Here is a 144,179-nt window from a genome sequence, read left to right on the forward strand (position 1 = left end):
CTTGGAGATCTCAAGCCACTTTTACAATCTTCATCCCTGCAATAAAAATCTCTGGGTGGCGAAAACTGCAGAATACACATCTAACTTCTGTGAAATCAAACCCTTAGGCAAAACTCATTACAAACAACAACAACAAAAAGCAATTGGAAAAGAATTATTTTATTTTTAAGTACTTTGCATTTTGCTCTGTATTAAAGTATATTTTGCTCTAATCTATTCCTATATTTGTGAGCAGGATCTAAAAGGAGATAATCTCATGCAAAGAACACAGTGATACATTTACCAGAAGCCAAATGAAACAAGAGTGTTTTCAGTTCCATGTCAATAAATATGTATTTTAATAACAGCTAATGTTGGTTCATAAAGGGAAGCACACTAGGAGAGTTCTTTAACAGAAGATTACACTCTCGGTGCAAAATCCACTTTCCTAGAAAGTGATTGAAAAGAAATATGGACTTACAAAATATCATCTCCAACACAGAAGAGTCTCGGCTCCATTTCTTTTCTGGCTCCCTTAGGAAAGTGTAAAGGCATTATTAAGGCATATCAATCAATTTTGGTAGCACCTTTACTGCCTAATATTATCATTGTGTACATACTGATAATTTCTCCACATACTGTTTACATAGCATATTTTATCCATCCCTGCTTCCTCCTTGTAACAACTGCCACAAAAAATGTGCTTGATTTGAATAATGCATGTGCACCAAGTGCTCAGTGGTACTTTGACATTGTTCACCACTGGCAAAATCCATGAGATATGTAAAGAAGAGATGGTTCCTTTCTCTCTAGTACCACAGCTGTTTAACATCAGACCTGGTCTGTACTCCTCACTGACTTCTCCTTCAGATTGACACAGGAGAAATGTGTCACACAGTGGCACTCCCAGAATAAATCAGAGGTGTAACTAGAAATTTAAAAACCTGGGCTGTGCCACAAATCTGCCCTCAGACCCTGGGTTTGGCCAGAGTTCAGTCCCATTTGGATCTCGGGTTTCATCTCCACTCACTGCAGACTCAGAGTTGTGATCAAAACTCTAAGGGGTTGTCCCAGCATCCCTTTTAGCCTGCTAGAGAATGAACTGCAGAAATGTGGTGGAAGACCAAAACCTCCAAATACAGTGTGTCACAGGACACCTGAGGGCATTTCCAGAGACCCAGGACCTACAAAGGTGAGGTTTTAGCCAGAGAAAAATCCCAGACTGCCCTGAAAAAGATGGAAGGCCAAGAAACTAAAACCAGCCAGCCAGGAAACAATGATTGTGGCAAAGTGATCTCTGGAAAAAAGGTCTGAGTCCAAACCAGATGGTGAGTTTAGCCCTGAGCTAATCTGAACCCATCTAGAGGGGTTTGATATCACTGACCACACACTGCACTGTCTCCTGGACAAGCTCTTGTGCTTCAGAAGAAGGTAGAAAAAGACCAGCCCTTCAGAACCCATGTTGTGTGTGTGTATAAACAGAAGAAAAAGCAAAAGAAGCTCCCACACCTCTGTGCCTCTGAGAGATTTGAGGCCTGTGTGAGTGCAGAATAAATAGAATGTGAACAAGCACTATTAACAAGAGACATCTGATCCACTCCCTGCTCTGCAGATATTGAGAATTTGGAAGTTTCAGGATTGATACAGCAATCCCATGTCTTAATCCCTTCATTATACAATCCCATTAGTATATCATCCTCATTTTAAAACAGTAGGAGGTCCCAGTTCCCACTATCTTCTATGTAGGCTATTTCAATTTCCTTTTTTTTATTAATCAGAACCAGTTTTCGGATTTCTAGTCTGAACTCATTCTTGATTCACTCATGGCTATTTGATTTTGTATCAGTACAGTTTTAAAACTATTGTTATTTTCTTGGTATGTGCTTTCAAGCCCATTTAAAAATAATTATGATGATGATGTCACCAAGAAAAGAGTGTTTGAAAAAACAGAATTGGGACAGGCTGCCTCTTCTGGCAATGAGCAGAAACTGTTGACTGTCTGAGACTGTGACTACTCCTGAAACTTACATTTTTTGGCTAGTACTACTGAAGCACTCAAACCATTTCACAATAGACCTCTTGCAAGTTAGAAGTGAGAAAATTATATAAATGAGTTCAGAATTAGCATTTCAGAGACCTGGGCTCTCTTAGGACACACAATGCAGTATCTGCATTAGCATCTTCAAGCAGAACTGGAGTGTGTCTTGAAATTAATTTCCTGTCCATTTCTCCTCACTCTGCCTTTAGTTCCCACTGTGGAATAGTTTGTGTCCTTTTCAGAGCAGGCACCTGATGAACTCTGTTTGTGAATGTGGGTCCAGCTTTATGGGCCCATGCTAGAAATAAATGCACAGCAAGGACTCTCCATGTGGGTGCTTTGAACCAACACAAATATCGTGGAACTCTCCAGAATTTTCTCCCCATAGCTCCACTCCTCCTGGGCTGTGCTACTTGTTCAATTTTAGATGTCCTGCATGACCACAGAAAGGTGATTTCAGGATCTGTGCCTCATGTTTTCCATCTGTAAGGCAGGACTGACTTGTGTTTTCCCTTGAGATTATTACAATTATTGGTGACTTGTGCTGAGTGCTGACAGTAGTGATCACAGGAATTTTTATGACCTCTTCCTCTTTGTGGGACCAGAAATTTCTCATTGCTGGTAATTAGAGCCAGCTGAGCAAAGGAAAAAAAAAAACAAAAAACAAAAAAACCCAAAAAACCAAACCCAAACCGAACCAATGTTTTCCATTTAAATGTAACAAAAATTTTGCTTAAAATATAAGGCCCGATTATATAAACAGAAAACTATATCCAACAGAAAACTATAGCCAAAGCATTTGAGTTTTAGGTCAAATACAACTTTTTGCCTCTTCCAGAATATATATGGTTGCTAGAGTTTCCCTGTGACATTTTTCAGGTAAATGTAAATATTTTGATCTGAGGTGAAACAAATTTCTTAAAAATTTTCAGATCAAACACAAAACTGAGAAAAAGACACAAACTCACAATTTCCTAAGGTATCAAAAAAAACCCCCACTAAAACCAAGCAAAATAAACTGAGAGTGAGATTACTTCTGAAAGAAAAATCCTTGCATAACCTCAATACTCAGCACAAGCCTCCTGTGGTTAAACTACATCACTGGAGTGCAGCTCTGAATCCTAGAACAGTCTTGGTGCACTAATACATCATTAATGTGTCTGCCTTTGCCTCTGAGCTGGCAGAGCATCTCTGCAGAACGTCTCTGCTGGAGACAGGGAGATGTGCTCCCTCTGGGAGGAAGGGCTTGCAGCTCCAGCAGCTCCAGAGGGTGTCTGTCCTCAGGGGGCAGCCACCACAAACAACTGGGGCTCCTGTGCAGATGTGCTGAGTGTATTCACACATTTAAAGCATTCTCTTTACACCCACTCAGACTTTGCTAATAACAGTAACAAACCCTTTTAGCACGATTTGACAACAGTTCAGATAATTTTCTTCCTCATTTTTTTTTTTTTTTCTCTCTCTCTCTCTCTGTGTCATGTAGCAATAACAAATATGTCTTAATTTCTTCTTTTTCATGGTTGCAGCTTGACATATTTAAACTCAGTAACTCTCTTCTACCCAGCAGTGAGAAAGATTTTCCATCATACCCAAAAGTCATATGATACTCCACTGGTTTCTGGTTCTAGCTCCAGCAGGGCTTTCTTTGAGATCTCTTAGAGACTGCAAATCTTAAGCACAAATTGCAAATGGAATAATTTAGCTGCCTCCAGAGCAGCACAAATTTCTAGTGTCAGAATGTCCATTGATTTGTTTCATGATCATTAATAAAATCCACATGGCAAGTATTCTGGGCCTTCATTCTTCAGAGCTTACATGCAGGAGCTGATAGAATGCCAGTCCCTGTTAGATATTTGTTATGTACCTGATTATTTATTTCCTTGTGTTTTTCATACCTCCAGTGAACTGAATGTGGAAGGCTGCCCAGGTCTGTAAACCACAATTCTCCAGCCTGCCTATAGGAATGGACACACTGATTAATTGCAGGGAGACAATTAATACAAGATTTTGATGCTGTAGAGCATCTGTTCCAATAATGACAGGCCAGTCACTTCAGATTATAGAAGAAAAAACAATAATGTAATGGGGAGCAATATTTCTAAAAAACTCTATTTTTTGCCTATGATCTTCCAATCAAACAGATAATAAAGAATAAAGAGTTTTTTCTTAATCAGTCTGGCTTGGTTTAGCCAGGGGTAACAGTTCTGGGTGGATCTGGAGGGCTCTTGTGATTCTGCTTTGTGTCTGCATTTGTTATTTCCGTCCTCATCCTTGAGGCAGCAAAACAACTGAGGAGCCTTGAGCTAGCCCTAAGAGGAATATAGACTTCCAGCAGTCTGAACAGCACTCTGTGCATACCTGATGGACAATTGGATAGCTCAGTCCAGGTTTACCCATGGTTTAGGTAATTGTTGCCCAGTTTTGTCCCTTCCTGTGTTTAAGGTTAACCCTGCTCTCTGACTGGCACCCCAGAATCACAGAATATGCTCAGTTGGAAGGGACCCATCAGGATCATAGAGCCCAGCTCCTGGCTTTGCACAGAACACCCCAAGGGTCACACCATGTGCCTGACAGCACTGTCCAAATGCTTCTGGAACTCTCTCAAGCTTGGTGCTGTGACCACTGCCCTGGGGAGCCTGTTCAGTGCCCAAACACCCTCTGGGATATAAAACCACATATGTTATGAGCATATGAATAAAGCACACTCTTTGTTGCAGATATTCCTTTACTAATTACTTTGCTGATTGCTAATTAATACAATTCAGGCAATCCCATTGGAGAAAGTCTCTAGCCTGCATGCAGTAAGAAAGGCAGCAAGCTGAGGTATTCTATTTCATGGCCAGATTTTCTTGTTACACAAACCCCCAAGTACATGCCTCAGCAGACATGGATGCTCACTAACACTACTACTAAGAAGAAAGAAATATTATCCAGGGCAGAGCATCTGTCTATGGTCCTGGAGACCATAGCCTACATTTTTAATGGGAGCAAGCATCCCACAGTGAACTCCTTGTTCCTCAGACACTGACTTCTCCCTTCTGTGGTTGGGTTTTGTTGTTGGCAACCTGGCTGTAGGTTTTTCATGGAGCCTTGTGGTTGATTGTTGTGGGTCTGGTGTGTTGGGTGGAAAAGCAACACCCCCTGGGCACCTTTCCCTTCTGGGAGTCAAAAAGCATTGAGGGGGTTTTCAGTTTGCTTTGCAGTGTTTCTTCTTTCAGAACATATTATTACATTGAATCTAGCAGTGCTGTGGGTGTTTGGGGTTCATGATGAGCAGAATGCTTGCATACATTCCCTCCCCAGGATTTCACACAAACATGACAACCTTTCCAGGAATAGCTCCAGGAACATGGTGGTGTTTCAAGTTTCATTTTGTGGGGGCTTTGCTGCTGCTGATATAATTTTCAGACTTTTCTCAATTCTTGCAAATAAATAATCTCTTACATAGTCATAATTAATAAAGTGTGAACATGTTAGGCCAGTATAGGATACTTATATTCTTGGTATTTTATCAATAGATTATAGTGGTATAGGTAGCAATACAGAAAAGTAAAAATATGTTTTTAAAGAAGATTTAACACCAGTTTCTGAGTGTAATCACCAAAGAGTATCTGATATCATTAAGCAAATTAAGGGAGAGCACCAGCACTGCAGCCCATTTAAGCTGCCTATATCCAAAATTTATAACCTGTGCATCAACTCTTGTCCAAGAACATATGGAAAATACTTATTTCCACAGTCTTTCCAAGGAAACTCAGAGATACTTCTTCCTCCTGATTGTGTGGAGTGTTTTGTAGGAGTTACTGGGACCTCAGAGAGCTGACCTCTATCTATACAGGAGTTGTAACCTCAGTATAGCAGAACTGACTCACAGAGCACATTGTCCTTTTATTGATACAATCAATCCTTTGTCCCATAAGTGGAAAAACCCAGAAATGCATTTAAAAAAGTCCTTGAAAGCACAGTATAAGTCTTTGCCAGTGCAGAGAGAGAAATCCTGAAGTGAATCTGCATCTTTTACAGAGCTGGAAATAATCTGCTTCTCTTAATTTGCTTCTAAGTGCAATATTTATTTGAGATGGAGGAGACACTGCAACAAAATGACATATTTGGGGCAGTACATGGCCAAAGATGCATCAAGATGAAATCTGCCTGTTTTCCAGGAGGGAATCTCTTCTGCCAGGTTCCTGGAAGGCCTCATTCTCATGTGCAGGGCTGTCTCCAGCTCCCCACCTGGTATTAAAGGCATCCTGTCAGCTTCAACAGTAGAGGCAGCAGAATTAAAATTTGGGGGTCTTCTACACAGCACAGGAGAATTACAGCCATGGTGCCAATGATCTGAGCCCTGTTACAGTTTTTTTTTTTCCCCTGTGCATATTCCAGTTGCCATGCAGAAGGCAGCAAAGTGCTGAGCACCTGCAGAATGTTTGCAGAGGGGTTAAATTCCCATCACCTGCCTGTGCTGAGGTCCCTCCAGAGATGGGTTTACAGCATTTGCCATGAGCATTCCCTGAAGTTCCCTCCCTTCCTCCCATGCCAAAGCTGAGTATGAACTTCAGGGACCCTCATAGTCCTTTGCTCTCCTCAGATCCCCAGGAGATGCTGGGTGCCTCACTGCTTTTCTATAGGTGGGACCACAAAAATTTCCTTGCACACCCCATCCTAACTCCAAACAGTTGTCTCCCACAGGTGGGAAGCAGAGAAATAATGAGGGCAAGGTCACAAGCCAGGGTAGAAAAATCCAGCCTCTCCCTTCCCTATCTGTGAGCACTTTAATCACACATTTTAATCATGCATTTTGAGATAAACTTTGTGCTGTTGTCCTTAAGGAAGGAGTGTTTCTCAGTATAGGCATGATGTAATGCTCCTTTTTTCACTTCAGAAAGAAAACAGGCATTGCAGTCTGTGCCTCAATAATGTCTGTGCAGTTAAATAGCTCACTGTGCAGCTGTGTGTGGGAGCACACCACAATGTCACTCCCAGAAAAACTCATTTTCCAGGCACAGCAGTGCCAAGCAGGAGCCTCCCTGGCACAGGGCTGACCTGGATGGGGGGAGCAGCCAGGAGACAGTGTCATTCCAGAGGCTGCTTTGCCTGCTGTTTGCCATCTGGGAGTGATGGTGGATCCAGGCAAATCCTCCCTACAAGGCACTCTGTGAACAAGGCAGAATGAGCACGGTGGGACTGGCTTCCTCCAGGGGACCTGTCCCACATGGCTCATTCACCTCACCTGAGCCAGAAGCTGCAGCAGGAGGGACCTGCTGTGTCCTCCAGCTTGTGCCCTCTGTGGGAAATTTCAGACACTTCCCAGGAATGAAAACCCAAAACCTGTCCTTTTCCACCACCCTGCAAGCCTGAGGTACACGAGGCATGGAATGAAAATGTCAGTGTCTCTGTGGGCAATAGGAAAAATTTCCATAGATGTTCAGCAGCTTGAAACACTCCCCAGAGACCAGGATAAGGGTGAAGCACCCAAGCCCCCTGGCATTGCAAGCAGGTTGGACATGCCCTTTGGAGCTCTGCTCATCCACCTCTTTGGGATGATGTGCTTGCTCTGTTTGTGCCTGTATTGCCCCAGGAGCTGATGTTGCCACGGGCCATGCCCATCATTTCTACTCCAGCTTTCCTGGCTGCAAGCTCTTCTGTATTCCCAAAGGCAAAACGTCTGATTTTCATGCTGTTCAAAAGTTTTCAGTTGCTCAGAAACTTCTGTCAGCTCCTGCTGCTCAGCCTTGGTTTTCATGTCCTTCTCTGAGCCTGAGCCTTGGGCATAAAAGCCTATTGTATTGCCACAAAGCAAGCCCAGAATTTATTAGTATTTTTACTGTTTCACTAGCACAAAGTGACTGCTGTGAAAGTCCATAGTGACAAACTCTCCTGGGATGCCATGGCCTGAAACTGATCAAAAATGTTCAGGAAGCAGAGCAGTGAGTGAGCATTTCCAGCTGCTGCACGTGTGCCAGGAATTCTGGAGTCCCTGAGGACTGAAGCAGAGGAGAATAAGAGGTGCCCAGCAGTGTCCTGACAGCAGCCAGCACAAGGGCATTACTATGAAAAAGAAATTGTGGTTTGTTTTGTTTAAATGCCTCACCTAAAAGCCTTGCAAGTCCAAGGTTCTCTGGTATAATGAGCACATTTTTCTGAGGTGTGAAAGCATAGGATTTGCTAATCTGCAATATTTTTACAAATTGAACTGGTTAGTAAACAAAAAAACCTCTGCAACTCTACAGAACCTTTCTCTCTAAGACAGAAAAATAAATCAGAGGTCAAAATGGATCTTTGACCTGAGCAGCTGTACAAGTCACTACATTTTACTTTGCAACAATCTCGAATGTGTCAGGACCTTAAGTCTCTGCAGAAAAAATTATGCCATTTATCCAAAATGGCTCAGAGGTCAATGGAGGCTTGACTGAATATAGAGTGTGTGTTGCTATGTGAAGACTGTGGTCTTTAACCTCAAATCAACAAGCCAGACCTGTTTTTTCTTTTAGTACCATGTGCACATTTTCATTAGGCTATACTAAAATGTCACAGCTCTCTTCCAAATGAAATAGAAAAAGCTCTGGGAGGAATAATTTTGGTTCAAGAGAAGTTTGGAGGAAGAGTGTAGCAGCTGCTTCTCCCTCAGTCATGGGAAGAGAAAGGGTTAGATGAGGTGTCCAGAAGAAATTGTTGACGCTGAGGCATGGGGAAGGAGAAGGAAATACTCACTGCTCCTGGAAAGCCTGAAGTCCATTCCCAGCAGATGCATAGGTGGAATCTAGATGGAAAAACAGCTATTGAGCAGCAGGGTAGCTAATGCCATCCCATTCATATGCTAAACACCCCATACTGCAGAAATCCAGGGCAGCTGCTTTCTACTTGAAGAGGAAAGGGAAGCTTCTGAATTATTAATATGGATGGTTGAAACTGGGTATTCTATGCAAATGTGAGTTAATCCCATTAAGGGAATGGATAAGAAACCATGACAAAACTTTCCAAATCTGAAAACTGCAGGTTGTCACAAAGCCCCAGGGTGGCTCAGGGAGCTGAGGTGCATTGCACAAGCTTGTCCTGTCCTCTGGCCCCAGCACACCCAGCTGGTGAGCACAGCCCATCCCCAGGTCCCCATCTGGGATGCTGTGCCCTTCATCTCTGCCCGCAGGGCTTAGCAGGCAGAAAGAAAACCTGCAAAGAGATAAGCAATGTGGAGAGGGAAAAATTTCATGTTCACAGCAATTTCCCAGCAACTGGCATTTCTGCTTTCTGGAGCAGCTTCTCAATCCTAGGAGCTTGGCTGGGCCACCTGTGGAGTTTATACACCCAGTCAGCCTGATTTTGTGGCTGAAGGCTGCTTAGCAGTGCTTTTTTTATCTGGCAGTGCTTTTAAAGCACAGCAGCTTTCTTTACTATTCCTCTTATTAGCTGGAAAATGCCAGCTAATGTCCTGTAAATAATGTGACAGTGTTTTCATAACTGCTAGCATCTCTGCCTCTCCATCATAATGTGCATAAACCTAGTCTTTCTGAAGGGTTTGGTCTTTGATTTCAAAAGTCTATCCCAAATCAGGACAGATCCAAGGTTTATCTTTCCTCTTCTTCTTCTAAGTCCCTCAGAAAAAATTGTCCCACCCATCAGTCTCTTTATCAAGCTTGGGTTTTCTGCCTTGAGCCTCTCTAATCTCCCCTCTCAGCTGCTTGAGGAGCACAGAATATTCCTGTCAGAAGTGAAACATCCAGGCTGGTTCAGAGAAATGGGACAGGGAGGCAAAGGGGAGAAACAGAAAGCACTTGAGCAAAAAAGAGGGAAAGAGGACAGGCATGCCTTGGGAGGTGGTGGAGGAAAACAGAGAAGGGGATTACAGAAGAGAAATGTGGTGCAGCATGGTGAACACTGGAGACAAGAAGGAACTGCAATGGCAGCAGAGCTGCAAGTGCCTCCTGCCCCTTGTAACCAGAGTGACTGTGTGCTTTCTTCTGCTCTGCACCAGTGGGTGCTTGAGCTTCCAAAATGCTGTGCACAAAGAGTATGTAGAGCTGGGGGCAAACTCCCCACCCAAAGCCAGAGCTCTTGAGTAGCTGTGGAGCTCAGCTTGCTTTCATGGACCCTTGAGTAGGTAATGCTGTTCAAGCACCACCTTATTTTGGTGTCCTGCTCTTATCAAGAAGCAGGAGTGCCCTAGCAAATCACAGCATGCTCATTTCCTCATTTCCTGAGCTCCAGCCTTGCTCTCTTGCTCATCATACACACCTGTATAAAAAAATTCTGCACTAGAACAAGAAACAGAGGGGAGGGCAGGGACACTCCAGCCCACTGCCTGCTGTCCTCCACACAGCCCCCACTGTTTGTTTGGCTTTAATGCCCACACAGCAGGTGGGACAATATGTGCTCACTTATTTCACATGCTTTTCTTGCAAGTTGCTCCGATGCACAGCGTGAACAGAAGCAATTCTGCAAAAGCACCGAGGTGCTGCTCTCATTTTGCAGCACCTACCACTCTGTCTGGGGACAGCATGCCTTGCATATACATTTTTTGGTTTGCACAGCTCTGGTGACCTCTAAGTGGTGAAGTAGAGGCTTGAATTAGTTTGCAAACCCTGCTGTGATTGCTGATATTTGATATCATTGCCCGGGAAGCAGAGAGGGATGGAGTCTCCTGGACTGCCTGTCCTGTGCAGGCATGAGGCAGGAAGAATTCACTCTGCCACTAGTAGAGTTATCAGTGCCCTGAGAGGACGTGGGAGGACTGCAGGAGTGGTTTATTGCAGACAGGTTTTCTGGCACTAGGAAGGGCTTGATTAGGAAAAGATTTTTTCAAGAAATATAGAGGTAACATCTGGAGTTATAAGGTAGTGAGATAATTGCATTCAGTAATGGTGAAAGTGGTGCTTGGTGAGGAAACATTTTTTTGAGGGTATTTTTTGTGTATGTGTGTAAATTTGGCTGTAATTCAACAGAAGAGTGAATTTGGTTTGCTTCTAAGTAAAAGCAGATACAAATCCATGTCAGAAGCAATGACAAGCTCATAAAATTGATTTGGTGGGGGTTTCATGATCTTCCAGCCCTTTAACCACCCTCTTGCAGAGAGAAGGCTGTTGGCTTGAAGAGGCTGAGAACTGAGACACTCAAATCAAACTTTCCTTTCCTTTGCCAGGCTTTCTTCCCTCTGATTGGTTTGTTTTTTATTTCTTTCTTTTTCATGCAGCTTGAACAGATAGCTCAGGTGTTCCTGTAGCTCATCTGCCTCCTTTCTGTGATTTTCAGCTCAAAACAGACTGCCCTGATCCCAGGCAATAGGCAGGAGTCACCTGTCTTTTGGGGGAGGATTTTACCACACATTTTACTTTCAAACAGTGTGGTATTCCGTGATGCAGAGCCTTGGAATAAAAAAAATGTGTGTTAGGAGTGGCTGGGGGTGGCAGGGCAGGCATGGGCCATTTTTCACAGGCAAAAGACAAGCCTTCCCTCCTCAACATGCAATTTGCTGCAGTGCAGAGGGCCAGCACAAAGCTTACACATCATGTCAGCCCCACTTTAAAAGGTCATTTTTTGTGGAAATAGCCCTTGTGCTGGTTCTGTGAACAGGGATGGATATTGGTCTCTGTGCAGAGCATTGCTCGCTCTAGTAGGCTCAGCTTAAAAAATTAAACATTGCTTTTTTTCAAATGAGCCACTTAAGTGTAAATCTTTTCACTCCCCTCAAGAATTATTTGTATAGTTTTGCTTTAAATATGAGAAATTTTATTTTCCTTGTCACCCTCTTCCCTCCTTCCCCAACACTTTTTCCTCAGAGTTTGCCAACATTAAAAAAAGAAGTATAAAGCCTTTGAAAGCCTCACTAAGACTCTCCTCAGACAGCCATGTTCTCTTTGCTGGCTGAAGAACACAGGACATGGAAGATTTTGTTTCAATACCATCTGGTTTCTGGTTACAGCCTTAAGAAAATCATTCTACTTCTGAAATATGGCAAAAGCTTCCATTAAGTGCAACTTGTTTTCCTGGACACCATCCATCCATCCATCCATCCATCCATCCATCCATCCATCCATCCATCCATCCATCCATCCATCCATCATTTCCCTCCATCCCTCTCTCCCTCCTTACCTCCCACCCTTATTTGCAATTCTTCTCACTCTAGTAGCAGTGAGTGCTTCTCCAGGCTTAGTCTTCAAAAGCCTTTTTATTCTTTGGGTCTTTTGGGAGGGAAAGGAAACCATGAGGTTGAGAATGGCCCTGCTGGAGACCTGCCTTTGTGTCAGCAAGTATTAATTAAAATAGGGCAGATCATCATCTTGTCTCGTGTAAAACCCTCCCATCAAACAGTTTCCCCCCAGCCTGCAAAGGAGCTCTCCCCATGAATGTCCATGAACCCTGGACAATTGAAATCCCTCTGCCTTCCTTGTTCACCATGCAAGTGTTAACTGGAGCTTTGCAGAGCTGAGGGAAGTGTGGAGATTTTATGCAAGCAGGCTCAGCTCCTCACTCTCAGCCTCAGGCATTGCCATCTGTGCCTGCTTGGCAAGGGGACGTCAGACACAGCACTGGTGGGGTTTCTCACCTTTTGAAAAAAGTGACAAAGGGTCTTTAATTATGAAAGAAGTAACCAGAAGCCACTTGAGCTACAACTCACAAGGGGACTCTTCACAGAAAGTAAATAAATGCATTTCCTGATGAATTATTCTGAGAGAGGAAACAAACCAAAGGATTCCTGGATGGCTATTTTCCAGAAATTAGGTCAGACCTAATTAGTTGCATAATTAATTGTCTGATTGCCTAACTAGTTAACTCTTAGAGACCTTTATTGACTCAGGGTGACAAATGCATGCATGCATGTTTTCCAGGAGAGGTCCCACTGTGCTTTACTAACTGCAGCTCCAGCACTGTGAGTTCTGGGACACAGCACTGGTGGTGAGGTGTGATACACTAAGGTTTACCTACAGCAGCAAGGAGAGAGGCAAAATTGCAATTACATATGTTTGCACATGAGATTTGGCTGCCCTCTGAGTGTCCTTTGAGGTGTCTGAGCAATGGTGAGGCTGTTCTGAACACAGGTCACCTATTTCCTGAATTTCTCATGACTTCACAGGTCGCCCTCCTCAGAGACAAAAGCAGGTCTCTTCTGGTGAACATCAAAACAGGGCTAGCACCCAAAATTAGGGCACCAAACTAGGAGGTCTCTTCTGAGGATCTGAGCATGATGACACTTGTCTGGGTTTGCACATGTGCAATAAGGACAGTGAAGCTGAGACCAAAAGCACCACCAAGTTTATGTTTGCATAATAGTGTGCTGTAGGACAGACACTGAAGCTGAGCACTAGTTATGATGGTATTAAGTGTGGAAAAATATTCTGAGTGTTACCATGAAGACAAACAACACCTTTCTGGGGAAAAAATAGAATACTGACGCCTTAAAGGTTTTTTCAGTGACTAATGAGTGTTTTGGTTGACTCCAGTGTAATCACACAAAAAAACGTCACCGTCCACAGAAGGCAGAAAAACTAAAAGTACTAAAAGTGGTGGTTGTGGGCAGCAAGGAAGAAAGAACAAGCATTCTGAGAGAAAGGTAATGTTGGGTAGCAGGAGAAGTGCTGGGGAAAAAAACCCCAAATCTTGGTTAAATTAATGTGGTTGAAAACAGTACCATGGATATGCCACCTCTAGAAAAAAGTCTAGTTCAACACTATTTTTTGTCCAGTCCAGGCTCTCAACTCTGCAGAGAAAGAGTGCTTCAGCACAAAACAAAATCATTGTTTTCTGGTGCCATTGTTAAACTTGGTATTTGGCCTCCTGACAGACAGACTCAGAGACCCCATGGAACAGAGTGAATCCCCTCTGACTTCAGACCTTGGTGGAAGGAGTGAAAAAATAGAATGGCTTTGGGCTTTTCTTTGATGTGGCTTCTGGTAGTTCTTGGAGCATGTGAGGGTCATTCAAAAACTGCCTTAATTTGGCTGTGCTTTTCTAACTTTTGATGTTCCACTTTTTCCAGACTTTGTTCCCTCCCTCCTCCTTCTGCAGCCTGGGTTGCCTCATGCCACCATGACACTGACACCTGTGAGACAAGGCAAAAATGCAGCTGGCAATGTGGGAGAGGAAAACTGTGAATTATCTATGTAAAATTAGGGTTTTTTTTCCTCCCAACAAAGTCCAGGGAATATGCAGAGTCAGATATCTATTAATATCACCCTGATTTTTGGAAATTGTCTGGCTCGAACAATGACTATTTTAAAGCAGACTGTCTCAAGCTTGGCAAAGGGCCAGTTATCCTTACAACAGTCACTCAAACAAATAACCAAAAATGAGAGAGAGAGAAGCTGGAAGGCAGCATAAGAGGACTTGTGCACCCCAGAACAGGGAGCTAAAGGAGCAGCATTCTGGTCTTCCAACTGCTGGTTTTGAAAAAGTGTTTCTAAGGGATGTAGATTCTGTTCCTCACATTTCTGCAGGTAAAAGTAGAGCATTCCAAGCACAGACAGCACAAACCATCATTGAGGAAAGGAGCAAGATGGGGTAAAGCTGAGGCAAAGAAGAGGCAAGAATATTGATGTCCAAGGGGTATGTACCTGTCCACACAGCATAGCCAGGAAAATAAACTGTGAGCATTCAAAGCTAACCAGGCATTTGTAGCTCACAATGAATGCACAGACCTGCAGTGCAAAGGTGACTGGTGCTGGTCAGTGTGGTGCCTGGATGGCCCCTAAAAGAGCTGCTGCCTCTTTTTCCAGAAACAGCACAAACTCTCTCCTTGTATCAATCTTCTGCTTTTAAAACCCACTGAGTTTAATTTTACCTTTAAATTTTATCTCTCCATAGGATTTTTCCATGCAAATTTCTATTGCTTTCTTCCTGGGAACTATGCTTCAGCTAAACTACCCTTTCAATGCAGATTTTTAGCACTGGATATTTAAATGACTCAACAGAAGTGTCCATATTGCTCAATTCTGCCCTGCAATCTTCCACCCACTCACAAATACAGCACATTCCCATCTGTGTACTGCTCTCATTGTGAACTTGTTGATTGTTCCTGTTCTTTTTTGGTGGGGATATGACTTGGTGCAGGTGTCCAGGCTAGGGTAACAAAGACCCAGGCAACACATGGCAAGCTCTGCATGAGACAGAAAACAGAAAATACAGTATTTTAGTTACAGCAAGGTTAAACAAAGCATGTATCTGATGAGCTGGGCCTGGATACATGTTTTTGTGGCACCCAGCATCATTTCTGTTGGAAAACCGATGCTTTACAAAAGATTTTCAATGGGCTCGGAGAACTGGGGGGAAAAGGGCTCCTCTGCAGTTTCTTAATGTTTGCAATCCATTCCTGAGTACTTTCATCCCTAATTAAAGGTCACCTACTGGTTTGAGAACAACTGTTAATGAAGAGTTTAATTATCCAGATGACAGCTATAAAATCCTACTCCTGTGCTTGAATATTTTAAAGCAACAATGCCCAGATTTTCAAATATGTGCTCGTAGCCAAGTACTTAGACAAAAGCTCTCACTGAAGAAGAGTGTGTATGTGCAATTCCCATTTGCATACACAATGGGAGATTGCATATGCTCATATTAAAGATGCAAATCTGTGAGGTTTGTATGTGCTTAGTTGACCATTTGAACCAGACCTACCTTTCTTTTCTGTTCTTTCATTCAGGGAGGGGAGGGATGGTTAAATTATTCCTTGAGGATAAATAATTTCGCATTATTAACTCTTCTTAACAACAAAGCTGCATAAATTAAATGTAAGATTATCTGCTGTGTTCTCAGTGGAATGATTAGGAGGGAATCTACAGGAAAGAAATGTGGTCAAATGATTTGAAGACTTGCTAAATGGGATGCAAATTTCATCTTGAATTTTTAACAAGCTCAAACACAGACTTGCCTTCTAATGAGCAAACTCTGCTTGGCATATCTGTGCAACCCCCAGAGCAAAGTTGTAAAGAAAATGAATCATGCATGGCTCATTTTCTATTTCAAGTCAAAATTTTGTTTTGGCACTTTTGACCAGGTGCTCCTGGTGCTCTTTATTATCTTTACCTATGGTGGTAATTTTCATGATGCTGCCTTTAGCCTGCCAAGTTGAAGGGGCCCCATTTCTCATTTCCCATCACAATACCTGATGAATGTTTCTTGGGGAGGTCAGGTTTGTGTTCTCCACAAGGTACATGCCTGAAGGAATGATGGTTCTATCAAAAAGACCAAGAAGTTGCTTTTTGTGTCCTCACTGCCAGTACAGTCTCTTTGTGTCACTCTGGGGATGGCACCATAAGGGCAAAGAGAATAATAACTCTTTGACTCAGCATTTTTGGGGGCTTGGTGAAGACTAAAATGCAGTGAATGGCCACAATGAATGGCAATTCTACCCATAAGAGACCAATTCCCAGGTTTTTCCTGTGAATCAGAGCTAGGCTTTGATTCAGTTTCCTTGTTACCTTTGGCCTGTCTCTCCTACTCACAAGAGCATATGTAAACTCACAGACACACACACACTGATTTGTCTGAGCAAAATACCAAACAAAACAGAATTACAAGCCCTGGCTTTAAAATTGAGGGGAAAAAAATTAGAATGTATCACATAAGAAGATCTGTTCATATGAACTAAAGAGGAATAATCTGCCTGAATTCCATAAATGGTTAATATCTTATTCAGAAAGAAATATGGGTTAATACAAGAGATTTGTTAAAACAAAGACAGGTCAGTCTTTCTGTGTTATTTGCTGAAGAGGTTTCAAGCACACCTTCCTGTGCTTTGTTAACTCTCCAGGAGGGTTTTCTCTGCAGAGTCTCTCATCTGAAGGTCATGGTGACCTGACTGTGGGGGCTGCACTGCATAAATGGAGCTCTCCAGATAAGCAGCAACATTTATTACATACTTTGTCAACATATCTCTGGCTGCACGCTTGTTCTCAAGGCACTCTGTTTTGATATTGGCTTTATTAAAATAGATTTCAGAAACGGAAATGTAAAATAGTTTAGAGATTGCAACATAAACGTTGTTCAAGAGCTGAGGAAATCCACACCAAACACCAGCAGGTTTTTATGTACATTACAAGCATGGACAAAATGTATCTTGAGGGATTTTTTCCCCTTATACTGCTTTCTTCAAATAAAAACACTTAAAAATTATGCTAAAAGACCAAGGGAATGGCACAGGTCCCACAATGTCCCTCACAATTTGGAGGATTATTAAAATTAAAAACAAAAGAATAGCTAAAGTCAAGGAGATCTAAGGACTAAGGAGAGGGAGGATTTCATCTTGCATAGTCAATCTCTCAGCTTTGGAGCTGCCACCACAGCTCCTGAGCAGCATATGTGCTCCATAAGGCAAGGTGTCCAGTTTTGCAGGCTGTAATTGCTCCTCCAGTATCAGCTCATGAGTCCTCTGGAGGAAAACCCATGGGCTAGATGGCTCAATCCCTTGGGCCCTGGTCTGACTCTCTACAAGACAAAACCCTGCAAGGTCTCTTTACAGGGGTGTCTATTAGAAAAACATATTTTACTGTGCCCTGTATTTTACTGTCCACATACAAATGTCTGGGCAATGGGTTTGCACAAAGTAGATAGTCTGGATCAAGTTCATGTGCCTGATGTATCTGTGAGAAGATTTACTAGACTGGCTTCTACTATGCCTGTGCTTTCCTGAGCTGCCAGGTTTCATTCCTGCTAAATGGACAGAACTCAGGCAAAAATTGTGACATGATACACTGCAACAGTTTCCCCTATTTATCATCAAAAGTGGGATAGTAGGGTAGAACATCCCTCACTTTTAGCCAAATAATAGATTCAGGACCCTTTAAAAAACATAACTAGATTATTTGTCATTTTGGAACATCAGCATGTCACTTCCACCGGGATGGGTTTTAATGGCTGCACACCAGCACACTATATATGATATAAAGCATTTGTGAAAAAAAAATTATTCCTCTGAGTAGTCAGATGATCTTCCCAGAGATGAAGTGTCTTTCCCACTTTTCTCTTTCATTCTTCCTTTTCCTGGATCTTGGAGGGAGTGTTACTTGTGTTGAGTAATGAAATTTCCCCTGCCAAAACACACTGTCTTTGATCTCCCCTGTTTTATGCACTAGGGAGCTGATAGTTCTTCCCTGGCAGGGACTGAATGAATAATCACCTCCTGTTGTTATTCACATAAGATTCAGATGCTGAAATGTGAAGCTGATGACAGGGGAAATTATGGATAGAAGCATCCAGATTTGCTACTGAAATTTTATGAGCTGTAGGTAGGAAACATTCAAAGCACATCACATTTAACCATGAAGACTCCAAGCTTTTATAATTTCATGGGGCAGAACTGTGAGTTGTTTGTGAGATGGGAATGAAGCCCAGACTGCTCCCCTGGTGGTTTCTTAATGCCCACATATCCACAAACAGACACATAATCAGCATGAGAAAACCCTACCCATCCATGAATCTTTGCTGCAATTTGGAATGATGAACCATGCAAAAATTTGATATTCAAATCATGCAAAAAGTCTGTAGATTCATTGAGATGTTAGTAAAAACCTCTGTAAAACCAGGAAATCTTGATTAATTATTTTGGTCGTTATTTCAACATATGCAGCTTAGGATTTATTTCAGGTCTTCCAATTTAGACCAACATGTGATAATGTGTGCACCAAGGATTTTTTTTTTTTTTAATTTTTATTTTGGGTAAAGGGAAGAAGAAATTCTAAAAGGATTATATAAAAAAATAGGATTTCACATCAACTTTTGTGCAGGCATTTAAAAGCCACATCTAGATCCATTGTGCAGCCCAGGCAGTATAATACACAAATGCTGTTGTATGGCAAACCTGCCTCTCATGTCTTGATGGTGCAGCCCATTGGCCCATGCTGGCATATGCAAGGCCCCCAGACACACAAATCAATTCAACTTTAAAGAACACCCTTCTTATTATGAAGGGTTTCTCTTGCCCTCATTCTTGCTCTTTCTTACCTTGAAAACAAACCCTACACGAAACCAACTCTTTGGTACAAACTCAGACAAAACAGGTTTTTCCGAGCCTGCCAATCTAAACTAACACAAGCACCACCTTGTGCAGAGTAAGGCAGGTCCACACAGCATGGAACAGCAAAGATCCAGCATAGCTGGAGATGCCTCCTGCCTCCCTGCTGGGCTCAACAGAAATGGAAAAATCACGAGATATTCTCATTCTGAGCAAGCCTGTGCTGGAGGAGGGCTTAAATTGGCCTTCTGTCTCCTGTAACCCCAGGAGATATGATAAATGAAAAGAATCTAATTATCTGTATTGTTATAACACAACTCACAGGAAATGAAATTAATTCTACATATTTTTTTTGAAACTGTATATAACCACTACTTAATTCTCAATAAGCAACTAACATGTCCCTAGAATGAAGGGAATCTCTGCCTGCATGGTGGGAGATACCAGTTTATGATCTCATTCATTTCTTGAGACAGTTCTACATGAACACTTTGGCACTTTGTTCTTCAAGAACTGGTGAAAATTATATGTCATCTCTGATGGTTGTTCATTGAACAAAATTGGAAAGCAGAAATAATTTTTTCTCACGAAGCATAAGTTTGCATATTATGTTGAAGTCATTATTCAGATTCACATACTTGCAAGTGATTAGCACACTGCCTCAGACACAGATTTATGCAAGAGTTTCAGTTCAAGTGATTCAGGGGAACCAAAGAATAAATATTGCCCTCATTGTTTTTTGATGCAGGAGGGCAATGGCCATTTCTTGTGTGGAAAGTATGAGCAGATGAGGAGATCTCTGTTCTGTAAATCTGGGCTTGCATTTCACAGCAACCAAACTTGCTCAAGAGGATGAAGAAATCCCTGCGGAAAGTCTTCGTGAAAATGGCGTAGAGGAAAGGGTTAGCGCAGGAGTTGATGGGGTAAAACAAAACCAGGAGGATCTTGGAGTTGGACACTGTGATAAGAGGAACCTTGAGTGAGGCCGATATGGCAAAGAAAGATATGGGTGCCATGCAGAGGAAGTCGGTGAAGATCAGTATGGCCATGCGCTTGGCGATCTTGGTGTCGCTGTTGGACGAGACGACGTTGGGGTTTCGCACGGTGAAGTAGATGCAGGTGTAGCAGACGCAGATGATGATGAACGCGAGTACGTTCAGCACTAAGAGGAACATAACGTAAGCCTGGGCAAACGGCGTCTCGATATCCATGGGAAGACAGATGCTGACCTTCATGTAGCTGCTGACCCCAAAGATGGGGAGGAGCGCTACCGTGAAAGCGAACACCCAGCCAAAAACCATGATGGGCACGGCGTGGCGCAGCCGCAGCTTGCGGTCCAGCTGCATGGCGTAGGTGATGGTGTGCCAGCGCTCCAGGGTGATCACCGTCAGCGTGTACACCGACAGCTCGCTGGCAAACACCGTGAAGAATCCCGCAGCGCTGCAGCCTGCCCCCGTCTGCCACTCGATGGCGTGGTTGTAGTACTGGCTTCTGGTCTGGATGTCTACAGAGGCAATGAACAGCAGGTAGATCCCTATGCAGAGGTCTGCAAAGGCGAGGTTGCACATTAGGAAGCGAGGGACGGTGAGTTTGTACTGACTGCTTATTAAAATAATGAGGACGACGGTGTTCCCGGTAATAGCTAAAATGTTGATGAACCATATCAGGACTCTCAGAATGTTGTATCCCATGATGTCTTCACATGGGTTGAAAGCATCAGGTTTAGGAGAGCAGGCTACATTGACTACTTCATTGCATAAACCGTAGTCAAATTCATTCTCTGCCGGGTCAAATCCTACGCCGTAGTTGGAAATATCATCTTCAGCTGCAGACCTTCTCCGTAGTATTTTGCCAGGATTCTCCTCAAAGTCTTGCTTCACCTGAGATATGCTACATATGGGATGTAATTCTGTCCTGGAATTGTAAAAAGAGTAGAGTTGGAAGCCAAAAGACACAGTATGAGGCAAAAAACAAACACAAATCATCCAGTTTCCAATAACAGCTCAGTTTTACTGGTTAGCTGATTATATAAATTACCCTGGAGCCTGAAATTAATAGTGTGTTTGGTCCCTATTTATAAAATATTATGAAAACATGTAAATGACTCGCAAACATCATAAACTGCATGGTAAATGAGAACCTAATGTTTGCCTAACACTCACAGTGCAGTTATCTACCTGGATAACACTCTGTAAGAAGCCTTCCTCATTTGAAACAAATTTCTCACCTAAGCTGTCGTTGACAAGCTGATTTGTGCAGGGAGGAAATGCATGACAATGAACACCAATGTAAGACTGAACCTTGAGGAATGAGCCAAGTCAGCTGTGCTCATGAGGAATCTGTATAACCACAATAATGCACTGTCTCTTAGAGTTATTCTCAAATTCCCTTTCTCCTAAAGGTTTTGCCACCACCGTCTTGTAACTCTGTCAGGGTACATAACTCCATTTTGCTGCTCATTTTTAGTACCTCGTATCATATTAGTGACTAGCCAGTAACACAAGTAAATAGCACAAATAAATACATGCAGCATTCCAAACAATCTCTAGATGACATGCTAACAGGAACACAAGGCACAGCAGACCATTCTGCTTAAAAACTGTTTTTAAAAAGAAGTGCATTAGAAATCAAGTGAAGTGAAGCAAAACCGAACCAAACCAAACCAAACCAAACCAAACCAAACCAAACCAAACCAAACCAAACCAAACCAAACCAAACGGAATGTTTTAATGGAAACACTGGTTGCTTTTGTTTCTGTGAGAAAGTATTTTTTTAATTTTTAAAGAATTCTTAGTAGCACAAGTAAATACTAGCATTTTTTATAATTTTGTGTTTGGCTTTATTTTGTTGAGTTTTAGCTCTGTGCCCTTCTCCATGCCTAGACCTACAGAAAAAACAAATATTTTGGCTGAGATGATAGAAAGATGACCAGGTCCAATTAATGAAGTGTAAACATTAAATAAAGTTTTACAGCAGGTCTTTGGCTGCCTTAGAATTTGGCTGTCCCATGAACTTGCATCCACAGTTTTGGATGCAGACCTAATCTGAGTTACTGAATGAAACAGGTGACACTTTATTGCAAAACCAATGCAGTTCAGCTCTGCCTACATTCAGCTACAACCCAGGCTGCAGTCTAGGTGTGCAATTTCTAAGACATCCTGACTCAGAAAACAGCTGAGGAAGAGCTCTCTGGGCAAGTAAAGTTAAAATTTTGAACAACTGGTAGCAGCCTAAAAGGGAGAATTCTTCTTTGTAACCTAATTCTACCCTTTGACTTTCTGCACTCACTGCATCTTTGGAAAATTGAGTTTAGAGGGTCTGCAAGAAAGGAAAACTAATGTCGGTCCAGCAGCAGAAGGTGAGAAATATTTCCTATGAGATTTTGAACATCCTCTACTATTATCAATATTTTTTATCTTGCCTGTCAACTGAGTTGGAAAGCTGATTTTCTGTGAGGTCAAATATGCACTATGAAGGTCACAATAGCAATAAGAAGACATTACATTTTGCTCTCCTGTGTTCTGCTTGTGTAAGGATGAGTGAAGGGTCCAGAGTATTGATCAATATATCAACAGTTCTCTGGCTGAAAGGAAATACAGGCTTCCAAGGAGCAATAACAGGAGAAAAAGCCCCTGGTGTTTTAGTGCAACAGGCACTTGGGGGCACTGAAAGCCACAGCAATTGGTGGTTCTTTGAAAATGAACTGAGGGAAATGTTTGTAGCCAATCATTTCTCAGCATGAGATAAAAATAAGATTCTTCTAAAATTTTGGAGGCACTGCCTGGACCTAAATAGCAAAAATGCTATGTAAGGACAACTAAATATTTCTAATTGTTACAATTCATTAATTCTTGCCTTATTTTTACAGCCAGTGTCCAAATAAAACCAGGGTCTCAAGGAATAAGGTGTTTGCTCCAAGGAAGGGTAACGAGGAGTGTACTGCTGGCTCCTGCACTGGGAGCAGGTAAGATAAAACTCCCAAGGGAGGGAAGAGCCATCCTCTGATACTGGCTCCTTGTCATGTCTTTGCCTGGTGTTTCTCACCCTTTGGGCTACGCAGTGCACTCAGAGCAACAAGTTAAAACGTTATTTGCCAAGGGATGTGTGAGTCCTTGCTTCCTCTTGAGACTGTGGGTGCTGTAACACAGGTAATTTATTCTTTAATTTTTTTTACTTTTAACATTATTTTGCTCAGGTAAATTAGAAAAATACACTAGAGAAAGGACAACTTAGAGAACAAAATTCAAATTGGCAGAGTGCTCTGACAAAAATAAACAATAATTACTACCTTTGTACAAGTTGTTATTTAAGTTATTTTATGTGTCTCATCTGGCTCTGGTGGGAACAGGACCTTGTGTGCTGAGAAAGATTTTCAGCAGAATAAATAGTCTTGACCTGTGTTCTGAAATAAGTCCTACCTCAAACCAATCATCCTCACAAAAAAGTGCCATTAAGTGAGTTGTGAGGAACTGATAGTATGTTCTTGTGAGACGAGGCCCAAACACCATTCCTGATGCTGGCACATGTTTTGAAAAAGTAGGATTTCAAGTGACAGCTCCTCCAAAGAATAACGATCAAGTGTAAGGAAAGAGTCATATCAATGCCATTCTTTTGGGCAGAAGGTGATCTTTATGTCAAAGAAAGCCAAAATCTTGCTGAAGTTCATAATGGCCTATGTCAAGTTGAAGGTTTTTACATGTGGCTTTTGCCCTATGGACACTTCAAGGATATTATTTTCCAGCCACAGAAAAACGTGAGGGGAGTTCAACATACTGTACTAGACTTCTCTGAAGAATGCAGTTTACCCTCTCTTAGGCCAGCATCACAATATTCAAACTACAGATCAATATTTAGCATGTAATCCTTATTAGAATGAGACAAAGCATCAAAACTGTCTTATGTTTTAATGTGTGTCAGACTGGCAGAGCTCTACCAGTTTTGTGCCATGTGGCATCCTCCAAAACTTAGAAAGCCCTGTTGCTGTAACAGGTTTAAGCTTCCCATTATCACAACAGCACCTGTTTGCTGCTGCAAACAGTTTTTGGAGAGGTGATTGAGTATGATCCACTAGGGTAATTTACTTTATCTAGGGTTTTGAGTGCTGAAAAAGTCTCAAAAAAAGGGAAATCAGACATGAACGGGCAGCACTAAGGGGGAGCACATCCTGTCTTAATTCCTTCCCAGAGCTCCCAGAGCTGTGATCCTTTGAAATGCCCTTCTGGGGGTGATGAGGCATCCTTTTTATACTCCCTGGACTACCTGGAAGTATTCTGTGAGCCAAATGGCCACAAGGAATGACTGTCTCCTGTGACAGGCCAGGTCACACCAGGGTTCCCACCACACCCAGCAATGCCTGCTGCTCTGAGCCAAGCACAGCTCTCACCAAAGGAATATTGCACATGTGATCAAGCACTATGCAAACTATTAATAACTCTTAAACAGCCTGAGCAGCCTTCAGTGCACAGGCAGCTTGTGCCAGCTGTCACAAAAACTGCTTTGAAATGAAAGAGGGTGTAGCTACTGTATGTGTGACTAATCTCTGCTGAAGTGTATGGTAATACTTTCAGTCTCCAAACCAAACACATGCATCCACTGTCCTTATTCTGGAGAGAGGACCTCAGTTTCACACCTATTTCAATACAAGAGACATCACTGTATGAAAGAAATGACAATTTTTAATTATGTTAAAAAGAAGCTGACAGGAAGAGTTCATCCAAATAATAGATTCTTGTAATTTTGCATTTATGCTTAATGTTTGGTAGAAAATACATCTGGTAACTATTAAAGATATGGATAAATATGTTCAATTTTGTTCTGTTGACCAGGGTGGTACAGTTGTGACCAGACTTGTTCCAGAAGCAGCCCCACCATGGCATGGTGTTCCAGCCAGCTGGAACATCCACACTGCACTGTTGTGAGCTCTTCACAGATTTTTTGGCGTTTCTTTCCAAAATTTCACTTACCCAGGGTATGGAAAGGGCTGTGTTATGTTCTCCTTGCCTTCTTGCTAGCCAGAGAAAGGCTTCCAAAAGTGGGGCCATACTAAGGGGATAGATTTCAATTCTGTGCAGCAAGTGGGTGGCATGGAAGATTTTCAAAGCCCAAGTGAGGGGACTAGATACTGAGAGCTTGGGGTCAGGACTCTTTCCTCCAGTAACTTTCCTTCAATAGCAACTCTAACTTTTTTTTTTTTAAGAGTCCAGCTGCCTAACTTAAGAGGTGAATTCTAGGATTTGGGTCCTGATTGGGCCCAAGCAGCCCAGAAGCCAAGTACCTTCAAAAATAGGAATCACAATGATATCAGTGTTCCTTTGCAGATCCAGAACTAAACATGCTTTCACGGGACTCACTGGAAAATAAACTTTGCACCAGCTCTGAAGGACTGGACCCATTTCTTCTTAGAAGCACCAGGCACTGTGTCTGTGTGAGACTGCATAAGTGTGTGAAAACACTGCCTGCTGATCAACTGTTCTAGTGGAAGCTCAGCATTTTGGATCAAAAATGGGTGATAGGGGATGGATTCTGTCAGGTACTTCTGTTATCACTACAGTCTCCACCATCACACTTGCACTCTTGACACATTTTTGTAAACACATGTAGATGATATTTATTAGCTATCAGCAAACTCAGTTATCTTCCCTTGCCTGGTGACCATACAATGCTGAAAGTAAAACAAATGGTTATTAAAGGTATTAAAATAGAAGCAACTAAAAGTTTAAGCTTTCTCTGCATGGTTTTACTTTTCTTTGAAGTTCTATGCCACTTCTGAAGATGATGTCTTGAATTGTAACAATGATTCATAATTTTTTTTCTGCCATCACAAAGTCCAAGTATTTCAGGACATCCAGTAAAGGAAGAATTTCAAACAATAACACAGGTTTTTGAAGGTACCAGTTCCTCATGTTTTCCAGTGGCACTGATTCAGGAGGTTCATTAACTACTAAATGTGAACATTTCAGGACTGCTTGACTGAGATGAAAATACTTCATGAGAATCACTGATACCTAAAATCTCACTGCAACTTGCTAATAGAAAATTTAAAATAGCAGGAAAATTAAGCTTTGGAGTCTAAAAACACACCTTAGAGTCCCACTCTGCTCTGTTGATTTGTGTGAAATGCATCTGCTCAGAAAATATGTCCCAAAATGCTGTGAATATGAACTCAACAAACAGTGTATCTGTGAGGCTTGGCTGGACAGTGCTCCAGCACCAATGGGGCTTTCTGAAAGAACACTTTGGGTCACTCAGTGGTCCTGTTGTCCTCCTGGAGTGATGAACAAGTGTTGACCAGTGTCTCTCCAAACACAGCCTTCCCCCTAGTTACCTTCTGAAAAAGTTATCAGATGTTTTGTGTTTAATGTCTTCGCTGTGGCTCCAGGCTGGTCCCAGTAAAGATGGATTTATGACAAGTGAGGGCAGAGTTGTGTCTGGGGAAAGTGCTGATGCCATCAAAATTTAACAATTCCCTGCAATGGAGAGGCAGTGCACTGTGTAGCAAGCATAAACCTGTAAGTATTGTGTATTCAGTTATTTACATCCATTTATCTACCTGCACTGAAGAGACCTTTTCATCCACATTTTGAGGAATTTTATTTAATTCACTATCAACTGCTGAAAAGCACCAAAAAGAAAAACAAATTTAATCACTTACTTTTGTCTTTTCCAGTTTGTAAATGCACAGCAATGGCTAGGATAGGTGAAGTTTGCCTCAATCAAAGATCTAAATTTGCTTAAGTCAGGAAGCTTTTTTAAATTGTATGTAGACCTTGCTCTTAGCTTCTTAATGTGTTCTAATCCATGAGTTGGCAGGAAACTGATTTTCGTGCTGGAAATATCCCTTTAAGAAAACATATGAAAACCTTGGTAAAAAGCAAATTTACTTCTGCTCAACAATGGATATATGTTTTAGACTGTTTTACTCATCCTCAGAGTAGTGACTGGAAACAGATCAGCTGGAAATCTACACTGAAAAGATGATCCAGTGCTAAATTGGGTGATCCTCCAGGAAACTGAGCTAATATCCATTGCAAACAAAAATCAAGTGATGTTAGTCTGTGAGAACAAAATAAAAAAATCCCACAATGTTCTGGATAAAAATTAGCAGGCATATAAACTATTACTGCCATATGATGCTGGGTTTAATAAATACACAGTAACTGCAGCAATCATCCCAGAATACCATTAAAGGATGAAAAAAGGCTGAGGAAATCACAATACAAGTTTGTTATATGAACATCTCATCATGGGAAGGCTGCTGTGGAAAAAGCAATAAAACACAAAGAGAGAAGCTCACATGTGGGTACAGATGTGAAGACAGGTTGGGCATATCAGATTTTGTACTCATTAGGAAGAAAAACAGATTAAAGAGAGACAGGGGTGGCATTGTTCAGGCTGTTAGGAACAAAAAAATCCCAGCAAAACCTTCTCAGAGGTTTGGAAAACAAATATAGCACAGACTGAAGCAAAGAAGGGGCAGGATTGCAGGAGGCTAGGAGAGATGTGTTTATGTGGAAGGCAATTACTGTGAGACAGGCTATCAGAGGCAGCAGTGGAATCAGAGCCATGAATGTACTAAAGAGAGCGTTACAGGGGCTTTTAAAAACAAACATGTTCTACAACACTTAATCCTGACTTGTGCTATGCAAGTGGAGAAAGTGATGAAGGACCAGGGTTGCTTCATCTCCAGGCTAAGAGAATCCATTCCCATAGCTCCAGACTGTAACAGCTGGAGCAAAACATCTCCACATTTCCCCTACTGGGACACAAACTGATCCAGGATGCAGTGTTTGCTGAGGCTGTTCTGCTCTTCATTCTCCAAGAAAAGAAAAGATTTCTGCCTAATCAAGGAATTGGACTAGCAATATTTGCAGTTTTCTCCATGTCCTCTTGAAGGTGCAGTTTCCAATTCATCTTTGACAGTGTGATGTCAGGACATGATGTTTGATCTCTATCACCCAACATGCACAGATTGTTTTTATTATCACATTAATAAAGGAGAGTGGAGCTGTGTGAGGCAGAGACCAGGTTTTAGCAGCATGTAATAAAGTTTAGACAGTTGTTATGTACCTCACACACAATTGCACCTCTGTTCTTTGATCTGGAAAGCAAAATTAATACCAGGAAAGACTCTGCTCAAGCACCAGCCAAGCCTAAGAAATTCATAGGCAAATGATGAAGCTTGTAAAATTGGTAAAGACGATCTTTGTGTCTCTGCTGTGCCCACCAAGGTCTCACATCCAGGTTCTGAAGGAATGTGCCCCCTTCAACAACTGGACAATGGGCTGTGGCAGCAGAGGAGCAAACACAACCTCCCCTCTGCAGCTCCAACCAGGTACTGTGACTAAGACATACTGGAGTATTCCAAAGTGCTGTGAACTTCTGCAAGGCAGGCTGAGAGGAGCCACACCTCTGCCAGAAGAGGTCCTGAGGTCCTGGGCCTGTTTCTACAGGAGCTAAACCCAACAGGGGATGAGAGATTTGAGACTATCGATTTCTACCCTGGCCCCTTGAAGAGGTGATTAGCAGCCTCAATTTTCACCTGTGCTGACTACTGCCCTCAGTGCTCTGCCTAATGAAAACTGTCACCCAGAGAATATGCTCGTGAGTCAAAAACTAAACAGCAGGTTTCTGCTTAAATCCACAGACAGCATCACTCATGGCATCATTAAGGGAATGTGCAACTTCACAGTTCTGAACAAGAGCACAGAAAATGTTTTCTTCTTTGGCTTGTTAGCTAAAAAGCATTACTGTGTCCAAACTGGTTTTACACTGCGTGGAAATAAGCAAATATGAATAGGAACAGCACTCCAGATATCTAAAAGTTTACTGAACCTCATAATCTCTAAATAGTTTCAAAGATATTAAGTATTTTTTCCTCAAAATTTTTTTCTTCTTACTTAAGAAACTTTTTTTTTTTTTTTAATGCAGATTATCAAACATAAACAGAAGTGAGTGTGCTTTGCATGCCCCTGTGGGTTTTTCTTCAATATGTCTGTGAGGGATATCTAAGGATACACCACTGACAAGCCCCAAAAAGTAAAGACAGACATTGTGCAGGTGGTTTAGTAAATTACTCCACTGAGTTACCCTCACATACACCTCAGCACAGAGGTTCTTTGGGATGCTGTTCTCTAGTTAGAGGCTTGATAAATCAAATAAGCCTAATAAACAAGATTATAAAGTGGCAGTAAGAAATCAAACCAGAAGGCATCAGCAACTGAAATACATGTTCTTGTGTTACTTTTGCTTGGCTGTGAGACATCAACCTTGGCAGCAGCCAGTGCAGGAACAGCAAAATGAATCTAGCTTCTCTTCCAATCACTTCCCTTTCCCGCTGGGAGTCTCTGTTGGATTAGCAAAAGTACTGACCAGCTGATGAGGTCTCAAAGGCACCTACATGAAATGGCAAAAAAACCCCAGCTCCTGGAGCAGAAATCTGAGCAGGGTAGGTGGATTGGGGAGAACAATTTGCTGTGTGCTTGCATCTAAACTGATTCCTGGCTGTGCTTCAGGGACTCAGCTGTTGAGCTGGGGATCTACTGGAGCTCTCCTGCATATGTGGGATTCCCACTGAAGACAAATTGCAGAGGTGGGATGGGCCACAGCCATACCTCACCTGTCCTGCATGGAGTCAGGACACAGCCACAGCACTAAGGACACCAGCAAGGGTTGGTGTAAGCCACTACAGGTCTGAGGGGATCACCAGATAGTTAAATGAAATAATACAGCTGAAAATTGAAGCTATGAAACTCCAAGCTGGAAACAGAGTGTATATCTGTATAGAAATAATATGTATAGTTGTGGGCTTTATTAGCTATTTGATTTATTGGCTGCTGTCAATGCCAAAAATCCTTTAACTCAAAATTTGATGTCTTTCTCAATGAGAGATTCTAAATCGGCCAAGAGCTGCAAGTCAGACAGATAAATTAATTTATGAAACTCTGTAGCCTGTACAAAGCCTGTGATTGGTGCTGTCTATTTGTGTTTGTGTTTCTTTCACATTACTTTAATATGATGAAGTAGAAAATAGAAGTTGGCATTAATTGACTCTATAACACAGGTTCAGGGAGATCAAGAGTTAAACCACCTTGATGTTCATTCTATTAAAACACTGCAGTCTGCAACATGGATTTGATTGCAACAACAGCAAAAATAAGATTTGTCCCAGCAAAGATATGATTATGGGTCAATCATTTCCACAAGTGAAAGCACATCCCTGGTGTACACTACAGTGATGGATGAGTAAGAAGGCTCTTCTTTCATGATCTCATCCAGGATAAAAAGGTAATTTCCCATCCTCGGAATAGTGGATGTATTGGTAATGGAATAGAAAACTTTTTACACAAATAACTCAGTGTTAGGTGAACTATCAAATGAATCTCAACTACAGGCAAATCAATTTGATAAACCTCCAGAATATGATTGTATCAAGTATAGCTTGCAAGGAAAATGCATTTACTTTTTGCTACAGGAAACAATGATTTCCCAAAGAAACATGTTGACATTACTGATGAAAAGATGCTCCAGAGTCAGTCTTTTTTTTTTTTTTTCAAAAAGATGCTTTGAAGAAACAATAGAAGTAGAGCAGAATGCAGTAAACCCAACTCTTTATATCACATGGGCACTGACCATCACACAGTGGAAAATGAGACCTTCAGAAGAGCTCTGGACTCAATTTTTTCTCCCCCTTTTTCAGATTTGGAACAACTCTAGCATCTGTGTGAAATCTTCCAACAGTTCAATGATCCCTCTCACTCATCCAGGGTGACTTTTAGATCTCTAGACAACCAGGGCAAGATGCAAAGAGAGAAAGGTTTGGATGAATCAGTGAGACAAAAAAAGAATCCCACCTCTCTCTTGAGCCCTTACATGTGGTAGCTTGTGCTCAGAAACACAGGCAGCTGTGTAAACTCATATCCTTTTGAACCTTATGGCAAACTGTGTCTTGAGGTAATGGTGGCTGAGATCCATGAGCATCCTTCTGCTGAATTTTCTACTGCTGAGTTCTCAATCCCCAGCTCATCACCCACCACAGACATCCTGCAGTAACTGTGGGATGCATCTCATACCTATCCCAATGCCCATCCTCGTAGGATGGAACTTTTGCTTCAGAATGAAGCTGCACAGATGCAGGGACAGATCTTCAGTGGCAAGTCATTCAGATTTCAGCACTAAGAACCACTCACCCAGTCTTGATTCTGCTCAAACAGAAAACAAAAGCAGTTTTTTTTCTAGAGGAAAAAAACAAAGCAGAATGACTTGTCTCCTGTACAGCTTAATAAACCATGGAGAGGAACCTGGATCTAAATCTCTCACCTTCACTACTCTCAAAAACCTGAGAACAAAGTGAAAATAAAGTTCTAGACTGAAATTTCAGTTATGACTTCCTTTTTTTTAATTCAGAACTAGATTCTGGTCTTGAACTCCAAGGTTTGCAAGATGTTGAAATCCAGACTGGCATTCATATGTTCTTCTCTGAACTTTTATAAGGAGTCAATAATGAGAAAAATGTTACCCAAAAATTACTTACAAAACAATGGGTCCATTGGCTCCCTGGAAGACCTCATTTGGTAAATTTTCTAGATTGTGATTATCACTTAGATTTCTGAAAAACACAATATTTTATGATGAAACAATCTGAGAAAAAAAAAATCTTGCAGAAGTTACTATCACCATTTTTCAGAATTGCAAAAAAGCTTTAGAAATAGTTACAGCTCATCCAGGTATGTTCCATTAAATGCATGATTCTCAATGTCCTGAATTCCATTTTTATTGAGCCATCTGCAACAGAGAAAAGGAAAAGAGAGTTGTGTTCTTATTTATGCTTCATGACTAAAATGTATGCAATTCAAAACAGGGAATCTCAAATGAAATCATTAAATGGACAAGGAAATGGTGAAATTCTGCAAATCATAGCAAGCTCTCAGTAGCTGGAGGAAGGCTTTGGAGGGGGAAGGCATGAATTGGGTGGGTGAGATGGCAGCTGGAATAATTCCTGGAGCAAGGGCAGAGCTGGTGAAGGTGCTGGCATTGCTCATGACAGTGGGAAGGCAGCAGAGCCAGGCAGACCAGGGTCTTTCTGCTGGTGCTGTCAGTGCCACTCAGTTTTACTCTTTGCAAGATGCTTCTGAAATGCTGGGCCACGGCTTCATCTTTGCCAGTTGTGGGGGTTATATTGTTGGGTGGATGGTCACTGGACAGACTCAGGAGCTCTCTATTTTCTGTTCTTCAGGTTTGTAGTTTATTATAAGGGCATGGGTGTAAGAGAGAGTGTAGAGTAAGAGCAAGGAGGGTAAGGGCAAGAGAGTGATTTCCCATTTACAATACAATAAGTATTCTTCTATGATGAATATTCTAATTTCCATTAACCAATCCAATACAATATACTAATTTCCTAATATATGCATGCACCCTATAGGAATTACTGAATTAGCATGTGTTATGGCTTTCTTATCTGTAACCCTTATCTTCAGACCTTTCCTGCCTGGCTTGGGACAGGATATTTGTTGGTTTTTTGGTATTTGTGGCATTTGGCATCATCTAAACAAAGGAAGAGGCCTTAAACCTTCACATGGGTGCTTTCATCCTCTATATCAAAGTATACTAACATCTCTATTTCATCTATAGTTTCAGAACTACTTGCTAGGCACTTGTAATATTTTTCTATTTCCTTCCCAGCAGCCAGTTATCAGGGCAGAAATCCTGCTGTGTGCCATGGGCTCACATCCCCAGCCAGGCAGGCAGAGGAAGGGGGCTGATGGTCACTGAGCCAGGCAGGAGGGGGCAGAACTGCCCAGAAAGCAGGTGATTTCTCCTACACTGCTGCCCTGACAAATTACACTCCCTGTCTGCTCTGCTGCCCAGCCCTGCCTCCCCAGGCTCCTTTCCCCAGGAGGGGACCACAGGTAGTGAACCTGGCAATTGAAGCTCCTGGGGCTCTCTGCCAAGCTTTTACTCTGGTGCATTACCTGATTAATGTTTAACGACCTTCCCTCTGTCCCTTCATGGTCCTAAAAATTTACATTCAGGCCAGTTATATTTATCATCTTTATGGAGCAATCTTTCACCTCCTTAAACGTCACTGCACAGCTCACACCCTCTGCAACAGGCTGTGACAGGTCTGATTGATGGCAGAAATGGCCTGATTTAATTAAACTGTCAGCAAACCTGGGCTCTTTTCTAATTCAGTTTGAAAGCTGAGCATGCAAGTGACCCACTTATCTGAGGTCTGAGGTGGTGAGCTAAGGTCAGCATGGAAATCAGTCGTGGGTCTGGCTGAAAGGATTGCTCTTTTGACCATGACAGGCAGATGCACATAGCTCTGTGTCTGTAATGTCTGTCAGGCTGCATCAGGAGAACTGTCACCGTCCCCTCCACTTGCCAGCACTATTAGACATGAGTGAGCAGGCACGGAGGAGAGACAGGTCCCTGCTTACAGCATTTGAAACATTTATTATATTACATTGATCTTATAAATTTGTAGCTGCCAGGCTGATAGATATGTTTTTAATCACACTATTAGCACTTACTGCATTCTCTCACTGAACATGATGTTAATGCAATGTGATGCTAAGGTTGTAAAATAGAGACACTGTAGCCATACAGTGTGGACTATATACTCCTGTCACCTGGCTAATAGCATCTGAGTAGTAAAAAGGGCAAAAAATTACCCATATCCCAAGACCTCATTATAGTACACATATATAAATTCCAGTTGATGCAAATTCTCCCCTCACTTCAACCAGCCTCCTTATTGACTCCACTAACTCTTACATTTGCAAGGTGACAATGGAGGTGGAGATACAGAGCTTGGACATGGGGGCTTTTCCTTATCATTTCATGGCTAGAGCAGGTTTTTAAAACTCTAAAATTCACCCAGTGCAGAGGTCACTGCCCCTGAGGTGCCATTCACACCCTATTTCAGATCTGGAAAGATCTACCTTAGAGCCTAAGTTGTATGCAGACCTGGAAACAAGGTGAATTTCTTCCATAAATTTCTAGCAGTTCATTACCAAATGTCTCCTCAGTTCCCAGCCCACCTGTGCTGATCCCATGCATAGTGTAAGATCAGATGCAATCCAGATTACTGGTGGAAATATGCTTGGAGCCTGCCACAGCTAAGCCTATTAAAATGGTTTCTCCCTAGAATGTGAGGGTTCATATCAATTTTGATATGCTTGCTTTCACTAAATGATGTTTCTGTGAGTCTGTTGAATTGCTGGGACTTCTGTTTCATACAGAAAAATGGCAAATTTGTGCCTAAAATGAACTAAATTTATCACAGCACGTGGAAAGCCTAATCAGGGACTCTCAAAGGGCACATACAGGGTCTCTGTCCCAAATTGCTCCAGGGAGAACTAGAGCAAAGCCAGGACAGTGTGTGACCAGGGTGCTGGAGGGCAGGTCTGCTCACAGAGCTCCTGCTGCTCCTGCACACACTGGTGGGTGCAGGGAGCCTGTGACAATGGGGAGCTGCAGGAGGAAGGGCAAAGCTGCTGGAAGTGGATGTGATCCCCCCACCAGGACAACTCTGCCAGCAAACCAGTCCCCAGAGAGGTATCCTTCAATACCCAGGCAATAATCATATCACAGAATCACAGAAAGGTTTGGGCTGGAAGGAACCTTAAAGACCATCCAGTTTCAAACCCCCTGCCATGGACAGCAACACCTTCCATTAGACCAGCCAGCACAAAGCTCCATCCAACCTGGCACTTCCAGAGATGGGCAGCCACAACTTCTCTGGGCAACCTGTTCCACTGCCTCACCCTCTCACAGTAAAGAATTCCCTCCTTTTGGGGACAGAGGGGGAAGTCAACTTCAAGCTGATCAAGTGGCACAGAGAGGTCAAAACACAGCAAAACTCTGGGATATTTAACTCACCCTTTGGTGGTATTATGAAAATAAACATAGTATTTGTTGTGCAGTGCTTTGGAAATATATATTTGAGAGATGTCTGAATATATGTGTGTGTTTGTGTGTAAAATGTGAAATAGAGAGAGGTTGTGCGTAACTGATAGGGAAAAGGGAGAGATAAAGCTAAATTACTTGTTACTGGCCTCTCTTTATTATTGATGGTCTGACTTGCTCCCCCCCAAATCGACATGAGCTCCATCAGTCAGTTCAAACCTTGCTTTTCTCTCCCAGTATGCCAGGTAAACCACACAAACATGGTGGGGAACTTTCTCCAGTCTGGCCACTGGCTAAGTGAAAGGAAGGCAGCTTGCTAGCAAACAAACAGTATGTTTTGACATACAGAGAAAGGATCAAAGAAGCCAGCTAGTTCATTAAAATGCATGACTGCTCAAATCAAATGTATTCATCTAACCATGCATCTCCAAACTGCATTGTGAACCCACCCATACCAATGCATTTACACTGGGTATAAATAAACCACATTTCCACAACATCTTCATACATTCTGCCCAACTAATAAATGTCTTTGAGTGATGTGTCTGACTGTAAATATTTATGAGTCATGCCATCCTTCTGAACACAATTTGTATCACAGGGAACTGTAGCTGTAGGTGTTTAACCCTGGCATTGGTAATTACTAAATTGGCTTTCTGATGTGCTTCTAAAATAAAGAACAGGATGAAAACACAACAAAAAAATCCCAAAAATATTCATCTGTTTCATGGCAGGGAAACAGAATACAGAGATCTCACAGGCAAGGAGAAATGTAAAATCTCAAATTGAATTTGGAAGTGTATGAAAAAGTGCCCAACTCCTGGTATCCTTGACCCTGTTCTGGAAAAGAAATGAGCTAACAAGGAGAATAATGAGTTTGCTATGTCTACTCACAGAATCACACTTTCAGAACTCAGGCCCATGAATGAATTTCTTTCTATTGTACGTATATTGATATTGTCTTGAATATCTCTGAAAAATAAAATACAATAGAAACCACACTTTTTTTTGTGCTTCTGTAAGCCTTTCAATACAATATGATGCTTCAAACACAGTATTTTCCCTTATATTCAATCTGAGGAAGTTCTACAGACAGAGGGTAATAACCAAAGTTTCCAAGACATTTTTTTCCCGCAGAGCACAAACCTTCCTGATAAAAAAGGCAAAACATTTCCAACACCCCCATACTTTCCTCCCAAATAGGCTGAAGACATTAAAATGCATAAAAGCTCAGGTCTATAACCCTGAGGTGGATGAAATAGCTCCTCCAGCAAACATACTCCCCAGAAAATGCAATTGGAGGGGCTGCAAGGCCACCCCTTCTCCCAGCCTCCCAACCAGAAGGAGGAAAGCCATTAGCCTTTTTGGCCTGATTCAGCAGGGTACCTGCTAGCCCATGAATCATTCTCCAGCTGATGTCAACAGGGTTGCTTATGAGCTTTGTATGTGCTTAAGAACTTAAATGCAGGACCCCTGTCTGTGCAGTTTGTAGAATGGACAAGTAGAAATTTCTGTCTTTCCTCAGTTGTGACAGATACAAAGGAAAAAAAAAAGGAACATTATGCTGCTGGCTCAATATAGGCCTCAAAGAAGTTAAATAGTGTTACTCATAATTTAGACTGGGGATATATCTGTTTCCATGATGTTCCTGTTGGAAAGCACAGAACAAAATTAATTATCTGCAAAGCTTGAAATTAAGCGAGGTTCCAAAATTATCTCGTGCTGGCAGCCCCATACAGCCACAACTCTGCACTGAGTGACACACAGAGGCTTCATTCACAAACTGAAGGCAGCAGAGGCAGGAATAGGGAGGGAACACTGCACCCATGCAAGTGTATTCCTCTAATAAAGATCTGCCCTTTATAAATTTAAAGACCTTAAATATTTATATATTTATATATATTTATATATTTATATATATTATTATATATATAAAAATTCTAAGGGGAATTTTCTTATTGACTTCAGAGAGACCAAGGTTTGAACTGAGATCTAGTTTGGGACTCAATCAGTATCAAGGTCTATTTATTCTTACAGGGAAATGAGGAGTTGCACCTAAAAAAAATTAAAAGCTCCTGCTGGTGCAGGACACAGTAATTCCAGTCTAGTTAAGACTGATGATACACACAAAGGTGTACAGCTGAAAGTCTCTGTAGTGCCATAGCTGTTGCATTCCCTTAATGGTTTTAAGGAGCAATGAACTGAAGTTCTCAGAATTACCTATGTCAAATATATTCCAGAGATGGATTTCTTATCTTATGTCTGTATGCTATATTCAGGCAGCCCCCTCTATGTTTTAGATGCATTTTTATTTATATTAATGGCTATTACTAAGATAGCCATTAATAATTGCAGGGTTAATGTTTCTGCAGGTTGAAAGATCTGCAGATCAAGGATCTGAAGATGCAGAACTTTGTGTGTGAATTAACAGTGAATCTTGTCGAAAAGAATTCAGTTATACTAGCAACTGATTGAGAAACATATGTCAAAATATTTTTCAATAGAAAAGAAACCAAGCTTTCTGATATGAATTTTTCTACAGAAGAAGAAGTGCTTTAGGAAATTAACAGCCTATTTTCACACAAAATCTTGCACAAATATCTTTTTCCTTGTTGGCACTGGAATTTTCCATAGTAAAAAAAATGTCATTCTCTAGACAGTTTTACTGCTAGGGCAAAACAAAAAAGGGTATGATAGATAATTCTCTGAGTTTGGTGGTTATCTTTGGTGGGTATTTTGAGATTTTTTGGTTATTTTTTGTTATTTTTCTTTCCTCTTTGATGTGGCCACTTCTGATGGTACTCAGCTCTGAGATCAGTGACTCTTCCCATGCAGGTCAGAAAATTTTTGCCAGGTGGCAACAAATTTCTGCTGCCACTATCCTGGTTTGGATTTCAACTTCTGAAAGAGGAGTCAAGGCTCTTATCTCTCCCCTGGACCACCCAGACACGTGCTCACACTGCAGTCAAAGAAAAGTGGTCTGTAAAGTTCAAATGCTTTGTAGAAGGGAGACCTGGAGAGAACTGAGCCCTTCTGAGCCACATTATCATCAATGCCTGCAAAATGACAATTAACACACCACTGAGGAGGTAATAAATGAACACATGGTGAATCATGTCTTGAGAGGCTTTGCTGGAGCAGAACACCCAAAGGCAGCTTTCAAAAAGTGAAAAGCAAACTTACAGCAAAACTTTCTGGAAAGAGTGAATCTTGTGGACAGCAGGTAAAAACCGAAGGCCAGTGTTTGATATTAACCTAAGGGGAAGAGAAGATGAAGATTATATTGTCTGCCCCTGGAAAGAAGGCAGCAGTTAATGAAGAAGAAAGAACATTAGACTTAAAATGGTAGTCACAAAAGGCAGAGTTTAACCACAAAAGTGAGGTTTCCTAGAAGGAAACTCAACACTGTAATTTAAAAAGGCTCTTTGGCAAAGCTGAATTCTGCCCCACAGAGGTAGAGGGAGAAATCTTACCTTGGATGACAGCACAGTCCCTCCTGATGATCTCAGTAAATTGTTCATATTAATTTCCCAACAATATTCTAAGAAATCAACTGCACTGACATGGGATAATTATTTTCATAGTAGATGTTTTAAGACAAAAATATCGACTCACCACAATTTTAACCTTCTACTATAACAGAGGACACACTAATTCCATTAATCAATGAAACTAGGAGAGAATTATGATACTTTACTCCCCAGCACCTTTGATAGTGAGGAGCCAAAACCATGGGAACATTTCAGCAGTTTGTGCAGCTGGAAATGAACCCAAGCCTTTGTCCTTAAATACCTCCCCCCTCCCACTGCACCGACCATCACTGTGGCTCCTGCCCATGACACAGCACCCCAGAACTGCTGATCTGAAGGAAACCCTGTGCTCACAGCCAGTGAGACCAAGGTATTCACAGAAATGGACCACACCTAATTTAGACAAATGTTGTTATCCAGAGCAGTTGCAAGTTCAGGAAAAATGTGATGTTGCCATGCAGCAGGAGATGACTGGTGGCTGCTGATGGCTGGAAGGAGGGCTGAGTGTTGGAGGGAGGAGTTGGACTGGACTGGACTGGACTCTGAACAATTGGGAGCTTTTTTCAGACACCAGAGAGTCTCATGTTTACCCAACTAACCAAAGAGAAAATTTGGATTATTGAAAGTTTGATTATATCTTTGTGTTTTTAATATGTGAGATGGTAGAGAAGGTAACCTTTCACTGAGAATATTGATTTCTTAAGGAACATAGTTTTTTTTTTAAATCCTGGCACTAAGAACAATATTATTTTAACATTAGATATGACTTTTTTTTTTTTTTTTTTTTTTTTTTTTTAAACAGAATCATTCCTGAATCGCTGAATTGTGATCAAAGGACTGGTTGAGACTGGAAAAAGGTAACATTGTTCATATAATGTTTTTTTATGAACCTAGATTATTTCAGGAGAGTTGCAGTCTTTCAGGTTTCATAATTCGAACTGAAACTGAATGCCTCCATGTGACAACCAAATCCTACATTTGGGAACTCAGGGTGACACATAAGTCCATAAAAAAGTCATTCACTTGCATAAGTACTGCTCTGAGCTCCCTGAGATGGTATCTGGGTATCCTCAGATGCTAAAAAGCCAACTTTGATCTGTCTCATCTTGTAACAGAAAGAAATACTTCACATGCAGGGAAAAAATTAAAGTAGTATTAGTGAATATTCAAGAAGCCAATTTGGGAAAGTTGCTGAAATATCAAGACTGTTTCATCTCAGAATTCAGTGGTCTGACATTGCATTAACTTAAAAATAACAGCTGTGACATGTGGCAAAGAAAGCTCCACAAAAATGCCTTTGAAAAACTATTACATGTAGTTAAATAGAAAGCATGATTAATGAAGCAAGTGGATTACACAAGGCCCTTGTTACTTAAAATATTTCTGCACTTACACTTATAAAAGGACTTTGCTGGAAAAAGTTAGAAGCAATAGGAGAAGAACCTGTAACTCCCCCTTACAGTATTTTAAAACACACTCTCTAAATTACTGGAGATATGCAGGGCTTTAGTGGAAAGCTGCCTTTAATTTTAAATGATTCATGTGCTAAAAATTCATGCAATCCTCTTTTATCAGCCCCTTTTAAACTAAAATTATGGCATACATTTCCCTTAGCAGGAACATGAAGGAGGAGACTGCTGCCAAGTAGTGCATGGTGACTACAGGACACAGAAGACACAAGAAGCTTTTCTTTCTACAGTTCTTTCCCAAGAAAATCTCAGTCCTCTTGGAGCAGCAGTAAAAGGTGACAGGACTCTAACATCTGCTATTCAAACACTGCTCCCACCAGCAATTTACTCCCAGCATATCAAAATTCCACATTGGTTATCAGGGCTTTCACCATACACATGAGAAAAAAACATTCCCAATGCCTGAGTTAGTTCTGATCTTCCCAGTAATGCCAAAGTGTTCAGGGCTCAATTTTCACTGGTGTCAACTGAGCAGCATGAGTTGAAGAGGAAAGCATCTTTGACAAATCATTACATATTTAAGTAAATCTACAGGTGGTACGAGGCACTGATTGCACAGAGGCACAGAATGGTATTTAGGAGCAGGAGAGGATGTTCTTTTAATTAAGTGCAGAAAAAGAACTGAAAAAATATTTAGCTAGACTGCAGTTTAGATATTCCCTCTCTTTTTATTCCACCAGCAAATCTCCAGAGGCATTTAAGTGGATAATCTTTTTAGAATGTAGATAATCCAATTTACAGAATATCTTTCCTGCAGGACAGCTTTGTCAATATATTTACCATACAATGTATACATCCTTAGTAGTCTCACTTTAAACAAGTGTCCTCTTTAATCTGTGTTATAACTGAGTTCCCCCTTGCCCTGCATAAATAGCTTGGTGGGAACCTTTTCTTCAGATGGCTGATGGCTGCTTTCCAAGGTATTAATTGTCTTTCTGAAAAGGCTTACTGGAGTCAGCACTTAAAAAAACAGAGCATCACAATCAGTGGAGAAAAAAAATAAAAAATCAGAAACTAATTCCTGGAAGATTCTGGCTGCTTATCTCCAGATATAGCAACTGCTCTTTTTCCTGCCAAATTGTAGGAGCTATTCTGACAAATCTGGGAATGCAGCTTACCTCACCAATTTACCGTGGGTATTTGCTAAATTGCAAACTCAAGGTAGGCAGAGATAAACACAGCTTCACTCAGGGAGCATTATCTTTGTGTCCCTTAATCACACTGGTTACTTGATGGTGTGTGTGAGCCTGATTCCAGCAAGACATTTCTCTGCTTCATGTATCCCATGAAGCTTCTCAAATCTGCAGCCCCCATTCTTTAACTGTGAGGCTGCCGTGCCAAAGGAAGGAGTGCACCATCACTTCTTTTAATCTAAGAACCAACTCCAAGAAAAGGGACAGTAATTCTGTGGGATAGCTGCATCTCCAACAATTTAGCTGTATGTCCTCGAAATTACACTGAAAGGAGTGTTGCATTCAAATATTTGGATTTTAAGCTGAGATTGCTTAATACAGGACATTGACACCCCTCAAAAATGAACCAAAGGACATGATTACATATGAGAACTAATTCTGGAAAGAAAATGAGTTTGAAAAGTCACCACTACATTATTAAAGAGACTATGCCACAGGTCTCCCTAATGAGAGCCAGATAAATAATCTTATAATGAAAAGGTCAGTAAGTTACCATTTTAAAGCAGTCTGTCTCTCTGGCATACACCCAAGCAGACCAATTAGTAATTCTCTTCAATGCTTCAGAAAGGCTGGTGAGAAAGTTAAGGTTGCCTGTTTCCAGCAGATTTAGGCTATTCAGCACTATGTTTTTTCAGCATTTCCCTCTCTTTGTCTTTTTGCCATACTGGTAATGATGATGGAGGAGACAAAGGGGGTGGGCTGAGGAGGAAATGTATCTGTTTCCAAGCTGAGATAAAAGCATACTAATATTAAACAGGTGGTGGCCATAATGAGCCCATGAAGCTGAGGAGGGGACTGAAAAGGCTAGCAAGAGCTCCTTGCCTGTTCATAAACATGACCTAGTGTATATACAACTATTTTTGTAGAAACACAGAGAAAGCCTTGCTAACAATGTGTTGCAAAGGTCATTAAACTAATGGGCTGTAGTACCTGGGCTCAATTTTGAACATTGAGAATGAATAATACTTTTTTTGTCTGTGTTTTCTAAGGGAAAACTACCAGTAAATACGATTATTTTTCTGAAAGATTTTCTGCATTGTGTTTTAAGAGTTCTGCTACAGCCACAGAACTGTGTAAGGGTTCAGAGCATGTGTCTTGTACTCTGCCAGACTGAGCCCATAGCTGGGAGCTTCAGAAGAACCACAATGATCCAGGGATGGGCAGGTACCCAAATCCTTGTGCTTTGAGATGCTGGTTGCACCTTGGTCTCTCTGTATCTCCTTACACAGTCAGACAGAACCACCTAATCTGTTATGTGACAAGATATTGACAAAACCATGTGCTATTCCACCCTAACTTAGAGAAATTAATGTGAAAATTAGGCTGTGATGTACAGGTTTACAAGTTTCCAGGTTTTACAAGTTTCCTTTCATGGCCTTAAAATTTTTATCATTTCTGCAATAGCTGTTCCACACAGATGCTTTACCCTTCTATGAATTATTTTAAACTGTAGTCCCACAGTTACAACCTTTTGCTTGTGTATTGTATAAAAAACCCTGAACAACCACCACAAAAAAACCCCTAACTGAACTGAAAAACAGTCAATCTATTAACCTCCTTAACATCTTATCTTATATTTTCAATATAAAGTGAATATATATTTTCATGCTCTTCTCTGCAAATCACAGTGAATATGAGGACTGGGCTACCTTTACCAGATGCTGTTTTACAGCCTTCCATCAAGGTTTCTGCTTTCTCATTAAATTAACTATCCTACCCTTTCAAACAGCAAAGCTTACTGCCTTTTCACTATACAAAAGGGCAAGCACCAGTCAGTGAAGCCAGGGGATGGAGAAAATGGCATCTTTGCTCCAGAAATGTAGGAGAGAACATGAAGGTGTGGCTGTATGTAGAGAGGTGATGTGGGCATGATGTTACTCAGCATTACTGGATGTAGAAGTCCCCAGTAAGAACTTTGTGTCCTGCTCCTGGTCCCTGTGTTGGGAAATGATGCAGCTCCACTGAAGCCAACAATACAACAAATAGCCAAAAATTTATACCCCTAGCACATCTTCCTCAACCCTTGCTATTAGGAAAAAACCCACATTCATCTCTTCAGAAGCTCCAAGCCATGAAAGCTGCACCTTTTGTACAGGTTGAGCAGGATATTCCTTATCTACAGTCATGCAAGACTGAGGGGTTTTACCTCCTAAAATAAAGGCACAGAGGGGATGCAGCATAAATCCATTACTGAAGTAAACACCAAAGATGGGTATTATGAGCATAAATTACAGAAAAGCTTTGGCACAAGGATGAATATGAACTAAGGGGATGTGGATAAAACTAGAGGAAATCTTCTAGTCACCAAATCATTTGAGTTTCTGGAAAAGCCTCTCCTGAAAAATGGAGGAAAGCAGGGAACAGTGAAGAGCATCAAGAATGTCAATACAGGACTTAATTAATGGGATATATGAAGTGGATCTAGGAAGAAATAGGATACAGCAGCTGGAGTATGATTTCTGTATCCCATATTTAAGAAATCACTGAAATTAGTGAGTTCTTTATTGTGTCCACATTTCTTTTCCAATTTTGTGTGAGATAAATGTGCTCTCATTCTTTGTACCCATATGTACATCCAACAACTGTACTCCCCATGGCAGCTTGTTCTGGGGATTTTATATAGAATAAACAAATGCTGTGGTTTTGTTCTTAGGTGGCCAAAGTCACTGCTGAATGACTCAGGCTTGAAAGGGGAGGAAAAAGGCACATAATTTCTCCTCATGACAAGGCAGACTTAGAACTTTTATTTCCCTACTGTCAAGAGAAAATCTATGTTTCAGTTATGCAAACACAAAAGTTAAAGTCTACTAAGGTGCCTGATGAATTTGATAAAGTGGGAATCAGTCAAAATACTGGGAAGAGCAAAAATCCTACTCCAAATCTAGCCATATATTCCAGTGCAATGAGGGTTTAAACTATAATGGCTTCTGTAGTGCTAAATACACCTTATCTCCTAAAGTCCAAGTCTTAAATCTCAAATCTTAAGGTGCAAATTCAAAGCAATACCCCTAGGCATTTTTGAGCCCAGAAGCTGTCAGATACTAGTGATTTTCAGACTTTAAACCCTCCTTGGCTTACTGGGAGCCATGCTTATCAGACCACTGGCCTGATTTCATCCTGTCTTTATGAAATCTCTAACCAGACCATTAAATGCTTACTTTTATGCAGGGAAATGCAGAAACCATGACCAGACTTCTTGCATGAGTAAAGAAAATAAAGTCTCTGTTATGAATAAGGTTTCTTGTGCCAGTCAGGAAAATCAGATGGGGTTTATGTGCTCAGGTGGGTGGACATAAAATTAAGTTGGTAGCCTGCTGGGTGAATAAACTGGTGTCCTGCTGATCATCTGAGCTGTAACCATTCAAACAAACTATTTTTTAGTGGCATTCATTGGGGTCCTAAAGCAGAGAAGAGATTATTAGTCATGTTAAAACCATGTGCTAAAAGCTGTGAAAATGTATCTGAGTAACCAGCTTACTTTAGGGATGCATTCAGTTACCAGTGAATTTTGATGGCAACTCCACAGAAGCAGGTGTGGCAACCACAGCAGTGCAAATGATGTTCTTGATGAGGCTGGCTGAGGAAATAAAGCTGTACCATACATCAGTATGTTTGTTTTTTGGAGATCTAATCATCTCACATCAGGCATTTATGAAGACCATGGCTACAACACTACTTCTGTTAAAGAAAAACATTTGCTATGGTGCTGCTTTCTGTTATATGTGACATACATGGTGTTAAGCATTCAAAAACATATGAGAGATATGTTTTGTCCCTAAGCTCCCAGGAGGAGGTTCAGCCTACATTTGTTTCTATAGAAGTAAGCTCCATCTCCTCATCATTCATTTTCAACTTCATTTTCTGTTGCTGAGAAAGGCTTGAGGACCTTGTGTGTGGGACTGCTCTGTGGAAGCTTTTATCTTCAGCATTCCTGAGGACTGTGCAGGCATGAAAATGTGTATTGACAATGTGCAAATGGTAGTAAGGAGAGGGAATCATCCTGTCTTATCACCCGAAGTGCTCAGCACCAGCTGGACAGAGACACAGGTGTGCAATTCAAAGTGACTCTAGGACTTGTAAAGTGCAAAAAATCTTACAAATATCTGAGGCTTGGAAGGTGTTGGAAGGCATCTTTATCCATGTACACCAGGTTGTTGGCTTTCTCAATTCTTCTGCAAAGATGAAATGAAACACCAGAGAGAAATATATCAATGTATTGATCTTAAAATTGTGTTTGTCCCACAATGTAGTGGAACAATATGCTGAGCTTTTCTTTTTGACAGCAGAATATCTGGATGATTTCAGGGAGCAGCCTACCATAGATAGGCACACCCCACCACCTTTTGATCCTGGCAGTGATCTGAGGATAAATTTTCTCCTGAGCAGGTAAAGAAAAGGACAGCTAGATAAGAAGATGGAAAAGACAAAGGGAGATTTCAAATGTTCCTACAATGCTACAAATTCTTCAGTGCTTACCTGAACCAAACTGCAAAACCTTTGATACTTGCCTATAATGAATCTTTATAATTGTCTCCTTTGCATTTAGATTGCTCATTACTTACATTTCATGTAGTTTGGGAAGGTTGGAAAACACATTTGCTTCTATGACCTCCAAGGCATCATTCTGTGAGATCTCTCTGCAAAATAATTTAGAAGTCAAGATATTTCAAGTCATGGTGAAGCAGAAAATGGAGAAGTGAAATATTCACAAGGAATTTCTTCTCAGATTACTGATGAGTTTTAAACACAAGGTAGATGTCAGAAAACAGAAACACTGATGAGTACTGCTGTGGCAAGCAATACAACAGTCAGGAACAGAGATCTGAGGCTGGAGTTTGTACCTGCAGCATCAGCCCTGCATGTCCTGCTGTCACCATTCCCTGTGCATTAGAAGTCAGAGTCTATCCATCATGGGCTGCTGGGCTTCTGACATTACTAATTACTGATAGAAATTTAATAAAACCTTTAACTCAGCCAAGTAAAGAGGGGGTGAAGGTGACTGAAAACCAAGACAGCTAGAAAGCTCCCAAGAAATATGACACAACTTCATCAACAGGACACTGCTGTCTTGACCAATGGGAAGTACAGAGATCAAAATTAAGCCACCAGCAGATGTGTCCTTGTTAACAGCAGCTGGAGACCATAGAAGTGAACAAGTCTTCCACGCCTTGGAGCAAACCCTATTTGGCATGGTCTGTACACAGTTAATGCCCACTCACCAGAGAACTGCAGAATATAAATGGCCAGTGTACTGCTATCACTTCACCAGAATGCATCTCCTGCCAGTCCAGAGCACATATTTCTGTGCTTCCTTGATCTGTGGGATGGCAAAGACAGGGCTCAGGTTCTGGTGTAATTCAGAGCTCAGGAATTCTGGTGAATCCAGTGGGCATTACTGTAGCATCCCCTGTCCCAATCACATCACTCATCCTGGCACTGACCAGGAAGGTCGAGGGAAAGACAGCCATGTCAAAAGATTCCTCACTGCCATTTTTTTTTAAATGGTGCCAAAACATTATTTTTTGAGGCTGAGGTCAATTGTGGGAAGTAAAATTTGTAATACAGCTGTAATTCAGTGATAGTGTCATGGTCTGCTGCATTTTAATCATAACGTAACTCTGCACATCTTTGGAATGAAACCTTGGACAAATAGGTTGCAAACTGGATGACATTTGTTCCTGAATATCTTGTTCTTTTAAAATTATGATGGCTGAAAATAGATTCAAATAGGCCTGAGGTAAAACAAGACATTGTAATGTCAGGTGCACAGTCAAAAAATAATCACAAAAATTAACCAGCAAAATATAATGTATTCTACTCTCTTCTAAGTAACAGCTTAACCATACTGACAGATTACCTGCCCATTTAAGACAAACAAAAGCCTTGAAAAAGAAGATATGCTTTTCACCTGACCTTTTCAGTTTTTAAAAAATGCCTTAGTGGCTTAATTTTTTTTTAGTTTAATAAGAAGTTTTCCCTCCTGTTTCCTCAAGTTTTTTATGGAAGAAATCCAGCTCTGCTCCAGGAGCCTTAAACTGGCTGGAGAATAAGAAAATAAAAGTACATGAGGACTGACAATAGGTGCCTGGTGCATTAAGGACTGGGTTTGTTAAGCAGTGCTGAACCACCTGCTCACATGTGAGTGTGTTTCTCTTTATTATTTAATTTTCAGCAGCAACAAAATGTTTCAACTGAGTGATTCTTTCATGCCATGTGAAATACAGCCATTGCAAAGGATGCTTCAAAGACTTTTTATAATCTTCCTGTTTTCTTCAAAAATAAGGCATAAGTAAAAAATAGCCAAAAAATAGAACAGAATAGAATAGAATAGAATAGAATAGAATAGAATAGAATAGAATAGAATAGAATAGAATAGAATAGAAGCAAACACTGCCTATGTAGTATTTATATGACAGTGTAAAATTCACTTGCCTAACTACAGTCTCGAAGATTTAACAACATGGGAGGTGTCTCACACTTTTAAGGTTTGGTTTGGTTTTCTTTGTGCTCTTTTTGGTGGAAAAAAAGAAAATCTTCAGAAAAAGCAACACATTTAAATACCAACAAATACATTTAGCCAGAAGATACTTCATGCCATGAAGAGGTTCAGGGAAAAAAAATATTGCAGATGTGCTGGCCTTATACAGGGAAAAAAAGAGTTATTAAGAAACCATAGCACAGTCCTCAGCCAGCAGATAGTGTTGCTGAGGATAATAATTTTTTATGATCCAATCTGCTATCTAACTTTGGAACAACTTGGATGACACAGCTTTTTGAACAGATTGCTTAAAAATGAATGTTTCTGCATCAGAAGAGTGTTTTGGCTTCCCAGGAGTGTGGTAGGTTGTTGGCTTTGTTTTGATTCAAGAAATGGAAGATATAGATCTGATTAAGGTAGGGCACAAGTAGGCCATGCACTGTGGAAGGACTGGAGAATGCCTGGTGAAGGAAAGGAATGAAGAGAGGTAAGAAGATAGGAATCTCTGAACTGTTTTTGCAAGATTAGGTTTCTAAAATAGAAAGTTTTTTAGAGATTAAGTTTTAAACAGAATTAAATAACACCTGTGTGAGGGACCTTTCAGAGATGTGGGAAAGGACCTGGCTTTCATTCTAACATTCCCATTCACAGGTACAAAGGTGGCAGAATTTTTTTTTTTTTAAACAGGTAATGAAAATACAGACGTATAAATACGTCAATGTACAATGACTTTGTTTTGTCTTCCAACTGAAGAAAACCCCTTTTGCTGCTATGGAGTTTATGAGCATCTCAAGATCAGTATAAAGAACAGAAAGGAAAATTGTCAGTGGCAAAAGGCAGTAACCCTTCTGGTGCTGGGCTGCATCCTGTGTTCAGGGATTGCCGTGGTGAGGGAGAAGACCCTCTGTCCCTTGCAATGAGCTATATCCTCTGCTACACTCTCTCTAGGAAATTGTGTTGGTGATGACCTTACATATCATTGTTCTTTGCAGATGAATCCCAGTTTTGGACTGCATATAAACCTGACAGGGCTGTTGTTCAGGTGAGAAGGATAAATAAAATAAAACCATTCTTAGGAGATCAGTCACACACTGTGAACAATAGGCAGCACTAATCTGGGTTTGGTTGTATAATTTGTGTGGGCTATTTTTTCATACCTAGCAAAAAATGCACACCTGTTCGTGGGAATCTCAAACAACACTGTCTTGGATACAGGTATCCATGGCATTAAAAGTGCAAACTACTGCTGCTCACATCAAACAACCAACTCAGCAGACTCAGATCCTCTATAGAGGAGAGCAAATAATACCTGAGGCAGCAGCTACAAAGAGAAAAAAGGGATTGCTGGCTAGTGTTTGTGCAAGTGATTTGTCTTACAGTGTAAATACACACAAACAGATGATTGCTCATAATGCAGATCTGATTATATGCCATCAAGAGAGGAGATGAGGCTGTTATTACATCATTTGTTTGGAACTGATGACACTATTAGTGCTACTGGTAGCTGTGGCAGGAAACCCAGCTGGCAACCCCAGCACCACTTCTGAAAAAGACAAGCCTTGGAATAGATGGTGTGCAAAACTGTCAGGGGCAATTTCTTAAAAAACCCCAAACATCCAAACCACCCAGTGGTTGCAAAGTGCTTAGGCATCTGCCTGAGCTTAGTTTTCACTGCATGCAGAGTTGTACTGAAATCAACAGTGATCCTTGAAAACATAAATTGTTTACTCAAATACAGCCTGAAAGATAAAAAAGCATTCAGTAAATGCATTTTCCAAAGGCACAAAGTACTTTTTCTGCAAAAACAATGTAAGACTCTAAGATGTGACATCACATGATTAAGGGATTTCCTCTAATTTGCCACTAAAGCAGCAAGCTGGAATAGATATTACCCATTCCCCAGTAAATGAGTGCAGTGAATCATTTCCACATGTGGCAGTCAGAGCCCGTGTCAGAAGAGAGAGAGATGAAAATTAATTTAATCTGCCTGCAAAGCTGCCCTTAGGCAAGGCCAGGGGTACAACTTCATGACATCTGTGGCAGAGCCCAGTGTGAACCATAGGAAGGATTCCTCTTCAAACCAGCTGCACTCAGAGTGCAACCAGTAAAAATCAAGATACATTGAAATGGCCTTTTAAACAACTCTGTTAGCAAGGGACTTAGAGCTTATGGCAGTTTCTTTGTAGTCCACTAAAGGAAAAGTCTCTTAGACTAACCAGAGTCTTGCAGAAAAAAAACCAAGACTGTATTAAACTCACAAACTAATGATCTTGGGGCCAAGTGGTCTCATAGTTCAAAATAATGAAAGAATAATAGACTGGAAGTTTATGTCTTTTATGATAGGAATTCCTTTCAGGATCAGAGTGGAGCAGGCAGGGATAGGGTATAGGGTAATTTCTTATCCTGCTTGGAAATATGGCTGTTTTTAAAAAATGTGTATTTATATATGTGTGCCTATATACAGGTACAGAAGGTTGACAGAGATGACTAAGTGGTAAGTTGTGTAAAAGAAGAGCAGCTTAGACCAGCATTAGCTCCCTACACAATGCCCAGGGATATGGGATTTTGAGCATGAAAACCTTGTAATTCCAGCAGCAGGAATGACAGAGATAAACTGCTGCCCACCTGGTGAGCTTGGCTATCTGATGACCACAGTAAACGTGGGATTTATGGATTTCTGCATTTCCTCTCCCCAGGGTGGACTAGCAGAGGGGCTGCCTTGTCTGTCAAGGCTTCTCTGGTCCTTGCTTGGTGTGTACACCTGCTCACAGATGTGGCACATGTTGTGCAGAAGAGACTTACCCCTTTCCAGGCACACAGTCCCACTCTGTGGTCCTGGTGGTGACTCCATCCCTGTAAACTCCTACACCTTCCTTAAACTCCCTTCCAGAGCAGGTACATCTTTATCCTGTGATAAATTATAATTGGGTCTTTATAGGCTATTATCCTTTGCCTTTGATGCAATTTTTTTGTGGCACAGCTGTCCTGTGGGTTCCCATGAATGTCTTCCTTTCACTCTATGGGTACCTGCAATCAGCAGTGATACTGGAGGTTTAAGGCACTGATTCCCAGAGCAGGTGGCCTCACTGTGCTCTCTGTACTGCTACAAATCAACAGCATTGTGCTCATTTAAGGCAAAAGAGCAGGGAAAAAAAGGCCAGCAATGCTCATTTTCCCCCCTTTCTACAAATACAAATACTCTTTAGAGCAATTTTCCAGGTCAGTTTTACTCAGTGGTTTGACTGATGCCACAATTTCTGTCAAGCTTCAGAAGTAAATGTGGTGTTGCCCAGGCAATCCTGCCCAGCATCCACTGGGTGAGCCCCCATGGGACCAGCCTGAGACGTGTCTGAACTGAAATATTAAACACCTGGCTACCTCTGTCTCTTCTGTCTCTCTGTCATGGATGGAGTGGCTCTTATTTCTTCAGCCTGATCAGAAACAAGCTGGTCTGAAATCTACTTTTGAAAACTTCCCTCTGAAGTGTCAGCAGAATGCTACTACATTGATTTAAACAGGTTACAAAAGAAAAGCCATTTTTCTTAAAAATATTAGAGACTTCTGACCTTTAAAAAATAGATAGTTGACACTTTCTCCTGTCACTTTTCCTTGTGAACATGAAAAACTTGTCTCCCTACTATGATTTATTGAACACCAGGGAGTTACAGGGTAATATCTCTTAGCAGATATTGATGTTTCAGAAATGAAATCAAGGACTGACTCTTCTCATCATCTCTTTACTTTGCTGAAGACACACACACACACATGTGGCCTTACTAAATAAGTGGAAAGTCCATTTAACCAACTGCACACTAATAGCAACTCCACACTTGGAGCCAGATAGTGAATGCATCAGTGTTTGAGGGAGATTTTCAGGAGGGGCCAATGCTGTGCCTTCCTGTCTTCTCCAAAGGGCATGAAACCACATTCTCAAACAAATCCCTGCAGGCATAGGAAAAAAAATAAAATGCAAATTTCTGCATGGCAGAGAGTAGCAAAGGGGATTTTATTTCTCTCAGTGCTTTAGCACCATGCCAGCAATCCAGATGAGTCTGTGGAGAGTTTGGTTGCATCAAATTAATTGTCCATGTAATGGTTTTAAATTGGTCTCTCTAATCTGAAAAAGCACATGATTAGTCTGCAGAATTGGGACTGATAACAACCAGATCCAACAGACAAAGCTACATCATTACATGAATTGATTTTATAATCAGTACAGTTTGTGGGGATAGATATCTCCTTGTACTCCAACACCAAGGGAGTGTATTAAACTCCTTTTAGTTTTATTGCCAGCAATGCTGAAAATGCATGAAACTTTGTAGGGTCCAACAAGAAAAAAGGTCTTTGGAGGAAATGTCAGCTTTCCACAGAAACCTGGCTGCACACAGACAGCCCAGAGAGATGGGGCATAGAACTCAGTGCCCTCCAGCCCCTGGGACAGGCGTATCTGCAGCCCCCAGCTTCAAGAAGTACTAAATTTTGTCTTTGACTATGAAAGCTTGCAGGGAAGACAGAAAAATGTGTGTAAAATAGAAACACCCACTCAGGCAATGGCACTTTTCCCCCTCAGGCATGATGGGCTCCAAAGGATGCTGAGACTATGCTGGCTGACAAGATGGATGTTCAGGTGAGGAAGGAACCTCATCTTTCAAAAGTGCTGATATTCCTAAATTGGAACTCCTTCTATGGAAATGGGAAAGCAGCATTTATTGCCACTTATCTTTTATTACTCCTCTCTTGGCTTTAGCAGCCAGCTAATGATAAATAATTTATTAAGATGACCTGGACAGATGAAGAAATTGTATTTCAGACAATCATTCAGGAGAGCAGCAAATGAGGAAATGCAGCAAATAATTTCTGGGAAAATCAATAGGCAGACTGTCTTGGACTGGGAGAACATGTGGCTTCCAGAACCCAAAGTCTAGTGACACCTTTCCAAAGAGATCATGCTGAAGCAGATGCTCCCATATTCTTCAGCAGACAGTTTTGAAATGCTTTAAGGAAGGACACATTCACTGGAGTCCTCTGGAGGACAATTCACTACTAATTCAGAAACATTACAGAAACAGGAATATCCAGAATAACAAGTCCCTCAGATAGGCACCATTAAATATTTTAACTGAGAGAAAATTCCAAAAAAAAAAAAATTAAAAAAAAAAAATTAAGAAAATAATTCTTACTCCTCAATTTTTGCATTAAAAATCCTCTCAGAACACTGAGTATTATTCACCAGAGCATACCATATAGTACATACACCCACTTCAGTTAAAATCAATCTCCGTGACTTGACCCATCATAAGAAAAATATTAACATTGCCTAATGTTAAGCCCAATTATGAATACAGACATCATCCAACAGCTGCCAGCACCATGCACTACATCTTCCAAATGTTCTCCTGAAAGGATATAGGTTTATTTCATTCAGTGTTAAGAGTTCTCCCTGTGAAATATTCTTCTCCAGCATAGAGATTTCCTTGTCTCTTTTCTATTTGCATTAATTCTTCCCTTCCATAAAAGCTACTTACTATTCTTATGTTTTGTGTCTAACTGAAGCCTTGACCCTACAAACTCTTATCCTTGAGCACTGGCACCAGGCTCAGCTAAGATGGTACCACATAAATGTTTGCATGATTACTTATAGCCTAACCAGGGAAAATGATATGGTTTTATGTTTCCAAAATTAAATCCAAACCTCTGCCTTGCAACAGACTGCCAGAGAAAATACATGCAGCACCAAGAAGTTACTAAATCAAAAACTTTACAACAAGTGTGCAACGAGACTTATCTAATTATGATACCATCATGAGTAGAAAAAGTTACACTTAGCCCAAAATCTGCAGGTTCTATGTTGGAGGATGCAGATTGCATACAAACATGGAAATTACACACAATCTGCCATTTCTGCCATTGGCAGCAAAAGGAGCCTGAATCAAAATACCTAGAGTCTTATTTTACAAATAACTGAAGAGCTGTCCACTATGAAGCCTTGGAAAATCATATGCTTCCACCTGAGTTACATCCCTTACCAGCAAACACTGCAAGGCTGCATGCAGATAAGAAAGTCCTAACAGGGGGAAGGGAAGATGGCGTAACACTTGGGCCAAAATTCACTATAATAGTATGTTTCTGTGTTTGTGTGTGTATACACAGAATATTCCAATAAAAGCAATAAAAATAATAAACCCATGGCCACAGGATGGTTCTTACTCACTGCAAGGAGGCAGCAGCTGCCTCTCTTCACATCTCACCCCTTTTACAAGGAAGCTGCTGCCACCACTGCTCTGTAACCCAACAAACAAACAAAGGCTTTCTGCTCTTGTGGGGCTTTCACAAGGAAATCCTCAGGCTGGACCCAACTCTTTGATGGGGAGCCCTTGGGAAGAACCATGCCATAGGAATAGGCAAAACCCTTGAGAACCCAGAGGCAATTCTTGGCCACTTGGCCACTGTTCCTCCTCTGTCAGAGTGTTTTGATCTACCTGGAACCTTTCTCCTCCCCACTATCCTGGGTCATGGAGAGCTGGGGCATAGCAATAAGTTTGACCTAGAGATGATGCAAAAAGCCTTATTAGAATTAGCCTTTCCTTCTTCATCAAGAGAAAAGAGGAATCTTCCCCCCTAGCCACAGCACTAAAGAAGGAGGATGAAAAATAAATGCAGTTTGAATTTTAAAAAAAGATGTTTTCCTTAGAAGTTGCTGTGTCTATTCCTTTGCTGAACAGTACTACATACACTTATATTTTTTTCTGTCTGACTTCCTGTATTGACGTAAATTAAATGGAACTTACAGTGTTTTCACAGCATGCAAGCCTGGCAAAGCCTTTTTGTATTTCCAGTAAAACCCTTTTAGAAAATACTACTGATAAGGGGGAAAAACAACTCCTGAAGAGATCCCAAACCACAAAAATTACAATTTGGAAAAGTCATGCTTATGAAAAAGACTTTAAAAATAAATAAAGAAAATTTAATCCATCATTTCTGACAAGTATCATTGCTTTAGTTGAGACTAAAGAAGATTTCAGACTCTGCAGCAGAAGGAATGAAAATCCATTGGTTTTAATAGTGGATCTGTATTTACATTAACATTCTATATTTTAGAGGAGTGCATATTTTCCTGCAATTTTGAATAAATGTTTTCTCTAGAAAGCACACAGCTCAATACCCAGAGCACAGAAGCACACAAACTTAAAAGCAATCCTTTGACAGTAAATTAGCTCAGATTTAAAGGAATGTTTTTTGCATGTTAAATACTGAATTAAAACTAAAAGAAAAATGATATCCTGTTTCTTTCTTCACCAGATGGGGGAAAAAGCATACATTTTGAATTATTTTAATAGCAAAATGAAGAAACAAATATAACATAATATTATGGCACATGTTCAGAATTCCCTCTGCAAGATGCTTTCCCTTGAAATTACTCAAATTAGGACCAGATCCCTGGGCATTTTTCTTCCATGTAGAAAGATAGAGCAAGCAAAGCAATCAGCAGCACCAGCACACACCCTCTTCTTCTACACAAAGGTAATAGGGTTGCATTAAACTCTTTCCATCAGTTCCAAGATGCAGTGTGGCTCTGGCTAAGAGATTCCCCAAGTGAATCCCTTGTGCTCCAAGTGAATGACTTTCATGAGGACAGATTATGCAGCAGATTAAGTATGTGGGGTTTTAATTTTTGTCTTTGCCCTGGGGGCTCAATTACTGAAATCATGCAACTGGTACTTCAAAATGGCAGGGTCAGGACAGTGGCCCCTATTTAACTTCAGGACCACACAAAGCTCCACATCAGATGTTTCAGATTTAGTTGATCCTAATGAATTTAAACATTTATATTTTGATTTTTTTTGTGTGGTTTTTTTGTGTGTTTGTTTGTTGTTGTTGTTGTCTCTTTTCAACTGGCACACACTTCTAATCAATTTCATAACTTATTTTCAGTTAAATGAATGAACATCTGTGAGCATGCAAGTCTCAAGATGCCAGACAGAGAATATTTATCCATGAGACCTGTTAAAAGAGATTAATGCTACAAAATTACTCCACTTCTGCTCACTTTTTTCTCTGTGTGGTGCTAAAGTGAATTTAAGTCACTTTCATCTACTGAAGACTGAGAGGGGCAGAGAAACTCCCCTGGAGTTCAAGTTATGACCTGAAGTCAGGACACAACTCTCCCCATCTATAGCTGTGACTCTCCTAGATACATTTTGCCTCATCATTCAGAGTCTAGAAGGGTAGCACCAGGATGCATGCTCTTATATCCTCCTCCTTAAAGATGTGCAGAGAGATGTGTTAGGAGAGCTCAGGTTTGTCAGTGACATGATTCCTTAGGAAGGTGCCAAAGGAGAAGAAGGCTCCCATTAAACAGGGAGAATGCACTTGATTTAATCTTTATTTAGCTAAAAGTGAGGTAAAAAGACTTTATTGATGTGGATGGCAAAACTGTTCCATTTATCCACAGATGAGGCACAGCACAGCCAAAGCAATCAAACCTTCCCACAGTGCCCCCCAAAGGAGCGTGGACACCCACTGAGACCCATTCCAAAATCTGGCCAAAAGAGGCTGCTGCTGCTGACAACCAGCTGTGGCAGCCTTAGCTAGCAATGAATCACCATCTCCTGAGAGCACAGGCTGAGATCAGCCTCTCATGGCATGGGAGCCATCAGCCCACCCATGTGAAAATAAAATTCATCACACACATGCGGACTGGATATGAACAAATGACCCAGAAATCTGGGGGTTCCAAGTCCTATTACCCTCTGTCTGAGCCATTCTTCTGTCACATTAAACTTGTTGTGACATATTTTGTGTGGGCTGCTGGGTGGGGGGTGGAGAACAACCCAAAGTCTACTTTGTCATTTAGTCCTAAAATTATGTATAACTCGTTCAACATACAAATAAAAGAGAAAAGCTACCACGAAAGAAGAAAATGTGGTAGCAAGGGAAAAACTTCCTTGCTGCATATTAGGTCTTCATTTGAATTCCAGCATACATCTAAATGAATTATATTTTTTAATTTGTTTAACTATGCTAATAGTCACCATGCACTAGTGGTTTTAGCAGTATTTTCTCTTTATATGTATGACTCAAGAATTGCCATAGCAACTCGCTTCCTAATTAGCCTTCAGTTACTAACAATCAATACAATTAGACAAGGTCAGTGCTGGAGTAAGAGCTGGAGTAAGCTCTACAGATTTTTGAAAAGGCTACTGCCAGCAAGAAGAGGAAGAGAGGGCTCCTGGATGGTCTTCCTCAAAGAATGGTGGTCTCCCCCAGAGAATGATTGCTCTGCCATTACTCACTCTCCTGAGAACCAAAGGAGTTGTGCAAACGAGAGCTCTGCCACTGGAATGCAGAGAGCTTTCAGTTTTCTGCCAAGAGTTTCACAAAATACAAGGAATAGAAGCATCCTTACATGTGCAGATAAAAAGACACCTCACTGTCACACTGCTGGGACTGATGTTGACTGCACAACACCAAAATCAAGAACAAATTCATCCCAGATTTTTATCAATATGACATCAATCTCCCTGTGTGAGAAAGGTGCCTGAAACCTGGAGACTGTCCAGTTCATAGGAAGGTGCTGCCTGGGATCAAGCCTGTGCAGTGCTTAGCTAGATCCCATTAAGAGACCCTCCCTCTGGAGACCTGAGTGACTGCCCACTGCTGACACAATTCCCCCTTCATTTTTACAGCCTGTTTCAGCTGTTAACATGTTATCTGTTACCCTGAAAGCACAGTGCCTGGCAGCACACTAGGATGGAAATATAATGTGCTATTCAGAGCTACTCTGGGTCCTGGGAATACAAAACAGGATCCTAGATACTGACAGATGAAGGCTTGTGAAAAGCCACTTTACTTGTTAGTGTGTTTAGGTCTCTGCTACGAAGAAACACAGGCAAAATCGAGCTTATTTTTAAATAAACAGTTTGTGTTGTCAATTATGCCTGGGCACATGGCGGTTGCAGATGAACTGAAATCCATTTTTTCTCTGCAGAAATTCATTGCCTCCTGGCTCTGTCCCCTGTTCCTCCCTGGAGGTTACTCCTCTGCTGCAAATGTGCCTCCAGCCTCAGCCCATAGCACCAGGTCACCCAGCACAGGGTCAGGATCAGGGAATGGAGGAGCCAGTATGTGGCACATGGTGAAAATGTAATGACAAAACAGTCTGGACAGTGCTGTGTGAGGGCATCTCAAGTAATGAGTTTTGAGGCACTATGTCTTGACCTTCCTCTGCACAGGATGTCTCAAAGAAGGATGAAAGGGTTTTAAGCTCAAAAAGGGCAGCTTTTATTAGAATATCAACTAGGATAATTAACTTTAAAGCAGAAAAACCTTGCAGGATATTGGAAGAGAATTGAGAAGATTTAAATGCTCCCTAGCCTGACATCCAGTGCCTTTGGAGGTTTGGAGTACACAGAATCACAGAATAGTCCAGGCTGCAAGGGGCTTTTCAAGGTCATTCAGTCCACATTCCCAGATGGACAACTACTAGACCAGGTTGCCAGAGACCAGAATAATCTGACCTTGAATGTTGCCAGGGATGGCTCATCCACCACCTCTCTGGGCAACACATTCCAGTAGTTCAGCATCCAAACACTAAAAAGCTTCTTCCTTATATATAGTCTAAATCAACCCTCTTCTAGTTTAAAACCACTGCTCCCTGTCCTGCTGCAACAGATCCTCTTGGAAAGTTTGTCCCCCTCTTTTGTGCAGTCCATCTCTAAACACTGAAGGGCCAAGTTCCCCAAGGTTCCTAGTGAGAGTAAGATATGCTCAGACCTCCTGTAAATCCTGTCCATGACCCCTGGGGCTGCTCCCTGCTCTCCAGGCAGACCTTGAGTGACACTTATCCACCTCTGGCCTCTGACTCTCCCAGCACTTGCACCCCCCCAAAGCTGCAAAGCCCCTTTATCCCACAAAGGAAAAAGCCAACACCCCATCCTCCAGGGAGCCCTGCTGCTGCCAGATCTCCTAAAGAGCCTCATCTAATTGGAAACAGAAATAATAAATATGCACGTTCTTTTCACTGTGTTGTGCTCACCCCTTCTCACAGTACAAATGGGAAAAGTGAAAACCTTAAAAATCCAGCACAAGAAGCCTTAAAAATGTGGGGAATAAAGATGAAAAACATCACTAAGAAAACCTAATTCCAAATAAAAGATAAGATTGACAAAGGGATTAGGCATGTCTAATGAGCACCTTCACTTCGTAATTACACTAGAAAGGATAAACATTTCCAGATAAAGATGTAAATCTTTGTGCTCTTGAGCAGAAAAGCAAGACAGCAGTAAACAATGCTTCCAAATAACAAAACCCAATTTAATTCTGTCCCCAGATGAAATTCTGCATTATTCCTGCTTTTAGTGAAGAAACTTCTAAGCACAAGATGAAACAGAGAGATCATTCCTAGTGTTTTGTGCTGAGAAACCCCCTATTTACTATGTGCATTTCTTCTGCTCAGAGGAGGAAGCACCCTATAAGGTGGATAAAATATATTCCCCATGTGAATGAGCTATCCCATAGCTGCTCCAAAAATGTTCTCTTGGACATTCTCTTTCAGAAAGTGATGCCAGCAGCTCTCAGAGGAGAATTCTGAACTGGGAAAGTCAAAAGCCTGTCCCTGTCCCCAGCTCCCAGCCTTCAGACTACTCTGGGAAAGTTACTGACACCAAGAGTTGCATTCTGCATTTCTCTCACAACCATTTGTAATTTCCATCTGGTGTTGGTGTTGGCTCCCCAAGCATTCAGAATATTTTCTGGCTCAGTATCTGTCTACCATTCTAAATCCTAGCAATTTAAATGTTTCCCAGACTACTCTCTATGCATATACCAGCACACATTTAAGTATTTAAATACATAAGTATATATATTCTGCCATGTGGTGAATGGCTTAGTCACAAAAGATATACCACTCTTACTTATTTTTAAAAAATCATACACATATATGGAAATCTTCATCCAAACCAGGTTCCTGCTGTAGAAATCAAAACAAATATTCACAGCGTTCTGTGAGCAAATTGTTCTTGGCTTGGTCACAAAACAATGGGCAAAATGAATCTCTGGTTTTACACCTGGGATGAATTAGGGCCAGCAGAGCCTTTGATAGAAAAATCAAAATGCAGCTCACTAATAATGATAAAATGCTCAGTTGCCTCTCCACTGAGAAAAGAAGCCATCAAACTAATGATTAAATCCACATCAATCATTTGGCACAATAAAAATAAAGGCTGTGCAATATAATGTTGTCAGAGAATCAACATTTCCTGCTTAGAAAATAAATGTCTTGACTTCATCTCAACATTTGTTTTCCATAAATGCTGAGGGTTATATCAGCATTTGTACAGCAATGGGAAACACTCCTTCATTGCAACATGTCAATTCCACAAGCATTATTCCTAAAATAAACAGAAAAGCTGAATAAAATTAATATGGGAAGGTGTTCTTGAAATCCTCCTGAAATTGAATTGCCATTTCCAAGCTGGTGCCAGACTTCTTTCTACAAACAATATTTAGTAGTGGCAACAATAAATGTTGAGGCAAATCCCATTTAGAGCAAATTGGGCATATTTCAAGGAGGTCACACTTTTTGCATTCACTCACTGGTACAGTTACAATACATTCATCAAGATTAATAGGAAAAAATCCTATAAAAACCTTTTTTATAGTTAGAAAATAGGTACTTTTTCTTTAAGAAACCTTAATTTTGTGTTTACAGTTCTGTTTTCAAGTCAGTACATTTAAATTCTGAATTCTGTTGAGATATTTGGGAGTTAACCTGTAACTAACACACAAAGAGGAACATTTTTTGCAAATTATTTAGGGATATTAGAATGAAAATACTGATTTTATCAAGAAAAATATAATTATTTAATTCAGGTCAATATCCTGGCACATCACAAGAGAAAAGGCCATATATTTTGTCATGTACGAGTGATGAATGAATTATATTTGATAATGTAAAATGTAACTAGAACTGGCAATTCTGAGTTCTTAGTCCCATGGTATATGCAAGTAAATTTAATAAATCTACCAGTCAGCCACCTTAAGAATTATGCTAATTAGTAAATATGCATTTTTATATTTACAAAGTCACTTAGATAGTAATTTATTCTACCTTGAAAGCACATGAATCTCATAATAAAATACAACTTGAAAGTTCCATTATTTCCAACAAGAGTGAATCTTCTGGAGCAAAGAGATGAAAACTGAAGAAGGGACAGATTTTGGGGAAAAAATTTTGAATTTTTCCAGCATCCAGCCTTCCCTCTTGGAAGAAAAATCCCACCCAGAAGCACCTGAGATGAATGTCAAAAAGCAGGCCAGCAAGCAGACATAGCAGCCTCCTCAGCATGCAGTGAACATACCCACGGGAGACAAGAAGAAAGATTATGGGATTAATTCTGCACCACAGGATGGCCATCAATTCTGAGGCTCCTTGCTAGGTTTGCCAGTCACAATAATCAGCTTCATGCCTCCAATGCAAGGACCTGGAGTGGGGCTGCCTTGCAAAGCTAAATGATCCAGAGGAAGGAAATATTTCTGTGTGATGCTGAACCTGGCACAGCCTCTTGCTCTGGTGGTGGCAGGGGAAGCCCAGAAAACTGCCTAAGAGAAAGAATCTAATTGAGAAAAAAACCCCTTGATAATTCACAACACTTTCAATTGCAGAGGTGGTGGTTTTTTTTTTTTTTTTTTTTTTTTTTTTTTTTTTTTTTTTTTTGTGCATTTCACCCTCAAATCTCATTTTGGATGAACGGGAGGCTACTTGAGAGCCTACATTTATAGAAGCAAAAAGGCTACCTTAATTTAGGATGCACTTAGTTTTACCTGTTTTGTTAGCATGGAGGAAGGCAGAAGAACACTGGATAAAAGTTTCCCCCTAAAAGAGAATGGGAATTCACACAAGCATTTGCCCCCATTTCATATTTTATGAATTCAGGTAATCTGAGCAGTATGTCACTGGGGACAGGTATTAAAGCATTTAGCATACATTCAGACAAGTGGGTTCCATTTTTTTTCTCTCTGTCTGTCTAGACAGCTGTAAAACAGGGACCTGAAATGATGTGCAAGATGATTCTCCCATTAAATACTTCAGTCTTTAATGTGGGTTTCACACCAATGCAGTTAACAAATAAAGATTCTACTAACAGTTCATTACCACAAAGCTCATTCTTGCTCAACAAAAGCAAGTAATGACAAAATGCATTTTCCTTCCAAATTTATTTTATCAAACAAAGTGAGCATCAAGATACTAAACCACATAGAAAGAATTATGGGATGCTTCTTTTTCGTGCTCTGATGTGTTTCAATTAAAATATGCAAATATTAGCGTGTTTTTCTGGGACTTTTTGAATAGAAAATTTAGAAAATGTTGATATGGACACTATTAATTGATTTTACATTTTCTAGCTTCTTTTTCTAAGGATTTTTACTTTATTTTTAATTTTGTTCCAACCAAGCATTAGCAAAAGACTGACATCAGATTACCTTTCCCTGAAATGTAGAAAAACTCTAATTAAATCTCTGCTCTTTGACACTGGCCATAACTGACATGGATAATAAATTTTTCCTTCAGTTTTTGTAATTGTGCAAGGGATGACAACAGTAACTGCAAGTGGAAGATCTCTTCCACAGATAAGCTTTGTCAGGGAAAAGTAGAATACCAAGTGATGATGCAGCAAAAGGTTTATGGATTGTAATAATGCCACCCTGTCTTCATTCATTGCTTATTGTGTCTAGAACACAAGGCATAGCTTGCACAGAGCTGCAGGGATTGCACATTTCTTCTCTGGGATAACAGGGTGAACTTTGAATTTCTTTTCTTATGTTGGTTACTTTGCCTTAACATTTTTAAACAGTAGCTCTCTGTTCCCTAAGAGAAAATGCATAGACTAATTTAAATGCTTTAAGTGGCACACTTATTTTGACAGTCTGGCCTTAAGATGCAGAAATTTACACAGAAGTTCCTATAATGTAAATTAGAATTTAATATCCATAGAGTAGCACCTTGAAAATATATCCTGGAGTATTTGCTACCAAAGAATGACTTCTACCTTATTCAGTATGTGTTTTGGTACACAGAATGGTCTGTGTAGCACTTTCACCTTAGGGATATAAATAAATACTTTTATAAGCATGCTGTATTTAACATATATCACAGCAGATCCCAAAAATCCATATTTTTCCACTTGCAAAAAAAAAAAAAAATAGTAGGTTAATCCAAGCGATGCAATGAAAGGTAGAAAGCAACTCTTGCCTAGATACAATTTCTAAGTGCTTTGGCTACACTGAATCCTAACCATTTCCTCAAAATAGCTTTAATAAACTTATTTAAGCCCAGCCTTTTGCATATCAAAAGAGGCATCATACAATACAAGAAAAACTGGAGAAGCTGTGAAATGCTGAACAGCTTTCTTGGTAGCAGAAGACACAGGCTGCTCATCCTTAGGTGATCCTGCAATCCCTGCCTCCCCACTTCCCTCCCATGTCTTTGGGCTCTACATGAAAAGTGTCAGAGTCATGAGCAGGGGCTCAGTGAAGCTGAATTTAGGAGCACATGGGAGGGGTTAGCCACTTGCTAGCCCAGGCAGCCTGATGGCTACTGCTGAGGAAGATCTGAATTTGCCAGGTTGTAACTTGCTAAAGAAAGTCTTTGCATTATGTCAAATTTTCTGGGTGAGACTTACAACCAAGCCAAGTTTTCTGGTCCTTCCCCAGCCACAGACAGAGAGACACCCTTTGATTCAAAATTCTGTCTTCTGGCCTCCCTTGTCTGCAAGTAACTCCTCTGAGTTTTTGTAAAACATACTCAGTGTGATCTGAATGAGCCAAAGGAAAGTGTGACTCACCTTTTAGCCTACAGGGGCAAACAGGGGAGATTTTAGCATCATCCATCAGGTTGGTTGTTGTTCATGAAATAAGCTGGTGCTTGTGTAACTAGCTCACAGAACAGCAGAGTTTGTCCTTAGGAACTATCACTGGATCCACAGTCTCAACAAAGAGAAAACCAGAAAATCTTCAATGCAAATAACTGAGAAAATACATGATTTAGGGCTATTTTTCTCTACAAATTTGTGAGGAAGCAAGCAGTAGATAGCTGCTGTCTTCCATGGACAGAGAACTTTTGTTTCCTGGTGGAATCCCTCAACTCTAAAAACTTTAGCTTTCCATGCTCTCCAGAGCTCATTAAGGGTTTAGCTCTGTTATCCATAACATGGTTCATACTCTTGAAATGGGACTTTGCCAGTATCTGTTAAAAAATATCTCCCTCCAATTACTCCAAAATAAAACCATGGCCCTGGCCTGTAAGGGTGGTTTTTTTTTCCTATGTGACATCTTCTAGTTCAAGAAGTACTTCATCCTCACAGCTGAGTTGCCTTAGGCTGCACACAGGATGGGTTTGAGAGCAAATGGTGAACCAAAGCATTATATTTTAGCTTAAACCCTTCAAAAAGAACAAATAACTGATGATGAATTTTCAAGGGGATTGTGCCTCAGGGTGCTGACATGAAGCCTCTTTTGCTTGCACAGGGTAACACAATCAGACTAAACTTCCTATAAAAGTGATGTCCAAATCAGGCCTTGTTGGATCAAGATTCACAAATCCATCTTGTAATAATAGCAGAAAACTCAGTAACAGAAAAAGAGAGACTTAGTGTTGCTTCTGACTGTCTCTACTCTAAATTAAGCTCTTTCTGTGCAGGTTGAGGATGACATAGCTGCTGCAGAACATGTCAGATTGATTTTGCCAGGTTTGTGCCTGCACAGGACTGTTTTTTAATTTAGTAACTGGAGCATTAATTAGTTCTGGGAGAGTAAACAAGTTGGGTAAGCAGAAGTCCAGAAGAAGTGCCACGTTCCAGTTGACTAAGACATAGGAGTAGGCCAAAATTGTAGCAAAAATAACCAATCTGCTTTCCTGAGCACCTATTTTTTAAATTAACATGAGCCCAGAGTTGTGCAGAAGTTGGAAAGTTGCTGGCAACAAGACAGCAAGGCTGCTCCTCAGACCTGTGGAATTCTGAAAGAGTATTCTGTAGAAAACTTCAAGTTCCATGTTTAGCAAGAGAAGTCTCTGATAATTAGAGCCCATAAGTTTATTTCATATCTTTAAACATTTTATCTCAGAACATACTTCAGGAAAATTGTTGCACCATATTAAACAAAAAATATCTAAAATTTAAATAAAAACATTAAATAGCTGCCAAATTCAACAACAACAATAAAATCCCCACAACAACAACACCCAAAACAAACAAACCAACCAACCAACCAACAAACCAAAAAGCTCAACAACAACAAAAATCAGATGAAACCCAAAAGATTTTTTTCTTGGTAACTAAAACTGGAAATTTACCACGGAGCTTGGATCAACACCTCCATGCCAAAATTTCCAAGTCACACTACGTTTTTCCATTATGAATCATGGTCATTAGTGTCAATTTTGGAAAGTCCTTGGACAGTCCAAATAGAAAATAAATGAGACCTTGCCTGGATGTTCTGACTGAGAAGTATTTGACATTTCTGGCAAAATACATCTATTTAAATGTCTCAGTAGTCTAAATATTTGGGAAGATGCTAAAATGCACAGGAATTATTTTTCTTAGAGAATTGGAAAATTCAAAAGCCTTCATTCAGTTTGAAGGGAAATATAACAGAGTTAGGATTCTTAGGGAGGACTCATCTCTGATTTAACTTAAAATCATAGAATCATTAAGGTTGGAAAAGATAGTTTATGGGATATCTGAGTTCAGAGGTCCCTCAAGGATCACTGAGAACCAAAATCATCAAGTCCCACCTTTGATCAAACACCACCATGCCAAGTAAGCCTATGATGTCCAGTTGTGTCTGGAACACCTTCAGGGGTAGTGACTCCACCATTTCAATTTTAAGGCATTTTCCAATGCCTTAAAACCCTTTCTGGAAATCTGAAATTCTCCCTGGTCCAAGCTTGATCTCCCGTGGCACAGCTTGGGCCAATTCCTCTTGTCCTATTTGCCTGGGAGAAGAGACTGAGCCCCAGCTGGACACAGCCTCCTTTCAGGAGATGTTCTGAGGATAACCAGTCTTTCTGTTAAAGGTTGAGACAAAGAAAGCATTAAGTACCTCAGTGTTTTCTTCATCCTTGAGGCCAATGTTTCCTACTAAAGGAATGAGATGTTCCTTGGTCCTTCTTTTGTTGTTAATATATTTATAAAACCCCTTTTACCACTTTTCAGAGCAGTGGCCAGATTGGATTCTAACTGAGCTTTTGCATTTCTCATTTTCTCTCCACATTACCTAATGACATCCTTGTATTCTTCCTGAGTTGCCTGACCTTTCCAAAGGTCATAAACTCTACTTTTCCCCTGGATTCCTGAAAAAGCTCCATGTTTGCCAGGTTGGTCTTCTTCCCCAACAGCTCATCTTTCAGGACATAAGGACACTACTTCTGTGCCTTTAAGATCTCCTCCTTGAAGCACGTCCAGCCTTTCTGAACTATTTTGTTATTAAGGACTCTTTCCCAAAGGACTCTCTGAACCAGTGTCCTAAACAGGCCAAAGTCTGTTATGACTAAGACAGCCTCTGACCATCACATTTCCAACTTGTAATCAACTGCCTCATACCCTATGGATGATTCCAAAGATCACAATTTCCCTCCAAATTCTGAGCTTTAACACCTACTCTGTTGTGTTGGGTTGATGTGGCCAGAAATGTGTATTCTGTCACCATCTGTTGAGCTGGGTGGGGCAGTGATTCCTTATCTCTGTGGCACACACCATCTGCTAATGGGCCATCTTTAAAACCAGCTGGGACAATCATCTTTATCTTTCCACAGCCCATCCTCGCTCCAGGAAGATAGATATCATCTGCTGCTGGCCCATTCAGTCCCACTGTGTGACTGATAAAATTACATCATCCCACTGGGAGATGCTCCAGCCAGGGGAGGAGCCAAGCCTTTCCTACCTAGATAAAAAATGAGATTTTGGACAGCAAGTTACCTTCATTCCACTGGATTCCAGAGGTGAAGCTGGACCTTTCCACATCATCCCTGGACCTTCAGAGGAAAACTGCACCTTCTACAGGAGCACTGCTTCAGCTGAACCACATCTGCCACTGCAGGAGGATGCAGCCACCATTGAATGGGACTGCTACCAACACCCTGACTGACTGACAGGGTGTCAGGCTGTATTCTGACTCTGTCAGGGTTGGGATTGTTCTTTGTAATACTGTATTTTCACTTTAATTTTCCCAGTAAAGAACTGTTATTCCTAATTCCCATATCTTTGCCTGAGAGCCCCTTAATTTCAAATTTATAATAATAATTTGGAGGAAGGGGGTTTACATTCCCAATTTCAAAGAGAAGCTTTTGTCTTTATTGGCAGACACCTGTCCTTCAAACCAGGACACCTGTTCTCAGAAACACACTTAGGAATGATGTATTAATGATGAAAATCATGAGTACAGCTAAGCTGGACTGCAGAAGATACTCTTTTTCTTCAGTAGCACATTCAGGAATATATTGTCACTCTTCATTTTTAGCCTACTCAGTTCTAGGGGAGCACACACATACACTATATTGAAGTGTCTCATTTGTATACATCAGGCCATTCACATTTTACCATATGGAGATATCACATCATTAATAGCTGTTTTCCTTAAATAGGCTACAGTTTGCTTAATCTTTCTTTCTGTGCATGATCTTGCAAGAGTAAAAAGGCTTTCATACAAAGGCTGTGTTTTTATATGCAAATCTATTATTTGCTTACCCACCTTTTTTTTCCCTACATTATCATGAATTTCTGATGAATGTTTTATGGGTTAGGTTTAGGATTTGTGAGCTATCTCAAATTTTATCTGTTTGCTATATTATCTGCAAATAGCACAGTTTTGTTGATGTTGATTGGTCTCATTTACATATTTATCACACTTTCATTTTCAAGGATGTTTTGCTGTAAGCTGACTGTCCCCATTTCTCCTTCATGTACTACTAGTAGATGGATGTATTTTCAAATTGAGCCCGTTTTCATATATATATTTTAGGTTAACAATAAATCACCACTTAGAAACATCCCATTCAATGCCTTCATACACATCTGACATATGGTTTCTGAGTCATTAAAGATAACAGAAGCAGCTCCCAATGAACTTTTCAACCTTCTTCACAGTCCAAGGTGCTCAGTGATTTTCCATAAGGACCAGGCTAAAAGGAGCTCTCACCACCTTCCTGCTAAATCCCTTATTCATGCAAGAGTAAGAGGGAGAAGGGTAGAAATGATGCAGAGAAATGTCCATTGGTGTTTTCCCATTACACACACACTGAAAAAGATACTGCATTTTAAGTACATTTCCCCACTCCCACTCAGACTGCTCTTGGGGAACAGCCTGTTTGTGATCCTCTCCTATCAGGGTGTAAGTGCTGTTCTGTTTCTAAGCAAAATGTGATTTGCCCATATATGAAATATTTCAGAAAACTCATACACAAGGCAGAATAGTTCAGGTTGGACAGTGAGGGTTATAATTTCTAGTGTAAGCACCAGCTTAGCCATAGATTTCCTGTTGTTAAAGAGAAGTAGGGAACACATTACTAAGGGTTTTCCCTTCTAGTGGTGGAGCTGCAATATCTCCACAATAGTGTACTAGGGAATGTAAGATACATCTGTTAGTCTAAGGTGCTCACAATTGTATCTCCAGGCTAATCACTAAAATTCACAGAAATGAGCTGCTTACACTCCAAACAGTACTATGATTTTTGGATCTATCACCTGTAAGAAACTTCTCTTACATTTCCTGCCAGCTGCCTCTGAACTTGCACAAAACAATCCTATTTATTCCTTAGCAAAAAGAGAATTAGCTGACCAGGAATTAGCTTAACAGGAGGTCTTTCCTCTGTTTCATTCCAAAACTCACAAAATAATCTGTTTCCTATGGCACTGTATTTATTGACTGAAATGGCAGTCCATGCTCAACCAGCCCTTTGACTGAAGACTGTCTGATTGCTGATATGAAAATGTATTTATGACAACAAAAATGTATTTATGACAATTGTTCTGGAAAGTGTCAATGAAAAAGCAGTCTATTTTTTCTTTCAAGAGAAAGATAAAATGATATGAAGCTCAGTGACAGGGACTTGCTCACAGTCTGTAAAAGGAGCTGCAATCAGAAAGTGCTGCTTGGTGTAAAATAATAGTTTCCTAGTAAATATTGACAAAATACGTACATTTTCTCTAGGTCAACAAGTCCTGCAAAAGCTCCTTTGGGAATGACTCTCATCTTGGTGAGGACAAATCTCCTGAAAATAGAGAAAATGGGGTGATTATTCACTATTCACAACACAGGACTGTGCAGTAGCCTTGTCAGCACAGAGAAGCCTTTCTCACAGGCCCAGGGATGGTCTCTGGGCTGAAGGCTTTGGCATCTAAATAGAGCTGTGACATCCAAAATTACAGCACAGCACTGGGGCTCCTCAGGGGAAAAAACATCCCTCAGTAGTTGCTGCTTCTCATTTGCTTCAGGAAGAAATCCAGACTTGCAGCTTCTCTGTTTGCTGAGAGGGAGCAGCATCTTCCTCATCTCAACTTGTGAGTGATGCTCAAGCACAGGATGAAGCACCCCTGTGGAGCCAGACTGGGATCAGGTGCTTACTCAAGGCTGTTAAGTGGTCCATCCATGCTAATGTAGGAAAATTCCTTAACTTGCTGCAGAGATAATTTAAGGAGTCAGTTACTGTCTCCCATCATTGCAACTTTAATAACTTTATGGCTTCTCACAGTCTCTCTTCTAATTAGTTCATAATGTGCCACAAATTTGGGCTTTGGAATAGTCAATCACACATTCACCAGGACAACATTTTTACCATTTTTAAAGGTCACAGAATATGCTTTATGAAGAAAACCCATTTGAAATTCCACGTACACCTTTTTGTTAACCTGCAATAAACAAAAAGGACTAGAAGACTTCTAATGGCACTGAGCAAATGATATATGGGGTTTCTACTGCTCTTTAGAGAAATAAGGTGTTATCTGGAAGATTGTTTTCTTTCACACATTTAATCATTGATAAGAATCTTGCATGAACAAATGCATATATTAACATGACCTGCTCATCACAAGACATCAGATATTAGTTGCATTGAGAGACAGCTGTTAAAAAGCATCTTCTCTTATTTTATAAAAACCCACTTACCCAAGTTGCACATATGAACATGTTACATACATACATCACACCCTGTGATTCAGTTTCTCAGTCTATTTCCACAGGGAAATGGAGATGAATTTTTTTCTGCGTTACCATGGAAGTTTTTTTTCCAGTGAACATATCTGCCAGACCACCCCTAATTTTCATCATCTCAGAACTGGCCATGCATGGCTGTTTGGGATCACCTTTCAGCTCATATGCTGTCTCATTGTAAGGTCTGCAGGAAGACAGAAATGGGAACTCAGCCTGCTATTACCTGCTGTGCAGTCCTGCAAATTTTAACATAATGCCTCAAAAACAGAGACTTACTTCCTTATCATTCACATAAAGTATTAATACAATCCTCATCTATGTTTTATTTCAGATAATTAGCTGAGAATTTTCATGGGAAATTACCAGGTTTTAATCAAAATTTTAGGGAAAAAAATATTATTCTGTCAGAGTACCAATGTGACAAGTTCACATTTGAAAATTGTACGTCTTTAATAGAATCTACCCCCTCATGAGTTAATATTTACTTAAGCAGGACAAAGTCAATGAACACCTCACCTAGTTCTAGAGATGCCACTGTGATTATACCAGGAGTGAACTTCCACACTTTTTTTTAAACATTGAACTTTATGGTATTCTCAGTCATGAAAGACGATGAAGTCAACTTGGTATTTCATTATTCTTGTACAATCGTTAATGTAAATCAGAAAAAGCTTCAACACACTGTCACACAAGAATTACAGTATTGAGATCATTATGCAAATGTTAGAAGGATAAAAGAGCTTCCAGAAAAGGCCTAACCTGGATTAGGCAATTTGTAAAACCCTGACTGGAAACAGGGCTGGTGTAATGCATGCAAAGCTGTGGCTGTGCCTCAGAATGGATGGGTACAATGGATCCTTGCAGAACACCCAGCAGGCTTAGTGCTACAAAGCTGAACCATCAGGAAACCCTTTAACTTTGATCTGCTTTGAAATCTCTCTCAAACTCTGCTTTGTAGAAATGCACGCCTAATTTCTGAGCCTTAGAAAAAGGGCTTTGTCTGAAAAGCCACCTATCCCTTTTTTATGTCAGTGTGCTAAAATGAATCCTCTCTGTGCAGGCACAGGTCATCAGGACATTTGCAATTTTTAATTAAACACTGGCCTATGCCATGCTTCACCACAACAAGAAACTGCAGTCTGATACAGAAACTAATGAAAAGAGGGAAATTTCATTCACACATGGGTTACTGATATGAGAAAAGCCACATCTCCACAGAACTAAAAATCAGACCTTGAATTTCTTTGTTGAAGACCCTGGTATCCTGTGTTAATAAGGTGCCAGAATTCAGGATCCATGAGTCTAATGCCCTGAAGCAGTTAAAACAGAATTGAAGTTTAATAGCTGAAATCTCATATTCCACTTTAAAAAAAATTAAGGTTAATTGTTTTTAAACATCTCTGAGTAAGCTATATAAAGTCAGACTTACAGGCATAACTAAAAGTGAAAATTAGAATCAGTTACTCATTGAATTATCAACTGTATAATGAATCTATTATAACTAGCCAAATTCTCTACTGTCTATAAATCTCACCAATTAGTCTCCAAGAATCAATCTGTACTTAACATGAGATACTGGCTGCTCAGTACTGATTCTTTCTGAGGTACATGGGGAAAATAAATGGAAAACACTTCCTAGGTTTTGTTTCTGGCACTATTTTAGGGTCAAATAAATGGATACAGCCCACCTTTGCTAAAGCATGTTTCATGTCAAGAGAAGCAAGTAAAGTAAGGCTTCCTTTAAAAAACGTGTACTTAAGAGAGAGATTCAATATTTGGTCCTAAAAATTTATGTTGGCACTTAGGTACCAGCAAGGAAAGGCCTAAACATTCAGCCAACAGTGTGGAACTGAAAACCCAGAGGCAGGTGCACAACAGAAGGCATGAGAAAGTCCTAGAAAGGATACCAGGGCTGGAGCCACCAAAAACTTCACAAATGACACAGCAGGAAACATGGAAAAAGGAAACAAGCCCCAGATGGTAACATGGTTATCCTGCATTTTGTAAAGGCAATATACACAGCTGGAAATAGAAAAATGGCAATATTAACTACTGTTACTCACTATGTAAAAGGACAGATTTAAGTCTGGCCCATTACTTCAATACATGCCCTGATGTCCAGAAGAGGTTTCTAAATCCTGACTTAAATATCTGTTAAAAGTGATTATTGAAGAGTTTTTTGGTAGGGACTGAATCTGTCTGCTCCAGTTTTACAATCACACTCATACTTTTTGTGTTTCTCTGGACTGAACATGCAAAATTCCCACATCCTTTTTCCATTTCTCACTTTTGTTTTACATATCTCTTTATTATATAATTTTTGTTTGTCCCATGAATGGGCGTGAGTAAACTCCTCTATTATGAAACTACTAAAAATGTTGCTATTTAAAGCTAGACCTGCCAGGATGAGGACAGAGATATCTCCTGTAGATTTGTTTGTTTACATAGGGACATCTAAACCTGATGTTTAAAACAGTGGCATCTTGGCTAGTATGAAGCCACTGACACAGATGACTTGTACTTTATAATACTATGAATAACAAAAATAAAAATGCATCTTGTCTCTGTATGGCTGTGTCCAGTATCACAGAAATATCATAGTGACAAATTAATCTCAAAGCCTAGAGGGGACATGATGCAAAGAACAGAAATTAGCAGGTACTGCTAAAATGTTCCTGAATAACCCTCTAACATTTCCAGTTATGACAAGATTTATTGATCTTTTCTTAAAATAGAGTCTTCTCTGGCTGAAGTAGTTCAGACAGGCAGAGTATAAGACATGAGGGAAAAAAAATCTTCAGAAAAATTAATGTTCTCTCATCCAGCCCCACATGATTCCAGTGATGGAAAGGAGATTGACCTCATCATGAAAGGATGGAGAACTGGATCATTATTCAAATATCTGATGCTCAAGGTATGGGTGATTAAAAAGACTTGTTAAATTAGAAGATAAAAAAAGTGGACCTATACAGGTAATTTCTGCTAATTGTCTCTGAAAAAAAGTGCAAATAAAACCTGTGAAGTAAAGCCACTGTAACCTCACTGTGTTTGTGAGGTTAGCCATTTGTGTTCAGAATGGTGTATTTTACATATTAATCAAATGAATTCTCAGACCCTGGTCCCACAGGATTTTCCTGAACAATTAATTAAATGCTCTTTGGCATACATTTTCCACCAGAACTTGCTCCCATCCTGCTTTGGTGCCCCATTCTCCCAAGCCCATTCCTTGGCAAAGACTTCCCCCTGCCACTGGCAATAACCTTGCACAACAAAGAACTGCACTGATTATCAGAAATTAGACTGGTTAAAAAAAAAAAAAAAAAATTCTGCATCATAAAGTCTGGCTGAATGTAGGTCTTTCAAAACACTCGTTAAAACCCATTTCTTAGAGCTACTAAAGTCACACACAGTTAATCAGAAAACTGTGTGCATTGTAGAATTATCTTCCCTGCCTCATGTAAATTACAAATTCTTGATGTTAAAATGAACTATAGCAAGCAGATACCATAAACTTTATAACTTAAAGACCAAAGGGAAATAAAATAAAAAGCCAAAAAGATTCAGTGACCATAATGCTAAATCAACAACTTTGGTTCCAAATGAATAAATGTGATAGGATTTTGAAGAACATTTTTACTTTAATCTCTGAGCTAATAGACTGATGCTATCACCTTCTAATCCTCTGCAGCAATGTGCATTTTGTCAAACAAAGATCTACAGTGAAAATTAATTTGCTCTCTGTAAATCTTTTTGGTTGTTTCTTTGTTGTTTCTTTGGTTTTGCTTCTTGCTTTGGAGATGTGCTGGAGGTTCCAGCACAAGCAACAGATGAATTTTTGCTTTACATCAGGGAAAGACAAAATGATTCTATGACCTATTTAATGTGCTCTTGATTAAATGCACAAACCAACAAGATCCTGCATCCAGGTGAGGTTTTTTCCCTGTTTTTGCTTGATTAGTCAATACAACAGTGAAGGACTATTTTGCTTTTCATGTTGTAATAGCAGACAAAAAGATACTGCAGACCTCATCCCAGATGGTGTAAACCAATTGATCTGTGTCACTTTGTCCCTAAACTTCTGTCCTAATTCCCACTAGAATGAATCATGAGATTCCTTAAAGCTAAATGTGATTTAATTTAAATTTATGAAGAACATTTGTAAGCCTCCAGCTCACTGAAATGGGTCCACAGTGTCATATGACTTCACTGTGACTAGGTCAGGTTCTAGTGAACATCTCACTGGGAAGGGGTGTATGCAGATGTATGTGAACATTAAAGTATTTCTCCTGCTCACTTGCCTAGGTGGAAAATCTCTGGAATATATTAAGTAGGTTGTAGGTGCTTTCAAAAGAAGCAATGCTTTCCCTTTCCCAACAGCAGGCAGAGAGGAGTACAAGTCATAAACTGGATGCTAAAACATCAGGCTTACAAAACTATCAAGCTAAATGCAAAAAGATTGGGTTTATTTGCTTTTGGGTTTTAAAGTCTTTAGAGAGCATGCATATCATGCTGCTAAGCTATTTTCAATACTCACAAGGCTTTATTTTAAGAATGGGGATAGATTTGTATTAGTCACCTCACTTCCATGGGATCTTGAAGTAGGGACTTTGTAAGGCTGAGTAAAGTAGGATCATGAGGAACAGCACAAGCAGTGACAAAAAACTATCTCCCACCATCCTGTTGTCTCATCCTTTCACAGAGATATGGTATTACTTTAAGAAGAAACCAAAGCCAAGCTGAATATTTTTCTGATAATGACTATTCATGTAAGTGCAGATTCATTTCAAAGAGTGGACCCTGAAAGCACAGGCTTTCCCACTCAAATAAGGGAGCATGAGCTTTGCAATTTATTTGCTCAACTGAGACATGATACATGGATTTGTGTGTCTGAGAGGCCTCTACTTCACACACAGTAAATGGACTTATGAGAGAAAGACCTTAATCCCTTGCTAACATGCACAATCTGGATTGAAGCATCTGATCACTGCATCCACCCTAATGTGCTTAAATCAGCTGCTCATCCCTTTCAAATGCTTGAGAAAGAAGTTATCTAGACAGTGCAGCTGGTTTAATTCCTCTTCTGGGATAATAAAAGCTGGTAAAGGTGAGCATTCCAAGGAAAATCCAGGCAATGCTCATTTCATGAAGAAGACAAAAAATGTAAGGTTAATCTGGGAGGGAAGGCTACTTGGGAATCTTCAGGTCTGTGAGTTATGTAAAGACCATCTGTGAGAAAGAAAATATGTTGGTTTGTGAGCTATTAAATAAAGCATTGTACAGTCAAAGTAAATACAATAAAACTGTGATGATGAAGTTATTAGTGATGTCTGTCTGCTTTGCAGGTCTGAATCTAAAAGGAAATAAGTGCAGCAGCTGATCAAAAATCACTCCTTAATCTTTATCAGTGGCTTCCCATAAAAATCTATTTCCTTTTCTTTTTGGAATTAGATTAAAAGGATAATTAATTGCATCCCTATTCTAAATTTAGTTAACACTTATCCAGTGTAATAATGTCCCCCAGCCACAGAAAGCTGCAGGAAGCATTTTAAGATCACACCCCCAATGCTATGTAGGTTTTTCACTTGCAGAGTGGCCTCAACACCACGGCATGGATAACAACATGCCTGTTTCCCTGCAGAGCTGTGATGCTGCTCCCACAGGCACAGCAAATTTGCTGTGGGACTTGTTTTTCCCCGAGGACCTTGCTTAGGTCAGCTAATTAATTACACACAGTGCCCATAGGCAGCTAACAGCTGATAAGGAGAGATAAGGAAACAGAAAACTACTGAGAAAAAATAACAAAAAACAACCAAGCATCTCAAAGACTGTAAAAGTGGTCAAACAATGGGCTTGTAAAGCTCACTCTCCCTCCTCCCTGAGTTAGTTTTCCAAAGCCATGGCATGTTTAGTCTCAGCCCTGATATGCTTTTCATTTCTGGACAAAGCACACTCTGTGCTCAGTAGCACTGTGCATCCCCCATGGCACAGCAGATAGCTTCCTTCTGAGGTCACACGTGCAGCCAGTTAAAAATAAAGCTCAAATAAATAGCTCTGCTCGAATAGGGTGGGAGGAATCTGGATATGGAAAAACAGGATAAAAAAAAAAAAAGACAGGATGGCAAAACTCCCAATTAGAAAAAGGAATGCAACGCCAAGACTTTTAGTCATTTTGAGATACTTTATGGTCTACACTTATTATAGTTATTTCAGTGTATTTAGGTTGGGTTGATTTACATTGAGGCAAAGCTGGAGAGGCACAAGAGTTGTGGTTATTCAGACCAGCTGCCTGTGTGTGTTAACTGATTTTTGGAAGTCCCTGACAATCAATTTTGTCGAAGATTTCGGTGCAAGTAGCAGTAGTGCACAAGATATGTCCCAAACACAAATGACATCAGGTAAAGCAGAAGGGATCTTTTTTCTGCTTTAAGCTCCCCAGAGATGTAGTAAAGCAAAGCTGAAGCTCTGGATTCCTCCTCAGTACATACACACACAGAGAACAAGGGTCTGCTGCCCAGCACAAATTCCAACAAACAACTCCTCTTCAGGCCACTGAGCAGAATCCCAGTCATGTTCACATCTGAGAAGAGTTTAACTGTTTGGAATGAGTTACCACAAAAGGCCAGCAGTAAGCTTGACAGTTAAAATTGCTGCTATTAAAGTCAAAGGCATGCTGTGAAAAGTGCTCTGTGCAAGATAAGTAACACAAGTGAATGAAGTTATCCCATCTTGGTTACAGAGAGCCATGATGATTGCTTTATTTTTACAAATAGCTATACTTTTATTAGTATTGATTATCCTGTAAGACACTATGCTACTTTTAGATAAGCACATCCTGTTGCTCACAGTTTACTCACAGGGGCCTTTGAGAAAAGCCCAACATGTAGTGAATGTACAACTTCCTTAAACCCTGACCTTGACACCTGTGACCATCCTTATGGTGAGGAGCAGCCCTTAAAAATTCATTCACTCCGAGCACATTCTTGGTGTTACATCTATTTTTATTAGTATCTCTGCATAATTCCCTAACAAAAGCAGCATTGTACAAGAACTGGCTATTTTGTTCTTCCAAAAATAATGTTTTACTTTGAATTCTTTCCCATGGGCAACTTGTCAAGGCAAATACAATTCTGGAAAATGTCCACAGTCCAATCAGATGGGAAGCTTTTTAGGTATTGTCTTCACAACTTTCTTCCATTCTTTTGGTTCAGTGCAGGAATAACCATCCTGCTCACACACAGCCAGTCACTTAGACTCTTCCTGTCCCAAGAATGTGTCAAAAAAAAATCTTACTTCACAGCAGGGAGAGAAGAGGGGTTTGTTCATTGTTTGAGATTGTACCCAAAAGGTGACAAGTGTTCTTTGTGTGCACTGTTTCTACATCAAAGACTTTGGGACTTTCTATGTTGGCAGGCCCACCATACATAAGAATTTTTGTATGGACTGAGACAAATCCTCCAGGGACAAAATTCCTTAAGTTCTGAGTTGGGTGCCTTAGGAAAGGCAAAAAAGAAAAGGAAGCTTTTCTGCAAAACTCACTGAACCATCACTGGATAGCAAAACACCAAATAACTTAGCTGTGTCACTTCATCTTGATAAATTCATTAGAAACAGCTGGAGTGCTTTTTATCTCCTTTCCCACCCATATCTTAATAGGCACTCTACCTATGCTGCTTAATAAGACACAGATGAAGTATCCAGAATATTAATGAAATAAAAAGAAACACACTCACTGTTACATTCCCTACTCAGTACACAGTCTAATAAGTAACAGGGTCCCCACTAAATATTTGGATTAATTTGGATACATGGAAAGGCTTGTTTGAAGTTGTAATGAGATATCAGATACTCCCAATGCCAGAGCAGTCAGAAACCATTTAAGAAGCAGCACTTGGAGACTCAGCTGTACTCCTCTTTCCTATCTGAATACAAGCTTGGAAAAGTAAATAGTCTCTCTGCTATCTACTACGTGCTGTATTTTCCAAAGAGCAGTGTGAGTGTCAAACACAACTGACTCAAGTGGAATTCTTGGGAAAACAGCCTCTCTGGAAAGAAAGCTCCCAGAGGCAAACAGCATCTACTCAGGGCACCAGCCAGACTTGTGCTATCCTGAAATAAAGAAATGAACTGGGCCTGTGCCACATGCTCCTGCTTCTCCAGAACCATGGCAAGTGGAGAATTTATTTCTTTTTAACTAGTGAAGCACACATTTAAATTTTAAATGCTTAAGTTTTGAAATAACACTAGAAGTGACAAAGTGGAAAAAATCACAGGGATATCATCTACAGGTGCCTAGAGTCTTCCAATATTGTTCTGCACTCTACCAAGAGCATCTCCTCTCCCTCAGAGTCTTTCTCTGTTATTGAGGTGTCTTCCCCATAGACATCACCAATTTGATAGGGAATCAAAAAGCAAGGAATTTGCCTTCTCCTTTATTTGAAAAAAACCCCAAATAAATAATTGCATTTCCTATTATTTTAGCAGGAATTACCTTGCCATTCAGAAGCTGAATTTATCTATCTACCTTCCATTAGGCATGGATTTATCTTTACACATTAAAAGGATGCTCCTGACTCAATATAGCATGGCAGCTAGTGTGCCACTATCCTTAAAAATACTAACTGTACTATTTCCTGCAAGACTGACAGGTGCTCTTCTCAGTGATACACAGGACAAAGCCTGCACTGTTGTCAAGCATGGATCTTTATTGCATTTGAAAGTGAGTAGTAGTGTTTCAGACAGAGGCCACCTTGACCACACTGGCAACTGAAATGCAAGGTTGTGTTTGGAATAAAGATGTGCTTCATGCTTTCACCTTCAGAGTGCTGCTCAAACATGAACCTTCCATGGAGCACTTAAAAATAATAAACATACATGGTCCTCCTAAAAAGGGTGAGAGAAGAGTGAAATAGAGATGGGAGAAACTTGACCTGCTCATGGCACAGCTGCAGATTATGGAAGACCTCTAAGAGAGAGTTTAGCACTTATGCCTGGGAAAATATATTCTTTTCAACATCTAACCTCAGTGGATGAGACTTCTGCCCCCTTCCTACACACCCTTCCATCATATTTCTTGATTTGACTGTGACATCAGCTCTCTAAATGACTGTGATAGGCATCTCCTTGCATAAAACTGGATAAAAAAAGGCATGTGGATGTGGCACTTGCTGATACAGTTTAATGCTTTCAGCACCTCTTTCAGACTCCTATTTCATTGCACAGGATTGGCTCCACAAGACAGTACCAAAAATAAATGTGACAAGAAAGCTTCAGCATTCCTTAATAATGAAAATATTAAAAGAATGTTTCAGCTTGCCACAAATGCTTTTCCCAGGTCATTTTGATAATCTTTGTAAAATCAGGCAAATTGAACTGCCAGTGCAAAATCTCAGGTTGTCCCTTACTCTTCTCCCAGGCCCTCTTTGGGAGGTGGACTAGAAGGCAAGTTGAGGCTCATAGTCCTCTAAATGTTTAAGGGTTTTGTGTCACTTGTTTCTTGCACTCCTTTTCTAAAACTTTCCTCTCCCTTCTCTACTATAAAAACAGAGGTTGCAGTTCTGATCCCTTCCATCTCAAAAAGGGTATTTGAGATTGGGAAAGGTAAAGATGAAGGCACTAATCCTGATCAAAGACAGGATATGACTTTTGTAAGAGGAATAACCAATTTGACCCTGACTTTTTGGCATGGAAAGCTTAAAGGGATGCCAGAGGTCAAGTCCTGGAGAAGGTGGGCAAGGACAGATGCTTCAACACAAATTTCAGGTAATCCCTGGTCTGGAATTATTTGGAGGCTGGAGGAATATTGTGTTAATGTATCTTGAATACTTGTCTGATTCTCAAACTAACCTTAACAGATCTAAGACTTCCTGTTGTGCATAGTATACTTGATTCACTCACAGCCATCACTGATATTGCAGGGAGAGAGCAGGCAAAGCAGGGGGTCCCTTCCTACAGAAAGAAAAACTCACCATGATCTGCCTTTGCTGGGCTGTAACTCTGCCTGGAGACCTGGGGAATAGTATGGCCTTAGCTGGAGCTGATGGGTCAAATTTGAGTTGCTGACCCCTTGCAGAAGATGCTCTCTGGGCTCTATGACATCTCTGTGAAGATTTGGGGCAAGATCATGTTGTAAACAAGTTGCAGAGAGTTTCTTTCTTACTGTATCTGAACAACTGTGTTTTGTCTAAATGTTGGTTGTAGCCAGTATCCCATCAATAATCTACCTGTGGCTCTCAAGTCAAAACAAAGATACTTTCCTAATACACTACATAAGGCATTTCTAACCTGGAAAGAAATATTCAGCAACACTGACTTCATCTTGCTGTGCCCATATTGATTCTGAAGTAAAGCACAGTGTTTTCAAGCTGGACCAAGGCTTCAGAGGATATTACTCTATATTACCTTGTGCCTGTTTCCTTCATGACAATATCAAGGCTTATGTTTTGCCTGATTGATTCCAGCTGATAGTCCTGACATACTGCAAAAGAAATTGCAGGCTTTAGATTGTGGAATGACCAAGCAGACCTCAGCATGAATTAGGAATTGACTATGAGGGTTTTTTATTTTTTTTACTGTGGAAAGAATACATTGCAGCATCAAACACTGAAAGATGCAGTAGGCACAATATGCAATCCCTGCACAAGCAGAACACTCAGAGAGCTTTGAACCAGCCAAATAATTTGGAGGTTAAAGATTTAAATAACCGTGTTAAGCTGGGGAAAAAAGGTCTAATAGCATTACTAACAAAATGTACCAACAGTAAACAAAATATCACTGGGTCACTAAATGTTGATCTTTGCCCAGAAACTCAAAGCCAGCTTGGTGCTGAAAAGTGTCTATCTCCTTCAGGCTCCTCTTTTAATCTGTTTGGGATAATAAGGTCTTCATCTGATATATCTAAGTCTGAATAAAGGTATTTATTTTAAGAGAACTATCAACCAGCCCTTAGCAAACCTGTGATTCCCAGGAAGTCCAGGAAAAGATTTCCTCTGCTGGCCCTTAGTTTAGGAACATGGTGACTCCCATGAATGGCAAGATGGCAAGACTGAGTGCATTTAAGTAAATACTTTTTTTTTTCTAGCATAAAAGTAGTGCTTTTATTTAAAGCAACAGAGAACAATACAGAGTGGGCCACCTTCTGAACAAAACCTGCATAAAAAAGAATCAGGTAAACTTTTCTGAGTTCATATATCAGAAAAAGGAATCTAAACCACCCTGCTTGCACTGGAGGTGTGAAACAATATGCCTTTTTTCTCAGAGAGAAACAGAGGACCAAAAAAAATGAAACACAGAACAGAACTCTGCTTGAAAACAAAGTGAAAATAAATCAGCAGTGAATGGATTAGCTTCAGATCAGACTGCCTGGAGCAGCCTGATCTGGAACAGCAGAGCACTCAGGGCTTGTGTTTTTTAAATTAGTTTTAATAAATAGAATCAATAGCTCAAATTATGAAGAAGAACAAAAGCACAGATCAAATCGATCAAGGCTGTAGCTTATCATTATAAGCCAAGGGGTGTCTTCTCTTGTCTGAATGTGATAAGATGGCAAAAGAATCCACTTGCAGCTTTTCAGTATCTCTCCCAGAACAGCTGTACAGCTGTACACAGAGCTGGATACTGAAAATACTCCAGGTTATCCAAACATAAACACAGACTCCCTTTCCTTTTCCCTGAAAGGAAAAAACAAACCCAAAATAATAAATAAAACCCCAAAATAATATTTTTCTTTTTTTCTTTTTTTTTTTTTTTCCTTTTTTCCCTGAAGAAAAATGCAGAATTTTACAGAGAGGACAGAACTAAATAGATAAGCAAGCAAACACCAAGTGTGCTGCATTATATACAGGATTTAATTCTCAGGTGAAGAGATGCTAGGTCAGATCCCTGGAAAAAACACTCAGAAGGTCTCTCTAACCCCAGCCAAGGGTTATCCACTGGATGCAGTAAAACTGAGGAGGTTTTTGACACACTCTGGGAGAACACCCTAGATGTATGAGAACAATGCAAGGTACTGATAACCTCTGCTAGCTCCCATTCATCCTCAGGTTGAAAAGCTGGTATCAGTTATGTGGGCTTTGTGCTCATGTAGAGCACATAAGAGTCTTTGTCATTGTTGTGTTGAATTATAGATAAACAGCAGAAGAGGAATAGTAATCTTGTAATAATAGAATATATGACAGGTGTACTACTGAAAGTCATTCACATGCTCCAGTAGTGAGCATGGTTCAAAGCCTATCTGGAATAGACTTCCATCTTGCTAATAAATATTCAGAGGCTTTATAGTCTTCAAGGACGTAATATTGAACATCTGACAGAAAATTCAGTGTAGATCCATAAACATTTTTTATTATATTTCGATCTGAAGTAGATTCCTTAATGTTTATAGCAAGCAGTGCCTTTGCCAGAAGACACAGAACTTTCCTGGGCAAAGTACCCAGTGGTTAACTTCAAGTCCAACAAAATAAACAAAATACCAATTATGATTCAAGTGTAGTGTAATTTATTTTCTATTCAGTGAGGAAGAGTTGATTTTCCCAGCAGTGTCACTTACACTGTAATGATTATTGCACATAAGACAACTTAAGAAAATGATGGAAAAACAAATTAGATGGGCTGCAGATCGTTGGCTTATCTTGACTGCTCACCTTGAAGAGAGAATTAGGGAAACATAAGATACAGTACTGGATGTCAGGGTGCTTGAAACCTCTGCTCTCCTTCCACCTCCTTGATGTCTCATATTAAAATTAAAAAAACCAAACAAACCAACATCTCCAGCAGGGATGAAACAGCGTATCTCACCAGTGTGAGGGTGTTTGCTAAATTAAAAACAATGATAACTTGCTGTGACAGAAGGTAATTAAAGGATATATGTTGTATAAGAACTTGGCTATTTCTAATGCTCTCATTTTATTCTAAACATCCATTCATGAGTCACATGAGTAAAACATTGCCATGACTCCTTGGCTTCTGTTAGTTGACCCTTCAGTGCTGATGGCCAAGTGCTAAAGCAAAGCAGTAAAAGACTGCATTGGGCACAATATTATGACACAATCTAATGGAAATCAATAGGAATTCTTCCACTGATTTTTCAATATGTACTGGACAGACAATTTACTGCATGCAGAAACCTGAATAATGGGAACAGAGGTTAACCAATCAGTGGTACAGTGATAATCTCTTCATGCTGAGATGGAATTGTCCCAATCAGAGTTTCTAACAAAAAAATGAGTTGGCCTCACATTCTTCTCCGGTGACATCCACAATCAGCCAACGTTCTGTACATTAAGTGCTGCACATCTTATCTAGCTGATAGAATTTGCTGCAAGATGCTTGGTTAACCATGTTTGGTTTAGCTTAAGGGCAAGCAAAAATGACAGTCAGCATCAAGCACTAAACCTGAAATGTCCCTGCAAAGTTTCACACTTACCCTTCCAGAATCATTATGAGTTCCCTCAGATTTATTTCAAATGTCTGCATCATTACTCTACTCCAATTGCAACTTCCCTGCAGAATCTTCTTTTTCCATGTTTTACATGGCAAAAGATCTTTTAAGTTTCAAAGACAAGTTGGCCTTACAAAGAAATGTGAGAATGCATGGATTTTGTAGCTGATTACTTTGTCAAGAAAATGTGCTGTTAATTTATACCCCTTGACCTGTCGGGTGAGATTCAGTGGTTGTTATTTCAGCCCTTTTGATTATTTCACCTCAGTCACCAACCACTTTTTTTTTTTTTTTTTTTTTTTTTTTTTAATATGACATTCATATCTATTCTTGCAAATAGATAGAGTTCAGAGTAGGTATGATCACAGTCATTCTCTCTCACTTTCTCAGATTAAGGAATGCTTCTGGCAATGAGAAAATGAGTATTTGTTCTGAGTTTGACAGTTGTAAAGGATGTTTATTTCCAAGGGCTTTGTTTATAAGGCTGCAGTGTTTAAAACAATATTCTCTGTTGCTTTTGGACTCCCTCTCCAGTCCCTTCCCCAGCTCCACTGCCCTTCTCTGGAGTCTCTCCACACCCTCAATGTTTTCCTGTAGTGAGGGGCCCAGAACTGGACACAGCACTTCAGGTGTGGCCTCAACAATGCTAAGTACAGGGGGACAATCACTGTCCTTTTCCTGACACCACACTCTTGCTGATACAGGCCAGGATGCCACTGGCCTTATTGGCCACCTGGACACTCGCTGGCTCATGTTCAGGGCTGTCAACCAGCACCCCCAGTTCCTTTTCTGCTGGGCAGTTTTCCAGCCACTCTGCCCCCAGTCTGTAGCACTGTATGGGATTGTTGTGGTCTCAGAGGAGGAAGAGCACTTGGTCTTGCTGAACCTCATAGCTCTGGTCTCAGCCCAGCTGCCCAGCCTGTCCAGATCCCTCTGCAGAGTTTCCTGCCTCCAGCAGATCAACACTCCCACCCAGCTTGGTGTCATCTGTGCTCCAGGATGCCCTTCAGACCCTCATCCAATCATCATTAAAGATATCCAACAGGACTGGCCCCAATAGTGAGCCCTGGGGGGACACCAGCAGGCACCCACTGGATGCACCACTGTTCACCACCACTCCCTAGGTCTGGCCATCCAGCCAGCTCTTACTGATTCCTTACTTACCCTGTATGTGCTCATACTGTGAACACTTGTGATCACACTCAAGATGATCTATTCCATAACCTTCCCTGGCACTGAGAACAGCTGACAGGTCTGTACTTTCCTGGATGTTCTTTCCAGCCCTTCTTGCGGATGGATGTGATACACTGTGCAACCTCCAGCAGGACTGATGGTAAATGAGGGAAAGTGGCTTGGTGATCCCTTCCACCAGCTCCCTTGGTGCTTTTGGGTGAATCAAACCTGGTGCCATAGGCTTGTGAGTTTCTAGGTGGCCCAGCCTATAACTAATTACATCCTCCTGGATTAGAGGGGGTCTATTTTCTCCCTACCCCTGTTTATGAGGTCGGGGGGCTGGTTACCCTGAGGAAAACTGGTCTTACTGTAGAAGAGGCAAAAAAGAAATTAAGCATCACAGCCTCTTCTTCATCCTACATAGCAAGCACTGAAAATATAGAAAGCCACAACTAAAATATTTTCTGCATTTGTATGCTTTTTGATTTTCCTATCTCCTTCAGTCAAGGGTAATCTTCCAAGGCACACAGATGTTTTGGCTGATTTTCCTTTATCTGGCAGAAGCAGCCTCTCAGTGAGTACTGCTATTTCAGCATGGAGATAGCAGGGAATGATTAGTGATTGGTTTGACACTGTTTTCTTTCTGGACAGTATTTCACATCACCATTTCTTCAATAAGATCAGCAAGGGCAAAGACCATTCAGATGACCATACCTTGGAAAGCATGCTCCTAGGCAGGCTGGCAGGGGAAACATGGGCAGTAGCTTCTGTTAGGCAGCTGCTGAAATACAGATACTGAGGCTGGAAAAGACCTTCCTCAAAAAGGAACTCAAAGCCACAGAAACTCCTGGACTGATGCTATAGTTGATGTTGAAGGTGAAATTTAGACCTCCACATAGTCTGGGTGAACCTTTTTCCTTCTTTGGGCCATTTTTAGAAAACAGTTGGCATCTCTTTGAAGTCAAGGCTTCTAGGACTTTTGGGCTTCTAGGATGGAGAGCCATCCTGAACCACTTGAGCTCAGACTAACAAAACTATGTTGCTATGCAACCTAGGCTGAAGCCCAAAGCTGTTCATAAAAGCAGGATACCAGCATGTGGTGTTTTATGGAAATCTATAAACTCCTTTATTCAATGGATTTTGTAAAGATGTACTCTAACTGGCAAGTTGGGCTATTAAAATAGCAGTCTGCCACCCCACCAGATCAGAGGTTAAGTAGCTCTCTGTGGAATGCAGAAAATCTTCAAGGAGACGCAAGCAGGGACTTGTGAGGCACCCCTTGCCTCATTGCCTATTTTAGCTGATAACCACTCAGCCTGGAGGACACTAAGGAGATGAATCCACACCTAGAACCAAGGCTGGCTCCTGGCAGCCTGACACAGAGGGAGAAAAAAAAGGCAAGTCTTCCAAAGCCTTGAACAAAGACCCCGTCTCCCTGATTTCCATCGCCGCCAGAGCCTCTTGCAGACAGTGCCCACGCCTCTGACAGACAAACAAAAGGGCAAAGCCTGAGCTGAGCCTGGCCTGCAGCCCTGAGGCTGGAGCTGTCCCCACCAGAGCAGGGCATCAGCACATCCAAGGACAAGCACTCCTCAGTGGGAAATTCATGGAGACTGCTGGCTCCATGTCCAGCGCTCTGTTAAGCTCTGGATGGACATGCTCCAGTTTCTAGGGTAAAGTGTTCAAAACCCAATGTGATTTCTGGTGTGCTCATCCACATGGACACAACACAGCAAAAACCTGTAGAGAAATGAATACTGTAAATGTATATTTAAAAAATCCCTGTAGATGCCACGTTCATGCATTTGTGAAGCTCTTTAGCTAAGGAGAAATACAGAGAGCAATTAAACTCATAAAAGGGTGAAAACCTTCCGATTAGTGCTCCATAGGCAGCCCTACTGACCATAACAGAGCCAACAGTAAGCCATAATTGAAATTCTCACAAAAATCTCCACCTCAGCTGTCTTTAAATTACTGACTGTAACACTACTGTGAAATGCTGCTCTTCTAATACAGTGACAGAAACTGATACAATAAAAGTGCAGAAATGAAGAAAGTGGAAAAGGTGATGATGCAGATGTACCAAGTCAATAAAAATGCATTTGAGGGAAAAAACCCTGAAACTTTACGCCTCACTTGACATTAAAAAATAGTAGAGTTATAACTTTCTCTGCTGAGAAATAGTTATTAGAAATACTAATATGCAAGAGGTAATTTTTGTTTGTTTGCTATTTGGAAAAGGGAAGCATTTTGCCATAGGAGAATAGGCTGGTGAATAAGGTGGGTTAAACCCTGTACTCTTGGGAAATTGCTCATCTCTTGCAACCCATGCCTTTGCTGTTATTGTAATGCATAAAAATACATTTACATACTTACCAGGAATGTTGTGAAATCTGTTAATATTTATAGAAAGCTTTGTGAGCCCTAAGACTGTCTTATCAATTCCACATGGCCCATGAAAACAATTAAAATCTCCCCTAATAATTTAAAATAAATGCAAACTTTTTTTTAACCTATTTCATTTGTGCTTTCAAAAATGCCCATTTTATTTTTCCCCACAGTGGTTTCCTGTCTACTTGCAATAGCACAAAGTCCTGAATCTGCAAATATGTGCAGACAGGTACTTTTGCACCTGTGATTTGTCCCACTGGGAAGCAGTGGAGCTGCCTGGGCAAGCAATTAGGATGTGTATGAATGCCTGTGGAATCAGACCCTGGATTTTCCCTCACAGGGGCCACTAATGCTGATTTCAAAGGACTGGAGAATGAGGTCTGGGCTTCATCTGCCATGGCAACAATTTACTGCAGATAGGAAATTACAGCTCATGGGATTCGGATACAGCGAGTATTTCCCCAAACCAGTAATTCCACCTAGAGAGAATTATTCTGCCAAGGCATTTCTTGGTCTGCTGTCATTTTCTAGCACAGTCTGTGCTTCTTTTATGACTCTTCACTTACCAAAAATGAAAAGTAAAAATTTCCATAGCAGTGCTGTTGGCCAAAGAAACTTTGAGGACAAGAGAAGTTTTTTAGCACCAACCCCACTGTCTTTCCATGGGTTTGTAGCCCCTCTACTTATACCTTGTTTGTTCAGAGATCTGTGTGTGTCTATAAATATTCCTGCTGGGAGGCTGGACTCCAAGGAAAGACTCTTCAGAATAGATTGCCTCCCAGTAGTTATCAAGAAGAAAAAAATGGATTTGGCTGATCTGTGCTCCATTTTTTTTTTTAAAGGTGTGGAAAGACTGGAGAAACCAGAGAAAGCAGCCCAGGTGGTGCTTCCACTGCTGGAGACAGATGTGCTTTCTTACCTCAGTGATTGTCTTTTCCCTTGCAGGGAAAGGGCCTGGCCCTCAAAATGCCTACTGGGCTACCAAAGGCAATAGCCTAATGTGTTTATACCATGTGATGGTACAAGTGAAAAAAAGAAATCAAAGCTCAGCCTGAAGGTAAGCACTGAAATCCAAACCTCTCAAAGCCAAGTATAGGCAGGACTGTTCCACCAGAGATTATTTCTAAGCACAAGACACAGCACAGAATTTGAAACCATTAAGAGGCTTTCAAAGGTGTCTTCAAAAGAAAACCATTATAATTCTTAACCTGGCTATGTGACAATCCTTTTCAGTGAAGACAACCAACCTCAAATAATCACATATCACTTTTTCCCATCCCATGCTCCTTGTTTTGGGAAAAGTGACAGGCAGAGGATCCCTCCTTCCATTATCACTCTCTCCCACCTTAGCCTGGGCCCTTTTGGGATTTACAGCTACAGATCCATGCTACTGTTTTCCAATCTCATCCTCTTTGCCCAGAGCCAAACTGGTGGAGGAAGAAGTTAAACACAGACACCCTGTGCACATACACAGGTGTGTGGGCACACTTCTTGGGTAAGATCTAGTTGTGGAGCAAAAGGAAGGGAAGATGTCTTTGTAAGTATCCCATGCTATCCCAAAGTTTTGTGTTTAGAACATAAATACAGGACACCAGAAACTCCAGGAAACAAGCTCTACCTTCTTTTCCAAGCTTCACACAGTCCATCAAGTTTTTCATTGCATGCTACTATTTCAAATAAAAAAAAACCAAAAACAGCTTCTGATCTTCATTTGAAAGTATATTCCTCCTTTTTCCACACTCAAACAAAAGATGAATCAAACACTGAAAATCTGGAAATCTTCCCCACTGCATATTTATGCACATGGTGTTTTTGGAAAATCACTGAAGATTCACAGATTCCCGACTAATAAATATTTACAAATCAATTCCAATTAACTGGCTGTATTTGGACAAGGATTTATATCAGAAAGTACATCCTCATGTATGTGGATATGGGGAAACATTATGTCAGTAGGATCATTCTCAGAATTTCCAGGGAAATATGTTAAAATGCTGACTAGCAATAGCATTCTTGAATAGATAAGAGAGTGAGCAGAGAGAAAGCTTCAGCCTGCAGCTCACCTAGTGGGTAGATGCTTAAAATTAAGGCTGTCTTGTCTATAGGAAGATCTGAGTATGCTGTGTTTAAGGATAGAGCATTATTTAGTTAGTCCAGGCAAAGAGGGAGGCTCAATATATTTAAGAAAAGCAAGGATTCATACAGCTGAGTTGGGTTGGAGGCTGTTTTTGTTTCACTCAGACACATATCTCCTCTGCATATAATAACAGTCTGTAAATTCTCTTCTAGCTACCCAGGAGCAAATGATTGTAGGTGGCTTGATAAGGTAATGGGAGATAAAAAGCATCCCTACCTTCCAGGCTGAGCTTCTAAAGACTTAAAGATAGTTGGAGGAAAACACTGAGCAAAAGTAAACAATCCCCAAGCTTTTCTGACCCTAGACCCTCAAGATCAAAGAAATTACAACTAAGTAAAAGGCAGAAATTGGGCTTCTTGTTATAGTGTATCTGAGATAATTAGAAGAAATAATTTTCTATACTCTTACATGAAATCCATGCTTGGTCTGACCTATAATTTGAAATAAGCTTCATCTTAATGACTTAAATTTCACTGCTAATAAGAGCAGCCCAATCAAACTACAGGCAAAGTGTGTGAAATAATTTACAGATTTTGTCTGAAAAGGTCAAGGTCTTAAACAAAGAAAAGTGTCTTTTCCTACCAGAGTGCTTGCCTCTCACTGTGTAAAAGTAATAAACTACTATGAAAAATAATACCTGTCTTTTGTGCCCAAGCTACCTTGTTTACTGAACACAAACACAAACACACAAACACACACACACACACACACACACACACTCATTCCCAATCAGCTGCTGCCAAAATGAACAACACATGGCTGAGAGAGGTCCCCATTGCCAGATGGTGAAAATTAAAGGAGCTCTTTCCACTGAAGTTAATGAAGCTATGACAATTTAAATTAACTGTGAGCCTGCACCAAATATCTGTTAACTTGCCTGCACAAGGGCTTGGGAAAGTTAAGCAGAATGAACTAAACTGCCAACAAGAGAGGAGAGAGTGAGGCATGTTGAACTCTGCATGGGTTTCTTTGGCCCCTCAGCTGGGTGTCTCATAGGTTTGGTTATTTTTCTTTGGCAGATGACTCTGCTTGGCTCTGCAGGACCCCCTCCTGAAGCTCTCCCTTTGGGATGTATATTCTCACCTAGCATCTCTCCTCTGGGCCATTCTTTTCCTGTTTTTGTGGCATTCCTCACCCACTCTTTTCCACTGTCACCCTTGTTAAACTCTCACACAAGCAGTGTTTCCAGAGACATGTCAGCCTGATGAGATCCTCCAGTATCTGCAAAGAAAACCCTGGAGGTGCACAGCAGACTTGCTCCTGCTGGCTTTTAGGGTGACACATTTTATTTGTGACACTCTTCCAGAGGAATGTGATTTGCAGCTTTTAAAGGCACATCCCACTGGGGATCTCTACTCCAGAAATCATCTCAGAAATGTATTGGGGATTATCAAGTATTTGAGAAGGTTTTTTAAAATTTAATTTTTCATTTAAGTTGCATGGCCTGGGATATTGAGTGAGATAATAAGCTTTTCTCTTCAAGACTGCAATGCTGATACGAATCTGCTAAGTGTCGGATCTAGAAAATTATGAACTCAAATTCCCAACATGCCATTTATAAACCTCTTTGAGGAGCTGAAAGCACAACTGCATGAACAAATACAGGGATAACAGATGAACTGGCCTGGCTTGGAAGCTCTTACAGTACAGCAACTTGTACCCTGCTGCTCAGAGCATGAGTGCCACACACATATATCCCCCTTTCTGCATCCCTTCTTCATAGATACCCTGAGCTCCCTGTCTAAGGGATGGGAAGGCAGGTCATTGAAGCTGAGGCTGAACCACATAAGCACTTTAATGTCACTCAAACTCTTGAAAGCATTTCCCTAGAGGCTCTGACTATGCTCTGCTCTCCCAGCTAGCAGTAGTCATCTTTGAGTGATACTCAATAGGATTCCCTGTGCCAAAGTGTCCCTGCATGGGATGAGAGATGGAGTTAATACATTTTAATATTAGACACGAGAAGGCAACAAAGTCTGAAACACAGTGTTTTACTTCTGCAGAGTGAAAACTGATGAGTTGTAAGAAACTGTCGTAAGGGGAGTAAATGAAGCCAGGAAATCATCCATACTGTTGAAGTGTTTAGCCTAACATAGCACTCAGAGCAAAGGAAATTAACTGCTGCATGACACCAGTGAATTCATGACTCCTCAAATCTGCTCAGTGATTCATGTTCTTGTTGGAGAAATAAAAGATAGACCTCCATCCTACTTTGCTATGTTCCCTAGGCTTACCAGTTTCTCAATTTTTACCACACTTTAGCTTAAAACTACTAACTTCAGATCTTAGTAGGGATTTCCTTTCCTGCTGTGCCTCAACACTAACTTTGGTATTTACCAGATTCCATCTCTTGAATAACATTACTGTCAAACTCTCCTGGGTTTTTAACTATATTCATGTCTTGAATGGGGAGACACACAAGATGAAGACACCATATTTGAGACAAGAAAATGCAACTCCTACAAATTACTACTTTGATCTTCCAAACACTTTTGAGAAACATTATTATCTCAGTCAGTAGGCACGTTTTGGTTCTTTGCAGGAACTGAACCAGAACATATCCAAAATGTCCAACAGAGAGGCTTTATTTCAGGACATGGAGCCCATCAGCCCAGGAGCCCATTTTACCTCACTTCAGATGTGACACAGGCTGGTTTGTGTGTGTGTGTGTGTAACAGAATATGGAAAAAAGCAGAATTTATACATTTATACATTGAGAGAATCTCTCTGTAGCTGACTCCAGTGAAGGGCATCAGCTTGGTACCCCCCTCCCCCCCACCCCAATGCTGCATGCAAACAAAATCAAGTCTTGGCTTTCACTGTTTCCCTGCTAAAAGCTCAGTGATTTAGCAAGTCATTAAATTTTAAGCGAATGCACTTTCATTTAAAAATATATATTTTATACATACATATATATATACATACACACACACACACACAGAGCTATACATCTTCAGACTTGGCCATACCTCCCACATACATGCATCAAGCTGCAGACCCTGTAAGTAAAGTAAGAGCATGTGCAAGTATTTATTTATAACATCAGGAGTAAGCCAGCAGAGTGCTGCACTGCAAAGCAGCTTCCATTGTGTGATAACTCCTTGTGTTCAACAGCTCCTGAAGGTTTAGAAATGGAATTTTCCTGTAAAGATATATATTTGGTCATTTATACCAGCCAAGGATCTGTCCTGCTGAGTTTATTATCCTATTCTGTAATTTTCTTCTGTTTCTTTCTCTTCCTCTCTTATGATCTGCCTATTTTTTTTTATCCTCCAAATTAAAGTGTCAAATACAGAATCCAGCTTAAACATTGGATCACTGCACGGATACACAGACATCAATCTTACAGCAACTGTGTTGCTTTTTCTTTCAAGTAGGAACTGAATGTAAATTCAGGAAGAGAATAATGTAACCCTAACAGATGCAAAGTTGGATTAAATTAAAAACTAAAATAATTTAAAAGGCTTTAGTCAGCATGTAATATGTTCTCCATATGCTCTGCTGAGAAAACATTCTCTTCTCATTCCTGAAAAAATGTAAGTTTATTGATTAACTGTATGATTAACCACCATAATACAGAGAGTTCAAAGCTTCATGGGTCTCCATTTCATTAGTTTGCTTTCTCCTCTCACACCTTGCCTTTAAGGTAAAGTCAGTCCATCAGTATAAACACCCAAGCAAGAAGTGTAGCTGTTTGCAGGTTTCAGTGTAATTTAAACTGTAAGTGTGAAAGAATAATAATTTAAAAATCCTAATTGCAGTTGTCAGTAACAGTGTTGCAGCTACAAATCATTTGCAGCTTCAGTCCCTGGGAAGCACATCTGACTCAGGACATCATAACACAGGATTTGCTATTTCTAGGCAGCTGATGTTTTAGTGCTCAGACATCTACTCAGCCTTGACTTGATAGTCTAAAGTAAATATCCTTGAGCAATTGTACAAAAACACCTATGCAGCGAGCAAGTAAAAATCCCTGCTGTTTATAGTTTGCAGATGCTTGGGAGAAAACACTCTATATAACATACCTCTAAACTGCTCTGACAATGGCTAAAGTGCCATGGAATCACTATGGCTGGAAAACAAGTCCTAGATAATTGAGTCCAGCCGTGAAGCCAGCACCACCTTGTTCACCACTAAACCATCTCCCCAAGTGCCACATCCATAATACTTACAGGGATGGGGATTCCACCACTTCCCTGGGCAGCCTATTCCAATGCCTGATGACCCTTCCAGGGAAGAAATTATTCCTGATATTGAACCTAAACTACCCCTGGCACAACTTGAGGCCATTTTCTGTTATCTTGTTACTTGGTGCTATTCAAATGCTTCTGCTTAAAGTAGTTTGTTAAATCTTAAGACGGATCCCTTCTGAGAATGTTATTTTTGTCTGCATTACTATATCAAAGCAAGACCTCAAATAAATGAAATCCCGCTGAATACTGAGGATGGATTACAAAACTCAACACTGGATTTTAAGGCTAGAATAGATCTTCAAGGAGCAAACTGTGCAGTTGCTACTGAGTCACTCCCTCCCCTTTTCCCCCAAGGTAATTAATTGGTAATACTTGACACAGGTGAGCCTCTGGTTTCTAGTGGATTGACTCCAAAGTTGTAAGTGAGAGCCATCTCTCAGGCATTTTGGTATCTACAAAAAAATACCAAAAATTCTTCTATCCAGGCAAAGATTATAAAGCAGAACAGCTAATAACTACAGCCCTGTAAACACTCAGAACATGCCAGCTGCAGACTGCTTGGAAATCTGCAGAAAGCTATGTACAAACCAAGCTGTAATTACCCTCTCATGAGGTTTTGGCTGTAAGTGTGGCAGAAATTGGAGAGATGAAAGCCTGTGGGTTCTGATCTGTTTCCACAAGGTTAAGTACAAAAGGTAAGAAGCTCCCAGCCTTCCCTTTGGAACACCCTTGCTAAAGCAGATGCCAGTCCAGCCAGGATCAAACCCTGTCTCATGCACCACACTGCAGGGCTCATGTTTCCTTTGGAGCCTAAGCTCTCTCTGTTGGAAAGCCAATCACAAGGAAATCCCTCATGGCAGCACAAGTTCAGGACCAACCCTCAAACACTAAACAATAACTATTAAAAAATTCTGCTACAGCAAAGAGATAATTGCTAGTGAGGGCCCAATTTTTACCTCTATTGTGGATTTTCCTGCCAAGTGTCAGAGCTGGCTGCCACATGCCAGTGTCCCAACTTCAGGCACAGCTGTAGCCAAACAGAAAAATGCAGCAAAGAAGTGCTTGAGGCTGAGCAGGCTCCTGTTCTCACTCTAAAGCATTCACCAGCAGGCTATTCAACATTTTAAAGGCACTAGGGAAGGACTCTAAGATAACTTAGGCAAGCTATCAAGATCATGTAAGGGAAGGTGAAGAGCTGTAAGTGTACTGAAGAAACCCTCTCCTGTGTATTAAATAAAAACAAAGAGCATCCAGACTCCCAGAATGAGCCCTGAAGTGAAAAAAGTACCTTGCAGGAGCTGTATGTAGCAAGAAGTCTCTGCTTGTGTCCTGTACAGGGTTTTTAGACACCATGGCCTTCTGTGCTTAAGTTGGTGCACTGATTTAATAACCCTTTTCATTTTCTGAGAAAACATAAAGCAAGATTTTCTACCACCAGCAGTGCACCTGCAGTGTCATCTGGAGCAGTAAAATCTATTTTAGTCACCTGAATCACCCCACTGGGCACTCAGTGGAGAGATGCAGAGGAAAGCACTTTTCTAGAGCTCCTCTTTGATCCTGAATGAAAAATCTAAGATTTATTTGTCACTTGATAGTACTTCAGATAATGCATCTAGCTTTGGTAATGCTAAAGTTTGGTATATTCAAAGCTGCTCTAGGCAGAGGCATGCTTGAAGTCATTCCCAGGGCTATACTGATGGAATGGGACCTGAATTACCTTCTGAGAAATCAAAAGCTGGTTTATTTTGAGGAAGTGAGAAGAGAGTGAAGTTGAGCTCCAGTATTTGCACAACACTGGCAGAAGAAAGGATTTGTTCATTGTTTTCAGTCACATTAATGTTATATACTGCCTGTTTTAGAGAATAACATTTGTGCTAAGAACCCACAAATTAGGATCCTCAGCAAACTCTTGAGAAGTTAACAAGGAGAGAACAAATCCCATTTTACTAACAGGTGCTTTTCAGTGATTTGCAGAAATAATTTAAAAATGCTTTTTCTTAATCCCTAGAAGGCAGACCTTAACTGTGTAATCTAAAGAAACAATCAAAGCAAAATTTAACAAAATTAGCTGTATATGCCTGGAGCACAGTTCACTCAGTATTTAGATGACCTAAATCACAGATGGATTAGTTTTTCCTCTAGTTGTGAGAATGATTTAAACTTTTACTGACCTTTTGTGGTTAATTCAGACATTTCTCTCAAGTTTTCACTGCAGTCTGCTTAGTCAGTGAGCATAACAACTCCTCCTTCTGAACAAAACAAAACTTCTGCCCTAGGAAAACTGTGGCATAATAACCATGGATATACTGTGGTATATAAAAATGGGATGGGGGTATATTTTTCTAACTAGTGACACATCATTCTTCATTGAATTCTCCTTTCAAATTTGCCCTTCATTAATGAAAGGCTTTATCCAGGACTACTCCTTTTGGTTTTGCTTTATGTTGCAACAATGCCAGATGTCTGTGGGGGTGTTGGCAAAGGATGATAAAACTTGTCTTAAAACTATTAAAATGAAACCAATCACTTGCGGTTAGAGACTTGCCATTGCACAAACTCCTTCGCTTGCCTGTGCTACTGACACAGACAACAGCTGCCACACACTGTTGCTCAGGTTACTTTCGTGAAAAATCAAAAAAAGCTTTAAGATAGAGGAGGGGTTTTGTCTGTCTTCACATCGTTCACTCCTCTGGCAGAGGAGGATCCCTCTCGGAATGTTTATCAGAGCCTTTTCTGCGATGCCTTTACGATCTCAAAGTGAGAACATTAAGTTGCTTCTTTGCAAACAAGCACAAACCTCTGGAAAGCTCCTGCAGTACAAACAAACACTCACCATCCAGTTGTTTGGGGCAGACAAGTTGCTCTGCACCTTCCAACAACGCTAAAGCAAAGCTGTAAAGAAAACTCAGAGTTTATGCTTCAGAGCATAAGGATGCTCGCTTCAAATGTAGCCTGCCCTTGGCATTATAACGCGCAAAGATCTTTCTCAACAGAGATCGTACAAGGAGCAGGGTCAGAGAAAGAGAGGAGTTTCACGGTGCAATCAGAGGAAGGGCTGTGCCCTGCACACGGCTGGCCTGGAGTCTCCCAAGGGACTGCTGCCACCCCGGCCTGTGGCTGGCCGGGCAGCAGCCGGTACTTACAGCTCGGTGGTGTCGGCAGGGATGTCCCGGGGCACCTGGAGCACCTGGCTCTCCTGGCAGACCACGAGCCTGCCCAGGCAGCGGCAGTGCTGCGGGCATGCCAGGCAGCCCGCCAGCAGCAGCAGCAGGCAGGCGAGGGCTGCAGCCATCTCTGCCCTCACCTCCCGCCCGGCGCCGCTATCGCAGGGCAGGATCCGCCCAAAAACTGGGACAAACCATGCGGATCTCAGGGGATGAGTGCTCAGCGCAGTCTGTAAGGATCAATGACCCCAGATTCCTTATGGCGTTGCAGTGGGACAGAGATGAGCAAGGCTGATTTTTAATGACACAAGTGGTTTGTGTTTCGAGTGGTGTTGAAATCAGGGGCCCAGCTGTACTAACCAGGGCTCTTCTAATATGCTGGGAAAAGGTTTTTTCTTCTCAGCTACACTGTTTTTCATGTTTTGCTTGGTGAGACCAAGGGACAGCAAAGCATTTTTACTTTCTAGGGCCCAGACCCTTTTTATTCCTGAAGAAGAAGCACTCTGTTTATGGAACTATTTATGCACCCATTCATGGATCCAAGGGCTCCTGCTTTTGTATTGCTCCTAGGCGAGATGTTATTATTTTATATAGTCTACTTCATGAGGTAAAAGCTCTTTAGACCTGAAGCCAGGACTAAATAATGCCTTATTTATTTATTTATTTATTTATTTTCCACAACCTATGGTTATTTTTCATGCAGTTGCTGATTAATCTCCTTTTTTTCTTTGGCACCTTTGCTGAAATCCAAACAGAAGAAGACTCCAAAATCCAAATTGTCCCTGTGGACTGTTAAACTAATTTCATCACCTCGAACAGAAATCTCAGAAATATTGCCAAATGACTATTTGTGACACAACAGGAGGAAAACAGCTTCAAGAATATAATCAGAAGACACAGATGTTGAATCTTGTCTTTGAGTCCCTATTTGTTTTGTTTACTTTTTTGATGGAACTAAAATATCTCAGTACAAATGTTAATCCTTGAGGAGGGCGCCCCGTGAACTGTTTGCTGTCACTGAGTCAAGTTGCACTTCTCTACAAGACATCTGAAATAAGCATTTTTACATGAAAGTGGTTTTAGGTTTTTTGTGTGTGTGTTTTTGGGGTTTTTTTAAGTGTTTTGTTAATTTGTTTTTCTTTTAAACTGTAAATAGCTGTTTCAGACATACAGAACTTATAAATCGTGCATTTAAAATAAGTGAGGGAGTCATGGGTGATTCTGCTGAACCTGACTCACATTTAATCCTCCCCATTGATTGGAAGGATTCCTTAATCTTGTTAAAAGCTGCTGTTTGCTTGTTTGTAATGGACTTTTTAATTGTTGGTTGTTTTTTTTTCCTTTCATAATCAAAAAGCATTAACAAATCACAGAATCACAGAATAACTAGGTTGGAAAAGACCTCAGAGATCAAGTTCAACCCCTGCCCTAACCCCTCAGCTAGACTATGGCACCAAGTGCCACATTCAGTCTTTTTTTAAATATATCCAGGCTTGATAACTCCACCACCTCCCCAGGCAAAGTATTCCAATACTTCATTATTATTTCCATGAAAAACTTCTTCCTAATATCCAACCTGTATCTCCCTTGGCACAGCTTGAGGCTGGGTCCTCTGGTTCTGTCAGTCCTGCCTGGAGAAAGAGACCAACCCTCATCTAATTACAAACACCTTTCAGGGAGTTGTAGAGAGTCTTAAGGTCACCCCGAGTCTCCTTTTCTCCAGGCTGAACAACCTCAGCTCCCTCAGTCATTCCTCACAGGGTTTGTGTCCCAAGCCCCTCACCAGCCTTGTTGCCTCCTCTGGAATTGCTCAAGTGTCTCAAGGTCCTTCCTGAACTGAGGGGACAGAACTGGACACAGCACTTGAGGTCTGACTTCACCAGTGCCAAGGGGAAGAATGACCTCCCTGCTCCTGCTGGCCACACTGTTCCTGATCCAGGCCAGGGGCCATTGGCCTTCTTGGCCACCAGGGCACACTGCTGGCTCATGTTCAGTCAGCTGTTCCAGACCCCCAGGGCCCTTTCTGCCTGGGCACTGTCCAGCCACACCATCCCCAGCCTATAGCACTGCAGGGGGTTATTGTGGCCAAAATGCAGGACTTGACACTCCTGGACTTATTAAACCTCACCCTGTTGAACTCTGCCCATCTATCCAGCCTGTCCTGGTCTCTCTGCAGACTCCTCCTACCTTCCAACACACACACTCCCAGCTTAATGTATGCACATTTACTAATGAAGGACTCAATACCCTCATCCATGTCATCAGTAAAAATATTGAACAGGACTGGCCCAGCACAGACCCCTGGCAGACACCACTGGTGAGGGATCCCCAGCTGGATGCAGCACCATTCACCACTCTCTGGGCCCGGCCATCCAGCCAGTTCCTAACCCAGCACAGAGTGCTCCTGTCCAAGCTGTGGGCTGCCAGCTTCTCCAGGAGTGTGCTGTGGGAGACAGTGCCAAAGGCCTTGCTGAAGTCCAAACAGACAACATCCACAGCCCTTCCCACATCCACCTGGTCATAAAAGGAGATCAGGTTGGCCAAACCTGACCTACCCCTCCTAAACCCACACTGGATGGGTCTGATACCCTGGCCATCCTGTAAGTGCTGTGTCATGGCACTCAGTATAAACTGTTCCATAACCTTACCAGGTACTGAGGTCAGGCTAACTGGTCTATAATTGCTAGGATCCTCCTTCCCACCCTTTTTATAAATGGGTATCACAATGGCCAGCTTCCAGTCATCTGGAACCTCACCAGTGAGCCAGGACTGTTGGTCCTGGAGAGCCGCTTTGCAAACTCATCTGCCAGCTCCCCCATCATCCTGGGATGGATCCCATCTAGTCCCATAGATTTATGAATATCCAAGCATCTCAGCAGTTCTCTGACTGCCTTCTCTTCGATAACAAGGGGGCCATTCTGCTCCCTGACACCACCTGCCAATCCAGGAGACCAATTGTCCTGAGGACAAGCCATCTTCCTACTAAAGACTGAGGCAAAGAAGGCATTAAGCACCTCCACCTTCTCCTCATCTGCACTTACTGAGTTCCCTCCCTCATCCAATAAGAACAAAGGTTGGCCTTATCCTTCCTTTTACCAGTAATATACTTGTCGAGACATTTTTTTATTATCCTTTACAGAAATGGCCAGTTTAAGTTCATACTGAGCTTTGGCCTCCCCAGTTTTTTCCTCCATGCCCTAGCAGCCCTCTTAAATGCTTCCTGAGACACCTGACCCTCCTTCCAAAGATGATCCATTCTCTTTTTATTCCTAAGTTCCTTCAAAAACTCGTTGCCCATCCAGGCTAGATGTTTGCTTTGTCAACTCATCTTTCAGCACACAGGGACAGGGACAGTTTCCATCATTCTCACTTTTAAAACAAGCCTCATATTATAGATGTTTCTTAAGGGAACTAATCAATATTTTAAAAATAATTACAAAAATCCTTAACATAAGAGGTGTCCCAATTGTAGCATGTATTTGTTATTTTCCTCCCAGTCATTTAAGCCTACTCAAGATGAGATTTTATATTCACATAGGAAAAAAAAGTAAGGAAAAATCATGACAATCTTTTTCTAACAATGGTAGGCTTATAATGAGTTGTAAGAGTATTCTTTTAGTTTTATGTGTTAAACAGAGTCCATTTTTATAAGTTTCATGAGAATGACAGTGACTGCCAGAAAAAAAGAATTTCTGCAACCTTACTGACTTTTTCCTTATCTTTCTCTCTTCCCTTTTCTTTGAAAGATCTTAAACCTACAAGGTCTTCTGAAATGAGAAAAACCTTCAGTCGCCTTCATTCTCAATGGGTTGAAAACTGCAGAATTGTATTCTATGATCAAACAAATTCCTATTTAGTTAAACTTTTGTTGTAGCCCACTGAATGTTGGAATAATGACACACTTCAGGATTTAAAAATTGCCAGGAAGACAAATAATTTTTGGGGCTTTGTCTTTTCAATACAAAGTCTTTAACTCCTGTAGTCATAGACTAAAAGCAGGCTGAAAAAATCCCCAAAATGTCAAGTTTGAGGAATATAAAGGGCACAAAAATATTTGGATACAGAGGAATTTAAGCTGTATCTCTTCATACTGAAATACATCAGTATAAATGGTCATGTTATACTAATGAAATGGATACTAATATCTATGACATAGTTGAAAAAATGGTAACATTCTCTGAATGTCACAACAATTTTCACTGATATGAAGACATCACAATTTGATTAACTTTGGGTTTTATATATCAAACCACAAAAGCCATTTCAGATTATAGCAATGATTCTTCTATATGTAAAAGTCAGGAGATCAATAATATCACAGGAATTACAAGGCATTTTTCTAATTATTAGTGGAAACCAGAACTATAATAAGTATATTTTATTTTAATGCAACTAGTAAGACAGATATTTTAAAATATCAGGTCAGGCTCACTAGTAAATCATGAACATAATGAACAAAAATTGGAGGGAGGTTGTCACTTATCCATTTTTGTCTGGTGAGGCCTTTTATCAGTACAGTACAAACTGCTCCACTTTCACTTACATCAGTTAAGAATGAGATGACAATTATTAAATAATAATATAAACCCCTTATCCAGACTACAAGTTTCTCTTGTAATACCACGGAGATAAGGCTTTGATGGAAATGTGCAAGTATCATTACATTCAATAAAATCAGGCTAGTATTCTAAACAGAACTGACATTTCATTCATATTGGAACAACACTAAATCAGGACCACACTGAGGATACATGAAGATTCAGAAGGATGTCTGAGTTTTAAACATAGGATACAAGCTCTTAAAGAATAGATTCTGGTGTCTGATAATATTTTGAACTGGGAAACTCTGTCCAGTTTCTGCACATGACTGTCAAATGGCACACAGCCACATCAGCACAGACCCCTGCATGGATTAATCAATCAGCTGGTGATCCTCTCACTCCCAGTTCAGGAGCACACTTATCTCCTCTTGGGAAGAAAATTCTTGCAAAAGAGGGGCAAAAAAACTTTCTGGTATCTTTCTGTGGAATTTGCACTCCTAAGTCATTTCTGAGTTCCAGATTGGAGCTGTGACCATGCCTGAAAACCCACAGGACCTGTTGCAGGGGACCACCATCAGAGCATCATGTGCTAGGAGCAAGGATGCACTGTCATTGAGATTCATGCTGTTGAATGTGTAAATGCAGAAATGATGGTGCTTTCAGATATTTATGAGAGACTTATCTTTGCATCCATTTGCAGAAGAACTATGCTCCAGCTGGCAAATTGGTCTTGAGAGTGTAAACTGTTTTCCTGAGTAAGAAAACAGAAATTTTCCCAAATTGAAGCACTGTAGCAATAGAGATGCAATTAAGTGAATTATGACAGATATTCAAGGATGATGCTACAGATTATGAAATTAGATGGTGTCTGGGACAAACAGTTAATTCAAGGTTATATTGACAACAGGGGATCTTTTTAAAGATGTTATTAAGGGAGTCTGCTTCACAGGACTGGCCTCTAAAGTCAGTACTTGCCTCTAAAATTAGCTCTGGTTGAATTTTGCAAGCACTGAGCCAGAGGAACCAAGGCGATCTGCAGACTCCATCCTCTGAACAAGCAGCATGTCCTGGGCCATGCTGTCACCTGGATTGATGATGTTACAGTGGGAAATAAAATGAGCCATCCCAACTCTCTCTCTTTTGCCTTCAACAAACTTGCTTCAAAGGCACTGCTGAGCCCTTTCACCACAGTGGAGATGTGGCCAGGTCAGCACCTCGATCCAGCTGTTGAATGTGTGGGAGCAGCTCTTTCTCTTAAGGCAGAAAGGTCACCAGGTGCTGGAGTGCATCAGGCTACAGGCAAGCAAGTTCACAGCAGCATCTGCTTGTGTTTCTCTCCTCTGAAACACAGCATGACAGCTAATTAAGTAAATACTGTTTCTACTGATGTTTCCCAGCCTCAGAACAGTGTTTAATTACTGAATGCCTCTTTATCAGTGGTTTTGCTTAACAATAAGCATTGTCTAAAAATGTGTAGGCAAATCAATCACCTGCATGAACAGATGACATAAAAAACATTCAAAAGAGGTTTATCCTTTCAGAGTGGATATTTCTTTCTCTTTTTGATGATTTCCAGCACATAGTTTCTCCCTGTGGCTTTGCAAGCAGCAGTAGCTTCTATTGTCCTGACTGCCATGCTATGAGAAGAAAAAGGTGTTTTCTATCCAGAAATGCTGGCAATGTGAGCTGGAGCAGATCCTAAAAGGAAATTAGAGGAAATTACTAAAAAGGACTTTGACACATTACCTTTTGTGAATGACCAACATAGGTCTTAAAATGGAAGATCAGTGACCTGATAAAAATATAATGTTTTAGGTGCTTTCCAGAAATAGCCATTCTGAGCAGAATATTTTTAGCTTCACCTTTTTCAGCGAATGGGGATTATTCTAAAATACATTTGAATGTACGGACTTTATGTGTGCCCTCGGTGTCGAGAACATAAAATTATAAAGCAGCCTAATAAAAGCAGTGTTAGTGCTCTCTCAATTCCTTTAGCCATCTGCTCTTGTGAAACCTCAACTCCAAAAGGGAGTGAGGCTGAGACAGTAAATCAGCCACCAGAGGGAGTGCACTGACTCGGGAACAGAGCACACACGAGCAAGGGAAAGGATTAGAAATTGCATGAAATTATGCTCATGACGATTTCCTGTGACTGATTCTTGACTTCACAACCTGGCTGTGATGAGTTTCTCTCCTATTAAACTCAACCCCTGCAGAAACCAGAGCTGCACATCACATGGAGCACATCCAATGCAACAATAAGCAGCTGCACTGTGGCTCTTATTCCCCTCCTCCTTGAAGATGAATTATGATCTTGTGTGAACAGTGCTACTTATTTATTTAGCTCAGGAAGGACATTGCCCAGCATGGAAGGGTCTCAGACACTTCTAATGTTTCTGCTGACAGAGTTCACTGCTCTGCAGTGAGGTTGTGCCTGTGCTATGGACTGGGGGAACAGAGGAGTTTTGACTTTCTTTATTTCACTCTGCCCCAATACTTGCATGGCTTTGGTGGCTAACAAGCTCCCACTCAGCTCTTTATCTGTGTGATTTTTCTGAGGCAATCTGAGGATATAAGCACCTCATGTATTTTCAGACCACAGGAGACATATGCAAGAGACAAGAGTGAAGTTAGAGAATAATCTTTGTCACTCCATCTAGTGCTGCTCCTCGGGTTCAGGTCTGTTCATCCCCAGTTGATAATAAAAGACACAGCCCATCTGCTAGGTTTCTGTCACATGTCTGTAGAAGCACAGTTATAGAAGTACTTTTTCTTTGCACTGCCCATGAGTGGGTTTGACTAGACCAAAATAATGCACAGGAGACACCAAAGCCTGCCTAGAATCACACTTTGCATCATATATTCTCCTCTGACGCCTTTCCCAGCCAGCAAAAGGCACCTGAAGGTCGGAGATGTGAGGCAAGAGAAACCTTGCCTGACTGTGGAGTCAAGGAGCCCTGCCCACAGACATCAATAACCACACACTGCTCATGTCAGCACCAGGGGAAACCCATGGAATCCAACAGGGTCAAACACAAAGCTCCAAACCTGAGGAGGACAAACTGCCTGCTGAGATGCAGGCTGGGCACTGCCTGTTCAGGGAGCAGGTCTGCTGGTAAATTGAGAGATGTGATTATTTCCCTTTACTCAGGACTTTTGGACCACGTGGATAGCACTGCATCCATTCTGGGATGCCCAGTAGAAGGCAGACATCATGTAACTGAGGGAGGGCAGGGAGGAACCAAGATGGGCAGGGCAGGAGCACTTGCTCTGTGAGCTGAGGCTGTGAGAACAGGGTTTGTTCAGCCTAGGGAAGGAATGGCCTGTGGGCACCTAAAATAGCTCCCAGTGCCTATGAAGGGATGGCTGTGAGCACATAAAAGCAGTCCCCAGTGCCTACAGGATGGTGATCAACAAGTGGATGTAGGCTCATTGCAGAGGTGAAGGGTGGGAGAGTAAAAACTAACAGACTTGGGTTGAAATAAGTGGCATTCAGAGTGGCTGCAAGGAGATAATTTTTCACCTTGAGGACAGTGAAACAGCAGCACAGGCTGCTAGAGAGGTTGTTCTCTCTCCTTCCATAGAAGCTTAAAAGACCAGACTGAATAAATCCCTGAGCAGCCCAGTTTGACTTCACATTGAGCAGCACGTGGGACATCCCTAGGTCCTGCTTTCACCTGAATTCTTTTGTGGTTCTACTTATGGCTCAGGGAGAAAAAGATCTTGCCAGGGTGTTTAAAATAGAGTCTGACTATTCGTGCTTTTCCTCAAACCTACACTGCCACTTGCTTTTGAGCATGGTTACAAAGGAGAAATGTTTGTCAGCATGAACAAAATAGGCTGGCAATGCTTTCTGTCCACCATTTCAAAGTTCATAAACCTGCCACTCAGGACAGTTTAGTGACAAACCTGAAGTTCTTACTCATTAGAATTCAAGAGGTTATTAATTCTTTCAAGTACAATTTATTATGACATAAAAAGAATTAAAGAAACTTTAATGATGCCTCCACCACATGCCATAATTATAATCTCATAATAAAGAAAGAGAGCTGCCTGGCAGAGCATATATGAGAAGTTTCAAAGATTGAAATATGGAGATATCTGTAAAGAGAAAATTTGCTTAATTCCTTTAACACCTAAAACTGGCCTATAGACAGTACTAACAAGCTGTTGCTTGGCCATTTGGAAACCAAATTTCCTTAAATTCACTCAGGTTGGGTAGCATTTCCAGCATTAAAATACATTAAAGAGGTCTGAAATGGAAATGTCTTTACAATATACCTATCTTCTATTTTTTTTGACCTCATACAGCCTAAGAGAAACCATCTATGCATAAGGAAAGGAAGAACTCAGCTATGATTGATACATGAAAGACATTAAATATCCTTCTGGGAAATTAATTTCATTCTGACACTTAAAAAAAAAAAAAAGAAAAAAGAAAGGGAAGAGTGAAAAATTATAATTTTTTCATTTGTTAAGGCCTCTAAAGAAGATGCAGATGACTAACTAATCCCTACAGCAGATTGAAGAAGAAGGAGGAAAGAAAAAAAGAAGCATTGTGCAATTAGAGTAGGTTATTAATATTGATAGGAGGAGGTTAAAAAATTGGCTCAATTGCTTTGCAGCAGTTAACAGTGTTTTGTATACTTTTTACCTTCATGACGGTAGGCTAAATAAGCTGCCTGAGGGGACAATTAAGAGCCAAAGTGTCACTGAGTCTTCTTTTAGCACTACGCAGTGAGAATGAGTATTGCACATTTGTTTTAAATCATCCTTGATGGTGATCTAAGGTTTTTCCTACTTTTTCTGGAGATTTTACATTAAAAGAAAAAAAAAATGTTATTTTACTTCATTCAGTGGTTGATGTGGGATGTCATTAAAACCTGAATATTGTTCTGATCTCTGGCAGTCATTTTCTTCTTCCACTCTTCCCTGAGTTTCCTGCTGGGACTCTTCAGCTGCTGCTGAGCAATGCTGTTTTCCACAAAAAGATCCACTGGAGTTAACAGGATTATTTATGGAACAAGGTCCTGCCAAACATGGCTAAAAATTTCAGGATCTGCCCCTTAGCATGTAAAATAATGCAAAATGACACATGCACTCAAAAGCAAGCAAATGAGCATTGAAAGGAAAGCTGGGCTTGTCTAAGTTTTTATGCAGCTGTAGCCCTGGAATAAAATGAAAGAGAACAGCTCCAAGTTGCTTCAGAAAGCTCAAATTAGTGCTGTAAGACTGTCCAGTGATATATTCATCCTTGGGATAGCTGTCCTTTGACACTTTTTTTCTGTCAGGAAGCAGGTTATTGCATGGAAGGTGACAAAGAGGAGCCTCTGATCCTTGATCTGCCTGCAATTGCTCTCAATGCAGAGGGAGCAGGTCAGGCACAGCTCTCTGCAAGAGGAGAAGAATAAGGTCCTGACATTGCTCTTAAGGCACAGAATGGAATAGCAGGTAGGATAATGAGATTCTGCAGATGGTGAGAAAGAAGCTTGTCCATCTCTCTGAGGTGCTTTATAGTCGTCATTACCCTGTTATCAAAGGGCTCTGCAGCTCTAACACCCATTTTTGTCCCCACTTCTGTAACAAAGAAAGACCTCCAGTATAATTTCACAGATGATGTCAGGGAAACTAATGGCACATCTACTGCCTGATGGTGGGTAGATGCCCTGGGGTGCAGCCAGAGACCCCAGAGAGGTGCAGATTTGTGCACAAGAATATCCCCCCAGAGATATACCCAAGCTGGGTAGCTGTGCTTTGGGGTGCTGAGCTGCAAACACACACATGGGACTTTTGATCTCCTCCTGGTGCACCTGCAGCCACTTTTGGCATCTTCACAGTGCTTCTCTGCACATCCAGCTGTGGCCTGGCAATGCAGAAGCATCCCTGCTGCCTGCAGGGATTCACTGGCATCCACCATGGGAAGTTGGGGAAGGACAGAGATGCACTGTGGCTCCTCCTCAGATCCCATCAAGGTCTCAAATTTCCCTTTTCTCTGAAACCCCATCTTACCTGACATTTCCATAAAAGTTTACTTGCTCTTCAAAGGATTCAAACAAAGTTTACAAGCCACAGTTGAAGTCCTGACAGATGTATAGCTACCCAAATTGAAATCTGGCCAGTGTTCTGAAGACTCTGACCTGTGTAGGAACAGCAAGTGCTAACAGATTTGTGTTAGCCTGCCCACCCTGACAGATTGCATGTCTTTCACTCAGAAGGGCTCCTGTGGCTGCTAACCACCCTTGTGACAATGCTGGGATATAGTTCACTGTTGGGTTAGAGAAGAAAAGTTTTAGATATTTAAATCTGTTGAATGCTGTAAACTAAAAGCAGAAAGGACATACTCCACCACATATTTCAGTTTTCTTACCTCAATATATTTATTTTTTCTTATCTCCACTACAATTTTCCTTACTCTTTAATTTATATGACATGGTTTAGCATAATATAATTTATCAACAATTGACACATCCTGTTGTATGAGATGAATAAAACAAATATTTTTGGGACTAAGCTGACCACAGTTCAGGCATACCAACCCAAACCAAACTACAGGACTCTTTTACCTGTCATGGCCACCTTCCTTTGGTGCTTTAAAGATGACCACAAAGGTGAAACACAATCTTTTAAACATTGTCAAATGAAGTAATGAGGACCAGACCTTGACTAATTTCTGCTTGCCCAGATAAAGTTCAAAGTGCTTGGAGACCCCAAAGGTCTCAGGTGAACTTTTTATACTGTCTCTCAGAAAGTGATATGATTATATTTTACAAGCCTGTTCTGCATGTGCTCCAAGCTGAACAGAAATCTCATTAGGGCTCATTAGCTCATGCTCAGAGTCAAGCAAAATGTTTCTTCTGGTATAACTCCTGACTGGCCTGGGATGTGGGTAAAGTGATGTGGCCTTTGTTCCCAGAGTAATGTTGGTGTGCCCTGGGAGGCTGCATTGTCACCCTTGGGGATATCAATGTTGTTTGCCTAAATGCAAAGCAAGAGGATATTGTTGTACACCCTCCCAAACCACAGCAGCTCTGGGAAGGGGAAAGAAGGCATCTTGGCCACATGTGCATGCCCTCTTTGGAATGTAGGAAGGCTGAAAATTCCCTTGCAGATTCCCAGCTGAATTATCTGTTTAGCCTGGGCTTGCTGTGCTGCCAATCCTTGGGTGCTTGCTGGCTGCTATGCAGGAGCAAAGGTGTTTGTATGCCCTCAGGATGTGGGGCTACTCTTGGGACAGTTTAACTATCCATCCTTTCCATGCATGGCAGAGTAAACATAAATGTCAGGGAAGATAAATTGCCAAACTCTATTGATATCCACCTAACTTTCAAGGTTTTTTATATTTGTGTTATCTCCCACAGCCACCAAAACCATTTCAGCATCATCATGTAAAAACCATGAAGCAAGCCTGATTCCAACAGTGGATCCATTGAGTAAATGCTGGCATGGTATTTATACCCACTGAAAAGGAGTGTGACAATAAAAGAAATGAAGAAGTGCCAACAGGATACAGCTCACATTACAGAATAAGAAGGGATGTAAATGAGAAGGAGCCAGGCCATACTGTCCTTGACCTCAGCTGTGCCAGAGCACCACTGCTGAAGGTCTGGACTGCAGCAGCCTGGATAAACAGCTTGCCTCTGTATCAGAGCAGCAGCAGAGAGACATCCAAAAGGTCATAAATCTCAGAGAATGGTGGTAGGGATGTGCTGCTGGGCCCAAATATAATCAGCTTTTATGGAGAGCTTTCCATCGCTTGCTCTTAAGGCTTAATTGCAAGACATTATGTGGCCAAACAGAGGATGAAGTAGCAGGTAATAATGATTGCCTGCAGGAACCTCAGGTAGTACAGCACACAAGATGAGGAGCTGTTCTTACCTTGCTTATTACCCAGGAGCTGATTCAAGGAGTAGTTACAGTTGTGCCATTAAGCCACTGGTCACACTCATACATCTCAATTCAAATTCATTATAGGAGTGATTTTACCAAATGCTAGTAGTGACACTGAACTGTCTGAAGAGGATTGAATTTTGAATGAGGAATAAAATTACTTACAAAGACTCTTTTTGGAGAAAAAAAAATAAAAAATTTAGCAGCTGAGTGTTGTTAAGCAATCTTGCCATCCTGGCATCAACACTATGGACACTTTATGCATATAGAATAAAAGAATGAGTAACAGTCAAGGTACACAAATCAAAGTACACAAGTCAAGCCACTATAAAGGTCTATAAAGATTTTGGGGAAACAGAAACCCAGACCAAATATGCCCTTCAGATAGGATATTTATCCAAATCTAAAAATTACATTGGTGACAGAACACCAGAAAGTCATCCAGCTTCTGGGCAGAAAGCTTGCCAGCAGAAGGAAAAGGTTCCCAAGGCTGATCATGGCCAATATTCACACTTGCACATCTTGCCACAATCTCTGTCTTTCGTCACTGGCAGACCACAGCTGTTGTAGGGAGCATTCTCCAATGTGTGTAGGAGAAGGTGACATTTCTGCCATGTATGAAGGTGACAGCACCAAAGTCAAGCAGCTGTAAATAGCTCCTGTTTCATCTCTTTCCTTGTCTTCAACTGATCTGTCAGTGTCATGTGGCACATTTCTGACAGGAGGTCGAGGCAGAAGAGTAAATACTGTTTGATCCTACTTAGTTTTGGGATCCCACGATGAGATTAGAGCTCATTACAAAAAAAAAAAAAAAAAAAATCAAACATTTCTCAGATACTTGACTCTGAATCCACCCCATTCTACAAAAAGCTTGAAACAATCGATCCCACAGTCCCTGTACTTGATTTCTCAGCTCAGCCCTAATGCTGAATCCAGATGCCATTTACAAAAGCAACTGACTATGCCACAGCATGGGGCAGGAGCAGACTCAAAGCAGAGGAAGATCTGGTATTCAGCTTTTCTTCCATTTTTGTTTTTTGAATGCATCTTCCCAGGAAGAGGATGGGGAGAGGATTGTAGAGGAGGATTAGCTCCAGACACATCATTAGAACAGAAGAGGGGCACATGACCACACTGAACCACATCCAGGTAATGGCAAGCTGCCCCTTAGGAAGCTGCTGGCAGTGACTGCTCTGTGCTGAGAGGAATCAGAGAGCCAGTGAGGGCAGATAATACAATTACACTGGTTAACTTCAGCTCCACATGACCAGTAACCTTTGCAAAAATCAATGGCAGTCACCCAGGGGGTGTAAGAGAACACAGATCAAGTAGTTGAGTTATTAATGGCAATTTGCAAGCAGACCAACCACTTAAAATATCCTCCAATCTAAAGAATGGATGCAATATCAATCCTTAAGATAAGGTACCAGGGAGATCTGAGGAATCACTCAGATCTGGGCAAATTAGCAGAAACTATAATAAAGGTTTCATCTACAGAGCATGGAGAACTGCCAGAGCTATGAGAAACTGCTAAGGGAAATCCTGGCTTGCAGATCCTTGCAGAAAAGAGAGATCTATTTGTATTTCCAAAAGGTTTTTGACAAAATTCTTCACCAAAGTCAAATAGCTAAGGGAGAAAAGGAAGAGTTCTGACCATGTTTAAAAAAGAAAAAAAATACCTAGGGTCAAAATGAAGAAGCTGAAAAAACGAGCTGATCTGAAAGAATTTGGTACAAGTCTGCACAATAAGGGTTGGTATGGAATTAAAGGATTGGAATCAACTTTTTTTACTGTCTCTTTCATTCCAAGAGCTATGGGTTGTCAAGTGAAGCCAGGAGAGCTGTTTTTGAACACCGTGGATAGCAGATCTGGGCAATTCCTTGTTGTTGCAGGTTCAAGAGTGACACTGATTCAAGGAAAATTGTATGATTACCTGAAAAAAAAGATGATTTAAGGTTCCAAATGAACAAGCCACAGGACACCTAGGAAATCACCAGAGAGGTATGAAGTGGAAGGCTGAGAGAATATTAGGGGAAGGTATTACATAGGTTTGCCTGCTTTAGATGTCCTTTTATGAGCCCTTCTGGAGACAGAAAACCAAATTCTTGGTTTGAATGTTGCCACCAGCATTAAGACTCCACAATAGCCAGTCCTTGCTTGAAGAGAATTAGTTTTCTGCAGTAGCTGAAGACCTTCTACTGTAATAATAGAAATACTTAATTTATGTTAATCTCCAAAATTTTCTCTTTAGCATTCTCACTGTTTTGTATAGAAGTTATAAAAGTGAAATATATTGGAACTGACAGTTCTGGAAATGGGAGACACTTTCTAGGAGTGAGCTCTTGAGTCATATCTTTACTGCCTCCAGATTCATGTAAGGACAGTGGTACTTTACTAAAAGTTGAAATCATTGCTTGCCAAGCAGATGTTTAATTTTATGAATTTGAATTGTTTTATACATACCAAAAATCACAACTCATGGTTAAACTTGGAGAATATTCTTGGGCTAGGGACTCCCACTGGCAAGGAACAGCTTTTCCTGTTCTGAAGAGATGCAGCAAAGCATTCATTTTTCACTTCTCTTTAAACTAATCTGATTCTGGGCACCTATAGCCAACAGACCTCTGGTCTTTTGTTGCATTGAGTAAACAAAGGAGAAAAGATTTTTCTCTGATCATTGATTTCAAGTTAGCTTGCAGAAGAAGGAAGCAAGAGCACCTGAGCTAAGAGGTAGAACAACTGCAGCCCTGCCTTAAGCATCATTACTAGCAAATTATCACAAGTACAAAAATCAGAGCAAAATTTAGCTGTGAAGCACTTAATTATATGAGTTCCCCACCCTAGGTTCTCTCACAGAAACACAGGACATAGCATGATCTTTTCATGATTTCTTTTTTCAAAGTGGTAGAGAAATTATTTTACAAATTATCTTTGCTTTGGAGGCTTTAAAAATTTCACTGTTCAGTGAAATATTGAGATAAAACACAAGAGGTTTTTTCTTCTCTTGGTCCTAAAATCTGTATGTGATAATGAAAAAGAAAGAGTTGTTTTTAGAAATTTCAGAGTTCTCTGAAAGAAAAAGTCTTGGCAAGCAAAATATTCAGTGGCAAAAGCCTTGATTTAGAACTTCTGATGTATTTTAACTTAACATTCTTTATCCTTTGATAATGATTCCATGAATTTTAGTGGATTTCCAAAATAAAGCATTCATAGCAGCCTGTATGGAAAGATTTTGTGAGCAAGTACATTTCCCTACAGACTTCAGCACTTGCCCAAGTCCTGCTATGTACCCAATGATCATGACATTTGCTGTGCTTAATAGTCAAGCACCATGCTAAACTATGAACTTTTTGCACATTAATATTTACCTTGGGTTTTGGATTTGGTTTGGTTTAGCCTAATTTTTACTTAATCCTTTGAGTCTATGAGACATTTTGTCAATAAAGGATGATGGCATTTTGCACATGTGTACTCCTTGCCCTTGCCTGTCTAACAAACTGCTTTAGCAGAACATTATCTGTCCCCAGCTTCTGGGAAACTCTGTGAAAACAAGTTTCCAGATAAAATACTTCCCTTCTCAAGTATGCTACAACTTCTAGAAGACTCTCTTGAGCTTGAAACATCAAGCTCTTAGGAACAAGGTTGATGTGTTCTCTGAAACCAAAGTACTCAATAATTTTCTGTCTAGTCTATTAATTTTGATGTTTCTCTATTAAAAAAAGAAAAACAAAAAACAAAACACCAAACCAAACACCAAAACACCATCAAACCCCAAACCATAATTAAATCTCTAATAAAATCTGTTATTTTACATTTTTTTTTCTGATTTCTCACTACCATGGATGCTGACAGCCCTCACCAGCTGCAATTCTCATCTCCCAGAGGCTGCAGGATCTGCCTCAGGAGGTACCACACTGATGCATGCACAGCCTCTGGATTTTTCACCTCTCCATCTTCTGCTTTTGGGAAGTGTGGAGCTAAGCAGCACACAAAGGATCAGAGCTCCATGTTGCCAGCTCCATTTTCAGGCACTTTTCTAGCTTTGCATACTCAACATCTTTATCCTTACGTGGTGCCCCTCCCAACCTGCCTCAGAATTCTGTCAGCTTATGCAGTTGCTCTGAATATGAATTGAAACACAGTGTCACAGAATCACATAACAAGAGAATGCGATCAAAAAAAGATGGCATTTGACAGAAAGACAGAAAGAAAAGGAAGGAGGGTGACAAAGAGTTAATGTTTAAGCTCCTCCAAAAATTGCATCATCGGGGTTAGCAGTTTCTAGTGATTTTGGTGATTCTATTTAGCACTGAAAATGCTGTTTGCTGCTTGGCATTTCAGTGCTTACATAATTTATAGTCTATTATTTGATAATGTATTGAAGCAGGTTGTTGTCTTTGGCACCATCAAAGGTGTCTGCTAATTCACTGCTTGACCTTCTCTGCATGCAAGTAAAATGGAAAAGAAGTGGTGCAGGGCACACTGCGGCAGTTCCAAAAACAGCTCGGTGCTCAGACAGTTTGATTTGGCTGAACCTTACCCTCAAACTACAGTTTTATTTGTCTATGCTTGGAAAAAGTAGCAAAGAGGTGGAAAAGGAGTATTTTAAAAGATGGGTGCATTCTGTTCTGTCTGGCTTCTCCAGACAAGTATCATTTTGTACCCAAGGTGGTGAAAATGTCCTGACATTAGGGTGTAACTGGACACATTGTGCTTTCACCTAACCCCATGGCTGTGTAGCCAAAGGTGTCCTCTCCTGAGTGCCCAAAGGTGTTCATCCCTGAGGAGAAGAGGGGATATGCTAATGGCCAGCATACACATGGAAAGAAAGATTCTGCTTGTATATAGGAACATTCATGGAAGTATTTCTGCTTTTGAATGCTGAACACAAGCAGTTTGCATCCAGTTTCCCAAGAGGTTTAAATGCTAGATAAAATGGATCTGCAGAAGTCCTCAAAGTACTGGGAAAACCAGATGGAAATAGCAGTCCTGGAGAAAGCTTTTCTTCATGCATTCCCTGCAATGGGAAGGACAGAACATGTTGCTGGAATGTCATAAATGGAAGAAAGCTCCAAGGCTGTCCTCTGACAGGGGCTCCCCTGCAGTGCCCACCTGCCCAGCAGACCCTGCAGTGACCAACTAGGAGATAATGTCCTTGTGTCACAAAGTCCCAGTTCTTCGAATAAGAAGCAATGATTTTTAGGCATCAGCAAATGCCCATTGACTTCAGTTTGGACTGCAAAGCCAGAGACTTGATGTAGAGATATTAAAAATATATATTAAAAAACTAATACCTACATTACCCTGCTCGTGCAGGCTCACAGAAGGGAGCATATGAAAGTTCACACAAAGTGGCAGAGCTGTCACCTGTCCCTAACAGCCCACACTACACCAGCTGCTCTCCAACTGTCCCAAACCAAAAGCACATTCCAGTATTTCTTTTCAGTTTTTGTTCTGTATCTTATCTTGTTAAAAAGTAAGTAGAGCAATGTACTGGGAGAGGCAAGGAAAATTTAAATAACTTGTTAGTGCCAAAGACATTGAAAGGGTTGATTAATCAGAGATGCCTGGTAGGGGCATAAGATGGAGAAGGCTCCATTGTGGTTGGTTTTTCTTGATGCTCTTTTCCCCAGGCATCACTTTTCCCCTGTGAGCCACTCCTGTGTTGTGGAGAAACAGTTGTGAGCCACAAATACATGTTAGCTGCAATTGATCAAGGACAAAGTGAATAATTTACTTTCTGAAGAAGAGATCATCTATATTGCTACAGACTTTTTAGGAAAGAACTTTTTCCCTGATGTTACAGCCATCCTGTTTCAGCAGCATTTACTTGTGGCAAGAGTGCTGCTTTGTTTCTAAAATGGCACATCCCAGCAGAATTGCCCACCTTTTTTTTTGTTTCAGTGCTTCTGATCTTAAAGCACATGAATTATTCAGAAAGAATTCCATACATCTTCAAAACATTTCTGTTAAATAAAACTGCATACTTAATTCCCCCCACCCTTGATTATCCACTGTGAGGAATAATGATTTGAATTGTTGAAGATGATGAATCCCAGGCAGCTCTCTGGCTACATCCATCCCCCTGTCTTTGTCAGACCTGTTCCCAGGTCTGACAGTTTGTGCTACTTTGAGACAAAAAATTTATAATTTTATCAATTGCTGTATTACATCCATTTCTGTGATAGCAGTATCAAAGTTTTTTTAAAAGTCAAAACAAAACAGAAAAACAACCCAGCATAAAAGGTTGAATAAAAGGTTGATTTCTCCAGGAAACCAAAGAAAAGATGCAAATAGCTAAGCACAAACAACTTCACTGTACACAAAAAATATATAAGAATAGTTAGAAGGTCAACAACTGTGCCATTTTTCTTGATCCTCTTTTAAACTTCTCATTTTAAGATATACTCTACAACTACAATTAAAAAAACATGCATGCAATGTAACTAAATTCACCATTTACTTAAAGAAACCAAAAAGCCAAACAGATTTTAAAATCCTTTCCCTGTTAAAAAGGTGTAGCTTTTCCAGTGGGTAGAAAAAAGGTGGGAATTTTTCCCCAGAACAGGAAAATGATACACACACAACTCCAGATGACTGCCTGTCTGGCATAGACTGTTGTCTGGATGCACAGTGAGCTGCCTTTCCTACAAAGAGTAAGCATGCTCCTGCAAAAGTACTAAACACTAATGGAAATCAGAGCTTAAATGACTGTGCCCTACAGATATCCTCCCTATTCAGACCTGAAGTGCAAAGAAGGAGAAAGACTGAGGGAAGAACCATGACATCCACCTATTTCTCATGTGCTGCATGTGCAGCAGCTCTGAAATAAGCTGCTAAACAAAGAGCCACTAAAATTTGTGAGCAGGAAGCCCTCTTGTTTTATGAGCCAACTTGTGGTGTGTGAAATGTGGTGAAGGCAGGCCAGGGAGATGCACAGGAAGGCAGGGAAGGTGATTATCATAGAGTGACTCAGATCATTTGCCATGCTGAATTTCTAACAAAGAGAATCTGGCACAAACAGAAATGCAGGGAAAGCGAAGTCTGTACACAGGTCTAGTGATAGATGCTAAAAGATAAAGAGCTGAAAGCCAGAAGGGAGATGTGTATTCGCCATCACAATTGGGAAGAAAAAAGAAAAGTAAGATAAAAAACATTGCTAAGAACAATAACAGAAACACCAGGCATCTGACAGAAATGCTGCATAAGCATTACAATCCCCCTAAAAAATAAGCCAGGAGAGACCTATCATGTACTTACACAAAAATATATAGCAAAGATTTTAAACTTTCTCATTTACCTGTGACTTATTTTCTTATTTTCAAGGTAACTCTCTACCAACCCAGGATCCCAGTCACAGGAGAGTTTACTGAGAGAGCAGTTCCTTCTCTCCAGAGAGGCAACTCCATACATTTCCACCCCACTTGGACCACTCAAATGATTAGAAAAAAACCAGCAAAATGACTGTTTGGGGGAGAAAACAAAAACAAACCAAAAACACAGACTGAAAAAAACCCACCAAAAACCTTCAGACACACACAAAGAAAGAGATTTAAGTTAAAGAAAGCCGTGAGGCGTGAGAAAGGAGAGGTGCAAGGAGAATGTGAAATAGAGCCATCTGTAATCCCCAATGCTGCAGCTATTCCAGGAAGAAAAGAGTGAGCAGTGCAGCCCAAGGATGCAGAGGGCTTTAGTTCAGAACATGATGACTGCAGTGCAATTCCAGGAAAAGCAAGGAGTGTGTGTGTGCACAGCCAAAGCCAGGCACCTGTCACTCAGCTGCCATATTTGCAGCTGTACTATTAAATGAATGTTTTGATTCCAGCTGGGCTGTGGTGCCAGATGCAATATTGTTAAAACAACAGTGATAAGCAGCAATCTTAGGCTGGGCAAGTGTGACCGACTGCAGGTGATGGAAAATAAGTCTTCTGAGGCCAGCTGGCAGCAGCAGTCTGTGGTTAAAAGCTGCACAAAATGAAATCTGATCTTGTTTAGGGTTTACACTTGTCTATAGAACTATTGTATAAAGCAAGCAGCTTTCTGCAGAGATGTCAAAGACTGGGGACACTGGGCAGAGCTTGGATCTGGTCCAAATAGCTGCTCAAAACAAAGGCAAAAGGAAAACTACAAAGGAACTGGTCTATGTGAGGCAGGTGGGGACTTGGGGCAGCAGTGGAGGCTTTAGAAACCTAGTGCTCCTTAGCTGAGAGTTTGAATGAATTCACCAGTGGCAAGAAAACATGGAAGAGCTTAAGCTTGGATTGAGGAACTAGTATGAAACAATGTGAATGATGCAGAGGACCAAAAAAGACTGCCAGAGGACAAGGCAGTGCTCCTACCCCTGTGCTGTGCAGAAGTACTGCTGCCATCCCAGGATTAAGACATGCTGGGGTGTGAAGGTGTGCTGAAAAAGGCTGTGTCCACAGTGCAGGAACTAGTCATCTTCACATCAGCAATTGAGAAGAGGCAGGCTAAAACTGGCCCCAAATTTACAGAGATTATCATGGTGAAAGGAAGGATGCAGCACAGCTGGGAGGGTGATACAACTGCTCATTTTGACTGCCTCCCTTATAATAGCAGGATTTTTTTTTTCTATTTTTAACTTTTTTTTTCAGATTTATCTTTCTGTTGATTAAGAACCACAGGAACTGCATACTTAAGAAACAAACAAAGCACAAGCCTTTCACAGAATGATTAACTAAGGGAGCCATTCATCGAATTTCAAATGCATGTGAGACTTAGTATGGAGGCATAGAAGGAGGATGGTGAAAGTATTTCAGTGATAGGTTAAAGAAACTACAAAACTTAAAAGCAGTGATGAAGACAGGATGTGTAACCATAATCTCATAAGACCCACCATAAATAATGCTTCCAGTGTGATGCAGCATTTTTGAAATTTCTAAAATAGGATTTGTAGAATTCAGCCCATTCTGGTCTCACTGTTGGAACAGTTCATAAACTCTCAGGTGGCTTTCAAGACAGCTGGATAAGTACCTTCCATGAATATTCATGAGCTTGCTTTGAGGGTATGTGTTTGAGTTAAAAACCATTTTACTTTGGCTTTACATCACATTTTATGTTTGCATGCTGCAGGTTGGTTTTAACCAGTTTACCAAATTTCAGACTTTTGTTTTAAACCACAACATCAGCACAACGAAGCAGTGCTGCCTTCCTTTTGTTGGCAGGAGGGACATCAGAGGACAAAATAAAGCCAGCAGGATTGCAGAAATCTGCTTCAGTCTGTACTGACTTTGAACTCCTCCTCGTGGTGTGACCTGCCATTCTCATTACCACACAGTTCCTGCTAGTTGCAGCACAAACACCTTTAAAATTAAATTCCCAAGAGCCCTCCACCCTTGCTCAGCACAGCAACCTTCTGTAACTGAGCTTTAGGACAATGAGGAATTCAAATATCTATGTCACAACAAAATGACACAAATAGTTATGAAAAAATAATTAAATTCTAGTGCCTGTGGAGGTGTTCTGCATGGACTTCTGGTTCATGAGAACTAAGGATGCTTCTGACAAAGCCATTTAATCCCATGCTGTTCCTTGAAGCTCAATGTGTCTTGTTAACCATCGAAGTAAAGGATGTAATGAATAATCCACATTATCCATTAAAAAAAACAAACAAAGAAAATCAAACTCCTTGATTTTCTTCAACCACTATGCTTCTTTTGTGCCATGAATGAATTAATTGCTTATCTGAAATTTCAGTTATTACAAAAACAGGTCAGGTGGAGTGAAGGGATTACAATTAACTTCTCTCTGTGCTAATGCAGTTAATAATAATCATTAAAGAAAAACTAGGAATGAAACAAAAACCTAAATGTTTTATCCTCAAACACACCTCCTGGATACCTGAGACACATCTGTATTGCATTTGCCAACCCTTAATCAAGGCATGTCAGAGTATGGACACAAATAGTTTTCCTAATCAAGCCTGACTGTCCTTGAGTGTGTTTTCAAGTATTTTTCAGGTTACCTGGAAGAAAATATATTATTAAAGGACCCATGTTTTATCTGTGAGCTGTTTGCTTTGACTGTTGGCTGCTCCCTGCTGTGGGAGTGGAGTGATAGAATGGCCACCAGGAAAAGGAAAACATAACCCTTGTGAACTGAGACAGATAATGTGGCTCCCTGTATAAATAAACATCTGGCTTGAGAGCCCCTGTGTTTTATATGATTTGCAAATCTTTCTACTGGACAAGGCTGTGCAGGGAACAATGTAATGACACAAATACTGTGACTTGTGCTAATTATTTAGGCACCACTGGAAAATCAGACAGCAGGAAAAAATCCTAATATTTTTTTTTTTTCTGGATAATGCAAAAATAGAGAATTTACTGATGGACTTCTTTATATTGATAAAACCTTTTACCAATCACCACCTTTTTCAGGGAAGCTGGAGCCAACAAAATAGCTGTCAGTTTGTTAATTTCATCAATTTGTTTAATGCCAACAAAAAGTTTTCTGTACCCACAGGTTGTAAGGGGAGCCTCATGGTGCAGCCTCACTGGTAACAGCTGTTCACAGATATCACATTCCTGAGGATTGAACCAGAACAAAGGCAAGCTCCAGGCTCTGCTAGAAAGATGTCACACAAGTGCCCTTCCTACCAAAATCACCAGCCAGAACCAAGGATGGCTCAATGGGGCACGTGTCTGTGCCACAGCAACACTAACTTACTGATGAGTTTAAATTCCCAGCATTAACAAAAGTCAAGAGGCTCAAGAAATGAAAGTGAGATTTACAAGTCACATTGCCCAAGCACTCTGTGTACCCAGAATCAGGCAGGAGCATCTTACCCAGGAACAGCTGGATCTGCTGGAGAATGTTTGTCAGAGAGCTCACTCACCATTTCCTCTGAAACCCTCCTCCTTCCCCCTCCTGCCTTTAAAGTAAATGATGTCTCACTGCCAGGAGCAGCACAAATAAGGAGAACATAATTTACTTCACAGGGACTATGGGTCACCAATTGGCTGCAGCTGTGAGAAAGGTAAATGTGCTCTTAAACTCCATTACCAGAGATATTCCAATACAGATCTAATAGAAAAGCTACTCTGCAAGACATTCTGCAAGGTAGGTTGTATATAAACAGATATTTGCTTAGCCCTTTATTTCCAGCCGATCATTAAATTGCTCTGAATCTTGCCAATATTTTGAGAAATATTTGCAATTTACCAATTCAGAATTCAAATACAAATATAGCCTCATTGTATACCAGATTCCCACTCCTGAATATATTCTTCTTATGGGAGAAATAAATAAATTGACATTATTGGCAAATGGAGGAGCCTTACAAGGTAATAAAGTGAACAACTTTTATATTTTAGTAAAAACAGCAAACTTAATGGTGAAATGTAAGTTTCACTTCTTTTTTCCCAGCAAGTCATGGGAAGACTGCCTTTAGAAGTTTACATCCTTTTACCTCAGCCCCTACCAAAATTAACAAACAAAAAAAATCAAATTGTGAACATCCTATGCTGACCTGACAAAGTAGAAAACAGAAAGGTGAGGGCTTTTTTTGTTCAGTTTTGTTTGTTTGTTTGTTTTTAATATAAAAATACAAAAATTATAGGACTATAGAATGGCATTCTAGAGGCTTCAATGGAAAGTTATTATAAAAAAACCTGGACAATTTAAAGAACCTCTCATTCTCTCTCCAGAAAATTATATTTGCCATGCAGTTACTTGCTGTAAGTTATTACACAAGAGTGAAATAAAATTGTGTTATTATCAGAATGTAATAGTTACTTTGGTCTTGTGACAAGATGTGAATCAGCACTGGGCTGTGTGTAGGGTAGGTGTCAAAGACAAAGGAAAAGCACTGGGAGAGTTGTGAAAATTGGATGTACTTGCTCTCCTCTTGCTCTCCCATCTCTGCCCTTACCCTGGTGTTTGTCCCAGTCCATGGAGATGCTCAGTCTCTGAGGATGCATCAGGGGCCAGGGTCCCTGCTGGCCCCAGCCCCAAGGCACTGCAGGTTCCAGCTGTGCCACAAGTCACTGCACACACTGCTGCTCTGATGGTGGCAGTGGCCCAGGGAGAGATAAAATGTGACAAAAAGCTAATATCAGCTACATTCAGATGCTGTTCGCTGCCTTTTTTAAAAATCCCCTGTCCATCTGCTGATGGTGGATGCATTATTTACCTTTCTCCCCCCATTTTAGGACAAGCTTTTAAATTGTACTTGCCATAATGAGCCAAATCCCAGTCCCTTCTGTGCCACATGCAGCAATACTGAATGATGCACTTCAGGGATCACCAGGGTTTATTTGGGCTTTCAAGATGAATAACAGGATCTGTGTGTTCTCAGTGTTTAATTTTTCATTTCTTGCAGCCATGAGCAAGACCTGAAGGACTTTGGGAAGGAAACTTCAGGGTCAGCTTTCAATATTTGATGTTATTAACAAGCTAGGACACCTTCAGAAATTCTACATCAGCTTTGAAAGGAAACAGATACAAATGTTAAAGTTGCTATACAAATGTTTATAGAGATGGCAAAGATATGCTGCACAGCCAGTTTCCCCAAGAAATATTGATTGTGTTGGGGCTTATGTACTTAACTATTTCATTGCATGGATTTTATAGGTGACATTTGAAAAAGGTTAATGCATTCATCTTATTTTGAGCTAAGGGGGACCACAGACTATCATATAATAGGCTGTCATCATATATATACTGAATAAAAGTAGTTTTATAGAAAACTTTAAAACTGTATCAAATGTTAATACTTAAGTAAAAATACATATTTTAAATCAATATTTTTTGTTATAGTCTAGTTAAATTCAAGGTGGTGATAAAAGGAATATTGAAGTGTGATCTCTCAAAAGTTTAAAATGAATGTAGGAAAGCAAATTTCATAACAACTTGTCTCTTTGCCTCATTGAAACAGCACTTTGGATATATGTTCTCATAAAGAGCCAGAACACTGTGCTGAATGTTTTCCAAAGGTACAGTAACCACTGTACAAGAATCTCATAATTTAGATATAGACGGTACAAAACATGATGACTTCACTTAAAAAAAAAGGTTACAAAACTCCTCAGACAGAGTTAGGAACCTGTAAAGAATTATCAGCTAAATGTTATTTTCAAAGTTCATCTCCTGCACATCACACTTTTTTTTTGTTGTCCTTTGCAGTTTTAACAAGATACAGAGCAGCACATCCTGGAAATTGCTCAGTAGATCCTCTTGTTTCCATGGGCAGACTGTCCAATAAATAGCCTGTGTCTACACCAGCAGAAATACCACCTAACCGAGTCAAAGAGCTGGCCAGGCTGACCCAGGTTAAAATGACATTCCATCTTAGCTTTCCTCCAGAGCTGAGGAAACTCTGGAGGAAACTCTGGTGAGGACTCTAAACCACCGTGCTCATCTCAATGTTTGTGGGGTCATTTGATTTCAGCCCTGACTTGAATATGAACTGCCTTGCCAGAAGCCAGTGTCATCTTGTTTCAGGTAAAGCTGGGATGAGGGAACAGCTGAGCCTGCAGGTTTTGGTTCAGGAGAAGAAAGAGTCATGGAGGCTGTTCCCTTCCTCTCCTTTCAACAGCAGGAGTGACAGCACTGTGACACAGAAAGGGAGCACTGACTGATCCAAGATGCCCAAGTGGCCCTTGACAGCAGGGAAGGAATCTCAGTCTCCAAGCCATGCTCTCAGCCCTGTTCTCACTATTCTGAGGCTGAGCTGATAAACTAAGATGAAGTATGAAAGTATGAACCAGCCAACACAGGCCCCCAAAGCACAAATTTCTAGATTAAAGTATACCTAGTGATGAAAGGCCATGGCTCTGCTTTTCAAGGCAAGGCACCAGTGTCAAGAAGTTCCTGGAAAAGGCCATGAGGTTGAACATAGAGATATACGTAGAGCTTGGAGGGTGGAATATCATCAGCTAAATGAATCACTGTTGCAGGATAAAAATGCAGTTCTCACCCATGGTAGCACAGAAAATCTCTTGCATTTAATAGAAGTTTTGACAATACTAGACTTTTCCACAAACCCTCTGTGCATCCCTCCTTTTACAAACTTTAACTGCTTGTACAGACCTCACAGGCAGATGATTTGATACAGGACAGCAGTCTGTTTTACTGCCTCTCTTCTGAGCAACTGCTGAGGTTTTGCAGAGCCAAATTGATGATTGTTATCTCAAATGACCTCTTAATAACTCTTACACATCACATAGCCCTCTAAGTTCTGAAAGTCACCATTTCAGAAGTGTTTGCTACACATACTACTTTTGGAATAAGGATCAACTTATGTCTCCTGCAAAGTCACTGCAAGTCTCCATTATAGTTCACTTTTATCAAAAATGGAGCATTTCTTGACACATTCTCATGTCTGCTACATAACTCATATTGACTACTTGCATTTTTTATATTGTAATCTAAATATGACATAAAAAATAATTTACAGTCAAACATTTCATTTTTACCATCCTGTAGTGACATTCAGCTTTCCTAGTTCTAACTGCCCATATGTCCACTGAGACCAATCATTCTCTACTGACAGATCCATTTTTAGAAAGAAATGAGAAAAATCTTTCATATGCCTTGCAATGTAGCCACATGGAAAAGTTTCATCTCGATGCTCTTTCTGTCTGCAGCAGGCAAGTGCTCAAGGGAATGGATCCCATGTTAAGTCACTACCAGAAACCAAAACTGAATCTTGTCTTTGCACAAATGTGGAAAATACCTGCTCTTGATGAACAGCAAACTTACAATGCAAGTATGACACAAACAAGTAAAGCAAGTAGAGCAAGTAGAGACTTGGGGCACATGAATGGTAGGATGGCTCAGAAAAGAAAATCCACAGAATCCAGAGCCATCTTATTTTCCATCTCTGCCTTCTTATTACCCTCCTGGCTAATAGATAACCTGAATTATGTTTAAAAATTATGCCCTGTGAACTCCTCAGGGTATTTTTAGAGTCTGGGGGAGTGTGTGCACATGAGTGAGGAAGATGAAGGAACTCAGAGAAAAAATTATTTTAAATTTTACAAAATCACTGTGTTGGAAGAGACCTTCAAGATAATCATGTGTAACCCACACCCTAACACCTCACTAAACCATTCTACATCTAGTCTTCTTTTAAACACATCCAGGGATGGTGACTCCACCACCTCCCCATGAAGACCATTCAATTCTCTTTAGCCAAAATGAATAAATAAAAGTTTTGAGGTTTGAGGTCATCAATCTTGAGATAAACATGTAAGCTTACGTAATAAAAATATATTATAATATTTATATATATTTATATAACATATAAATTTGCTAACACATCCCCTCACGAACATATCTATGACAAGAGAGAGAAATGGGTAGATACAGATGAATGCTTCAAGGATAAAATCCAGTGGTCCCAAAGCTGTTTGTGTGCCAGGATTGGTGTTTAGCACAGCCCCAGTGACAGCAGAACAGGAGGAGATGGTGGCTGTTGGCTGAATTGGGTTTTAGCAGTGCTCATCCATGCTTATTCATGAGCAGCACAGTAGCCTCAGCCCAGATCTGGATGATGAAATGACTAAGTTCACTTTTTGTTTAACCTGTGAAGCCAAATTATAGACTTTATTAGCCTGGAGGTGATACCAGAAAGGTGAAAAAAAGCAGGAAAGTGATCATTATCCTTGACGTCTTGCAAAAAATGCAATGCTTACAGAAACCAATTTAGAAAAAGAAACTTCTTCAGACAAAGTGAAAAGGAATATAAAAATTCTGCCTTCATACCTGAGAATCTGGCTCTGTAAGACAAGTGATGTATCACAATAGCAGATGCAGCAGAAAACAAAACCAAGGGTAAAACATGATTGGACAAAACAAGATCTCAACAACTGTATGTATTAGTTACTGGTGGATGCTGAATCCTGCCACATCACTGAATGTTTAAGAATAAGTCTGTATACACACTCTGTAATTGAATGTCAAGAAAAATGAAAATATATTGTTTTATTGCTACTGTTCATTGATTTATCGAAGTGATTTATTGTCATTGGACATGAGGACCAACAAATCATTTTACTGACACCATCAGCTGCCTTAACTAGGTTGTCAGTTCACGACATTAAAGGTAATGGATGGTGATTATTTTACTGTAATGGGTTTAATCAGTGCTTTGAATGACTTAGCAGTCATGTCATAGTATAGCCAAGTCATCATTCATCAAGGCAGCATTTTGTTTACCAACATCATCTATAATTCATCTGATTGTTGACAATCATCAACAAATACCTCTCAGGCTAAGTTTTATCAGAAATGAAAATCTGCACGGCTGCAGCATACTAACTAACCCCAGTTTACAACCAGAGGAGAAACATGGGAAGGCTTGCCCCTCTCTAAGAAGAGGAGCTGTCTGCCTGAAAAGGCACTGCCAGCTGAGGCTGCATTCCCCTGGGCTGTGTTTCAGCCCTGCACCAGGATTTACAGCTTTCTGAAGCACACAGTGCTTGTTCTGTTGTATGTGAATGCTCTGAACTGAATTCTGCATTACACAGAAATTTGGGCTTATTTTAGAAAAAGAGAGGTGAAAGCAACCTGTTCTGTATTCCCAATAGAAAAAAAAAGTGCAAGCATAACCTGTCTATTTTTATCTCCCAGAATGGGATTAAATAATATGCTTATTTATATTATGATTGAGTTACTTGTGGAGAATTCCAGATTGATAAAAATTCCTGTTAACTTTGTGGAAAAGGGTGCAGTAGTCAAAACATTATCATCTTAAGGCAGGCCTGTAGATCATTACTTGTGTTATGCCTTTTATGGTGATGGTCAACATGCAAATTGCTAAAAAATTCATATTGAGCTGACAGGGTAACAGCTTAATTACCCAGAAAGATTATTAATACAAATCACTGGAAAATTTATAGAGCTCCAGTAGCTTCCCTACCAGCTTTTAGTGCAAACTTTTCCCTGACATTTGCATCACAGATCTCAACATTTATATTCTACTTATCTGCTGGTGCATGGACAGGAAGCCACTTTAGATGTAGCAAAAGAAGAGTATCAAAGTTCTGCCTTTCAGACGTGAGAAAGACCCTGGCTGAGTAAAAGACAGGTGGCAGCTGTTCCAGATACCTTAATGGAAAAGAAAATAATTTCAAAGTTATGTGAAAATATTTTACATTTCAAAAACATATTTGAGTATTGTGTATAAATATGTAAGAGACAGCAGAAATTGAGTTTAAAGAAAAGATATTTTAAAAGAATGTTTAAAGTAAAAATAATCCTATTTTTCTTATTCCATACTCAAGGTTTGCCCTATGAATCTTAAAACTATGAGAAATGAATGCATTTTCTGAATAGGTGGAGCAGATTTTGAGGGTGCAAGTAGGATAAGAAACAAGTTACCTTCCATGCCAACAGCAAACACAAAAACTGTTTGTCCAGACTGGACTAGAGCTGTTGATGTGCCAAAACAAAACAAAACAAAACAAAATAAAACAAAAAAATCCAAAACAAAACAACCAATCCACCAAACAAACAAAACCCCAAAAACCAACCAGATGCATAAACCACTATGGAAATTATTAAAATACACCCTGCATGTTCATGAGAAAATGTGTAACCAGATGTATAAGCACCCATAACCACTTAATCACCAAAACTGTGAAAAGATACAGTGAAATATAGAGAGCAACACATAACATTGGGAATGAGTTATCATGCAAATTAACAATATTCTGACAATATCCTACACTGGTATATCCATGGATTAGAGATGGTCTGCAGTGGGGAAATTACTTTTATTAGAGTTAAAAGGAGATTAAATACTCTGTTGGAGATTTCTAAAGACCCTAAGAATCTTTCACATACAGAAGTGAAGCTGAAGTGAATAGCAAGAACTGAATAAAAAAATGACATGTAGCCAACAAATATCATTACCATAAAATGGAAAGATACCAATGCTGGTGCAAGTCCAAGACTACAGAAACCATACTCAGTTTATAAGAATTATTTAATAATTTTAAAAGCAACTGATATTAGTACAAGAAAGTACAAGACAAACTCCTAAAAATCTTTGGAAAACCCCAAATTTGCAGCCCTAAATATTGAGTATTTTCACAGAACACGATCTTGAAAATTGAAATACTGCATTCAATATCATCCAGGCAGTTATATTTGATTTCTTTAGCAGAAACTCCTAATTCAGTCAGACATTGCATTCTTAAAAATTTGCAGTGTTATTGCCTAAATACCTTCCACAACACTGCAAGATTCTTGAGCAGGATGTCTTCCTGGAAAGGCTTTTTCACAGAGTTCAGTTTGCATGAATAATATGCTGGATGTTTCTTCATGAATTTAGCAACTCCTGTGTCTTCTTAATCTGAGACAAATTTAGTCCCTGCATTTAGGATATGAAACTGAAGTTTAAATGCTCTAAGGTCTGGGTTTGCTGACTTGGCAGGCAGCAGGATACCTCATCACAAAGGTGTTATGACATTGAGCAGAATATTCTACCTAAAAAGCAGTTGCTAGATCTTTCAGGAGATGAGGCAAACCTTAAATATATGCAAACAGAATATCTCAGTCAGAGAAGCTCGATATTTGGTCTATCCTTAAATATTTTCTTGATGAAACCTGCTTTGGGAAGGAGTTTTTTTGAGTTTCTTTTTGGTTTGGGGTTGGTTTTTTTCATGAACTGGCTGAAGGTGAAAACTCAAATCTGGTTGCTGCCAGGAAAACCTTCTTCTATAGAAACATTCCCTTACTTTTAGCACTTGTCATTACTCTTGCATGCTCTGACCAAGTCTCCCCTTCTCAAAACTGAGGAACAAAAGATCTGTACAGTCAGACAGTGTGTACCTACAGCTTTCCCCCTTGGTATTTCTGAGGTGGTGAGCCAGCATGCAGAGCCCCTTTTTAGGAGGCATTTTCTATGCAAGGTGTTTTAGTGATGCCAGTAGCAGCACTGGGCATATTAATTGCAAAAGAAACGAGACACATTAACAGCTAGGGCCTTCATGGAGCTGCTTTCTTGACATTGATCTCAGAACATACTCAGATAATTGGTAGAACCCACGCACACAGAGTGAACTTTGAATACAGTGTCGGGGTTTGGAGTTAGTGTCCCTGTAAGGTGACATGTCTCTGACAGCTGGGATGGCAAGAAGCACTGCTGTAGGAAATACTGCAGGCAGGAAAGGAGGCAGCAGAGCTGCTGAGCTTTAATCTACACATCTCCAGCAGTGCCAGCACCGAAGATACAGCAGCAGGGACTTCAGCCAGCAACGCATTAGGAACAGACTGAACCCATGCTGCTGTGTCTTCATTTATCCTCATGTTTCATCAAGTCTCCAGAGAGGGGTGGGGGATGTGAAATCCCTCAGCACAGGATTGATCTGAGTGTCTTGCAGAGATAATTCACATGTCAATACTGTTAACCATTTCATTTTTTCTTATGAAGGAAGGGAGGAACGATAACAAATCACATTGGAATCTAGTTTTGAGCTTCCAACAAATCAAGAACTGGAAGCTATACTCAGCTGAAGAAAATGGTAAAGGCCATGCTAGGGAGTCAAATCTGAAAAATCATAGTATGGACAGGCAAAAGCGATGTCAAGGATCAATTTACAAAAATCAAAGATTTTCTTCCAAAACAATGTATCAATAGAAGTGTGCTTGCTGAAGAGTTTCTAGAAGCGACAATTAGTCAAAAGGCTTGTGCTTTATTAGAGGAGTGAAATCAATGCAGTCAGTGGCTATTAGGAAATAATTGAGAGATGACATATAGCTTCTCTACAGGAGAAAAGCCAGAGCAACTGCCTCAAACCAAAATGTAAAGAAGCAAGGTTTAAATCAGAAGAGTAAGTTAGTAGTATTTCAATAAGGGTCCTGAAAGAAATCACACAGGGAAGTATTCCTAGCTTAAACAGGTTTCATACATACAGAATCCTGAGTATTCCTTTAACAGATCAGTGGAAAACTAGGCCAGCAAATCTCACTTTTCATACCAAGTGAACTAATAAAAATTGTAATAAAGAAATAAGCAGCACACAGATAAATAAACACAACATAGGAAAGTCAGGACACAAAGTCACGTCTCACAAGGGTATTCAGAAAGAGATGATAAATGGGATTGAGGCCACTTCAATTGATCTATATCTGATTTACAATGAGGTTTTGACAAGTTTTTCATGAAAGGATTTAAAAAAAAATTAAACTGTATGGAACTACAAGGAAGGTCCTTTCCAGGATAAATGACTTATTAAAAGGCAGAATGTAAAGAATGAAAATAAATAGTAATTTTCACAATGTAGGGAAGGTAAACTGTGAGCCCATATGAATCATCCCCAATGCATTTCAAGCTCAGGAAAGGAATAAATAGTGAGGTGAGAGAGTTTTCTTTATGATTGAAAATTATTCAGGGCACTAAAAATGAAAACTGATTACGAGAAGCAGCAGAATGATCTCACAATGCTGAATGATGGGACAATCAATCAATGTCAGATGAAATTTAAAGCATAGCATTTGAGGGAAAAATAGTCTAAATATATATATTAATGTACTCTAAATTATCCCCCAGCCTCCAGGAAAGATCTTGGAGTCCTTATTGATAGTTCTTTGAAACTGTTAGTTCATGGATCAGGAGCAGTGAGGAAAGGAAAACAGAACAGCAAGAATCATTAATGAAGGATGAAAAACATGAGCAAAAACATCGTTATTCCAGTTTATAAACCCATGGTGTTCCCACAGCTTGAATTCTGCGTGTCTTTCTAGGCACCCCACCTCTAAAAGGATAGAGCAGCAGAAGCAAACAGATAAAGACAATCAAACAAGCCCAGAAAAAAAAATACAGTATCCATACAAGCAAGGATCACACAGACTAAGGTATTTTAAACTTGGAATGCAATGGTGAAGGAAAGGTGGAAGAATTTATGTAAAAATAAGGGATATCATTGCAAAGGATTTTAGAGAACATGTTATTCATTTTGCCCCAGTTTGATTTCATGTTTCTTAACTTAAACATTATCAAGTCTTTACAGCAGATTAAATATAGGAAAAGAGAGCTGATTTTTCTTTTTTTGACCACAATATATAACTAAAATGTAAAATTTATTGCCAAGGACACTGTGGGAACCAGCATCTAAATAGGTCTAGAAAAAAAACAACCCAAATAACCCACATAAAACATAGATAAATTAATGAAAGGAATTACCTGTGAGAGCCTGAAAGGTGTGATTAAAAGAGCAGGCTTGATCTGTAGCCTGTCCTGTCATCATAAACTCATTTTCTTCTTCTGTAATAAGCTCAGATCTCTTTGCTGTCATTGAGATCTTCCCTTTCCCAATTGACAAATTTTGGCTATTCTATTTAAAATAGGATTTCAAAATACAGGAAGCATAGAGGTTGGAATGCTAGATGGAACCCTTCAATGTATGCATGTACCCTAAAATAATGATTCAGGTTTGATGAGAAGAAGAAGTCAAAGTGTTGCTCACCCAGAAGATTCTCTACATGTTGCTGTATTTACCTCAATCTACATATATACATATAAAGAAGAAAGATAAATATTTTTTTTGCATCCTTTTATGATTCCCACATGGAATAAGGACCTTAGCCTAACCTTGAGGAAATATACCTGAAAATTTAAACATAAATTTGATTCTGCTCCTCTGATAAATGTAGATCATCTTGTACACTTTACTTGACTGCATAAGTCTGAAGAATACAATAAAACCTCAAAAATGTCCATTTGAGTGGAACATATCCTGATGCACATAGAGGGGCAGAAACTCTCCAGTCTTCCCAGTCCCTTTGGAAACTGCACTGGACTTCTGAATATTGGTTCAGTGACCAGCTTGAGAGAAGAGAATGATCTTATTTTTACTTCCCAGTGAATTTTATGCTTTCAAGCCCACTCATATAGAATTAGGGCAAATTGAGCTGAAAAAAGCCAGCAAAGGGTACCTCTAAATCAGCTGAAGGAAGTTCCAGCTCCATCCTCCATGGAAATTGCTCTTTTTCCTCATTTTCCTGAATTTGGTGGCAGTGACTGCACCAAGTTTGTAAGCAGCTCTGCCTGGCTTAATAATAATACACTGGCAAAAAGAAACACATTCTTCGTCTGGTTTTTATTGCCTGCAAAATGCCACGAGAGTTTCAAATTCAAGCAATCAATGTGAAGGAGAATAGACCATAAAAGCAAAGATTATTGCCTCAGAAATAGCTCTACTTTCCCTATCTCTCAATAACGAGGCAAGAACTTTATGGAAGATTTGACAGTGTCTGGTGCATGGTATAAAGGAAAAAGGAACACATACATGATTTAATACCAGGAAAAAAAAAATATTGGATTTTAGACAGCTTGCAAGAGACAGCTAGAAAGAACAGCCTCTTGTCTTTGCAAATAATGCTCTTAAGTTAAAATCTGATCTTAACGCTTCTATTCTGCACCCAGAAAATGAAATGCAGCCACCAGAGAAAAGTGCAGAAAGTCAAATGTATTCCTGCAAAAAAGCAGTGTGCAAATTGCATGCAAATGAGTTGTCATTTTCTAAGAGCACATCTCCCATTAGAAAAGGAAAACTTAACTGAAAAGCATGCTGTTCACATGCTGTTTGCAAGCTATTAACGTAGACTGAAAGTGATGCTCTGCAAATTCTATTTTCATCTGTTTCTTGCTGATGAAATACACTCGAAGACCTACTTTTAAAACATACACAAAGTTAATTTATTCTTCAGTATGAAGCAGAGAGACATTCTGGGGTGTCTTTGATCATGAAGACATACCTTGTTAAGAAATATATGCCAGATGCTTGGATTCAGAGGGACTGGGTTTTTTGGTCAAACTCTGTCACTAGAATATGTTTTCTCTACCTTGAACATTTTAAAACATCTGTTATCAAATTCCTTCAGAAATTATTTCAAATGTATTGGTGCTGGTTCAGATTTTTTTTTTTACTTTCCCATTATTATGCATATGTCAAAATTACATCAAACTCAGCTAGACTACTAATATGAATTTCTTACCTACTCTGGAAATGCTTAAATAGCAGGTATTTAAAATCTCAAACACACAGCACAAATAGAGACAGCTTATCATAAAAACCCCCATCTTCATTTCCCCAGACCAAAATGACTGAACTATCACTAACTGCTAAAGCTACAGTGTCCTTAAGGATATTAAAACAGAACTTAAAAAGATAATTGTTATTTTCACTCTGTTCATGGTGTCATGGTGTCCATGCTCAGAGTGAAATACTCACTCCATGCTCAATATGAAATAGTGCACAAAATATCCATATTTTGGGACTTCTACTTTATTTTTTCAAAACTGACTTTTTATTTGGGGGGTAATGGGCCTCAAGGGAAATTTTATGGCTATTTTCTGGTTTTGTTTTTTTTTTTTTTTAACAGAATGAAAACATCTATTGACATATCAACATTCACCAGAATGAGAAACACACACAGAAAACAGCTCTGCCTTGCAATGAGAGACCCTTCAGAGACTCCTCAGGCTCTAAACCAATTTTTTGGAGAGATTCAGTGTTTGAACCCATTCAGATCCTGCAGCACTGATGGATGTGAGGCTTCAATGGCTGGAAAACCTGGGACATAAAGCATATGGACCACTGCTCACCATCTGCATTACTGGAGTGACAGGAGGGGAATATTCTGAAAAGCAATGTATCTGTGTGAGCAAACTTGGGCAGTATGGCAAAAAGTCATTTGACAGCCAACCTCACCAGAGAATAATTACAGTCCAAATTAGAAACAAATACGGTAAAATGTGCAACTTTAATGGCTAAAAATTTCTGCTCTTTTCAAATATGTTTTTCATGTTATATTTTGGGATACAAATATAATATCAGTCTCAAAATATCCTCATTCCCTTTTTAATATAACATTTATTCTGTTATGTTGATTTTTGTTCATCTCTGAGCTGGAATTTAACAGTAGATTAGACCACTTTAGAGCTTTTGTTACTATGGTAACACTGCATTGCTGTTATATTTCTTCACCTCCAATCTTGATTTTGAGGTGAGTGGCTATATTTATTCCTGTCCTTTATAGGATCTCAGTGTGATGGAAAAGCATTTGGTAGAAGAAAAATGTTAGCATAAGCTCTCACTGTAAGGTGGGGGATCCACAGTGGCTAATTTGTGCTGAAGGTCAAGTGTGCAATGTGTTAAATGCATTCACTTGAGTTTTACAGTCCTTCAGTTCTAAATTAAATCAAATTGCAGGTGAGTAAAGTTTGTGCTGGTCACCCTCGAGTTGCCTCTCTGGATAGCTTAGGAGCAGTGTGGCATTAGAAAGGTTTTCTGAGAAGAGACCATCTCCAGTTCTTCTGAGAGATGAGACATTTATCATCCAACACAAAGCTGGAGAAAGCCAATCCAGCAGCATCAAACAGATGCTCTATGCTATACAAAACCTTCTCCTTCACTGAAGCTGCAGTCCACACAGCAGAAATTTCCTTCAGATTAGGAGGAAAATGTGGAGATTGTCCACAGCCTCAGAGAGCCCACTTGTCCCCCAGTTATCTTCCATGCAGCTCAAACTGCCCATGTGCTGCTGCTCTGTGGAAAATTCATTTCCCACCTGTCTGCATTGCACCTGGCTTTACTAGCCTATAATAGTGGATACCTCACATGAACATCAAATAGTCACAAAAATACAGATAGTATTGGAAGCCAGGTTCATTAAAAACATCACCTGATACTTCCCACTGGTGAATTTTTTTAAATTTCGTTAAACTGATCTGAAGCTTAAGGATAGGATATTTATTCATTGAATGTTAGATGTGCATCATAGGATGGTTTGGAAGGAACCTTAAAGATCATCTAGTTCCAGCCCCCTGCCATGGGCAGGGAACACCTTCCACTATCCCAGGTTGCTCAGAGACTCATCCACTCTGGCCAGGAGCACTCCCAGGGTGGGAGCAGAATCTCCTCAGTCTTCCTTAGCAGAAGGAGAAAGACTTCTTAGGTAAAGTAGCTTACAATACAGAGAGCCTCCTGAATAAAATTGCTTTTGGGAGGCAGGGCTTTCTCTCAGAAAGCTAAGGATGTGTAAGGCTACTTTCTCATTAATCTGTGCCTAATGTTGTGAATAGTCCTTCTGGGCATTTATAGCATGCTTATATTTTCAGGGGAAATTTTAAGAAAAATGTTTGGGCAATTTTCAATGTAGAATTACAGAAAAAGTACAGTTTTCCCATATGGCTTTTGTCTGGGACATGTCTTTCATCATTCTGTGAAAATCAAGCCAAATTCTGTCAACTCAGGAACACGTAAAATATATAGCTCACTCACAGAGGTAAGACTCTTCCACCTTCAAAATAAATCCTCTGCCATGTTAGAACCTCACCTCTCAGCCTGCATTCCCAAGGGAGCAGACAGCATTGTTCCATCACCTCCAAGCTCCCAAAAAGCGCATGCCACCCCCTTCTCTTTAGACAGCAGGCAGGATTAATTGCTTTTAAATTAGGCAATGGGTTGCATCTGCCTAATTCTCCCAGCAGCCACAGGGTGGCGATCGTGTTCTGTGCTATCAAATTAATGGCTTTGGGCTCGCAAGGTCACTTTGCACAAATAAACATCATGCACATCCTCTCGAAGGATTCTTCTGATTCCTTGTCTTAATGCTGAAAAATTGCGGGATTCATCATATCCCACCTGCGCCTGATTTTTTTGCCATTAATCTAAATCCCCACTCTTAGCTTATTTCATCAGTTGGTCTCATTTCATTTTTCTCCTCATCTGGAAACGAGTCCAATGAAAATTATTGCATGATGTCATGCAGGAATTCATTTTCACCCAGCAGTATTTTTAGGGGTTGCAGGCTACCTCTCATAAAGATATCTGATTGAATAGTAACTGGTAAACACTAAACTGCATATCAAGTAGCATAACTCACTCCAGCTCACTGAAGCTTCATTGGGTTTGTCCTTGAGGCACTGAAAGTAACTACTTAATATTTCACCATCCCTTTGATAATTTTTATAACATTTAGCTAACAAAGAACAGTAGCTGAAATCTAGCATCTGCTTGTCAAAAAAAAAAAAAAAAAAAAAAAAAAAAAAAAAAAAAAAAAAAAAAAAGAAGAAGAAAAGAAATCACACTTTAATTTCTTTTTTTTTTAACCTTCTCTTTCTAATGAGATTGATTGAGACATAAGGATGACATGTATTTGCATAGAAGCCAAGAGCAATTCCACAGGAACAAGTGAATCTGCATTAGTAATAGAAAGAAAATAATGAAAATACTGAAAACATTCAGAGCACAATAACAGCCATAGTTTCATTTCACAATTACAAGAGAGTGAATTGATCATATCTGGGGAGAAAAGCAGCATTCTTTGGGGATTAAAGCATACTGGCAATTTCTTGCTAAAGACAATAGCTTGTTTTGCCTGTGATTTGTGTAATTGTTTTCCTGTGTAAATTCTCTCAGAGAAGACCAGACTGGCAAAACTCAAGCCTACTATGTACAAGACCAAGGAGTGTGTACAGGAGAAGAAGACAATCAGATTCTGCAATATTCACTCCTCCCGGATGTTCATAGATTTTCCAATTTGGTTTTAAAATAAAAATATATTAGCATCTAGCTAGTCAAACTTAAGTTTACACATAAAGTAGGCCAGGTTGATCTTGATGGAGTGAGAGAACCTGTCTAGAATAAAGATGATTATGCTCTACAGGAAAAATAAGAATGGGCAGCTTATTTGGGATGCAAATATTTTGACATTTATTCAGTGCTTTACTTGGCATCAGCAGCAGAAACAGCTCATTTCCCTTCCTGTGCCACTCAACAGAGACCTCAAGAGAAAAAGCCAAAAATACTGAAAACAGCAATGGCTCAGTGTAGTATTGCTGGGCAGAAATCTTTGGCTCTGGAATCAGAGTGCCTTGACTTTCATAGCCCTGAACTAACACTTGGGCTGGTTAAAGACATGTAGCACTCTCCAGAGGAGAGTGTCATGTATGCTGGTAGAGGAAAAAATCAGTTCACTCAGTATATATATACAATTTTGTCGCAAAACTGGGCAAAAGAAAGATCCATCCTTTCCCAGTCTTTGGTTCAAAGCATGAGATTTGCATTTGGGATCAGCACTAGCTGGCTCTTGGGGAAGAACTTTTGTGGACAACATGTGGCTGGCTTCTATCCCCATGTGAATTAAACACTGCAACACTGGCAGGAATTGTCTCCCAAATTCTCAAGAGCACAAAAATCATAGCTCATGTACTGACAAAAGTACATGCATGATACAAACCTATCCTTGCATGCTGGGTGTCACCAGCACTGACATTCAGCAAACAGAGAGACAGAAAGTTCCTGGCCAAGAGAAGACAAAACCTGCCACTCTGCTAATCTCCAACAACTCTGGCTCACAGGAGGCTCCAGTGAGTGGAAGCAGCTACAAGTAGGAAGCTTGCTAGATTTGGTGGCTGAATCAGCCAGTGCACAGTCAGGGCTGAAAGATCTTTCCAAACATGCCAGCACTGGAATGACAGAACATCAGGAAAAGTTGGAGAGGGGCACTGTAAGTCAATACACAAGTATTGTGGTAGCCCTTCAAGGAAGGTCCATGAAGAAGCTGAGAAACAGAAGAAACAAGAACCAACTCACATCTGTGGCAATTCTTTTCTCTACTCCTGGTGAAATTCATCTCATTCTCAGAGAGGTTCAGATGCCCTTGAAGGGAAAGAACACCTTGAGACTGAGGTCTTTAACCATTTAAATTACTCTGTCCTGCTCCTGTGGGTGGGCAAACTTACTTGGCAGTTTGCTAAGTTCCCACCAAGCTGTCACACATACCCTTCCTGGCTATCTGTCCCTGTGAGTTTCAATTTGATGTCAGTAGGCAGAGATAGACACAGAAATCCTCCTGAAGTGGGGAACTTGCCAGCTGGGAGCTAACACTGGGTAACACTGGGAGAGGGAGCCCAGACATGCAAAGGGAGGTCAGATTCTCAACAGCTCTCCTTCCTCAGAGTCTCCAAGGCCCTTCATGTAAAGAGACTTGAAGTACTCACTGTGATGGGGTCACTACCCCAGAATAAGCAAAATACAGATTTGAGGCTTTGACTTTGTCCCCTCATTTAGCAGAACCAGAGCAGCAGTATCATCATCATCATCCTCCTTTTTTTCCTCCTCTTTGGGACAGTAGCAATAGGTTTGTGTCCTGTCATGGTATTTCAAGGAGACAGCCTCATTTTACTGGGAGTGCAGGAGCAGCCATCTGCTCTTGGATGTGAGAGACCAGATCTGAAGGGTAAAACTCAGTTGTGTGCAATCCTCCCTCAGCAGAGAGATGTTTCAGCTTCACTGCAAAAAGGCAGCTTGTTCTTCCCAAGACAAGTGCATCTTGGCCACCTCCATGAAACCCTAATGGCAACAGAGTGCCTTGTGGAACTTACCTGGAGATCAAGTAAAGAGTACTTGTGGCTCTCCTTATCTTGCTGTGTCCTTGTTAAAAAATGAGAGCTCTCTCTAGGACTTGGCAGTGAGTTTTGTGAGAATTAGGGGCTGTGACACCCCTTGCCCCATGACAAACACACACACTCCATCCATCACAGGCCATCTGAACAGACAGCTGTTAACTGGGCTGCCTGCTGAAAGGTTTTCCTTCCACTAAGGAAAATGTATGAATTTACCACACAGCAGAGTTGAAGATGTCTATGCCCTCCTTTAAAGGATTGAAATCAACCAGTTCAATGCACTAAAAAGCACATGCTTTTTCTTGATTAGGTTTTCAGAAGGGGCTAATTAAACCAGACAAGCTGGCAAGAGCCTTGTACTGAAAACTCAAATTAGACCAAGCATTTTATAAGAGATTATCAGCTAGAGCCCATTACCAGAAGAGACAAGAATCAGAAACCAGTTCTGTTCAAATGGAAACTTTGAGGCCTACTAAGGGGACAGCCATGATATTCTATCTGAAGAGAATGATCAAATGATAGCATTAAGCCTGAAGTCCTGAAATTATTAATTTTTTACTCTTCCTAGTGTTTCAGGTACTTAAATGCAGTACTTTATCCTGTGTGAGGGCAAAATCTGCAATTTTCCTTATTACTTTTGATTTCAGAATAGGCAATTATTTTTCCACTGTAATATTTTTCTAAGTTCAAGCACACAGCAACAAATAAAGCATCAGCCATATTTCTGATCACAGATGAGGCTTTGTCCTTTTGCTGACACATTTTGTCTAGGAAAATTTGGCTGCTTTCATATATTTTTTTATTAGTTTTATTGCATTTTACTTTTAAAAGAGATGAATTCCTTTGAGGAATTAATAGACTTATACATGTCAGAACCTCATCTGCTGGAAAGCAGTGGAAGTTAGAAAGTCTCTAAATTGGCCAAGTAAAACCCAAGATCCTTGACAGGAGAAATGATGTAGAAACAATCTAACATACCTTTCATTTAAATGCATGCTTTTTAGTAGATAAGTAAATTTTTTTTTTATTTGCATATAGACCAAAAAGATTCTATATTTATATATGTATATATATTTATGTATATTTTTGCATTATTAAGGTGAAGAAAATAATTTGCCTTCCAATATTTATTCTCTTCTTCATTCTGTTTCAGTTTTGTACGGCGTATTCCCTAGTTGAGGACATTAAATTTCCATTCATGTTTTGTTCTTCAGTTTTTTGTGTCCTTGTATCTGATTCAAAATAAGGATGCTGAAGAATAAGAGGATCCCTCAGCTGATAAGAGTTGCAGCTGATCATATGATTTTAAAAAATCTTGACATTAAAGTGAGTCTGAATGTGAGAATTTGAATTTTAATTGTAAATGTTGTCTGCTGATTTGATAGTGTTTGTTCTGATACAGACCAAGCCTTCAGTGAAGAATCACCCTCAATGAATCAGACACTCAAAAGCAAAACATTCAACTTAGAGGTGTTTTTATATAAGAATTGCTCTTACCAAACTAACGAGAGCTGTTTCAGTCCATTCACCCCTCGAGTTTCAGAAGAGAAGAGGTTAAGGGAATTTCATGCTTCTTTGTTCTGCCAGCACAAGTCCAGGGGCTGTGAAGCCCATCTGCAGCAAAGGGCTCTGCCACAGGCCATGTGGGCTTTGCACTTGTTTTACACGGCTTAAAATGTTCCACAAGGGTGATAATAAGATGAGCTGTGAGATGCTGAACACTTGACCCCACACTTGTGTTGCTGTGTTTTATACACCAGAGAAGTGTTAATTATAAACAGAGAACCAGTAGCCTCTAAGGGCTGAAGTATCAGGTGATGCTCCCCTTCTTGAGACCAACTTTTCCTCTTCAACAAACATGTGCTGTTGTGCTATGAAAAAGAATGAGATATCTTCTTCCTCTCCTACTGAATTGAAGGTGTGATTCAGTGTTGAACCTTTATGCTCACTTCACATAAATTACCATGCTTTGAATCAAACTAATTATTATTACAGGCTTGCTTTCATAATCTTTGATTTCAGGGTAAAACTGCAGCATGGTTTTATAGGAAAACCCAAGAGCCATAATTTACAGTTCAATTTTTACCTGCCTCCTATTAGTACCTCCATGTATAAATCCACCCCTCTCCTGCCTGGATCACTTCTTTCCCCCAGGACTGTGATTTTGCCTTCCTAGTCCATGGTGACTCACTGGGATTGCCCCCACAGAGCTGACCTTGGCACAAATACTTGCCTTTGTGCCTCTTTCAAGGTGCAGTAGTAGTGAGAAACTGGACCCCCATTAGCTTTCAGAAAGCTCTGTGACACTCTGAGTATTACAGAAAAAGAGTGAAAAGAAAAAGTATATCATAAACCCCCCCCAAAGTCCTCCTATATGCTGCACTTATCAGCTGTCATCATCCATCATGCATTAGGTATCCTGACATACACAGGAACAAATTCAGCTCACTGTCCCCATTCCAGTCTGCCTCTCCTTCACTCACCACACACCATCACATTCCCCCTTTGTACCCTTTTCTTCATTGTTTGTCTGGTGTCTTGAACTGACCAAGCCAACAGAAGGAGTCTTCACCCACAGGGAAACTTTCACCAGACAACTTGACCCAGAGAGTGATTTAACTACTCATTTGTCTTATCAGCCAAGAGCAAACAGATGAAAAAGAAATGTACAGAGCACTAACAGAAGCCTTTTATAAATTATTTTTTCCAATTATCATTGCATTTTCTTCCTCAAGCTATGGAATTTGAGATGAATACCTTTTAAAAACAGTGTCTAGGGTGTTAAATCCTGTCCTGGTGAGCCAGGTTGTTAGGATGCTTTCACCACTCTCCTGCATTTATACTGAGAGGTTCAAAGTACAGCTGAAAGAAAACTGGCTCTATTTCTAAAAGACCCAGGCTTTTGTTGTCATAGCCTGTTCAAACAAACATAGTTTGTTTGACATGGGTGAGTTTTTATCTGTCTGAAGTGTGCACAACTGAAAAAAGCCTGAAATCAAAACTGCACGTACAGTTAGTTTTCAGTGAAACTGCTCCTACAGAGTTGGTGAATTTTCATGATGGTTGACAAACTTTGCATAAAATTGATGCTGCTAATGAAACCTAGAGGTCTGCGTATAAACTTCAGCAGCATTCCTTCTTTTCCATCCTCTCTTCTAGGTCAGTTTCTTTATTACAAAAAATGCAAGAATGTAATTCAAAAGACATTTACATTGCTGCTTTTATATCATGCAATGCAGCTCCCAAATTATTCACTTCAGAGAATATTTATGGAATAAAGGGGTTAAGTACTAGCTTACCAAAAATCTGAGGTTCTTTTGGCAATTATGCTGTGGTGAAATGAGATCTCAGCGCCTCTAGAAATTCAAGGTTCAGTAAATTAGGTGAGTTTTGGTTAGCTATGTGCTACAGAAAATGGAGGAGCTGACTGGTCCAGGAATTGACTTTTTCCTCCTATCTTTTGAGATATCAACCAATGTAGACCTTCCAGAAAGCAGGTAGGTGTGAGGAGCAGTACATCTGACCCCAGGCACCACCTGCTAATCTTGGGAAGGCTTAATTTTGCCATGAAGATGTAATCCATGATGTTGCTTCCCATCAGATCAATCCCTTTTCTGATCAACTCCTCTCTCCTTTTCCCTTAGTTTTTTTCTTTTTTCTTCCTCCCCTCCCCCCGCCCCAACCCAACTTTCCTATTAATGCATTCTCTTTTAATGTTGGTCTAGAAGAAGGAGAGGTGAGCCCAGTTTCAACTCAGCAGGTGCTGTGTTGTTTACAAAAAGTTACAGAATTAGTTCAGACACTGACTGTGCCTTTACTCCTCCTTCAGATGTCCTGTGTGCTGGTGGGAGCTCACAGGATCTTCTCTGTTTCTGGGTTCTTACTGAAGCATAGCTCCTACTGGACTAGAGGGATTTTTATTCAAATAATGAAAATACCATGTCAGGTTCATGGTATTATATTTCACACCAGCCTTTGTGCTGGTTTTGCACATATGACACCTGGTGACAAAGGAAGGAGACACCCACGGAAATTTTTTTTTTTTTTTTTAAAAAGAAGCTGCTGAGAACTTCCTCTATGTCTGACAAAAGCCAATCAGTGATTAATCTTTATAACTGACAGCCTGTTAAACCACTGAGAAGGCTGAACATGCCTCTGTGAACTCACATTTTAAAACTGAACAAAGCCCTTCTGGCCCTCCTGTGCCACCTGGGCTGGGGTGGGGGGCTGCCTGTCCTGGCAGGGTTGGGCTGCCAGGGATTGCTAAGCAGGGCAGGGGAGGCCCTTCTGCACTGAGATCCTGGCTGCTTCCCCTTCCCCCCAGCAAGGCCAGAATGACCCATGGCTTGGCTGGAATCCTGCTGCTGCCAAGTCTCACCAGAAACCACTGGGCAGGGGAGGGGGAGCCATCGACCCTTGGATGCTGCTGAGATGTTCTAGCTGGGCTGCCAAGATCCTGGCCCTCTCCCAGCCTGGCTGCTGAAGAATGCTCAGTCAGATAAGGAGAAGTCAGGTTTCAGATGAGGGAATGAGGAGAGTAATGGACTGAAATCCTTTTTTATGGAGAAGATTGTGATTGATAAATTCAGATACTCTTGTTTCCCTATAACTTATGAAATGCTTATGGGATGGGTGAAATATTCCAACCATAAACATGAGCAGAGACACTCATATTAAAGTAAGTAGAAGTTGAAGTAGCTGTGATCCCATGAGAAGTTTGAACAGAGAGAGAGAGAGTGAGACAGAAGGGTGATGAAGTCCCTTACCCTCTATTTTCAGAAAATGGAGAGAGCCCTTGCTTGAACTGCTAATCCTTAAATTTATGTGCCTCATAAGTTGACCTGGTCCTTGATAACAAGTGAGGGAAAACTATAGTCAAGGAAGGGACTTTTACATAGTGATCAGATTTCCGTTCTCCTGGGTGGCTGATCACTGTGACATCGAAGTCACGAGAGAACAGTTTCTTGTGGAGAAGTCTCCATAGACTGAAGAGAGATACTCCTCTCCTTAAGTAAATTCAAGAAAGATAATTTTAGAGATGGTAAACTGAGTGATTTGTTTCTGTACGTTGTCAGTGTGGAAGAAAAGAGGTTTAGGGGGAGGAGAAGAGTTCTGAAAGTTTTATTCTGATTTTTTTTTTTCTTTTAATTTCTGTTAATAAAGTTCTTCTTTATACCCTTCAAAGTCTGAGCCTATCTTGCCTTCCTTCTAATCCTATTTCACAGCAGGAAATGAGTAAAAATTCTAGTGAGTGCACAGGTGATTTGGCCAGCGCTAAACCAAAATAACTGGTGCATTGGCCAGGAAAATCTCAAACTGGGGAATCAAAACCACTACGCCTTTCAGAGGTCAGATTTCAGCTCCTGTAACATATACATTACTGGATAGAAGAGCTTGGTCTCTGGGATGAATGATTGACACTCTAAAAAAGAAAAAATATAGCGTGTCTGGGATAAAGACAGGTTGGTTCATAGAAAGCAGACTTTTTAAAATGCTGTGTTAATTCTAAACATACACAGGAGGGGTTACCACAATGGTGTAGTTGCACAAATTGTTCATACAGAGATAGGCATTTATTTCACTGCAGATTCCTCCTCAGGGGGAACACACCGTGCTCAGCTTCACAAAGGTTCTTTTATCTTGAGTGCCTGTGAGTGAGACTGTCACATTCACAGGCGGGTGCCAGCCACCAGCCCAGGGAGTTACATGGCACACAGAGCCTTCACACAGATGTTCAGCCACAAATATTGTCCTTACAGAAAGGTGCAAGCTCCTGTGCTTTTGCAACTGAAGAGCCTGCTGTGGGTCAGTGCTGCTGTTGAAGGGTTGAGCCACAGGAACCCAGTCCTGACCCAGCTGATACCTGTCTGATAAGAGCTGGAGTGTACCTGGTATCTGTCCTCACAGTGGAACAAAGAAAGGAGCCTGGTCATACAGCTACACAATATATTCTGTATTTAATACAGCAATTAGTGCCTGCAATGATAACAAATGACACACAGCCTATGCAGAACAGGATATTTACCACTATTTTCCTTTGCCAGTTTCAGGAGCACTTACACTGTCATCTGTTTGGCAAGTTTTGGCCTTAAAGGAAAAGGCAGTGAGGTCTGACATAGTTCAGACAGTGCAGCACAAATCCAAGTCGTGCTGCCTATCAAAGCTACCCAGGGGCAGCTGTCCAGTACTAACCATCCATTCATTACTCTAAAGGTGCAGCAGCTGGAGATGGCTCACCACTGTGAAACTTCATGGCTCTTTCTTCTATCAGGATGCCTAGGTCTAGTGAGTGTCTGAAGAAAAGAAAGAACTCAATAAACTGTCACTTGCTAATACTAAAAGAAGAAGAGAAAGAAACAGATAAGGGGGAAAAAAGTGAAATGGAGTGTAATGACTTCAATGCAAACCAAACAATGTCAATACCTCTGCTGAACTGCCAGAACTTTTAGGAGCCATACATCAACAATTCATTAGTGACAGTCGATTTTGAAAAATTATTAAATCCCATGTTATGAGTAGTGACTTTCATCCGTTGTCTCAGTGGGCTAATTCCTCTTGTCATTTTTAATCCTCATTCCTGCTCCTTGTAAGCTTGATCATGTTTTTTATGTAGTCGGGTATTCTGTCAAATAAAGATATTCAGAATATTTCAGAAGCCTTGTGAAGCCCTTACCTTTACTCAGAGTTTCTTAAGTGACACTTAATTTAGGAGTGACTGCAACACATCTCAGAAAATATTGTATTTTGGCAGCTGCTTGCTGGGCTGTGGATAGGAGTGAGGTATTGCCATTCCATCTAACTAGAGGGCACTGAAAAGGAAAACACCATCATATTTTAGAAAAAAAAAGAACTATTCAGAGTTATTAGATGAATTATATGCTTTGCTTGGGTTTCACAGTTCTTTCAGAATTTCTGTTCTAGCCTCATTTTATGTTGCTTGCAATTTTCTGGTACTATCAAGCCTTTACTACCCTCCCCCTACCCCAAAAGGATTTAAGCTTTTTATGCATTTTGGGATTAACAGACAATACTCTTACTCACTCCTAGAGAAATTTAATGCTTTATCCCATCCCAAGGAAGCAGTTTGGTGAGAAGGGGAATATACAAACCTTGACTTCCTCACAATTATTATCCTTTTGGAT

At 40.5% G+C, this 144,179-nt stretch overlaps 1 protein-coding gene across 3 annotated transcripts; it reads right to left on the reverse strand.

The window, feature by feature from the left end:
• Window positions 1–19,555: 19,555 nt before the first annotated feature.
• On the reverse strand, window positions 19,556–96,381 carry FSHR (follicle stimulating hormone receptor). Of its 3 annotated transcripts, XM_079297985.1 has the most exons (10): window positions 96,205–96,381; window positions 68,723–68,794; window positions 45,614–45,688; window positions 45,149–45,223; window positions 38,043–38,114; window positions 35,754–35,831; window positions 31,665–31,733; window positions 31,483–31,557; window positions 26,605–26,790; window positions 19,556–20,867 (listed from the first exon to the last, which is right to left on the reverse strand). In XM_079297985.1, the coding sequence occupies exons 1-10, from the start codon at window positions 96,351–96,353 to the stop codon at window positions 19,640–19,642; spliced, it is 2,079 nt and encodes a 692-aa protein (XP_079154111.1). In that variant the 5' UTR covers window positions 96,354–96,381; the 3' UTR covers window positions 19,556–19,639. The 3 variants fall into 3 exon arrangements, with proteins under 3 accessions (XP_079154111.1, XP_079154113.1, XP_079154112.1); XM_079297987.1 differs by lacking the exon at window positions 26,605–26,790; XM_079297986.1 differs by lacking the exons at window positions 45,149–45,223; window positions 45,614–45,688.
• Between the last annotated feature and the right edge of the window lie 47,798 nt (window positions 96,382–144,179).

This window comes from Erithacus rubecula (genome assembly GCF_903797595.1).
Source record: "Erithacus rubecula genome assembly, chromosome: 2".
Lineage (NCBI taxonomy): Eukaryota > Metazoa > Chordata > Aves > Passeriformes > Muscicapidae > Erithacus > Erithacus rubecula.

What these genes read in the sequence shown, in the direction of transcription:
- FSHR (XM_079297985.1), bottom strand. Translation starts at nt 96,353, where the DNA reads ATGGCTGCAGCCCTCGCCTGCCTGCTGCTGCTGCTGGCGGGCTGCCTG. An exon ending in CTTGTTGACCTAGAGAAAAT is followed by an intron (nt 45,689 to 68,722) that starts GTACGTATTTTG and finishes ATTATTTTGCAG; the next exon opens with AGAGATCTCACAGAATGATG. An exon ending in CTTCCAAGCCTCAGATATTT is followed by an intron (nt 38,115 to 45,148) that starts GTAAGATTTTTT and finishes TCTTCCCCTTAG; the next exon opens with GTTAATATCAAACACTGGCC.